This window comes from Dryobates pubescens, chromosome Z, assembly GCF_014839835.1.
Source record: "Dryobates pubescens isolate bDryPub1 chromosome Z, bDryPub1.pri, whole genome shotgun sequence".
Lineage (NCBI taxonomy): Eukaryota > Metazoa > Chordata > Aves > Piciformes > Picidae > Dryobates > Dryobates pubescens.
The window spans coordinates 54303676-54423597 of NC_071657.1; the positions used below are offsets into that span (position 1 = coordinate 54303676).

Consider the following 119922-nt stretch of genomic DNA (forward strand, 5'->3'; position numbering starts at 1 on the left):
GCCGCGTGCCGGCGAGGTGTGAGGCGAGGAAGGGAAGAGCTCGTCGCACAGACACGGGCTGGCCGGGGGCAGCCAGCCTGAGGACGGCACCCGCCGCCCGCCTGCTCTCCGCGGGGCGAGCTGAGGAGGGATATCCTGTCACGGCGAGGGGGCGAAGGCGGGGAAGGGAGCGAGGGGATGAGGTTAGCCTGGGGCAGGGTACGGGACAAGGGATGCTGCCTCTCAGCGACAGGACGCTGCGTTCGGGCGCCGCGCCCGGGCGGGCGGGGCCTTACGCAGGCCAGGGTGCGGCAGCCGGATACCTGGGGAAGACCGGAGGCGGGCCGACGCGGCGGCCGGCTGCTGATTCCACCTCGGCAGTCGCGTCCCGCCCTTCGCAGCTGGGGGCGGGGCTGAGGCCGTCGCGAGGGAGAGCGGTGGGGGCCTGAATTGTGTCTCTGTACATAGGTGAGCCTGATGTCGATTCACCGGCTGGACGAGACACAGCGCGGAGGTTCCTAGCTGATGCTAAAGACCCGGCTCGGGGCCGGCACCCCTCCTGGGGCAGGCGAGGCCGTATTCGTCCGCGGGGAGGGAGACATGGACTCTGCAGAGCCCGCGGCCGCCGCGAGCGGAGACCTTTCGGCAGATCGATCCACGGCTGGCCGCCTTCGGTTCAGGGAGGAGGAGCCGGACAAGGAGGGAGAGGATGGGGAAGGGAAGAGCGACGGCCGCTCCTGGGAGCAGAGCCTGAATCCCGAGCTGCAGCAGGGATACCGCATCTTGAGCGAGTTTCTCTTGGAGAAGTACCGGCCTCTAACAGCACCGTTTTTGAAGCCCTTAGCGGATCAGGCATACCCTGGGGAAGAAGGAGTTGGCTCCTTGTCGAGTCGTAACAGCAGTCACTCCTTTCAGCAGTTGCCAGCTGGAATGTGGCTGTTGAAGATGGAAGAGAAATTTTCCAGTGGTCAATACAAGGGGATAGCAGATTTCGTGGGTGACTTCCGGCTGATGCTGGAGACATGTTACCGGCTGCACGGTGTAGATCACTGGCTTTCCAAACAGGCCCAGAAGCTGGAGATGATGCTGGAACAGAAGCTGGCGCTGCTGTCCCGGTAGGTGTGGAAAACTAGGAGCCCCGCTAGATGCTGTTTACATAAAGTAGAACAGGAGGGTGTGTACTATTTGCATGTTTTAAAAAACCCTAACAACACAAAATCCCCTCAAAGCAGCTACAACAACAAAGGCATCTAACCCTCAGCACAAAATCACCACCACCAAAATCCACAACAAAACACTTGAACTCTCAATGCTTGTACAAAGAGGAACATTTTTTACAAATATTTCCAAATGTGAATTCCAAATGCTTTGGAAATTCCAGTGCAAAATAGGGCCCAGCATCTTCTGGCTAATATTTTCATTCTGAAAGAATTCTTTTATAAACATGGAGGCACACTTCTTTACACAAGACATCAAATGCACCATTTCTTAGGCTGTCAGTGGCAAGTGATGCTATCCAAGCTCAGTGTGAAAATCAGGCTCTTCAAAATTGTGAAAGCTTTACTGTCTTTAAAATAAGAAAAAATCTTGAGCCAGTGTACCAGCTTTAAAATGGCATATTTTTAAATGAAGATTATGATAAATAATCATAAAGATCATACTTTGCATATTACAGTTTTAAATGGCAAAATGTAAATTGTTACATATTTAAGTATAAGATGCTGGCAGGAACTTACCAGCCAAAGCAGCAGAAGCACAGAAAGCTGTCAAGCTATATGGTAAAAAGGTGAGGTTAAACCTTGGACGAAGTAACATGTTTTCTCATGACTTTGACTTAAGTTTAGTTTGATCATATTCAGAAAACCATGGTGGCTCCTTACAATCAAAGGTCCCCAGTCTTCTGACTGACATACTATTTTACATGTAAAAACCAGGAGCATTTTTTGGTAAGGAGTGAAGGTGAAGAAGGAACGATACTAGGAAATGTGTAAAGCTGTGTATCTCTGTCAACCTTGAACTTCCTAGTAACACACAGCATTAGCCTCCAGTTAATGTAGCCTACTAGGAACACTGGAAGAACGTGGTGCAGAATTAAACCGAATAAACCGGATTTAATGCAATCTGTGTTGGTTTAGCCATGCTGTGTTTTGAATAACAGTAATTTTGGGACAGTTTGAAACAAAAGGGAAGGGGCCAAACTTAATGGGGCATGAATGTTGCTAGTTTGCTTGATTTAAAAAAAAAAATCAGAATTCCTGTTTTAAAAGAGTTATGCCAGGCAAATAAATAGCTAACAAATGCTGCTTGGAAGGTTTGTGCCAATTAATTTCAGTATGTTGTGTCACTAACATCTCAACTGTATTGAAGTGAAAGACATTTTGTTGAAGGCTTTGTTGAGTAATATGACTATTGATTGAATTCTGTAGAATCTGAGGGTGCTCAATCAATTTTATTATCATCTCCATAAGGCAGTGAAATCAACTTATGTACTCCCTCGTCAAATAGAAATTTTTCCACCTTCCCACAAATGTTTTCAGAGGTTGTGTAATAGGGTGCTACTTTTCATATCAGTTTTGCCAGAGTACTGAAAACAGTGTAAGGTGAAACATATCTTTATAACCAAATTTGTAGTGTTTCGCTTTTCATCTCATTTTAATAAAAGGAAACTGCTCTTTTTACACACAGACACACCCCCACACACACACACCTCCCCATCAATACAAACAAGTTTGTTGGGATTTTTTTCCAGATGTTTAGATGTGTTCTAAAATGGTAGTTTCTTAACTCAAGTCTTGTGGAAGTATTTTCTTTTCAAATATTTATGGATTAATTAACAGGAAATAAAAGAAACACAATCCCAAAATAGTATATTTTATTACTTGAGAAAAATATCCACCAATCTTACCAGTTGTGAAAACTCATGGTAATTTGTTTGGTTTGAGTTTAAAATTTAATAAAGGAATCTTCAAAGTAGGAAAAGTGGCAGATGAAAAATAATTGCTTTTTTTCTGAGTAAATGCACTTGATCTATTTTTGATAATGTAGGCTTTGAAGTACTGTTGGTAAGTGAAATCATTGTTGTGAACCAGCTTGCTTTCTTTCTCCTAGGCATTTAAGAGAGAAAACATCAATAGCTGCAACTTCCAGAGGATGCTATGGCCTGGAAGATGAGAAAGGAGGATGCATTTCAACAAGACGTCGTTCTGTGCCTTGCAATTTAGTGGGCTTGTCAACAGGCACGTTTGAGTCTGTGATGGTTCAGGTTGTAAGACAAGAAGAACAGCTGAGAGCAAAAGAGGAAAAGAGGTAATAGGAAAAACTGTTTTGTTGTGGGTTTATAGAATTATTTTTTCTAGTTCTCTATAGGGGCAAGTTCCTTAGGGCTTTTTCAGGTAAATGAATATTGTGGTACTCTTTATCTTAAATTAATTAATGACTTAGGACGTCAATACAGTGCATTTACAAAGCATAAAATTACTTTTTTATAACTACTTATTTGAAAAAGTGGTAGTCATATAACCATCAAATTAAACTCAAGCTGCTGTTTTTCTTAGGATTGTGAAACTTGTAACACTAACTGAAAGTATGCATGGTAGTTTGCCTAGTCACAGCTTATTATACCTTTGCTTGGATTGTTTCCCATGCAATAATTAGGTTAAAAGCTACCAGAATGCTTAACTGCAGTATAATTCTGTAATGTCACTATTTCCTTCAGTGATAGGCAGAAGCAAATTATCTAGCAGTGTCACACCTGTTAGCCTGTAAAATGTATGATGTGCTTTTTCAGCTTGTCAGTTAGCTAGCAAATTTAGAATGTGTGTGTAATTAATACTGTGCTATTCTGCAGTTTTCATGGATTTAAGAAGTATTTAATTTCAGACAGTGTTTAGTGTTGACTGTGGTATGTTTCACTCTGAGGAAAATGAAGCTTATAAGCTTGTATACTTTGAACAGGAACTTGAGAGGCTGTCTCTGAATGTGGAGCATGTAGCACTCTAGATGTTTTTCAAAAGTTTACAGTCTTGGAGATTTTTCCAGTTCACTTACATTGCAGGTGATATTTATTTTCAACAGCTTTGAAGCTATGCAAGTTTTTGATGACTTAAATGTTAGCCAGTACTTTTTTTTTCTGTAGAAATAGGTGAATCTGCCTCTAATACACATCATACTTTGTGAAAAAACATCAAATATCATGGGGCTTATTGTTTCTCTGGTAAAATTCTCTTGCTTTGTGTTCAACTCTGTGTTGAACGGATCTCTGAACTTGTTATCAGTCTTGTGAAAATGGCTTTCTACTTGGATTTTAATTAATCTATAGAGTCAGTAGAACATATTCACTGATGAAAGAAAAATGTTGCTTTCATACATCCATTTTAAGTATGTTCATCCAAAACTGTAGTAACTAACACTTACATCCATGTCTCTGGATATTCTCATAGGTCCTGTGCAAAGCATTCTCTACAGTGGTTAATTCTGCAGAACATTGTATAATAACAGAAAAAGATCACAACTAGCTTTCCTCTTTACACACTAAATTTTTTAACTGTGAGACTTACTAGGATTCTATAAAAATATCAGTAGGTACCTCTGTTGATCTCCCCAAAATAATCATGCTTCAGATATTTTCTTAGCTTTTCATATTTCCTAATGGAACCATAATATTTTCAAAGTACCTAAGATCTCTCTATACCATTTTTTTCCCAGCTTATCAAAATACAAATACAAAGGCCTATAGAATGAACAGTAAAGACCATATGATACACCATATACAAACTTTTGAAGTGTTGATATAAATGCACACACAACCCTAGAATGGGACACTATTAAAAAATATATTACAACTTCCTAAACTTCCTTGCATTATTGCTGAAGTATAGATTATGTTGAGTATATTGTTATCTGTTCAGAAGAGAAAATTATTACACAGCTTCTTTTTGTCAGGCACACTGAGCTTGACGCAGAATAGATACTTTTGAACTTATATGCAAGATTGCTTCCTTGAGTAGTTTAATTGGAGAGCACAGTGCCATGCTTTTAGTAACCCCATTGCAGTATTCCTTAGAGTTACAGTTCTGGTCCATTGGCAGATGTGAATTTTCATTACTGAATTTGGCTCTTCACTCACTCTTTGTAGTAGGAGTGAAGTTTACTGAAATAAAATTGTATTTATACCTTTTTAAAGCTTATACTAAATCTACATGGAGAATTCACGTGAAAACTTGTGATTCTGACAGCTATCTGCATCTCTTTTTCAGGCCACAACATGTTAATGCAGAATTCATATTTATTTTAATGAATCCCAGTAGAATTCATGGTTTGAACTGTATTCGTAAAACTAAAGAGCTACTTCAATGAGTGGATAGTGATTATTTTGTTGATTATTATTTTGGATTGTTTCACTTAGTCTTTCATCATAGTTGTAAAAGAAGAGTGCCCAAATCTTACGGGTAGAAAGGACTACAGTAAATGAAATATTTTAAATGGTTGTAGACTCCCCCCTCTGCCCCACCAAAATCCTTCAAATTGATTCTATAAGCTTTTTTTTTCAACTGCATGTTTTGGAAGAATATCCTGAAGTGTATTTTTTAAAGTTAAGTTCATGGAAATCCCACTGCAAATCGCTTCGTTATGTTTGTTATAATAGCTATCCTTTGTAGAGTGTTCTTTTTCTTCTTATAGTTTGTCCATTTCTTGCACAGTGTTTCATTTTTTCTTCATTAACCTTCTCCATATGATGCATTCATCATGGCAAACTCAACATATAAAAACTGAGATGTCTTTGCAAAGCTAATTTCACTATTTTTCAGCTAATAGTTTCTGTACAGCAGGAAAAGCATTTATTACCCAACAAGTAAATATACATATATATATATATACACACACACCCCCTACGTATATATGTGTGTGTGTTTATATATATGTGTATGAAACAAGATCTACTTAATTAGAACTGAACAAAAGGAAAGCTTATAAACAAGACTGACAAAAAAAGTTATCAGAATATTGAATATCTTCTTTGGATTGTAAATTACATTTCCACTCAGTTCTACTTAGCTCTATGATTACATGCTAGCTTACATATTAGTTAACAATAACTAATTGTGAAATCATTATGTATATTGAAATGCCTGCCTATTTAAAGGCATTGGGATACCAAAACATAGAGGCAGATTCCTACTGAAATTTTTTAAATCACTAGTGAATGATAGGAGTTAACTGGTTATTTCAATGGGAATTACATTTTTGAGGACTGGAGGAAAGCCAATGTCACTCCAGTCTTCAGAAAGGGCAAGAAGGAAGACCTAGGAAACTACAAGCCAGTCAGCCTCACCTCTATCCCTGGAGAGATGATGGAACAGCTTGTCCTGGGCATCATCTCAAATAATGTGGAGGAAAAGGTTGTCAGAAGTAGTCAGCATGGATTCACCAAAGGGAAGCCATGTCTGACTTATCAGACCTCTTCACAGGTACTGGGTCCAGCTCTGTTTGATACATTAATCAATGACTTGGATGAAGAGAGTGTACCCTCAGCAAATTTGCTGATGGTGCAGTACTGAAAGTGGTGGCTGACACACCAAGGAATGGAAGCTGGAAAGTTGCACAGAGTTCAACAAGGGTGAGTGTAGTGTAGTGCACCTAGGGAGGAATAATACAAGTTGGCAGCTGACCTACTGGAAAGCAGATCTGTGAAAAAAGACATGGGAATGCTGCTGGACAGTGGGATGACCATGAGCCAGGAATATGGTCAAGAAGGCCAGTAGTATCCTGGAATACAAGAAGAGTGTGGCAAGCAGATCGAGGGAGGTTCTCCTCCCCCTCTACTCTGCTCTATGGAGTATTATGTCTAGTTCTGGGATACCCAACTCAAGAAAGGTGGGGAACTGCCTGACAGGGTGCAGCAAAGGGCTATTAGAGGACACAGTCTCAGGCTGCGCCAGGGGAGGTTCAGGCTGGATGTTAGAAAAAAGTTCTATACAGAAAGGGTGATTGCACATTGGAATGGGCTGCCTGGGGGTGATTGCACATTGGAATGGGCTGCCTGGGGAGGTGGTGGAGTCGCCATCACTGGAGGTTTTTAGGAGAAGACTTGATGGGGTGCTTGGTGCCGTGGGTTAGTTGTTTGGGAGGTGTTGGATTGGTTGATGGGTTGGACGCGATGATCTTGAAGGTCTCTTCCAACCTGGTTTATTCTATGTATTCTATGAAGATGATTAAGAGACTAGAATATCTCTCTTATGAAGAGAGGCTGAGTGGCTTGCAGCTTTTTATCTGGCAGAAGTCTGCAGGGCAATCTTACCAGTGCTCACAAACGCTTACAGAATGGAAGTCAGGAGGATGGGTCTTTTTTCAGTGGTGCTCAGCAACAGGACAAGAGGTTATGGGCACAAACTTGAACATAGGAAGTTCTATCTAAACAGGAAGAAGAGCTTCTAAGCATTGAGTGGAGCACTGGAACAGACTGCCCAGAGACTCCTCCATCTCTGGAGTCATTCAAAACTCACCTGGACACGTTCCTGTGCAGCTTGCTCTAGGTGAACCTGCTCTGGCAGAGGGGTTGGATTTGATTTCCAGAGGCCCCTTCCAATCCTTGTCATTCTGTGATTATGTATTATTTTGCTTTATTGAAAACTCTGCTAGGCTGCTCTGTGTCTTTATCATGTCTGAAAACATGGTTGTGAGATAAGTTTCAGACACGTTTGTTAAAACATTGAAAGATTTCAATTCCAGTTGCAAGTCAGTCATTTAAATTAGCAAATTGTGGAGTGAGATATGGTTATACAGTCAGTTTTGCCTTTTATGACAATGTGGACATGGAGTGAACTGTGTCCTGTGGAAGAATGCAAAGTATTTAATGATAAGGTGTAATGCACTACAGATGAAGAATTATCACATGGGCATCTCCAAATTTATTTTCTTCTGACTATTAAACCTTGATTTAGTTTAGAATAATTCATAATATTGCAATTTTGTATACTCCTTTCTTTCTAGCTTGTTAAAAGAAGTTTGTAGAAACAAACCAGTTTTCTGTACCTTGGCTTCAGACTTCCAATGCCTTACCTTTTACCTGTAAGAAATTACTCAGCACTTAATTGGGTTAGAAGTGGTAACTGGGAGTGAAAAAGTATAATCTAGTCTTTGACTGCTCTCCAAATTAAGGCCTCTGTTGCAAGTAAAACAGAATAAGTGGCTGAGATATATCTGCTGTCAAGAGAATATATTGTAAGAAAAGCGTAATAAAGTGTCTGGACTCTGTTTTAGGTGGTATCTCTATTTGGGAAGTATGTTTGCAGAGATCTGAGGTCAGGTGCCATGGTTTTGTCCACTTGAGCTTCAGATCAGCTGCTGCAGACATATTACAGGAATGTTTGTCCTTTGTTAGTCTGGAAATGTCAACTCAACCTTAGAATAGTTTAGTGTTATTGCAAACACAATGTATATCTGTAGATGTATTCCTGATAAATGTAAACAGAAGTATGAAACAACAGTACAACTGCTCTCAGCATAAAAGCCAAATATGTTTGTCCAAAGAATTTCTCAGTCTAAGGATATTTGTCCTGCTAAATATCAAATGTTTCTTCCTCTGCCCCTCTCTCCCTACCCCACCTCCTTTCCTTCCTGCTCACTCACCTTACTTCCTCTCTCTTCTTTATCCCCGCTCCTTCCTCAAAAAAAATGTACCAGGTAAAACCTGTGCCCTCTAAAAGTCAGACAGCTAGTAATAAGACCTCAGTAATGAGGACATGGAAGTGTATTATTACTTACCTTTTTTCTTGAGCGTCTGCTGCAAATGGAATGACTACAGAGGCAGTGATAAAACAACAGCTTAGAAAAAAAAGTCAAAAGTCAAACTTTTTGCCAGTAACAAAACATAAGTCTGTCTGTCTGGAAAAGTCTTTAAAATATTATAATAATTGTGATTTTATGAAATTACTGTAGGATTTTGTATCTATTTTGAGAATTGTACCTTAATTACTGGTTGATAAGTTTAAGCCACTTGCAGATCACCTGCAGCCATGTTTTTATTAAATGACATGGAATTGTGATTGTTTCTATGAATACTCTGTCTCACTCTCTATTCATATTTAAACTTATTTCTATGCTGATAAAATAGAGTTCATACCTTTTGAAGGTGGCAGGTTGTTTGGAAGTATGTTTTACAATTAGGAGGGAGGAGGCAGTGAGATTCAGGTTTGTTTGAAATTTATTTTTGAAAACACTTTGTCATTCCCTCTGCAGTGATTGTAAGTTATTTGTTTTATTTTTATTTATTAATGCACTATTAACACATAAAAATAAAAAGTCAGAATTTAAAAATGCTCACTTTACCTATACCATTTTGTACAGGTTGAGTTCATTGGTTTATTCACCTAGAATGGGAATGGGACTTTGTCATTAGACCACATTCATTATATGGTTAAATTAATGCTGCATTGGGCAAGTGCAGATGAGAATTTACTGATCTGTTTCATTTTACATTTTAATTTTATGTTTTACATGCATTTGATACATAAATAACAAAGATGAATGTATGCAGTGTTGAGTTCTGTTCAAATTATGGTAACAAATCACTTGGAATTTAATTCTGTAAGACAAAGCATTCAGTGGAATGTAATTGTGCATACACAGAGGATGTAAAGTTTAAATTTGAGATTCAGCATTGATGCTGAGATGTGGGCTAAGCTATTGTGGTAATGGAATTTTCAATCCACCACAGCTGTATTTGTTGAATTTTTTTACATTAATGAGGTGTCTAGTCAATTAAACGCTTCAAATACACGTTCTTTGTGCTAGAAGCCACTATTAGCTTCATGTTATCGAAAGAAAAGGTTTTAATATGCCATTACTTTTTGTCTGAATTTGGAAAGCATTGATGCTTTGAATGGATACATGGCATTTATTTGCTACTTGTATGTGAGGAACTACAGTTGGAGGTTAGCAAAGTGAAAATAAAAGCACATAAATTCCAGTAACAGGCCACATCAGTAATATATGCAGGTGATCATCTCTAGCAGTGATCAGTGATAGAAGCTTCAGGGAAAAAAGTTGTGAGAAGCTTTGGATTAACTCTAGAAAAAAATAGTTTAAATACAGCCATATCGTAATGTCTTGGGGTAAAAATATCAGTTTTCCATAGCAACAAAAAATCCCTCCTGTTACCAGTAACCCTTAATATTCTGATTCAGGCATATTTCTGATTTTTCACTTTGAAACTAAATTAATATAACCTGTGTTCTAGTAAGTTAGTGGTAAGCTCTGCACGATTATCTGAAGTGGAAGCATTTCTTCCCCTGAAACTTGTGCCTTAAATTTCATGATGAATTTACAAATAAAAGTAAAAACAAGTGCCCGGTCTATCATACCAGTTATATATATTGCTGTCATGTTTCCTCTTGTTGGTGTTTTGTGTAGAGTCCCTCATTTTTCAGAAGTTTTTACAGGCCTCTGATTACTGATAACCTCTTTCTCTGAATACCCACTATTTCTGCTCTATCCTTTTTTTAGATAGGGGGACCAGAACTGAATACAGTTTTTCAGGTGAGGGCAAACCATTTCTTAATGTAATGACATTTTATTTCTGATGTTGTTTTCCATCACATTCTCCATGCATCCTGATATTTGTTTCCTTTTTGACCACCATTGCAAACCAACTAGTAACTCCTGTGGGGGTGGGGGGAGAATGGCTTTTGTTTGTGAATGAAGCACTGAACAGGCATGTATACATGTCTGCTGAGGGAGTTACAAGGTAAGTAATACAAGCCACAGGGTAACCATTTGAAAGCAAAACTTACCTGGAATTTGTTTTCACAGACCTCTATGTGAATAGTTGGAAATTAATCCTGATAAAAAAGGGATTGGGGAAGGGAATACATTAACCAAAAAAAAAAATTTAAACCACCACTATTGATATCTCCCTTTTCCCTTCCCCGCACCCCCCCCCCCTTACATTTTCCCCTTCTTTAAAATGGTGGTGATAGAAATAAAAGACTATAATTTCCCATTTTGGTGCACTGATGTGTTGTGTAGTCCAATTTAAGACAAACAGAGTTAAAACTTTACATACTCTCTATTATTACTTCAAGATAAGTATCTGAATTTTCATGAATTTTCTTTTAATAGGTTGAGAGAGCAAGAAAGAAAAGAAGCAGAAGAAGCTAGTCAGAAAGAAATAGAAGAATGGGAAAAGTCACTTTTAGCTCAAGCAGCACCTACAAGAATGGAGACAATGTGGGAGATTCCAGCTATTGGTCATTTTCTTTGTTTAGCACAACAGATTTTAAATTTACCTGAAATAGTATTCTATGAATTGGAACGTTGTCTTCTTATGCCCCAGTGTAATGCTTTTTTGTCTAAAATAATGACTTCTTTGTTAAGTCCTCCTCATCGCAGATCTACATTACATCGCAGGCCTACGCTTTCCTACAGGACTTGGGAAGCAGCACTGAGACAGAAAGTGCAACACTGGTATACTGTTGTAGGGCAGACTGACAATCCTAATAGCTCTGCAGAAAAACTTGGATTGTGTCCACAGTTTTTCAAAGTCCTTGGGGAAGTTAATCCTTTGGAGGAAAGACCATTTCATGAGCTACCGTTCTACCAAAAAGTATGGCTGCTCAAAGGTCTGTGTGATTTTGTGTATGAGACACAAAAGGATGTTCAGGATGCCGTCCTCGGTCAACCTATCCATGAATGCAGAGAAGTAATTCTTGGTTATGACTACTTGGAAAATGCATATGTTCATTTTCCACAGTTCTGTGGTGCAGATGTTCGGATTTACAAACAAAAACCTTTTCAGGCTCCTGAATTCCCATCTCCTCCCATCAAAGTTAAAAAGGTGTCACGTATTAAGCTGGAGAAAGTAAAACGTGAATGCAGAAGCAATGGGGAAGTTGGTTCTGGTGGTAGAGAACAGCTGCTACGACATTCCAAGACAGAAGCAGAGAAAACTATGGACTCTGTTGTTACCTGTCCAGACAAGAAAGCAAATTTAGGTAGCTTTAGGGTTACTGCAGAGACTAACTGTGAAATCAGGACCTCAAGAGTCTGTGACATCCGAAAAACTGGTTCCTATAAAGAGAATTTGAGGAATTTTATTAGTTCAGGAGAGATTGTGTGTGGTCATGCTAGTTCAGGAGAAATGAGGGCTGTGGAAAATGGACAAGATTGTGTTGAAATGAACAGAGTAAAAGCTGAGGTTAGTCCATTCAAGGAGAACACACTGAAGGCTTGCCAAATGCATGTCAATGGCACTCATGATGACAACCAAAACATAAATTACCACGAAACTGCTAAAGAAACAATGCTAGAGAAATCCTTGCAAATTAAGAAGAAACTAAGTAAGTTACAGGCAAAAAAGAAGAAAAAGAAAAAAAAGAAGGATATTCTAAATGAGAATTTACAGAGAAAACTTGATGACTTGCAAAGAAAGCGTGAGATTCATCTTCATCCATTCAAATCTTACAAATCTGAGATTCAGAACAAGCTGTTTATAATTAAAAAGAAAGTAAAACACAAAAAGCACAAGTCTGGTAAGTTGATGTTTTTACCTGTACAAAAATTGGGAGGATACTGATTTTTTTGTTTGTTTGGTTGGTTTGTTTGGTTGGTTTATTTAAATTGTTTTCATAGCTAATTTAGTCTATGTTTTGTTTTGTTAAACAGGACAGTCTTACTGCATTAGACTTTTCTGATGTTAATTTTCATCTGAAAGTTTCCCATACAAAACAGGGTTTTTGTGATTCATTTGCAGAATATGTCTTCACAGAACATAATAAATTGGAAGAGTTTGTTTGTTACAAAAATATTTAGGAGAATGAATGTAACTGGTTAGCATCAGACTGTAGCTTGAAGGTTTTTTTATCCTATCTTATGTCATGGTAGTTGTGGAATTTTTTCTCCCCTTTCTGATGTTACCATATCCAAATTACAAAGAAACATGGAGTAATTATGTAACATGACGAACTAGAACTGCACAGTCTTAGGCTACTTGCTTTGACTGCAGGCCTGATTACATCTCTGCTTAGTCCAACAATTGAGATACAGAATTTATGCAGATGTCATTCTTATTACAGGTGTGAGCAGCCTCTAGTTAAAGAGTTTCAGATAGGTGATGCACAGTCCTCATTTTAGTTATCTCACTGGAAAATTTTAAAGCTTTTTTAAAACAGAGTTACAAAGTCCTTAGGTCAGTTCAAACTCTCAGCTAGTTACAGTATATTTTTTTATGTCATGTGAGGCACTTGTTCTGTTCCATTTGAGTCATGGACTAAACTGTTGGTGCTTTCAGATCTTACAGTTTTTGAAGCAACAGACTTATTTCAAGAACATTGTAGACAGGTAAATGCTGGATTTCAGCTAAAGAGCAAGAGCCAAAACCAAGTATCTCTGTAACAAAATGCCTTTTAAAGGGTAAGAGCATTCAGAGATCTGATGCATTTTAGCTAGGGGTTGAGTGAAATTTAAAGCTAAGAAAACAGGTAATGTTTAGATTCCAAATATTTCACAGAATGTTAGGAGTTGGAAGTGACCTCAAAAGATCATCTAGTCCAACCCGCCTGCCAGAGCAGGATCACCTAGAGCAGGTCACACAGGAACATAGCCAGACAGTTTTGATTATCTCTGGAGGGGGAGACTCCACAACCCCACTGGACAGCCTGTTCCAGTGTTCTGTCACATTCACAGTGAAAAAAACATTTCCTCATGTTTACATGGAAGTTCTTATGGCTCACCTTCCACCCATTGCCTCTTGTCATGTCACTGGGCATCACCAAGAAGAGCCTGGCTCCATCCTCTTGGCATTCACCCTTTACATACCTGTAAACATTAATGAGGTCATCCCTCAGTCTCTCCTTGTAAGGAAGATATTCCACTCCCTTAATCATTTTTGTGGCTGTTCACTGGACTCTTTCAAGCAGTTCCCTGTCCTTCTTGAACTGAGGGCCCCAGAACTGGGTGCAGAATTCCAGATGTGGCCTCACCAGGGCAGAGTAGAAGGGAAGGGTAGCCTCTCTTGACCTACTGACCACACCCCTTCTAATACACCCCAGAAAGGCATTGGATTTCTTGACCACAAGAGCACATTGCTGGCTCATGGTCAGCCTTTCATCAACTAGGACCCCCAGGTCTTTTTCTCCTTACCTTCAATGGGTGAGTCCCCAGCGTATACTGATACATGGGATTGTTCTTTCCCAAGTACAAGACTCTACACTTGCCCTTGTTGTGTCAGCCACTCCACCCAGTTTTGTCTTATCAGCAAACTTGCTGACAGTGCACTCTGTTCCCTCATCTAGGTTGTTGATGAATATATTGAATAGTACTGGTCCCAGTACTGACTCCTGAGGGACTCCACTAGATACAGGCCTCCAACTAGACTCTGTCCCATTGACCAAAACTCTGACTTCTTTCTTTCAACCAATTCTTAATCTACCTCATGACCTGATCATCCAGACCACACTGCCTCAGTTTAGCTGCAAGGATGTTGTGGGAGACAGTGTCAGATGCTTTACTGTAATCAAGGTAAACCATATCCACTGCTCTATCATCAACTATCCACCTGGTTATGTCCCCATAAAAGGCTATCAGGTTGGTCAAACATGACTTCCTCTTGGTAAAACCATGTTGACTGCTCCTCCTAATGACCCTCTTGTCCTTGATGAACCTAAGGACAGTGCTGAGGATAAGTTGCTCCATCATCTTTCCAGGGATAGAGGTGAGGCTGACCATTCTGTAGTTACCTGGGTCCTCCTGCTAACCCTTTTGGAAGATTGGGGTGACATTTGCCGTCCTCCAGTCCCCAGGCACCTCTCCTGTGCACCATGACTTACTAAAGATGGTGGAGAGTGGTCTGGCAATGACCTCTGCCAGCTCCCTCAGTACCTGCAGGTGCATCCAGGTGACTTAACTGTTCCCTAACCCAGTCGTCATCAACCAAGGAAAACTCCTCCTTTGTCATGTCCTCCTCTGGGCCCTCAGGGGTCTGGGGCTCCTGAGGACAGGTACAGATGGAGACAAAGAAGGGATTTAGTAACTTCACCTTCTTTGTATCCTCTGTCACCAAGGCACCCACCTCATTTGTGCAGATTACCTAAAAAACTTTCCTACCATATAAATTACCATCTCCACCTTCCAAAAAAATCCATTACCTACATCTAAACATAAATTTTAAGAGTTGCAGTTGAAATTTATCTATGTAGTATTTAGTAAAAGTGATGTATTCACTCCTGTGAGTTGCACCTCTCCAAATGTATCACTGTATTAATTCTTACAATGAAACAATAACAAAACTAATAATAACTCCAAATAGGGGCTCTGCAATATACAGGACTATTGGAAAAAAACTGAGGACCAAGTTTCCTTTATTTTTCTGTAGGAGTATTTAAAATAGGTTGCCATCTTCGTTGTAATCCTCAGTGAAAAATCTTGTGGGTATTTTTTTTCTAATTCTTGGTCTGCAACGTAAAAGAATTTTGGTCTTTGAGTGCATCCCAGACTAACCTCCTGCACCATGAGTGCAAACTGTAATATGCTAATGGAATGTGTAAATACAGGGAATACTTTCGGTTTGAAATTCCTGTCTTTTAATTGACACAGTGGAAATTAAGATTATTAATAAAACTGGGATCAAGAGATAACTTTCCTTCTCTCAGTTTCCTATTAATATCTTGCATATGGTGCACGGATGGCTTTTCACTTGTTCAGTTACCTTACTTACGCTGACCTGTACAGCTGTTCTGTGATCTCTTTCTTGCAGTAACTTTGATTTCTGAAGTGCTAAAAAGGCTTGGGTTTTGTAATATCTGAATACCAAGGCTAATGGTGATCTGATACAGGATTATAGTGTACTTTGTGCTTTATGCTGAGCAGTATCAGAATGTATTTTAGGACCCAAATGTGTTTCAAAAGCATACTATAAAACAAGCTAATGTTCCATACCACTGAAAACATGGGGTTAAAGCAGTTGCTTTTTCAGTTTCAATTTGTGGGTTTATATGACTGAACAGTAAATTCATCTGTAGAATGAATGTTTTTCAAATTCCATATTATGTCATAAAGGTTTTAACATTTAATACAGAAAACAGTTTTTGTGTAATTTCATTAATATCTGTAACTGTAGAGCAGTATCAGATACCATTAATCTCCAAATGTAAGTTTTGATGACATGTGTTTTCAACATCAGAGAATGCTGCAAGTATAGCATTACTCCCTTTAATTGGCAGTATTGTTCAGGAAGATGCTTTAGTGCAGGTAGAAATCCAGAAAAGAGTAACAGAGTGTTCTGCCTCCTGTTGTGCTGGCATTGGCACAGTTTTGCAGCCTAACTGTAGACAAGTCATGGGTCTGTTCAGTGAGAAATGTAAATTCCTCTTCTCCATGTTTGCTTTTCCTATGTCTCTAACTTCTTGATCTGCTGGATCTGATAATGTTTCTGTTCAGGTGGAGGGAATAAACTGGTCTTTTTTTGTCTGCAGGTGGTGGGCATTGTCCTAGGCATGACATGAAAGATCTAGTTTCTTTTAGTACTCTGCCTTACCCCTAACATTCTGCCCAGTGCCATGGCGAGGCAGAACACCGGGTCTCTACCCAGCCCATGTGCCTACTCTGGTCACCATGAATTTATCAGCAATACTGGGCTTGGTATTTTTTCCATTATTTAATGCTTTCAGCATGGAGTTAGATCAATTATGCTATAGCGCTGGAAATGTACTTGAATTAGACTGTAGAAGGGGTGGGTAGGCTTGTTGGCTGTGGATTCAGCTATGCTGAAGTAAATCCTAGGTTACAGCAAAGATTGCAGTGCAAGGCACAGTGCAAAAGCATGGGAGTTCTGTGCCTTCTTGCTTGAAACAGGGGTTGGATGAAATTCCAAACATCCACAGGGTTGAGAAAATAGGAGGATCCAGAAGCTGCTTGAAATAACTGTTGCGTGCTGGAAGCAGAGGTTGAAGTGAAGTTAAATCCATTTTATTTCCATTGGTGTAGAAGACACCAATATAGCACAAATCTTTAGAAGAGCTTTGACATAAATTCTATACACTATGCTTGTGCTATGAAAGATTCATAGTGGTCTACCTGCTTAAGGTTGTAGAGTACCATTATATTTTTGTCTATGAAATCCTGCACTGCTTGAATGTGAAGAAATTAGTGTAACAGCCTGACAGCAATTTTGTAGTGCCTGTCTTGGAAGTGTACTCTTCATCTTTGTCTTCAGTGTTGTAAAGGATTTTTGTTGTGTTGTATGGACTCTGGATCTGGAACAGCTCCTTTCAAAGCATTAAATAAGGTATTTTATGAAATCGTAATAGTGTACTCAATGAACACTGTTAGTATCTCCAAAAACACCACTGAGGTGCTACTGTGTTTAGTTACATTGTTCTGTAAAAATAGGACTAGAAGATATTTGAAATATTATTTATTTATCCTCCTTCTTCCCCCTCAAATAGTAAGGTTAACCTGAGATAGCTTCTGTATCAGTTGGATCTAATCTCCCTAGTGGTTTGGTTTTGTTTGTTTGTTTTATGCTCATAACTAGTGTCACAGGCCCTCTGAGATTTTTTGTGTACTGAAATCACTTGTTTTGTCTATGTAGAACTCTTTTTAAGTGGTTAATGGGTGATGTCTAGTAGAAGGTGTAGGGATTGAGTAGTGGGAAGCGAGCAGGATGTGTTGAATTGGAATAAGTGTCCTAAAGATACAATAATTATAAGTGTTTTGTTAGAATTTTTTTTCATTATTTCTTCAAAGTGTTTTTTAACTCTGATTGCTTTCACTCATTGTTTAAATATATTTGCACATTGAGTATGCTCAGAGAGGTACAGCATACTGTGATTAGAAGTGTGTTTGAATGCTGTCAGAATCATTACTTCATCTGCTGAAGTAAATCAAGGCATTTTAAATAGTCTCTTTGCCTAGGATTATGGGCAAAGGAATACAGAATTATTCTGAGTTCTAGCAGACCTTAGTGGAATGGTTTGAGAAGTTGCCATTCACAGCTAATTGCTTGTTCAACCTTTTAGTGATTTTACCCTCCAGACAATCTATCGCCTGGCAGTTGAAGCTGAGTGAGTGCCCTTTGATGGCATAGCTGAAATGTTTGTGTAGTTATGTTGCATGCAACATGGCCACTAGCAGTTCACTGATAGAGGCTGACACCCCTTAACATTGGTGGTGTTCTTGCTCAGTGTGTCAGCTTGTGATCTGAGAACCTGAACTATAAGATCTAAAGAGATTTTTGCTGTGAAAATATGATCATTGGTTATTTTTATCCAAAGATTTTTTCACTTAAGTGAATTGGAATATTCTTAGGGACTAAAGTCAGTTTGGAAACTGATCACAGGTGTAGTTGTATTGGTTGAGAAGTACTAAATAGAAATTTTTCTTTATCATAATTGTTGTGGGTTTTTTTCCCCTTGAGAAGCTATTAGAGACATTTTCTTTTTTAAAAAATCTTGGGAAATGAGTAATACTATTTTTAGAAGACTGTAGATAGTATTTTTAAAAGAGCAGTTGTCAGTACTATTGTTGTACCTGCTACTGAATTTCAATTTGGTATTTCATGAGGATATTATTAAGGTAGAAGATGAGTTGGCTGAAGTTAGTTTGATGCATATATTAATTCTTAACCATTGTATATCCCGTTTGTAGTGTTTTGGTATGTGATATGTGCTTGTGCCTTGGGATGTTTGGTGTGAATAGTCACAAAGTGGGAAAGAGACTGTGGTCCTGCTCTGTCCATGGCAGATGTCAGCCTGCTCTGTCCATGGCAGATGTCAGCCTGTGAATTGTGTAAGTCTTATGGTGTGCTTTATGATAACCCTCATGTTATACTCTTGTGCTCTGTTAATTTTTGTTTCATTATTATTTTTGTTCTGTGTGTTACCCCATATCTTCCCAGCTGTATGCTTTTCAGATGCTGCTGCAAAGGAAGAAATGCTTACTTTCTTCTTAATATGTTTTCCCTCTTTTTTGGAAATAATGGAGAAAAGAGAGTATACTTCTGTTAACTCTTTTAATTTTTCAAGTACACTGTATCATATGGCACCTGATGCTTAAAATACCCTAGAAAATGTTTGCTGGAAAATACATTGCAAAATTTTAATTTTAATCATATTCAGGTCTTTTAGCAAAGAAGCAAGGCAGTCCAGCTGCCTCATTTTTAAATCCTTTCATGTTCTTGCCAGATAACATTCTTTTACAGGGCTCTATCAAGGAACCACCATATGACCAGACGTAGTTTTGAGTTGATTTGTCAAGAAAGTTTATATTAGATGCCTGCTTTATTTCTTTAAATTGACAGCACTGTTCTCAGAGGTAGCAATCAGGTTTTCACTGTATCTGGACTCTTAAAATACATTAAAAAAGATAATGACTTCTTTGTCTGCTGTCAAAATGCTTGAGCATGTCTAATAAACATGCTTCTCTGTTTAATTGCTAGTTCTGTAATCTGAAACCTGTGTGCTTATTTTTGATAATTGAGAACTCTATGAATTTTGTTGTGTAGTTAGTATGCAGAGTTTCAAATCTTGATTGATTTATTGATTTTTATGTGGTTTGAGTTTATGTGGTGTTTCAAATCCATATCCTTCAAACCCTTTCTCGTAAGTGTGTTTTGTTTCCAATTCAGGTAAAATACTCAGGAAACTCACAGTGTAATCAACTGAAAATACAAATGCCTAGGCATCTATGAGTAGGGGTGTGTATATATATATATATATATATATATATATATATGTGTATATATATGTGTATATATATATATATACACAATATGTATGCATTTGCACACACAAGCAAGCATCTATAATGAAAAAATTAAATGCATTTCCTGCCAATATATTAACTAATATCAAATCTGCCTGTGTTTATGTTATTACCAAGTGCCTGTAATTATTCAATTTCACAACAAATACCAATTCCTCATATTTTATGAGAGTTATAAAAAAATGTTAATTATAAAAGACAAAAATTAATTACTGCTTAGGACTCCCAAATATAAGCAAAGAGGTGATCTTAGAAGTGTTAGTTTTGGTCTGAATGAACAGGTCAGAAGTTAACTTGTCTAAATTTGCCCTGTGAAGGTAGGAATAGTCATATAGGAAACTTAATTACCTTGCATATATGGCTTGGTAACATTACTGTTTGATTTGAGAGATATACATGATGTGTGAACCCTGACACTATAGGCAGTAAAACACTTGGCTTACCTTCAAGGAAGTTTTTTGTTACTTTGGTGTTCTTCTGTAGTGCAGTGGGATGAGAAAGGCATTATAGGAAGGTCTTTGCTTTCTTTTAAAATGTTAAGTTTTGCTACAGACAGAAAAAACAGATCACTAATCTGATTTCAGTAACTTGTTAATTCAAGGATTTCTAGATATTGCTTATACTTTGAGGGTGGTTTTTACTATAAGATCCTGTGGTCTCAGGCCCTAATGTGTGGTTCATTTTACAGTTTCAGAGAACAAATCTTACAGGTAAGATGCTGTATTTATTCATTTTGTGGCATAAGTTCTGGGTTTTCCTCCTCTTAGAACAATGATCTAAGTGTCTCTTTTACAACTTAAGTTTGTACATGGTATATTTTGGGTATTATAATGGGGTTGTTCTTTCTATTTATTTGGTTGGTTGGTTGTTTTTCTTATCTCCAAAAAGACAGCCCTTTACAGATGTGTGTTTAGTAATTGCTTTTGCCGAGTCTCATTCAACTTGTCAGCCATCTATTAGTTACAACTTAACTTTCAAGTCTGTATGTAATTTGGGTTTATTAATGAAGTACAGCAAACATCATTATGAAGCTTTTCTCTTTTAAGGAAAAAAATCCGTGTCTAAAAAAGCAATCACAAAGAAGAGGAAAAGTGTCACAAAGTCTACCATACCAGAATTTCAGGTAAATTATTTTAAATCTTGTTTTAAGCACTTGAAGTCTGAATGTCTGTAAAATAAACCCTTTAGTTTCTGACAGAGACTATGGAAATCCTATTCAAAGATTAATTTTCTTCTTCTAGTTCAAAAGGATTAATCTGATAGGACTTTTTAAAAGTGCATTTCATGTTTTCTTCATAGAGAATGTTTTAACATTTTTTTATTATGTGCAGCTTGCACACTGTTTCACACTATATTTTAACATCCCAGATAAATCTGCTACAGGACAATATGTGTAAAAACTAGGGGTTGTTCATGGAACTACTAAGGTAGATAAAATTTTCTGGTATAAAAGTATAAGATATGCACGGTGGTCATTGAATTGAAATCTAGCTTGATTTACCAAAGGACTTGCAAAACACGTGTAGCCTCTGTGCTTATCTTACTTGCAACTGTTGTTACCCCTTATCTGCATGTGGCCTTTAGACATGAGAGCCCTAAGAGTACTAGTTATGATAATGTTGGCTTATGGCACTGTCATAGAAGTACTTCAGTTCTAAGTCAAACTGTGTCTGTGCATGCTTGCTTCCTTTTTTTATTTTCTTTTCCTCCTCAGAAACCAATTGTGCTATTTTGAGCAACAGACACATGCTATGTCTGTTTTGTAAAATCCTGACACTGAATCAATTTATTCCTAATGATGATGTGTTTCAGGTGAACCAAGTAGAATTTTTGGTGATAAAAATGGTTACTAACTGTCAATATTGAGAAAATACTGATATTTAAATATACATTGACTTTTGTCTGTATTCCAGTGGTAGTGGCTAAAATGTTTCTTAGCAGCCTCAAAAATTGCGTACGGTGTCTAAGAATTTTGTTTTCCCAGCACACTACCTGCATGCCACACACTTAACTTAAAAACTTTTGCACTATTAAGCTACTGCATTTTGGTATTCTGTTTAGCAGACTATCTAAAACTTAACATTTACATATCCAATATAAAATTTATTTACATATCTAAATGTAAAAATTAACATTATTAAGTTTACCTATGTGAAATATTAATTGAAATGTAATAAAATGATGCTGGATCTTTTGATCAAAGATAGGGTTTATATGTGTTCTAGGGAAAGCTAAGGGCCACAAAGGTGATCAGAGGGCTGGAGCACCTGTCTGGTGAAGATAGGCTGAGAATTGGGGGTGTTCAGCCTGGGGAGAAGGCTTCAGGGAGACCTTTTAACTGCATTTCAGTATCTGAAAGGGACCTGCAGGAGGGCTGGGGAAGGACTGTTTAGATGGGCTTGTAGTGGTAGAATGAGAGCAATGGTTCTAAGCTGGAGCAGGGTAGATTTATGTTAGAGATAAAGAAGTTCTGTACAATGAGAGTAGGGAAATACTGTAAGTAGGTTGTAGGGATGTGGTTGAATCCCCTGGAGACAGAGCTGATGTGGCCCTGTGCAGCCTGACATATTTGAAGGAGTCCCTGCTTATTGTAGGGGCTTGGACAAGATGACCTTTGGGCGTCCCTTCCAAGTGAATGCAATCTTTGAATCTATGAATTAATATGAGCAGTTCAATCTTATTAAGAAACTTCTAAACAATACTGTAGAAGTATTTGCAAATATTAAAACAAATATTTATATTGGGAATACTACTAGGATTTGTAGAGCCTGTAAATGTATATATATCTGGTGACCCAGATCATATATTAAAATAAACCATTAAAAATTTTAGAAATAATTCTTCTTCTTAATCCTAACATTTATAATACCATATTTAAATCACCTTTTGAGCAAAGCACAGAATCACAAAACATACTGCACATGCTTTTCTATTCACTGTCACAGCTTGAATATCATGGACAAAGCAATGAAGGCATAGGTCAGTGAACATCACTCCTTTGTTGTATGTGATTTCACATCTTATATTAATGTCTTGTCTGAAGATTGCTTTAAAGAAACCAAACACAGTATAACCAACCAACCAAGCAAACAAAAAATACCCCCAAACTAAAGCAGATGCCAATTAAATTACCTTTACCAAGGAAAAAGACACAAAACTTTGTCCTGTTTGTAATACTTCAAAATTTATTATTGTGTTTACAGCTTCATAGATCATGTGTTAATTGACTGTTGAGTATTACCTTCTAAAAGAAATACTGTTTTCCAAGCTTATCATTACTATTGCTCATTAATGTTTCAAAGAAAATTATAGTAATGATATTGCTCTATAGGAGGGACACTAATGTGTTTTTTGGGGTTTCTTTTCCAGTTACAAAATATATTTAGTTTTGAAAATAAGTACTTTGTCTCCGTTTTTCCTCCTTTCCCCTCACACATATATGCACGTAGCTATATAGAACTTACATGTACTATGTCAGGTAAAAAGCAGCATATTTTAAGGAACTGAGCTAACTTCAGCTTTTCTGTTTAACCTTTTCTTAATAGTTTCATTATTTTAAGATAGGGTCTATCAGCAATGAAAGAGCAGGTTCACAGGAAATGAAAGTAGAAATTACAATCATTATATATAACCTGAATTTAAGCGTGAGCCCCTGCTGTTACGCTAAAGCAATGGTTTATGTTAAGGGGGCAAGGAGAGAGCATCAGTGACCTGGGGGAGTATACTAGATTTGTATTTATGAATAGATCCACATATCAGATTTGGTTTTATAATGACATAGTTCATCTGTAAGTTCTGGAAAACAGATCACAGGAGAGTCCCAAGTAAGAATATATCTTGGTCATTCTATCTTTTCGTACAAGAATCAGGGGAGATTTCCTGTCTTCAGTCCTTAAATTTCTAGAAGTGGAACACAATAATTTTGAAAATTTGGCTGGGATACTGAGTATCTGAAGCTTCCATTGTATTCAGTTGAATAATGGGATGCTTATTGCCTGTGAAAATTAAGCCCATATATAGCAAGCACTGTGTCTGATGTGAAAGTATCTGTGGTGTCATTAGCATGAACTAAGTACATGAACATTAATGGAAATATTTACACCATGAATATTTAAAACACCATGTAGTCTTCTAGAGAACAGTGACTAATTTTTCACTGCCTTTGATAAGTCATAAAGGAAACACTTTTTCTCTTCAGATTCTTATTCTCACGATAAATTATAAGACGTCCTTAAGAGCAGTATGTGAAACTACCAGTGAGCTATTGAAATGAGACAGTAATTAGATTGTAGTATTAACACTGTTATTTTTTCCACCCTTCATGTTAACTTACCTGTTAAAACATACAAAATAACATAGACAGTGTTTACAGAAAATGGAATTGCTAAGTTCAAGCAATTAACAACCATGAGCATGGAAAACTGAAACATACAATATCCTCATTATGAGAAATAGCTAGATTTCATACTGTGAATGAAGAAGTATTAAATTATTTTTGAACCTTTTCTAAGTGGTTTTCAATGAAGTGTTGGAGTATTTGAAATACTAAACTATTTTGACAGTAAATCCTCTATGCTGAGCTGCTGTTGCCTTCCTTGTTTTACCAATGGGTAACTGACACACAGATATTAGCATCAAACGTGCACCTCTTCTGATTAAAATTGTGATTTAAGATATTTGATTACTTTTGCCTTTCACCTCCAGCCCCAAGACAATTAAATGTTATATTGAAATTTTTCTTATTGGTGTAATTTGGACTGATGCATGATAACAGTTTTGCAAACTGGATTCTTGTGTTTCAAATAACTGTCCTGAAAATGGGTAACAGGACTTAGACCTATGAGAAGTTCAGCTGCATGAATTGTCTAACGATATGTAGGAGCTTTTTATAGCAGAGTCAGAGATAGATTTGGTATTTCCAGGATAGCATTCAACTAAGAACAGTGAAATTATTCTCCTCTTTGCAAACTCTCTTTTTTTTTTAGAATTGAGTTCCTAGACAGAAAGTCACCTACTTCTAGCAAATGAAGACTGTATTTGTGTTTGGTTCAGAGTTCTGCTTAATCTAAAACTACCTAAAACTACCACAAGTCTGCTGAATTAAATGTATCATATAGGAGAAAATAAAATACAGTGGTAACATTTAAAAACTGAATTGTCAGGTATGTAGTCAAAGGAGTGGATTGTAATTACATAGGGAAAGTCTTTATCCATGCTTTATTGACCTTTGTTAAGGGCTTGATGTAACAAACTTGGACTTTTCTGTATCGTAATACATAGATAATATGTCTTTGCAGGTCAGTTGGGAAAAGAAAAGCCAGTATTTGGCTTTCAGTTCCCATCATGTATACTTGGAACGTAAGTGCAGGACAGACTTGCAAATGTGTAATTGAAATAAAATGCTGTGTGATTGAATAAAATAATGCATAATTGAAATAAAATGTTATTATTTACCGATATGGGCAAAAAATAGCAATTATATGATAAAGCATTTTTGTGGTTTGTTTTGGGGTTTGGGGGGGTGGGGTGGTGTTTTTTGGGGTTTTTTTGGTTTTTTTTCCTCCTGTTTGGACTTGATTTTTCTTAAATTAGTTCATTATGTTCTCAGTAGTAATAAAAACTTTCTCAACCAAAGATGTTCAGAAAGAAGCAAGTCTTAACATATGCAAACCTCAAAGAACCTAACATCTTAGCAATTTCTAGCTCATCAAGTCTTTAATTGCACTAAATGATGGTAAGCCTCAACATACAGATTACTTCTGTTTGATGATTTTTTTCAACTAATAGCATAAATATCCTGAAAGGTAAAAGGTAAAAAGCTATTTTCTAAAGACAGGAAGAAGAAGAATATGATAGTTTTTAAAAATCATAGATTCGACATTTTTTCTTTCATGAATATTCTACGTAAATGAAGTATTCAGGAAGAAGTAGTAACAAGTGTCATAACATTGTATACCACAGCATAGTCCAAAGTTAATATGCTTCAATTCACTAGGGAGTTGTTTGGTACTCAAACCTGTTCCAACTCATCACTGTACTTAGGACAAATGTGGTAGCTGCCATTCACAGAACTTTTAAGAAAATACCTACATTTTGAAATGGAAGCTTACAGGCAGAGATCTGGTTGATGTCTGTAGAGTGAAGTATTTTCTTGATAGATTTTCTTCCTTTTAAAAAGTCCTGGGTTTTTTACATTTAAAAATACTGTAAGAAAACAAAAATCAAGTGGACACACTATGTAATAACATGTGCTTTTTAGATTTTACTTTTTATTGTACATTATGAAAGTCCCACATTACCAAGTATTTGTGTTCGTTTGTTTTTTAGCTTATTTGCACTAATCTTGATGAACTCAGGGAATTAATCACAAAGATTGAAAATGAACTCAAAGATCTGGAGGACATTAAAAAAAAATCGGTATGTGACATTGAAAGCTTTCTCTTCTTAGAGTATAAAGTGGTGCCAGTTATTTACTGAGGCCTGTCAGCTGAAGATTTTATGCCTGTTCAATAACTGCATGAAGCCTTATAACCTGGAGAATGTAATCTGTATATAGTGCTCTGTTCACAATGGTTTTATGATAAGTAAATTCAGTAACTGTATTAACACTTTTTACTGCCAAAATAAAGTATGGATAGTGGTGATAGCTTAGAAAGAGTAGTTCATTTCTGTTAAACATGTTACCATTCTTCCTGAGGACAAAATCTTGCCCAACAAGGACAGAGTTCTCACATCTCCTTGGACATTGCTGATCACATCTTGTAAACTGACTCTTACATTGTCTCATTTTGTTTGCAAGTAAGCTATTAAAATTGGTTTTGTTTAATTTTTATTCAAATAAGTTATACAGTAAAACATGCTATCTGGATTTTGATGCCAGATGGAGATACACATTTTACAAATGTATGATGGATAACTCAGTCTGTGCAGCTGAAAATCACAAAAGACAAGAGAATACAGCATGTTTGCTTGGGGTTTTGTAGGAGGCAGTGGTTCTCATCAAGATAGTGCATGGTTAAATACATGAATAGCACGCATCTAAACAACCCTCTGTAGCCAGCTCGTTTTCATTACAATTTCATTTATTAGAGCTTGAGTTGGTGTTCCTGTAAGCAATAGTAGTTTAAAATGTGGCTTTTTGTATATTTTAGAACTTAGGCTGCTGATGTCTGCAAATGTCTTTATCCTCATACAGAAGATCTGATGTCATAGAAACAAAATGACACAGTCCATCTTTACAAATTATCATTTTCATTGCCAACAATGAAAACTAGTTGAGAGTCATATGCGCCAGTACCCTCTAGTCGATGGTAGAAAAGATGGTTTGTTACAGTACTTCAGGAAGATCTGATGATAAAATCAATAAGGTTGGAAAAGACCTCAAAGATCATCAAGTTCAACCTGTCAGTAATTATAGTATTTTTACTTTTTTACCATCTGAGCTAACACCTATAACATACAAAGAAACAAATTATTAAAATAGGAGTGAGACACATGCTAGATGAGAGAGAATATTAATCACAGAATTGTCAGGTTTTCAAGGGACCTCAAGGACTATCTAGTTCTAACCCCTCTGCCATGGACAGGGACACCTCACATTAGGTAAGGTTGGTCAGAACCACATCCAGCCTGGTCTTAAAACCTCCAGGGATGGAATTTCTACCACCTCCCTGGGCAACCTATTCCAGTGTCTCACCACCCTCATGGTGAAGAACTTCTTCCTAATGTCTAAGTCTCCCCTCCACTAGCTTGGATCCATTTCAGCCATGTCCTATCACTACCTGACACCCTAAAAAGTCCCTCACCACCTTTTTATGCATCAGTATGAATGTGATAGAGAAATTTCAGTGCAGACACAGCATAATAGTTGTTAAAATGTCCAAAGGAATAAAAACAGACATAACTCAATTATTTGGTAGCTGCTAAATTGCAAATGGGTTTTATTATAAGATTGTCAAGAAGTTGTCAAGAAAGGCTATGTCAACAATGGAAGAAAGAGGAAAAAAATCAGAGTAAACATCAACATAGCAGTGATCTTAGTATAGGTGAGACAGTCTGCTAGTAAAACCATATCAACAAGACTTCTTCAAGGGTAGACAAATGCTAAATATGTCATAATTGCTCTTTGAACTGAAATCTGATAATGTCATTGTGTAATTAAGTTGCATGACTTCAGCAGGAATACTATGTTTAGTTCTAGTCACACTGTCTTAAAAAAACCCCAACACTTAAGTACAGGAGAGTTAAGATACCACTCATTCAGCACTCAGAAGCTGTGAGGTAAGGACAACCTTTCTGTATGCTTATTTAGATTTATCAGATCATGATTCTGGGTCTCTGAATGCTTGTGGTGTTAGATATTTCATTCAGAGAAGTAACGCTAGGATTAGTATCTGAAGAAGTGATGATAAGGAAACAGTACAGTGAATATTTCTTTTAAAGAAGTAATTGCCAGGCAAAGTTTGTATTTTCTTTTAAAAATACAAATAGAAAGATGTTAAATTAGATGAATAGTCAGTAACTTGACTTTCCAAAATGAGGTTTGCTTTTACAAAGGAAGACATTAAAAGTTGTTAGAGGAAATGCAGGTTTTCATTATTCAGCTCTGATCCAAATGGCAGTGGAACTTTCAGAGGCATCTAGAACATACTTTTGTCAGCTCTTCTGAAATGCCTAGTCTATTAAGTAAAAAAATGTTCTAATTTGATGATAGAAATTTGACCTAATATGAAAGACTGTTTTAATGATGGTATTTATTTTGATGCTGTTCATAGACTTCTTTTTTGTTTTTACCTGAAGATGGTGGCATTCTTATTACATCATTGTAACTTCATTGATTTTTGTTTGCAGTAGTGACTGATTATTTTATTTTTTGTATAAAACTGTTGATTAAGCTATTCTGAAGAAGGTCAGTGTTATGTATTTGACCATTGCATAGCACAGCAGAACATAAATTTTTTTTTTTAATTTGTTTTGGTTTGGGGGTGGGGGGTTTTTGTTGTTGTTTTTGTTGTTTGGTTGTTTTTTTGTGTGTGTAGTGTAAAACTGACAGGAATGAAGACAATTGTAGCATAGTGAACCTCTGACTTTTTTGCAGGTACCATTTTGTGAGCTGACTTTGCAGTAAGCATGTCTAGTGTTTTGACAAGGGCAGTTAATTCTAGGACATACCCTGATTATGTTAAAGTGTAGATTGTCTTGGAAAGAAGACAAACATTATTTACTGAAATGCAAGATTTTGTTTTGGTAGCACCATAGAATTTGCATAATTTCCTGCAAGTCTGATTGGTAAGTGCATAGTTGTCTGGGAAATGTAAAAGGACACTGGAGCCCAGGATTACCACAGTTGAGTTGAGAAGGTTAAAACGGGTAAGGGGCAGTACCTTCCTCCAAAGGAGACTAGACTCTCCTTACAGAGAAAGTCAAACATATGAAGAGAAGGAGAGTTACTTAGTCAAAGGACAGTAGCCAAGTTCATGATTAATTAGGATGTGTAAAGAGTTTTTGGTTATATATGTTTTCATCTATATTACTATATTAACATAGATCAACGTGCCAAAAAAACCCTGTTACAGTCTTTAAAATCTGTGTTTGCACACACGTTCACAGGTTTAAACTGCAGATAAAGAGGTTCTTATTCCAATAAATATGTAGGACAGAAGAATTATTATATACCTGCTTGAAATCTTGCAGCTGAAACAATTTTGTATCTTTTTCCATTCGTTGTCCCCAAAACTTTAGTTGAGTCTCTTCCCTGCACCTTTTAAAAGCCACTTTAAATCATATACTTTCACATTACAAATGTGAAAATGTGTATTCTGCATCAAAGATACGAATGTGTACTTATACATTTAATCTGGAACATTTTTGTCATAGAGATACTACTATATATTCAGAACGTTTCACAGTCCTTAGTTAGTGTTTCATTTTGGAAAAATTATTTAAGGGCTCCCTATCAGCATAGAGTTACAACAAACTGGCTGCTTTTAAGAAGTTTAGCTGAAGAACAGAGAAATACTTGTATACCCAGAGTTAAGTAGATGCAAAATGCAGTATATAAAAGGAAGTTAAGTCCACAGTAGCATAACAGATACACCTTTCCTTTCCCCTTTTCCCCCTTTTCTTTCCCCTTTTCTTTCCCCTTTTCCCCTCTTTTCTTTCCCCTTTTCCCCTCTTTTCTTTCCCCTTTTCCCCTCTTTTCTTTCCCCTTTTCCCCTCTTTTCTTTCCCCTTTTCCCCTCTTTTCTTTCCCCTTTTCCCCTCTTTTCTTTCCCCTTTTCCCCTCTTTTCTTTCCCCTTTTCCCCTCTTTTCTTTCCCCTTTTCCCCTCTTTTCTTTCCCCTTTTCCCCTCTTTTCTTTCCCCTTTTCCCCTCTTTTCTTTCCCCTTTTCCCCTCTTTTTCTTCCCTTTTTCTTCCCTTTTTCCTCCTCTTTTCCTTTTTTTTCAGAAATAATTTCTTAATGCATTGCAGAAGAAGAAGTTAGTTAATATCTGGAAGTTCATCTAATAAGAAGTAGGGCTGTTCGGTGTTGGCTCTTCACTGTTCCAAGTTAGGTTCCAAGATCATGTTGATGATAAACTTTCTCCTGTGTTTTGTATTTATGATAAATGTATAGATTAATCAATGCAATAGTGATCATGTAGTAATTTTGCCTAAAGAAAATTAGACATACTACCAAGTGTCTGAATGAAAAATAATTTGATAGCAATGAAATAATGCATGAGATAAAGACATGGCAGCAAAAAAATATATCCCTTTTCTATTTTACATCATCTGTTTGCAATGTTTAATAAACAGCATAGGATACCATTTTAGAATATAGCTTGATATGATCAAATATCTAGGTCATAGATATGCAAGCTATGGGCTTTATAAGCAAGCTATAGGTTTTAAGGCCTAGTACAAGATACCTCTTCATTAGTTGCTGTTAAATGGTCAAAGATAAAATGGATTAAATACATCATTTACTCAAGTCATTCTTCCAGTCTTCAAAAAACAGTGGGTAGCTGTTGAATGATGCTGCTGAAGGTAACTTACAAGGTACCAAGTTTCAGGAACTTAGGCAACTCTAAGCATTTTCAAAATAAAACCACTTTCAATTGTAGATGAGTTTGTATAGTATGAATATATAATCTTACCATGCATTCTTATTCAGTCAAAACTGCCATTGAAGTAAATGTCTGAAATACAGGTATTTGGCCCTTGAATTGGTTAATAAGAACATTCTACATCAATCCATTCTGAATTGAAAAAGTATTGATTTTTCTTTTAGGTATCTGATGTCCAAAGCAGCTGCAGATCACCAACTCCCTCTCTGTGTGACATCACTAGAAAACACTAGACTGGTGATGTCACACAAACCACAGAACCCCGCTGCAGAATGGAGCAGGCCTATTAAGGGTAAGGTAAGTTTTCTCCCTCCAGCACCGCCCCTTTTCAACAATATTGCATTGTTTTATAAGATTTCTTATTTTCTTTATTTTATGTCTCTGGGATATAAAGTAAAGATTAAAGAAAATTTTATAAAACTGCATAATATTGTGGTTGTGTGTGTGTTTTTATTTAAAACAAAACAAAAACTCCCCTATAAAGTTCAATCCTTACCCCATATATCCATATCCTGGCTCCAGTCTGCTTTGGGGTTCCATCATGAGTATGCCAGAATAGTGTATGTTGGGGCATCACGGAGAGTGGAGTTAGCATTTCCTGGCTGCTCTGGATGTCAGAAACCTTAACTTAAAAGGTAAGATGTTTTCTTCTGTGAATGTGCTGAATGTCTCTCTGTGTTTATATAAAAACATTCAGCATATTTCTAAAATGTATTTTTATTGTATTTGCTTTTTAAAAATTTACTTATTGCTTAACACAGCTGAAAGTCACATTTTATACTAGTCCCCTCTCTTGGTATTTTTTCTCTTGTTCTGATATTACCTTACATTGTTCCCAAAATTAAATAGTGTTTTGTGTGTCACTATCTAGAACAAGATCATAAGTAAGTCCTGTTTAATATATTATCAATAATTTGGGTGAGAGGATCAAGTGCACCCTCAGTAGTTTTGCAGACAACACAAAGTTGGGTGGGAGTGTTGATCTGCTTGAGGGCAGGAAGGTTCTACAGAGGAACCTGGACAGGCTGGATAGATGGGCCAAGGCCAGTTGTTTTAGGTTCAAAAACCCCATGCAATGCTATAGGCTTGGGGAAGAGTGGCTAGAAAGCTGCACAAAAGAAAATGGTCTGGGGATTGGCCTGAATTTGAGCCAGCAGTGTGCCTAGTTGCCAAGAAGACAACAGCATCCTGGCCTGGATCAGGAATAGTGTAGCCAGGAAGACTAGGGAAGAGATTATCCCCTAGTACTCGAAGCTGGTGAGGCTGCGCCTTGAGTGCTGTGTTCAGTTTTGGGTCCCTCACTACAACAAAGACACTGAGGTGCTGGAGCACTTCCAAAGGGCAGCAAAGCTAGTGAAGGGTCTAGAGTCTTGGGAGGAATGGGAAAGGGGACTGAGAGGGGGAAGAGAAGAGGAGGCTGAAAGGGGACCTCATCACTCTCCAACTCCCTGAAAGGAGGTTGTAGTGAGGTGTCAGTCTCTTGTCAGGGAGCAAGTGATAGGACAAGAGGAAATGGCCTCAAGTTGTACCAGAGGAGGCACAGGTTGGACACCAGGAAAAATGTTTTCTTCAAAAGGATTGCCAAGTATTTGAACAGGCTGCCAGGGAAGTGGTTGAATCATCATCCTTGGAGGTATTTAAAAGTCATGTAGACTTAGTGCTTAAGGACATGATTTAGTGATGGATTTGGCAGTGTTAGATTAATGGTTGAACTTCATGATACCAAGAGACTTTTCCAACCTAAACAATTCTGCAACTCTAGAAGTCAGAGGTACAGAAGCAGTAGTACTGGGAATGTGAATTACAGACTACATAAGAACATAACTTCCAACCCCTGACAGATTGTGAACTTAGTACACACCAAGGTACTGGACATTTGTATTTAAATAATGAGTTAGGAATGCAGGCTCTAATCAAACTTGGAATTAGCTGAATCAAAGCAAAGGGAAACACGTCTATTTTTCACACAAGCAACCTCTTCAGTGATAAAGAATATTTTTTTCTCTGAGGTACAGTCTTGGTTTGATGTAGTTGGATAATTTTAGTACATATCTGCTAATAAAATTTTGCTGGATTTCATAAACACTAGAAGGCATAAACACATCCAGATCTCCTTTTCTACAGACCCATTGTTGACAAGCCTGCAATTGTTATTCCTTTGTACTAATATTGCCTTTCCACTAAACCACTCCTCATGGAATTTCCTGGACATCTGTACTTTGATTACTTTGAGTGAAACCCTTACAACTACTCTGCTGTGGTGAATTCCTTCAGTGCCATGAGATTGTTCCATTCCAATTATTTGTGAATCTCAGAACGCATCAGGTCATAGTCGGAAGCTTTTCTCTTTCAACATAAGGAACCCTGCAGTCAGTGCATGAAAGGGACATTTGGAGGTCTCCTCACCTTGAAGCAGGACTGTTGTCAGTGCTGCATCACCCAAGTAGCAGAGTTCTGCATACAATAAAGAGAGAATGTTGATTCAACAGCTTCTGTGCACCTTTCCCAATGTTTCTGGTGAAAACACACCATCTTAAGCTCCATCCTGAACCTCCAAAGCTTCACTTTCTAGATGTTCTGCTGTATCATTTAGAATAGAATAGAATAGACCAGGTTGGAAGAGACCTTCAAGATCATCATGTCCAACCCATCAACCAATCCAATCCACCTAATTAACTAAACCATGGCACCAAGCACCCCATCAAGTCTCCTCTTGAACACCTCCAATGATGGTGACTCCACCACCTCCCCAGGCAGCCCATTCCAATGGGCAATCACTCTCTCTGTATAGAACTTCTTCATAACATCCAGCCTAAACCTCCCCTGGCACAGCCTGAGACTGTGTCCTCTTGTTCTGGTACTAGCTGCCTGGGAGAAGAGACCCAACATCCGTCTGTCTACAACCTCCCTTCAGGTAGAGAGCAATAAGGTCACCCCTGAGTCTCCTTCTCTCCAGGCTAAGCAACCCCAGCTCCCTCAGCCTCTCCTCATAGGGCTGTGTTCCAAACCCCTCACCAACTTTGTTGCTCTTCTCTGGACACGCTCCAGCAAGTCAACATCCTTCCTAAACTGAGGGGCCCAGAACTGGACACAGTACTCGAGGTGCAGCCTAACCAGTGCAGTGTACAGGGACAGAATGACCTCCCTGCTCCTGCTGGCCACACACTTCCTGATGCAGGCCAGGATGCCATTGGCCCTCTTGGCTGCCTGGGCACACTGCAGGCTCATGTTCAGCCTACCATTGACCAGTACCCCCAGTTCCCTCTCTGCCTGGCCCCTCTCCAGCCACTCTGACCCCAGCCTGTAGCACTGCATGGGGTTGTTGTGGCCAATGTGCAGAACCTGGCACTTGGATGTGTTCAATCTCACGCCGTTGGACTCTGCCCATCTGTCCAGCCTCTTGAGGTCCCTCTGCAAAGCCTCTCTGCTCTCCAGCAGATCAACTCCTGCCCCCAGCTTGGTGTCATCAGCAAATTTACTGATGATGGACTCAATGCCCTCATCCAGATCATCAATAAAGATGTTAAAGAGCATGGGGCCCAGCATTGATCCCTGGGGCACACCACTAGTGACTGGCTGCCAGCTGGATGTGGCACCATTCACCACCACTCTCTGGGCTCGGCCAGATATTTGGTATTACTGAGAAGAGTTTGCAGCACAGACATTGGTCAAGGCAAATTTCTCATATGTAGAAATTAGCAGGCAGCTTTGTATTGCTGTTAGAGAAAGTCGTACCTTTATCAGCCACTAATTATTTTTTTTTCTGTCAGAAACAGGACTTTGTTAGAGAATGAAACTGCATAGGGAAGGTATTGTTAGATTTTGTAGTCTTGTGTCTTAAGAGTATAGACATTTTTTTAAATGTCCCTTGCTTTTTACTATTTTAATATTTAAGGAATAATAGCAGATCATTTGTCTGCCATCGGGGCTTTGCAGAAACCTTATGTGTTTGCACAGAGGAAAAACAACAAATTAAACAGAATTATGTAAAAGATAATGATTTTTTCTCCCCAGTCTTTTTTGGCCCAGATTTGTCTTGTTTCTGAGAAAACAAAATTCTTCTCATGATTTAGATTCATGTATGATCCCACTAACATGTTTACTGACAATTCCTAAAACACAGTCAGAAAAAGTAGCAATTCAGATACAGGGAAATAATTACTTTACATTAAAAAAAAAAGAAGTTGCATAATATTTGCATTAAAATGATTTTGCAGCAAATGTGGAGTTTTTCAGATACTATACCCAGAGGATGCTGTTAAAAAAAAAATTTCAAGGGGCAGAGCATTGATTATTTTTCTGTTAATTTTTCTAAGCAAGGAGCAAAGTGACTTGTATTTGTTCTTCTCCAATGTATTAATAGAAGCAGTAAAGCCTTGAAGTCTGCTTTCACTAAGCCTTCTACTTAGGTCTGGTTATTCAATGTGTGATATGGGTATCAGTTCAGAGTTCACTGGCTGATCTTTATCTGGTAAAGAAATACTCCTTTTTTTTTCCTCTTAATACAGGATCTTAGCCTTATTTAAGATATGTCCCAGAAATTAATTGTTTCTTGCTGCTTTTACTCTGTAATAGTTTTTTGTATTTTTTTCTAGTACTACATTTATTGCACATCCTGTTCTTTTCTGTACCAGATGCATGTACAGCATTTCTATATCCTGGTAGTAGTGGCACTGTGGATTTTTTTGCCATTTTAATTTTTGTTATAATCCACTAATTCTGCATAGGAGATAAATTCATAATTTTAAAGTGTCTGAAATATTTTGTATGTCTTACCACAGAAGATACATCTGTGCACATAATATTCTTTCATATATTAGCAGTTAATTCTGTTGTCTGCTAACATTAGGAGGTGATGCCAATGTCTTAGTAGGGCATAGTATACACAAACGCAGTTCTGTTGCAGTGTGTCAGTGGCAGGTTTTATGCTGCAGTGCATTGCATGTGTAAATGCCACTGGCCACAAATGAAAGAAATCAGAATTCAGTTTACTAACTTGCTTTGGGCTTAGCACTAGCCATTGTATGGTAATGTAGTATAATTTCATCCTTAAAATCTTCGCTTTTGTAATATTAATTGAGGAACAAAGGTGTAGCTATTACTTTTGTCATGTAAACTGTAAAGTAAATATAACCTGGTTTTCAAACACACATTCAACCTGATTTCTGTACATTTGACATTGGAAAGATCAGGTGAAATGTGTAGAAAGGAAATATTCCAAAGTCCATAGAAAAATTATTATTGTAGACTGCTGAAAGGCAGCTGTTTCAAGCTTTAGCCATCTTATCCTATCCTACATTTCTGGGTGTGCTAGGCCACAGGATGCTGTGAAGGATATGAGCTCTATCCAAAGCTAGGTATGTATATGAAGTAAGCAAGTTCCTAAGTCTCTTTACTGTCATACACCCTCTCTGAGAAGTCGAGATAAAATCCTCATTTACGTAAAATACACAGAACTAGTGAAGTGGCAGAAGGTAGGTCAGCATCAGGCATTGCTTTAATTTGCTTGATCTTACTCTGCTTCTTAGCATAGTCCCAAAACTCAGTTTTGCTCTTATCCCAGATCCCTGGATCATACACTGTTCGTTTAGTGAAAGAGGAGCAGTGCTCAGCAGCTGAAAAGAGCATCTGCTGAAAAGCAGAGGTACTGATAGACTTCTCGTGTTGCTTAAAGAGTTTCTGAAAGTCTTCTAGGACAGTTATCTCCTCCCGAGTCATACTTTTCGCTTAAAATGTCCCACTGAAGAGAGTCACAGCTCTTTTTTCAAGATCTGAGTAAAGATGCTGAGCATTGCGCTCTCTTCTTGTGACATCTGATTCCCCTTTTATATGCTTGTCAAAAAGAAAGGCACCAATCAGCCTATAATTACTCCAACTGCTCATCTCTGCCCCGCACCCTGTGGCTCTTCTTTTGTTTCAGTTTCTTCTTGTTTCCCAGAGGTGCCTTTAATTTTTCCTTTCTTTTTTTTTTTTTTTGTATGTCCGGCTGTTCACGTTTTCTGCACCTATATTTAAGCTAACTAGGGGACTGTCACCAGCCACTGGCCACTCCTCACAGTGGAAAACAGCCTCTAGCAAGTCCCTAGGGACCAACAACTTTGAGGTGACTATTTAACGACATCGGCGCTCACCGTCTCTGCAAGCCGGGTGAAGCCAAGCAGTTGTTGGTGGTTGTGCTCTGTAGTCGATCTGGGTGCCAGTTGGAGTTCTTATCTGTAGTTGCTCAGGGTGCATGTCGTGGTCACCATTTGTAGTAATATGGTTTTGGTGTTCGATCATCCTAAAGGCACTACAAGCACAGCTTCCAGACCAAGATGTTACCAGGCAAATTCACTTACTGCAGTACACAGCAAAGTTATATACTCTTTTAGAAAGCATAGGTGTCTTAATTGGTTATGTTCTACTGGCATGCGTGTAATTAAGGCATATGATAGGTTAAAATAACAAAACAACTTTTAACACATCCAACCAAATTCTGCCAAGTCTTTCTCCTCAGTTACTAAGTGCTTACATTCTTTTTTAAGTCAAGGATTAAATGTGGCCTTCTCTAACTCAAGCAAGGGCAAATCTTCCCCTACATTTCCCTCTTTCTTTTCTCAGTTACTGATAAGGTGTGCATTCCTAACTCAAGGGCAAAACATAGCTGTTCCAAAGCTATCCGAAAACAACCCTTCTACAGTGGCAGAAGTAACAGGGTCTATGACGTCTCTTTTTATAGCTGTTGCGTGTATATTACCTTATTCAGTCTTTTATGTAATAAACTAGAGAATAAAGTTTTGGGAAGAAATAGTTAGAAGGGGTAGCCAAGAGTGTTGGAATGAAGCTGGAGGTGGGGAGATTCAGGCTGGATGTGAGGAGGAAGTTCTTCACCATGAGAGTGGTGAAGCCTTGGAATGGGTTGACCAGGGAGGTGGTTGGGGCGCCATCCCTGGAGGTGTTTAAGACCAGGCTGGATGAGGCTGTGGCCAGCCTGATCTAGTGTGGGGTGTCCCTGCCCATGGCAGGGGGGTTGGAACTAGATGATCCTTGTGGTCCCTTCCAACCCTGACTGATACTATGATGCTATGTTCTGCTCCATTATGGCGACTGTGGTTATGCTGTATGTATGTATATACACTCTTTGTCATTTCCCAGTGTCTTTTGTCCTCATTCAGTCTTTTCAGATTTACTGTAACATGAACATAAGAATCCATGTATCAGTTTGGAAAAGAAAATAAGTTTTAATTACAGATAGGAGTTAAAAGCATAAAAAGCTTTTATGTTGGAAAACTCATCTCTACTAGGGATTCTGTTATTTTATAAATGACCAGTTTGAAAAACTTTTCTTTTAAAAAAATATTTATCTAGAACTTGGACTAAACCACAAAAATGTATTGCAGAAATCAGTTTTTTTTCCCCCATGAAGACAGGGATAGTAGTGGATTTGGGGAATAATACAAATTAAATCACGTTAAAATTTTCCACAAAAATGTATCTCTAGCTATTGAAAGTGTGCATGCATAGTTCATTTCCGTTTAAGGCCTGTGTTAACCATGAAAGTAATTTTAAACACATGGTGTGTCTGTTCATAGAATTCTTCTCCAGTTTTAGGTTTTACCTGTAGAAAGTGAGTATCATTGCAGTATTGCTTTTTTAAGTAGGACATTGTCTCTACTTAGTATTAAAACCCAGCAGAAGTATTGTGTTACACTGTGGGAAACTTTACTAATATATTATTCTAGTTATTTTCCATGTATGCTGTAGTAGAGTACCAAGATTACTGTAGTACTGATACTATATTAAAAGAGCCAGGTCTAATGTAATGATAAATAAATGGCACCTTTGTTTGCAGGGAAGATGGTACCACCGGAAGCAAGCGGTGAAGGAATTGCATGGTACGCTGACACGATTGCTTAATGAGCTGTTACCATGGGAACCAAAATTAATGAAAGCATTTCAAAGAAACAGGTAATTAGCATCCCTTTTTTAAACAGTAGTGCATGGGATGAAAAATAGACAAAACTCACCTTTTAAAAACTAAATAAGTTGGCTTCTCAAGTAAATTAAAACACTTCAAAGTGAGGAATAAGGAACTGGCAGTGCTTTATTTGAAAGAATTCTGTTCCAGACTTTTGTCTCGAAATAAAGCTGAGTTTAAACCACTAATACTTTTTCCCCTCTAAAAGGCTCTAGAATCCTTAAGTACATCTATCAATAGTTGTATCACCATCCTGATAGGATATATATGTTGGTGTCTATTTAATTAAGTAGCAGTGAAGATGAGAGACTGGATATTGGCTTGGTGTCATCATTCTGTCTTGAAGCTTGTTTCCATTGTTGTCTGTAAGCCATACAGCTGTCCCTATAATCATACACTGATTTTTGCCACACAGATATTTAAAAAGCAAGTAATGATTAGAAGCTTGAACTCTTGTGTCAAATCACAGGTAAAATTAGGCAACAGCTTAAATGTGTTGTGTGAAGGAAGCAACCTAGTATGTGCTGCAGAACTACTTTTGAAAAGTGTGAAAGATAAGATGTTTGTAAAATCCCAACAATATAACACTGAAGAGAGCAAACAGAACTACTAGGAGTTGGTTCATTAGTAGCTCATTTTATGAATACCATTCATAAATTAGAACCCTATTTTGAAATTTAGAATAATGTTTGACATTTTGCTTTAAATAATGGATTAAAGTACAAGTTTTGCTTTCCTCTTATCTTTTCAAGTTTCTGTCCATTTTTCTTAGCTGTCCATTTCTTCCAGTCTGTAGAAGTTCAGATTCCTTGTGGAAATGTGACAGATAGTAATACTATTACAAAGAATTAGAGTTTTCCATATATGGGGTTTCCAGTGTTCTTAGTGTAAATGCTGCTGTGGAATGATTAGGAGCCCAGTATTCTTGTTTGTTAAATGTGGCTATAACATACAGAAATAGCACTGTCATGTGAAGTGTGTAGACGTACTGTATAGGAGGTTTTAAAACTGGGTGTCCGAGGTCTCGTATGTATGTGTGCTGACAGCTAGGCAAGCATGCACTCAGAGTGGATAATCATTTCTGAAATGAACATAACTCATATTTCTCAGCAGGTATGTTTTAGGCTGCAATCCCAGTTTATTCAGCAGTGCTATCTTAGTTCTCTGACAGAACTGTTTGGACAGATACACAGTATGCCAGGGAACAGCTCCAGCTGATAAACAGTCTTTACAAATCATGGAAGAGGAAAGAGAAGTGGAGGGAGGCTAGATCAATGTCTGCATCTGGTTCATTATGCAGCTGCTAGGCACCAATCACAAAACACAGCTGAGTAGAGATTGCTTATGCTAGCATAAACAGCAGCACCACTACAAGTCTAGCTGTGGTTGCAGTGTCTATAGAATGTCTCAGTCAGCTATAACATTTCATAAAATCATAGAATATCCAGGACAGAAAGGATCTCTGAGGTCAAGTCCAGCCTTTCCCCCCACCAAGTCTGTCACTACACCATATCCCTAAGCACCAGATCTATATGGTTTTCAAGTATATCCAGGGATGGTGACTGAACCCCCTCCCTGGGCAGCCTGTTCCAGTGTCTTTCCATGAAAACTTTTCCCTAATGTCCAGCCTAAACCTCCCCTGCCATAGCATGAGTCTATTTCCCTCTCATTCTATCATTAGTCACTTGTGAGAAGAGACCAGTGCCTACCTCTTCACAACTTCCTTTCAGGTAGCTGTAGAGAGCAATAAGATCTCCCCTCAGCCTCTTTTTTTTTGTTGACTAAACAGCCCCAGTTCCCTCAGCTGCTCTGCACAGGACTTGTTCTCCAGGCCCTTCGCCAGCTTAGTAGCCCTTCTCTGTACCCACTCCAGCACCTTGATGTCCTTACTGTCCTGCAGTGCCCAAAACTGAACACAGTACTCAAGGTGTGACCTCACCAATGCTGAGTACATAGGGACAATCACCTCTCTAGGCATGCTGGCCATGCTATTTCTAATACAGGCCAGGATGCTGTTGGCCCTCTTGGCTCCCTGGGCACACTGCTGGCTTATGTTCATCCTCCTGTCTGTCAGTGCCCCCAGATCCTTTTCCACCATACACTATAGATTCTATTCCACACAAGGTCTTAATTGCTGTAATTGCCAAATAATCCTCCTGGATACTGTGGTAGTTATCACTAGTTGAATCCTGTAGTTCTCTGTATTTGCATGCTTAAAGGCACTCTAGATCTCATCCTAAACAATGGTCTAGAAGAAGGGAGAATGGAAATACATAGCAGTTTAGAAGTATCAAAAGTATGTGGATGTGTTTAAAGGTCATTTGGATGTAGTGCTTGGAGATACGGTTTAGGAGTGAACCTTGTAGAGTAGGGTTGGACTTGGTGTTCCTGAGGGTCTTCTCCAACCCAAATGTTTTGCAATTCTGTGATTCTGTTTCTGACTGGTGTGCAAATAAGTAAAGTAGATCATGTGGGAGTGTGAGCCTATGGAAGTGACAGTGTTCTAATGGCCCAGGATGTTTTCTTGTAGAAAAAATTAGATTGGGGTCCCATAGCTGGGCCACAAAAGGAGGCATTTAAGAAAGACAAGATGTACTTAATTCTCTGGTTGGATTTGCCTTCAAAGGTAAGGGTAGACTTGTTACAGTTCACACTCAAGTCCACACAGGTGCCTGTGTTGCAATGTCAGATGAAGGAAGAAAGGGAAGATGCAAACAGTGATGGTCATGTTTGACTCAGGTTTTTGCCTATAGCTAGATGATTTAAGGACATAAAATTATTTTTTATTGCAGGAAGAGACATTATTGTCACCTTGCATTTTTGGGGTTTTAGTGACTTGCAGACAGAACTAGATACCCTGATTTTTTTTTGAAGGGCACAGGCAGTTTGACACCAACCTTTTACACCAACCTTTCGTGTGGCAGCAAATACAAATTTTACAATATATAAAAAACTGTTATTCTTTTGTAAAGTTAGTTTTGTTATTTTTAAGGTCTAGATTGAAGAAGGACTATGATGATTTTAAAAGACATCCAGACCATGATAAATTTACCAGGGAATTGTGGAACAATGATGAAAATGAATTTGATTCTGGCAAAGATTCTTTTACAGTAGCATGTGGTAAATCTTCAGAGTCTGCAGAACATGTGGAAGTTCCCCAGAAACAACACTCAGACAATGGTAAGCATTTGCTGGACTTTGATAGCTTGAACATGATTCAGGAGCTTGATTTTTTCCATGTGCGCTTCTGTCATACTTTGTACCTTAACTACTATGGTGGTAAGATTGAAATAGCTTGTGGTGCATGTTTGAGAAATATATACTGGAAGAGGGCAGACATGACTGTGACATGCCCAGTGTCCAGGACCCTGTGTGTCTTTCTTTCTGGCTTTGCCACTATGCCCCTTCCCTCTCCTCACCCCACCACCCCTTTTTTTTTTCTGCTGGAATAAGCATTCTCACACTCTCACATGCCTTTGCCAATAGTGTGCATGACCAGGTATGGTTTTCCTCACTGTCTCACATACTGCTCAGGTTTGTGTCACTGTATATTCATTTACGACTTCCTCCCTTCCTTATTACCCCCTTTTTGCATTGAGCACTCTTTGACCAGATGCCCTTGAAGAAGCAGAAATTCTCCCTCCTCATGTCCTTATACTTGCAAACTATCCTTTTGCCTCTAGCTAGACACTGTAAAGTTGCTAAGTGGAAGTATCAGTTGCAAACATGTAAAACAGTTTTTTTTTTTAACATCATTGCAGATGAAATGAAACTACTAGAGATGAATTTACCTGCAGGAAGAAACAGAATTCTGAAAAAAGAATCAACATCTAAAGAAATACAAATGTCCAAATGTGTTAAACGACAGTTCAAGCAAAATAGTTGTCTGGATCAAAGTACTGATGACCTCTCACCAAGGAAGAAAGCTAAACTGAGCACTAATGAGGCTGTGGTCTTCAGTTCAGAAAGTAGCCTGCAGCCAGATAGTTGTTTGACTGAGATAAACCAATGTGAAGGGTCAGCTCTTGAATCATTTTCCTTGACAGATCCTGCAACATCAGCATCAAACTTTCAGAAAGGGACCAAACCCATCCAGGCCTTGCTTGCCAAGAACACTGGGAACAAAGTGACCTTAACAAATCAACTGTCACCTCCCCCTGGCATTAATGTATCTACTTCTGAAAAGCCAGTTTTGTCACCTTTGGAATCATCCCTTGTAAAACCAGCTTTGCCCTGCCAGAACAGATCTAAGACTCCTTTACAAATGGTATACAAAATGCCAAATGGCCACTGTATACCAGTAGATCTTCACAACAACCCTGTGAAAATCCATGTGCAACCTGTGACTGACCCTAAAACTGGAGAAAAAGTAATGCAACAAGTTCTTGTTTTACCTAAGAGTTTTCTTATTCAGCAGAAAGAAAGTAAAATTTTATCCAAGGAGATCCATTTATTACAACAAAATTCGTCTGAGCTGCACTGTACAGCTTTACCAGAAATGCCAAATGCCAGTGTTTCTTTAACACCCATGTTGATAACAGGCCATGCAAATACCACCAGTCAGTCGCCTACCGAAATTTTTAACAGGAATATTACTCACTTGTCACAAGTGACTGGTCTCACAAACACTACACAACAATTGCCAGCTGTAACTTCAGCAGCTGCCTTACCATCATCACCAGTTAATGTGAGCCAAACTGAAAAAACTAACGCAATCAAGACTACACTTTCAACTGCCACATTCCCCATGTCTTTGACTTCACCTACTCTTTCCACAGCTAGCCAGTCTTCGATATCAGCAACAGCATTAAGTGGATCTACACACACTGCTGCTACCTGCTGTAGTCTTGCATCACAGCAAACTGACTCCTTTGAAACTAGGCAGGAGCTGAAGACGGTGTGTGTCAGAGAATCACAGTCTATTTTGGTCACAACACGAGGTGGAAACACAGGAATCGTTAAAGTGCGAACAAACTCAGACCACTTTTCACCTAGTAGTTCACCTACTAGTTCAATTTTCACATACACACCTCAACTTCAGGCCTTTCTTGTGCCAAATGCCACAGCATTATCTTGCTCTGCTCTTCCATCTGTAGCAACAGACGTGTCTGATCACCCGAATACTGAACAATCATCTCTTTCTGGAATCGCCCTCTCAACAGCTTCTTCTATTAACATTCCAGCCTTGCCAGCTGATTTTACCCGGGCAATGGGAAAAAATGTAAAATTGACATTACAACACTGTGCTGCTGGGGTCAGTGTGGGTCAAGTAATAGAGAACTCTTGCTGTGTGTCCCCTGCTTCTGTATCCTCCATTTCATTAGCTAGCAATTTGATGTCCACAACTTCAAACAGTCCTGTTAGTGTGACTAGCACTGAACAAAATAGCACTGTCGCAACTCCAAACTCCTCTGTACAGCTACAAGGTGATAGTAAAATTCAAACATGTCCAGTTATACCATCTGAGTCTCATTCAGTAGTTGATGGAGATATAATCGGTGGTACACCAGACCAGAAACTTACATTAGCCACAGATCCACCTATTTTATCACCCTGTGGTGCATCAAGAGTCAGTGTTATACCATGTCCAGCATCCACTGGTCTGAATGCTCAGAGGTTGGTTTTCATTAATACACAAATTGCCAGTGACCTGTCAACCACCAGTCTAGTTGCAGAGTCACTAAAATGTAACCTTCCTTCTTCCCTAGGCAAAACTTTTGTTAGTGCCACAGAGCAACCACAGTTGGTTCTGATCCCATCTACAGTAGTAGCACCAATAAGAATAAATGCATCACCAACTGTTGCTCAAGTGAAAGATGTGAAAATTGGACTAAATATAGGTCAAACCATTGTAAATGGTAAAGGCAATGCACATCAGGCTCTGCCAGTTAATAAAATGCACTCTCTCATTTCTAAGGGAGAAGACAAAAAGGCTATGGGCTTGGCTTTCTCTCTGACAAGTAGTACTGCTTTGGTTCCTGTTCCAACTTCTGTAAGTCACAGTGATGCATCAGTTAATGAATCTGTATGTGTTGCATCAAAAGATGAAAATTCCATTACAGTAACATCAGCAAATGCATGTGTAGAATCTGTTTCAGTGGCATCAAGTGTGACTTCTGGGACATGGCCTACTGTCTCGATTGGTGAAAATGATACCTCAGGCGTAAGGCAAATTCTGGGTAATCGACCTTCCACATCAAATAGTGCCCATACTGTGGGTATATCAACTGTGAAAACAGGACATCTTGCCTCATCTGTGCTGATTTCCACAACACAACCAACAGCATCTCAAAATTTATCACCTGCTTTGCAGTTTCCAATCATTAGCTTGCCTGTATCTGTAGCCACACCTCACAAAGTGATACATACTGTTACTCAGTTGGCAGCAGTACCAGCTCCTCCTCCAGTACCAAAAAGCCAGTTGCCCACACTGCTTCAGTTTCAGTCATCAGGAATTTCAGCTGCTAAGCCAACTAATGCAGGTGTTCCAGGACCTCAGAGTGTGTGGTCCCTTCCATCACCAAATAAAGGTACAGTCAGTAGTTTTCCCAATTTTAATTCCCTACCACGCCAGCAGGTACCTCCTAATACAGAGCAACAAAGTCATGCTTATTCTTGTGCTTCTACCATTCAGATGCCTGAAGCTTCACCAACTCTAACAAGCAAGGCAGGAGGTCAGTTGAATGAACCTTGCATTCAGCAGAAAATAGTCATTAACACCTGTATGCCTTTGGCACCTGGAACTCAGATAATGATTAATGGTACTCGTTTTGTTGTTCCACCACAAGGCCTTGGATCTGGCAGCCACGTTCTTCTTCTTTCTAGCAATACAAAACAGATTCCTCCTTCAACTGTTAACCATAGTCAAGAGGTTCCAGATGTACCAATTGTTAACCCAATAACCTCAAAAATCATGCTAGCACCAAGTAGTTCATTAAGTTGGCACATACCAAAACATCCTTTGAAAAGCTCTACAAAGATTGTGAACTCTTTTGGTTCTGCAGATGCTTTACCCATCATGCATGCAACACCTCATATATTTAGTACTCCGGCTAGCTCTTGTACTCCCCAGTCTGCAGCAACACCATCTGTGTCTTCAGTGAGAAAATCTCCTGTTAATGTAGCTGCATCTTCTGTAGTTTCTGCTGTTTGTGCTCCAAACTCTCATTTACCAAGCAACACTTCAAAGTTTCACTTAGGCACTTCAATCAAAAAACTGTTGGTCAGTCCAGAGGGAGCCATTTTGAATGCTATAAATACTCCAGCATCAAAAGTTTCTTCTCTCTCTTCATCACTGCCTCCTCTTCTTGTGTCCACAAGCAGAAATCCTAACACTGTCTTCTCTGCATCTCGGTCATCTTGCCTTGATGAGACTGACAAAACTGCATCCTGAATTTACTGCAATAGAGCCACCTTGAAATTCTGGGACATTCTTCTGGTTTTTGAAGCTTTTACTATTGAATAATTTATTACATTGTTTTAAATAGTTGACTTACTGTAAGTCACTTGAAGTTACATTTCTTTCCTGTTTACCTGAGGGGCTCAGGAGGAAGAAAAAAAATACTTATCAAAAGTTTTCTTTAGTAAAAGGTCAGAAATGACCAGTAAGTTCACTGAACATTTTAGTTTGGAGAAATCTAATCTCTTGCATATGTCCCACCTGGACTGTTTTGCAGTGTGTTTATGACAATATATCTCTCTTTTTTTATTTGTCAGATTTATTTTTTATTTGTTTCTGGAAAAAAAAATACTTATGCATTGCAAAAATGCAGTCTTTGCTATAGAATTGTACATATTCATGGATTCCTAACAATCTATACTAAACTGTATGTACGAAGAACTATGCTGTCTTATTTATGTTTTGTTTACATAATGTATAGTTTTTTAAGTATTTTAGTACCTTTGGACCAGTGTACTGTTTGGCAGCAATGCAGAAGAATCTGCATATAATAAACCAAGTTGCTGTACTGCTTTGTGTTGGCTATAGTTTGCAACCCTGTATCTGTAACACCATATATATATATGTGTGTGTGTGTGTGTGTGTGTATATTATTCCTGCTTAATGCAGATCCATCTCAGGGTTTGGAATACAATAGTATGAAATTACTTAATACCTTCTGCTCATCTTTGTGGCTTACATTTCACAGGATGTGATAGAAGTTGAAAGGAAGACCATATTGTTGATCCTTCTGATACTGGATGGGATAAACCATACTTTACCATACTTTACTTTACTTTACTTTAACATTTATTAATAAATGTTTGGGTATGTTACATAAAATGTCCTGTTATGTGGTAAGGCTAGAAATGGTTTCCTAGACAACAGCCTTAAGTAACACTTACTGCTGTTCAGAGCTACCGTGTTTTGTCATAAAGCCCACTGATCTGTTGAACAGTTTATTATTCTCTTTTTCACAGCCTTGGATGCATTTCCACCTGTCTGGTAACTGTATGAAGGTTACTCTTTAATCTCTAGCCATAACACAGTTATGCTTTCTAGAGCTGTATTTTTCACTTCACATTTTCATTGGTTCTTCTGGAAGGATAGTGCTAAAATGTCACACAGTATTAAAAGAGGTCACCTTAGTGTTTTGAGTGGAAATAATTCACATACTACATAAACCTTCCCCCTTTTTTGTGTCTTCAATATTTGTTGCCTTAGGTTCAGCTTTTGATCTGTTAAAAACCTTGGGTTATTTTTGCAGAGTTTGCAGGTGTCTGCTGCAGTGGTCATATAAATAGAGAAGGTTTTTGCTATCTTTTGAGATCTAGCACATGAAGAAGAGTGCCTCTCTAGCAAATCTTTATGGAAGATGATGAAGTCATATCTGGAGTCATAGTCTCTGTTAGTTACTCGGAAGATCTATTCTTAAGCTGAACATCTTGTTTTGGGGGGGATTTTTGTGGGGGTTGTTTACAGGGGGAAACTAGAGGATTTCAGAACAACTCATGAATGTCAGTTGCCTTTTTAATGGCTATAGCTTCAAAGAGGGGTAAAATCTTACATACCTTTGTCTGTGTTGGCTGCCCTTCATATTGTTTTGAAAAGTAATTTGGTAACTAGCTGACCAGAGTTCTCAGACAGCTAGGGGCATCCAAAGGCTCCGTACCTTCCCTTCCTGCACTGACTAAATAATCTGCGTCGGGAAATGCCACTTTCTGGATCAGCAATCATCATCTTAACTCAGGGCTGGGAAGGATGGAAGCTGTCCATTTGAGGGTGAGAGATTTTATTTATTTTTTTTCAGAATAACTACCTGGCACACTTTTCCTACTTTTCCTTATATGTGTTACGCAGTAGGTTTTGAAGACACCTAGTAGTAAGTGTCTGGTGTCTACCTACCAGAGTTTACAGTACAGTATTAAAGCTTTTCACATTTGGGTGCACTTTGCAGCTGAATGCTGCAGGTAACTTTTCCAACAGAGGAAGATGGCAGGGAATGGCAGTTTCTCCATGGACTCCAAAGGCATGTATACCAACAACACATTTTATTTCAATTTCATGGGTGGGATCTTGAGTCTTACCTTCTTGGATTTTTCACCTCTTACACAATGGTTGGTTTTCCTTTTTAACTTTTGTTTGTTGTAGAGTGAATATCTACATTGTTTGTAAAGCTTAAGACTAGTTTGTGTTTTTGCAAGTGGCCTGGATGGAACTAAAAATCTTGCACATTTTCACGAGTGTTAGCTGTGGAAGTACCTGTACAAAAGTGTGTTACTCTGTGTTACTGTCAAGTCATTAAACCCCACTCTGGTTTCACTGTATGATACAGCAAAAAGTACAATGTGAAAAGTGAAGCAAAAATTAATAGAAATTCGTCTCACCTGAGTAGGTCAGAAAATTGCTAAAGCAGAGGTCTGACAGGAGTCTGTAGCCTCATCACAGGGTTTGCTTCATAGGTGGTTTTCCTTATGTTTTGTTGTAGTGCAGAATTTTAGTAGGCCAAACTGATCTTGAAGTAAATTAAACTTTTTTATTAAAGTGTGAATGTTTCTTGTGAGGCTGTTTAAAAAGAACAGCAGAAGGTGCTCACAAAAGACTTCAGTTCGTCTAGTCTGTAAGCTGCACCTGAAGTAAGTTTGCTGAGTCAACTTTAGTAATGTATCAGACTAGAGGTCTGTCTATCCTAGCATCGTGTCTCTTGGAGTTGTCAAGAGTTGCACTCTAATAAAAGCATAATGACAGGTGATAATACACTAGTCTGTGAACCATAATCTTCAGACAGCTGGGTTTCTTTTTTTCCCAATTTAATAGCCCTCAGTGTATTTTTCTCGATGAAATCTACCAGTCTCCTCTAGGATTCTTCTTGACCACATGTTACCATTGACAGCAATCTGTGGTAATAAGTTTTTTCACAATGTATAAATAAATTTCCTGTTTGTTTCTGAATCTGGCATCTGTTAGTTTTATTAGATGCAAATAATAATTATATTGTAAGATACAGTAAGCTTTTGCTCTTCATTAACTTTCCCATGTGGCCATGTTGGTTGTCTCTTTTCTAGAACAAAGAGACGTAGCCAATTGCAATGATTTCTAATGTGGAAGTAGTCAGTTACTGTCATTGCTGTGTGTACTTTTTCCCAGCTTCACTCTTGCCTTGAGATGTGGGATCAGAGTAGTGCATGTTCTAGAAGTATTACAGATCTATTCAGCAGTGTGAGGATGATTTTTTCTCAATTATTTCAGCTTTTAGGGTGGGTTTCCTGAGTATTATTTTGCCTTGTGCTAACTTTTTTTTTTTGTAGAAATAGCAACTGCAAGCCAAATACCCAGCAGTCTCAAATTCAGTTCATCCTTTAAGCCTATACCACTTTCTGAATAGGATGGCTGTTGTGGCCGTTTGACGCTGTGCCTTTAAGAAAGGGGCACACTGGCTAAATGTTTGTAAAATATTTTGGTATTCTAAACGAATTTCATTGGCCAAGGATTGTGGGAGGTCAGATTGGACCCGGGGGAGCTGGGAACTTTCTCTCAGTCTTCCTTCCTTCGCTGTCCCTCTCGGCTGGATCTGCTTCTGGGATTCTGGCCAACTAAGATAAGATACTAACTCCTGTGCAAGGCCTTTCTTCCTTTCCTGCCCTGTTAACTGTCCTCGTCTCTTCTTCTACCTCTTTTGGGGGAGAAGGGAGGTAGGGGGTTGAAGGGGGCACAGGGGGAAGCCCCCTCTGTGGGGGGTCTGGTTTCTGGTTGAGTTCATTGGCTGTATATTCCTGTATATATTGTAAAATACCTGTATTTGTTGTGTTGCACAGAATCTGTTTCCTTGTAAAATATAATCTCATTTCTCCGACTGGGTTTAGCCGTGGTTTCTTTCTCAGTGGGGGAGGGAAAGCAGAGCCTTTCCTTTCAAACCACCACAGCTGTAAAGAATCATAGAGTCACAAAACATTAGGGGTTGAAAAGGATCTCAAAAGATCCTTGAGTCCAACCCCACTGGCACAGCAGGATCCCTTAGCACAGGTCACACAGGAACACATCCACGTGAGTTTTGAACGTCTCCAAAAAAGGAGACTCCGCAACCTCTCTGGGCAGCCTGTTCCACTGTTTTGTCACCCTCGCAGTGTAGAAGTTTTCCCTTGTGTTCACATGGAACTTTCTGTGCTCCAGCTTACGCCCACTGGCCCTTGTCCTTTCACCTTTAAAACAGATTACTGAAACTGGTGCAAGTCTGGTACTCTTCTCTCTTTTGTTTGTTTTAGATCTCTTGAAAAAGTAGAAGGACAAATGGCTGTAATTATGGGGGGGTTAAGTCTCATTTTTGTCCAAAGGATACAAGCTTAAGTCTGTGTATTGAGTGCATGATCATTTTGTACACATTGGTATATGGATAAAAATGTTTGACTTGTTGAAGAGGCCCCTTCTGCAAACGTGACACAGATTATGTTCCTTTTTAAATATTTTCCTTTGAACTACACTGACATACTTTAAGATCTTGATAAACATGTCTTCTTTTCTCAATATAATTGATTTGCTGATCAGTCATCATGCCTGGGTATCTGTCACAAATTTGGAAACCAGGATAATGTGTCATGCCAAGTATGATTGGTCGAGAAGTTCTGCAGGAGGTTGGTGTTCTTACAGCATCTTTTATTTCAGTCTGAGCTCACAGAAATGGTATGCGAAAGCACAGTAATCATTAATTGTGTATAATATTTCTTGAAATTAAATTTACTATCTACAAAGTGTATTAAAATGTACATAAATACGATTTTTCACCTTTTGCAGATAAAGACAGTGAAGTACAGAGGTTTTGTGCAACATAAAAGAACTGGGAACAGGATCCTTGGTCCCCTGACTCCTCTTCAATAACTAAAGCATCCCATCCGTAACTGAAGGTTAGATAACTGGATTACTGCTTTATTTCTCCCTACTTTTGGTTTTACAAAGAAGAGAAATTCATTAGAAAACTGAATTGTTTTCAAGAATGTGAGTGACACTGACAGGTAGTGTTTACAAAAATTAAATGTCACAGGGAAACAGGATAGGAAAGGAACTACTTAAACAGATTTTTGTGATTGTCTTCAGGTTTTAGGACTTAACTTGTCAATATTGATGTCATAAAAAGAAGACAATACATGTTCATACATTCCTTTTAGTAGATGTTAAAGTACAAGATCAGTCTGTTTTGGTTATCTCTAGGTCATGGGCACCTAGGACCAGCATATACACTGAAATCGTGTACACATAACGTGCTAGTACTTGTAGAATCATTCCTCACTCCCTTTTCTATTAGTAAAACAGAATATCAAAGAAGGGTTAGTGATTAGGTTATTACTCTGTAATCATAGGATGTGTTGCTAATAATAAGGAAAATGTGGCATTTTGATGGAATCAGTTTATACAGTATAAAAAGCAGGTATTTTAGCATGATAACTACATTTTAACTACCAAGCAGGATGAATTGCTTACATTTTTTTAGCAAAAAAGCTCTTGCCAATTCATGTTAGCAATATGCCAATGCTAAAATTACAATAGTTTGAGGTTTTCCTGGCCAGTATTCTACTTGTTCCTGCCTGTAGCGTGTTTTTCCACAAGGTGATCTTAGAAGAACCTTTAGTAGACAAATAGACCAAGTGGGGGAGGCCTGTCCTGAGGTATTTTCCTCTCGTAGCCTAAGAAATTGATGCAAAACCGTAACCTTTTATTGAAAACCAGCCTGTGTTTGAAAGTGAATTTCTTACTTTGGCACATAGAATGCCAGTGAAACCACTGGTACTGCAGTCAAAGCTTGTATGAGCTGCACCTGGGACTAGATATTTTTTCTTGCTAGTGACAGAGAATAGAGAATTCCAATAGAGAATGCTTAGTGAGAAGAGCAAGAAGTTGAACAAGTGTGAGTTAATTTTGCCCAGTATGCATACACAGCCTCCAACTGTAATTTGAGAATTGTGTGTATTCTGTCCGGACTTGTTAGTAACATGAAAGAACAAATTTTTCAGCCAGAGAATCAAGATACTGGAAAAGGGCGAGCAGCGATTCAGAGAAGCAAAGCAAGAAACTACAGTGGAGATAGAAGCATCTAATTGCTTCTCTAGTTTAACACGTGGTAGAAGGGGTGCATGAATACTGCTGAAAACCAGAAGCTTTGAATGAGTAATTGACTGTGAACTGCATTATTGTCCTTCCTGTTGGTGAAGCCAAAAATCCAAGAGGTGCAGAACATGTGGACTGCTTGTCCTGGGGATTATGCATGTAAGAAAGACAGGCTTTGTAAATCTGTGTCAACACCAAAAACTTTCAGGAAGAGATTTCTGGAGACAGAGAAATAGGAGTAATTCATTAAAAGGTAGGTATCTGATACCTTTTAATTCTTGCAAGTATGATTCTGCAGGAGACTAATGTTCAGCAAACATTCACACTTAACACACAATTCTGTTGTTTTACCTCAAATTCTGAAGCAGTTCCAAGATATTTCTGAAAACGTTTATTAGATGACAAGCCTAAAGTTCTTCCTGCAAACAACTGCAGACAGCAAATCTAGCACTGAATAGTGTCTGAAAGGGGCAGCTGTTTTGCTCCTGGATATCAGTAAAGGCTTACTTGGGGTGCAAGTGATGGTATGCAGAAACAGAAATCAGTCACTTCTGCCAATTAAATGGGAAAGGACAAACTGATAGAAAGAATTAGAAAATGCTCAACAAAAAAACAGCTACAGGAATGCATCTGATGGTAAATTCAAAGAAAAGAGCCAGGATCAAGGAAGCCTGCATTTCTGTGTAATGTGCAACAGAGCAATCTGTTTCTTCTATCCAGAATGGAAGCTGGCAGAGTTGAATTTATCTCCCAAAAATCAGGTTTGAGGCTGCCCAATAGGCAGGTGCCGTTAAGGCTGCCTGGAGGGGGGTGGAAGCTGGACCCCAAGCCTTATGTTTCAGAGGGGCGACTGCATGTGTCAGAGGCCGTGAGAGAAAGCATGTGCAGTTTGCCCACCATATAAACATTGGTGGGATTTGAATGGCTAATGTGCCATTGGGCTGTTCAGTTTTCAAAAAGGGAATTTATAGGGTGAGACTTTGAATCCTTGTTTACTCATTGCTCGCACGCTCGCTGATCTCTTATCTCTCTTCTTCCCTCCCCACCCCACCCCCAATTCGTTAATGGGATTCAAAGCGGTGACAAGCACCTACTTGCTCCTGTCTTCAGGGCAATTAGCTTCTTTTGTTTTAGCAGCATAGTACTTGAGTCGGGCCTCCACCACAGCACTGTGCTCTTTCTCTCACATCCTCTAATTTTGGATACTGCCCTTTTGGACTCTTAACTATGAACTCAGGACATCGCTTCGTTCAGCAAAGGTTTTGGTAGATAACGGCTCGGTGGTTCGTAACTTATGCTAATGTACCCGGTTATTTCCAAGGTTTATAACTTGCTTACCTGTTGGTTAGCTCCGTTGTGAACTCGAGGTGGTCCGTCTATGCTACCCGAGGCAGTATTGCTGTTTGGTTTCATGTGTATAGGGAGATTCCAGTTTGTTCCTCTGTATTACAAGTTCTGATTGTTCTAGACTGTTATTCTACTTTTATTAGCCTTCTATCGAGTGTAATTAACCTACCATCATCTGGGCAAATGAACCTGAATCAAATAGGCTCAGAAAAATATTTTTTTATATTAAATCATATTCATATATTTCCAGCCTATAAATCTATATAAACTAGATTGAGAACAAGAGGCAGTAACTGAGGCTTGTAGCTTAGATGGTCAATGGTGTCATCACAGTGGATTCTACATACTCTCCTTTTTGTTCCTGGTAAAACTAGCCTAGTAAGTCTCTGGCTAGCTTTTGGTGAGGAATTTGAAAAGGACAAGGCTCTGTCCTTTATAATTCCTATGAGCACAAGGCATTTAGGAACACTCCTACTCCCCCAAAAAATGTGGCTCTTTTGCATTGGCCCAAGAGTGGAATCTGTGTGGACGAAACATCTTGAAGAGCTAGATTTTTGCAGCAAGAGAAATAATAGCTCTTTTGCTTTACTAGAAACCAAGCTGCCTTTGAGCTGAGCATTTTCTGGGGGGAAGTAAAATTAAAATTGGAGGATTGTGTAAGGATGCAGAACGCAGAGGGTTGACTTGAAGAAAGTGTACAAGGGCTGTTTTTAGATGTAAGCATGCATGGAATGTCTAGGTAGTAGCTGTAGATAGCTTTTACTTTATACTGCTGATACTTCATCTTTATTATGGTATGTAAAATTCAGTGCACATATGTGGCCAATAGATGACACTGGAAACTTTCAAGCCCTTTTCAGGTCTAACAGGAAATAAAATGTTTCTTAAATGGTGTGAGCACACAATAGTCATCAGTTTTATTGCACAGGTTAATAAGCAGTCAACAGAAAAGTACAAATGAATAAATGCTACTTCTCCAAAGCACAAACAAACTCATTAACATTTTCCTTTACATAAGTGAAACTAATTTTGATTTTAAAGTCAAGAGGGTGTACTCTTCTATCTCAGAAATGCATAGACATACATCAACAAAGTAATTCATATTTTACAAATATTAGACACATGCTGGCAATATTTTATTTAACTGAAAAATTACAAAGAATATGGTTCATAGCAATACAGTTCTTGAGACCAACAGAATCTGTCCACATGCTTCACTGCAGCAGGTATTAAGTTAGAGGAGGCTGTTGATATAAATGTTGCGGTATCATCCTGGCAACCAGATACATATGTACCCATCATGTAACACTGAAATAGTGAGACTAAGATATCAAGTGCTTCCTGCAGGCAGTCCTTAGCATCTTTTGTCACAGCTCTCTGACGTATATGGTATACACCCCGTGGCTGTTAGCCCAGCAGAGATTGCACTTGCCAGAATTTGCTGCATATTACCTTGATGCAATGGCAATACACTGGTATTTTTTTAAGGCTACATTGAGCTTGTAACCTCAGTAGGAATTGGATGACCGAACAGGATCATAGCATGAATGCAAACACTGACTACGCAACTGCCACCGCGATTTACCAATCTAACCAAAATACACTATATTAATGAAAGGGCTGGTTTTCAGGATGTTGTTTGTATCTCCATAAAAGCTTCATAATAGCTATAGAGATGTTACTAAGATACTCTTCCACAGATTAGCTTTAATAACAGTATTTCTACTACTCTGATGGAAGCCATTTCTGACTAGTAGCAAGCAAAGTGTCGTTTCTGGCTATGACCAGCCACCTCTCTTCATCAGCATCCTGAGAGAGAACTCAAATTGCCCTTGAGTTTCTTTGTTTGCTCATTTGTTGGGAGAAAATAAAGCACAAAGATCATGTTTTATGTAATTATAGTTGTAAAGAAAATTTAAAAAGAAGGAGCAGGAGATCTCTGGCTTTTATATCCTTCTTGTACATACATGAGCATACCAGAGAAATTATGAATCTAAGTTTTAGTGACCATTTGTTAACCATTTGTTATCTATCCTTCAGGTATCTGTAAATTTCAAAGTTCAATAGTTCCATGTCTGGCTGCTGAGCAGTTCCAATAATTTTGCCTTACATAGTTCTGGAAATAAATGTTTCTACTTAGTGTTAACTTCCCCGTGAGCTTTTGAAATGCCCAGTAACATAGTTAATGCTGACAATGCTGAAAAATGGATGAGATCAAGTGTTCAGAAATCTAATCACTTCGCTTCTTTATAGTGATTAATCTTTATAGAAATAATTTCTGTTTCTGCTCAATGAATGTGTATGTCAGTTCCATTCAGCTATAGCACCACGCAGTCTTTTGAAAGGATGGTGCCCTAGGGCAGTAGTTTCAGAGTACAGAGATGCTAACGATCATTATCCTCAGGCTTTAGCTTACCAATTTGGGGCGGGGGGTGGGGGGGGGCACACAAAAAAAATAATCAGGCAGCCATTGTGTTCTGCATCTCTGCCTCTTACTATATGCTGGCATTTTGCGCATTTTCATGTGTATTTTCTTCCTCCCACAAAACAAGATCCACAGTATCTTTTCCTGAAAGATGTATATTGTAAATGGCACATTTAAGACAGCTTTTTAAAGTACCTCTACAAATTTCCAAATAATCAACTAAATTTATAAAAATACTGATTGTAACCTTTCACAGCAATTACAGATACTTATTACCTGACATAATCATTTATAATCAACATTTTTATTGCCATTCTAAAAACCTATGTCTTATTATTCATCACTGTACATGGTGTTTATGTTAAGCAAGTATATCTACTATGTTTTTAAAACTTCTTTTGTGTTGGCATATTTGATGACACAGAATTGAATTATTTACTAATAGCAGTAAATAATTGTTTTATGAAGATGGTTTTTCTGCTTTTCATTTTAACTAATGTTGTACAGTTTTAGCTGCCTCCTGCTGTGATAGCAGGACTCTTAAGTAAAAAACAATAACCAAAAAAAACCAAAAGGGAAAGTAAGCAATAACTGCCAATTGTACATAGCCCAATTTCTGTGTATCACACAGTGTTCTGGCAACCTGGAAAAATTAACATCTTGGATGCTGCTATCTTCAGTACTCATCAAGAGACACAGGCTTCACACATTTTCTCTTACTGTTTGGTCATGTTAGAAACAGGTGACATGTAAATCTCTGCAGCTATATAGTTTTTTTGCTGTCGTACAAACCGCCAGTAGGAACATAAAGATAATTGTCATTACACCCACTGACAAGTATAAAATCATATGGTCTCTAAGCAGAAATTCCTGTGTTGCCTGGATTGTGGTTTATAATGTTTTGTTATATGTACATAAACTAGTGAGGTGAAGTGGAAACCTGCTGTAAAACGTAGTTGCTTTTTTGCAGATTAATTTTAGAGCTGCTGGTACAGAAAATGGTTAGTCTTTGCAACAGCACAGGTGGTCGAATGATTTTGTCAATTTTATGACAGATTCTTGTACATCACATTCTAGGGAATAGTTTGTGTGTTTGTTTGGGTGTTTGTTTTTTCTTTTGAAAGAAAGGGAGAGTAAATGGGGATGATGAAAACAACTTCTTACTCCAGTCAGTACTCAATGATACGTACTTACACTTGATAGGTCCATGAAGGATGCAAGTTGATCGGACTTGATATAGTATATTAATCTGACCACAGAAAATGAAACACTTAAAAGCATTCAGATTCATTGCAGCATTTTAAGAACCAGTTGTGTAAACTAAGCAGGAGTAATTTTCATAAAACTGCTAATGAAAGCATGTGATTTTTGTTGTTGTTTAAATTATGTCAGCTTTAGGAAATTTAAGCATATACAAGAAATTGAGAGGGAGCATGAAGAAACAGAATCAGTACATTTGGAGTTTAAGATTTCATGTTATGGTGAATAAGGTGGTGGCAACTGATCTGCAGCTATTTTGTCATAAGCTGGTGGAGCATCAGGTACCTACGGCAGGCAAAATGGGTGAGAAAGATTAAAATGAAACAAGTGAGGTTCAAGAAGATTACATTAAAGATACAGTGAGTTATTTACATTAAAGATGTAAATAAATTACCTTCATATCAGCTATGGTACTATAACTTAAAGTAGCTGAGCGTATTCACTAGGTCTGCCGTAGTTTTTGCTAACATGTTTCTTTTTTATTTTGAATCAGATCAAATTAATTTTGTTTCTATCATTTATCCAAAGAGAGAACTGTATTATAGGGACAGGATTATTATTTTTTAATATATATTGACAATTCAGACTATATTGAAACTTTTCTTTGGAAATCTCGATGTAGCTATGTTGTCTTGTATCCAATGTTAACAGTTTCATCAATTTATTTACAATTGATTGTAAATTAGCTTCCTCTCTATTCACAGACTATTTAAACACACCTGTAACTTGACATTGGTATTTATCAGTTAAGCTATTTAAACATAACTGTTATTGTTGTTGTTTTTTATTATTATTATTGTTGTTGTTATTTTGAATGTTCATCTTTCCATAATGATTAGAGACTAAAACCTTCAAGTTTTATAATATTCCCTGACAATCTTTAACAGGATGCAGTATGCCTGTCACAGTCCATTTATTCTGTCAGAATGGTAGAATGTCTATTGTGGAGATCACAGTATCACAGTATCACAGTATAACTAAGGTTGGAAGAGACCCCAAGGATCATCAAGTCCAACCTGTCCCAACAGACCTCACAACTAGACCATGGCACCAAGTGCCACGTCCAGTCTCCTCTTGAACATGTCCAGGGACGGTGACTCCACCACCTCCGTGGGCAGCCCATTCCAATGACGAATGACTCGCTCAGTGAAGAACTTTTTCCTCACCTCAAGCCTAAACCTCCCCTGGCACAGTTTGAGACTGTGTCCCCTTGTTCTGGTGCTGGTTGCATGGGAGAAGAGACCAACCCCCTCCTGTCTACAACCACCTTTCAGGTAGTTGTAGAGGGCAATGAGGTCTCCCCTGAGCCTCCTCTTCTCCAGGCTAAACAATCCCAGCTCCCTCAGCCTCTCCTCACAGGGCTGTGCTCAAGGCCTCTCCCCAGCCTTGTTGCCCTTCTCTGGACACGTTCAAGTGTCTCGATGTCCTTCTTAAACTGAGGGGCCCAGAACTGGACACAGTACTCAAGGTGTGGCCTAACCAGTGCTGAGTACAGGGGCACAAAAAGATGTTTGTTTCTTCAGTGTATTTCAGCATTCAGGCATTACATCATTCTAATAAATCATACAATGATCATACAACTTAAGATTATTTTTTTTTTAAGAAAAAAATCTTAATAGTATATTTTAAAACCTTTTTTTACAGCAAAAATTGTGCAAAACACTACTTTTTAAGTTAATATAGAGGCATTGAAGACTCTAGGGAGCACATCCAGCAACACACCAATCAGCAACAGTTCACCAAGATCATCTCACCATGTCTCATGATGTTGTAATGACACCTTGAGTTACAACTTACCACAGAATTAAAGTTTCTGTACTCCTGCAGAGCCATTTTGCAGTCCAGCGTTGTTCCCTCCCCTACCATGGTTCGTATTTTGCCCACATTAGAGCTTTTGCTCTGTGATCATGAAGAAATATGGGGAAGATAAAGAGAATGTCATGTCAGGGAAAATTATATATCATTTGATATTTGACAGCACATTTACAGTATGCATTGGAATCCAGCATTAGGGTGTGACACAATGCCAAGAAGAGAGGTAATCTACCTATGGCTTTTTGCTGTCTATGCTGACACATCCTCTCTCTCTTGTATGAGGATTGTACCTTTTTAAAAGTATTTTTTAAAGAAGATGCAAAGTCGAATTTTATAAACAGTGCTTAGAAAGCTCTGCTTTTAAGTAAATCTTAAAACTGCAAGTCAACTTTTTAACAAATCACGCATCACACACGAACATAATATTTACTTAGGTACTTGTAACGGTTACTTTTCCTCTCTGCTGCCTAGATTTACTCTAATCACATTTAGATGTCCTATAAGTCGTGAATATGTTATTTTTCTTTAAATGAAAATACACAGAACTTGTATTTTCAGAAACTTGGGGTTTAGTACATATTAAATATAATGCTTTCTAGAGATAATGTTTTCTATTGATGTGTTGTGCAAAGTTGGACTGGCTTAATGTCCCTATGCTTCTGCTTCCTCTTTACTCCGTTGCCTGATTTGCATGGTCTTCAGGTCAAGGTGTGTTCATATTGTATGGTTTTGCCTGTGTACATGTCAGTGTATATATTGCCCAAGATAATGATGTCCTATTACAGATCTGATGTTCTTTGCATTATTGTAATGCAAATAATGATAATGTTGTCAAAACACCAGCCTGCTAGAAAGTGAGCTGTTGTGCTTACCCGCAGACTTTTATAGCCACTACGTCTTTTGTAGTACCAGCAGCCAAAGATAAGTAAAATTGCCAGAACCAAAATGAAGAGTCCAATACCCAGAGCTCTGTTGGGAAAGCAAAGCAAACTAATTAATACCGGAACTAGATGCATGCTTCTGGGAGCAAGAATGATTACAGCCAAAGTTTGTATCAGTGTCCTTTTGACTAGAAGAAGTAAAGTTTGTATCAGTATCCTTTTAACTCAGAAAATAGAAAAAGTATCAGTAACCTCAGCCAGTCTCTGTGGATGAAGCAGTGAGATAAATTTTCTGCCAAGTTCTTAAACATTTTAAAAATTAGGAATAATATGTTGCTTTGAGGATAATAATCCACCACTGACTACTGCTTCAAGAAATCCCTGCCTGTAAATGCAGCAAACAGCACTGTGATATTGGAAGAGAATGTGAAATAAATTAAATGCCACACCTGCAGCAACACAGATCACGTTCATTTCTTATATTGCTCTAGGCAGCAAGTATTGAGAATTGTATCTTAATTGCATCATGTTGCTACAACTGCCGATGACAGGATTTTTTGAATACATAAAACACTGCACAACCTCAAAACTCAAGGAAGTAACATTGACTTACTGAGAAAGAGCTCTGCAAAACGCTTAAAGAGAAAGGAGGACAGGGGATAAAAATGACCACAAGTCAGAATAAGCCCATTCTAACCTACTTTTATATATCTTGTATCTAGTCATCCTGCAGCAATTTACCATCGGGCTTCTCCATTGGGACTGAAGAGGGCAGTATGTGACTTTGATCAGAGGCCTTTTATATCTATTTGCTATCACTTTCACTGACTCAGAGTCTTATGAAGGAGTGTGATTTGAGAAGCCTGAAAGAAGATGCAACCGGATGTGTGTGGCAGAACAGGCTGTCTTTTTGCCTGAACTGCCTATGTGATGTTTGAAGCACGAAGCCCCTTGGAGCTAAAGGAATTTTCTCTATCACAATTACCTGAATTCTTGTAGTTGCTCCTACCTTTTCAAGCCTTCATGTTGGCTGGAGATCACTTTAACCCCAGAAGCTCATGGCACTCCTCCTGCAGCTGTGTTACAGCTGATTGTAAAAGTTATAAAATGGCCCACTGGTTTTGTTACTGTCCCCAGTACAGTTAAAATTTGGAGGCTGTTTCACCAAGCAACTGTCAGCTGTTCTACATTTTTGGGACTTGCTTTGTGGTTTTCACGTGCTCCATAGCTTTAGTCATCCATCCATTAGCCTGTGTCTCTCACAGACCGTATGTCATTCCTGGACTTGGTGATTTTAACTGTGTGTTTGCTGTCTAACCTCCTTCCCTACCTATTCTGAGGCTAGTATGAAAAATACATTGTGCATGTGCATTTTCTTGCAATTCCAGTTAAAGCTGCAGCTGTGCTGTTAGGAATCTGTGCTGGTATATTGAATGAGTCCTCTGGTACTGGAAGGAGAGCATAACTTTTCCCTCACATATCTAGAAAAAATGCTTGCAATTGCAGCCGCTGAAGTTCATGGCAGTTGGAGGTGAGCGCACACAGTTTCAAATGCACAGCATGACTAGCCAGCATCTTACTTTGGAGAACTGAACTGCTTTGGAAGACTATGAGAGAGCCTTCCCCTTTGTGTATTCTCTCTGCCAACGGAAGAATGTGGAGAAACAAATAGCTAACAATACAAGTGACAGCTGTGGGTGTGAGTGACCACTCTCCAAGTTTGGCAGACAGTAACCCATTACCAGAAGCACTAGCTGCATACGGGTATCCAAACACAGGGAAATTTTTGTCTTAATTAATCACAGAATGTTAGGGGCTGGAAAGGACCTCAAAAGATCATCTAGTCAAACCCCCTGCCAGAGCAGGATCACCTAGAGCAGGTCACACAGGAATGCATGCAGGCAGGTCTTGAACGTCTCCAGAGAGGGAGATTCCACAGCCCCCCTGGGGAGCCTGTTCCAGTGTTCCATCACCTTCAAAATGAAATATTTTTTCCTGGTGTTTACATGAAACTTTCTGTGCCTCAACTTCCACACATTTCCCCTTGTCCTGTCATTTGGCATCACCAAGAAGAGCCTGGCTCCATCCTCTTGGCACTCACCCGTTACATATTTAGAAACATTAATGACATCACCCCCTAGTCCCCTCTTCTCCAAACTAAAGAGCCCCAGCTCCCTCAGTCTCTCCTCATAAGGAAGATGTTCCACTCCATTAATCATTTTTGTGGCTCTGCACTGGACTCTTTCAAGCAGTTCCCTGTCTTTCTTGGACTGAGGGGCCCAGAACTGGACACAATATTCCAGATGTGGCCTCATCAGGGCAGAGCAGAGGGGGAGGAGAACCTCTCTCAACCTACTAACCACACCTTTCTAATGCACCCCAGAATGGCATTGGGCTTCTTGGCCACAAGAGCTCATTGCTGGCTCATGGTCAACCTTCCATCCACTAGGACCTCCAGGTCCCTTTCCCCTTCACTGCTCTCCAGAAGGTCAGTCCCCAACCTATACTGATACATGGGTTTGTTCTTCCCCAGGTGCAAGACTCTACACTTGCTTTTGTTGAATTTTATTCAATTTCTCCCTGCCCAACACTCCAGCCTGTCCAGGTCTCACTGTATGGCAGCACAATCCTCTGCTGTCAGCCACTCCACCCAGTTTGGTGTCATCAGCAAACTTCCTGACAGTGCACTCTGTTCCTTCATCCAGGTTGTTGATGAACAGTACTGGTCCCAGTACTCACCCCTGGGGGACTGCACTAGATGTAGGTCTCCAACTGGACTCTTTCTTATTAACCACAACTCTCTGACTTCTTTCCTTCAAACACTTCCCAATCCACCTCACTACCTGATCATCCAGACCACACTTTCTCAGTTTAGCTGCAAGGATGCTGTGGGAGACAGTGCCAAATGCTTTACTGAAATCAAGGTAAACCATATCCACAGCTCTACCATCATCTGTCCACCTGGTTATGTCCTCATAAAAGGCTATCGTTTTGTTCAGACATGCCTTCCCCTTGGTAAAACCATGTTGACTGCTCCTCCTAATGACCCTCTTGTCCTTGATGTGCCTAAGGTCAACACCAAGAATAAGTTGCTGCATCACCTTTCCAGGGATAGAGGTGAGGCTGACCAGTCTGTAGTTAGCTTGGTCCTCCTTCTTACCCTTTTTGAGGATTGGGGTGACATTTGCCTTCCTCCAGTCCCCAGGCACCTCTCCTGTCTGCCATGACTTACCAAAGATGGTGGAGAGTGGTCTGGCAATGCCCTCCACCAGCTCCCTCAGCACCCACAGGTGCATGCCATCAGGACTATGGATGTCCAGATGACTTAACTGTTCCCTAACCCAACCCTCATCAACCCAGTCCTCATCATCCAAGGAAAACTCCTCCTTTGTCATGTCCTACTCTGGGCCCCCAGGGGTCTGGGGCTCCTGAGGGCAGTCTCCAGCAGTATAGATGGAGACAAAGAAGGGATTTAGTAACTCCACCTTGTTTGTATGCTCTGGCACCATGCAGCCACCTCATTCAGCAGTGATCTTATGTTGCCTCTAGTGTTAGTTTTTCCTGCAGTGTATTTGAAGAAGCCCTTTCTCTTGTCCTTGACCTCCCTTGCAAGGTTGAATTCCAAGGAGGCCTCAGCTTTCCTAGCTGCCTCCCTACATCTTATGACAACAGTCATATACTCCTCCCATGTGGCCAGCCCCTCCCCCCATGATCTGTAGACACTCTTCTTCCGCTTGAGTTTGCCCAGCAGTTCCCTACTTAACCATGCAAGCCTCCTGGCTCCCTTTTTCAATTTCCTACTTGTTGGAGTGCACTGATCTTGAGCCTGGAAGAAGTGGTCCTTGAATATTAACAAACTATCATGGGCCCCTTTGCCTTTTAGAACCCATCACCAGTGGAATAGTGTCTCTGGTAATCCAAGACCCAACATATTTTATTGTAAGCCAAAACTAACAAAGCATTAACTTGACTTACTTCCGCTTAAATGGAGTCTCACCCAGAAAGAATTTACTGAGAGTCACGTTTTTATAGCACTGATGACTCCATCTGCTTTTGGATGGATGGTGTTTTACCCTTTCTCTGGGGTTTTCACTTAAAATATTATTTAAGGTGAGACCAGTGTCCCTTTGAGGTACAGGAAACAGGTTATATGGATCAAGAGATACAGCTTAAAGATCACCTGTCAACAGCCTCTGAAGAAAATCCTAATTAGACCTCAATATAACTGTAAATATAAAGGTTAATGACTTAGACTTCTGATCATATGATGAAGCTCTAGATTCTTCCAACTTATTTTTCTAATTGAGGGCCTTTTTTGATTCTGCAACAACAAACATTAGAGACAACGACAGGACAGCTAAAGTGCATTCCACCTATATACAACAGCAACTTTTTCTGATACTACGTTTTACATTTCATTCACTTTTTTTTTCCCCACTAGCTGACACGGTAGCATAGGTTCTACTTCATGCTTACTCTTCCACTGCAATATAGCTGGCTCCTTTGCCTCTGTGAAAGTTGCCATCTGGATAGTGACTTCCTCTGGGCATCCTGTGAGTTTGGTCCTGCTCAAACCTACAGGATAAAAATACAGTTACTCAGTGCAATAAAGAGTTTGTTATCTTCAAAGCATAATATCAACCTTTTTGGTTTAGTGGGAGCATTTTAAGGTGGCAGGACAATCTGTTATCTTCAGAAATCCAGTAGATCCATATACATATGCCACTGTCCCAATTTAAGGACAAGCTCAAAACCGTAACTATAGGCTACATTTGAATAGCTCCTCTGACATCAAAGTGCTTGTTGAACGCTGAATAAAACAGAGAAGAATTTTACATGGTCTCTAAGTACTAAGCAATGGCACACTTCTAAAGTAAACCTTAGGAATACACAAAGAAAGGCAATTTACCTGGACAAGAAAAGCTATTCAGAAGAAGAAAAACTAATACTGTCCTTACAAGTAGTTGTTTCTTTATTCCCTGCTCAGTGGCTAGATTTTCTATCCGAATAAATGCTCAGAGATCTGTTGGTTTTCATGTGGTTATACCAATTTATGTCCAGTGACTATATTGCTTAGATGTGTATAGAAACTTATAAACTTAAATTTCAGTCTTAAGGAAGTAATGGACTCTGAACAGTTACAAATTGAACTGATCAAATATAGTGAGGAAATCCATAAGTGCTAAGAATGTTTCTGGTATTTAAACAGCACAGAAAACCCTACTTGATAGTATCCTCCTAATCTACCTACTCTGCAAAGTATAAACATGGTGACTGACAAAGAGAATTCTAGACAAGGAAACATTTTCAGAGTTCACTTACAGATAGTCAAGTCTCTTCTGAAGCAGAACTTCAAAGCAGTACAGAAAATTATTATTAGAATGAAAGAATACAAATCTTACCTCCTTCAGACCTGTATTCTGTCTGTTAACTTAACAGCATGTACAGCTTTCTTTTCCTTGACTTGGTCTGTTTTTTCTTCTTTGATCTGTTCTCTTATGACTATCACGAGTTTAAATTCCTTTCAGTACAGCTTCTGAATGCATTAATTAACATGAACGAGGTAAGGAGATAACTTTCCGTTTTCTTCTTACAGTCTACATGCCTCCCTCCTAATAAAGAGCTCAAAAATCTGTTATTGATTTATTACATATTCTCAGAGAAACTGCTCAACACCATTTTACCTGCCTAATCAGTACTAGCTCTAGAGCACACAGACTACTTCTACATTCAAACAAGTTTTGATTTAGGGCTGATTATTTTATGACAGAGGGGTGGTGCCTTCACATGTGCTTAAGTATAGCTTTGTTTATGCAGACTTTTTACACCATTGTAACACTGGGAACTAGTATAGTTGGAGCAAAACTCATAGATGGATGTTGTTATGCTGTGATAGATCAGGGCAAGTACAGTTCATTCTGTACTGGTAAGCAAATGCTGCAACAAACAGCGTCTGTCTTATGGGTTGCAGAAACAGAAAATCCTGGTTTCCTATGGATTTGTGTGAATTGTCTGAGCTTACACTTCAGTAATTCCCTTTATGTCACCAGGCAAGAATTGGCAACCTGTGATTAAGTCAGAGGTCTGGGCACTGAGATGGGCCAGCAGCGTTAGTTACTGCCAAAAAAACAACAGAACCAAAGCCCCCAAAGATATTAATGTGTATTGTGCTTGTCATTTTTGCCAGTGAATCATTGATTTGTGCCTCTCTATCCAGCCACCTCTTTTGTTTTTTTCTTAAAGTTTCAGGAACTCAAAATTCCATGCCTCTAAATGTGGTTCTAAGTGGCTGACAGACTCCAAAGTGAATAGCAAAATACACAGTGTGAGAAATCATTTTCTTGAGGAAACTGGATGAAAAGTTGTAACATCAATATTAGCAGTGCAGGGCTGGGAAGAGACAGACCATTTTTTTGCTTATGTATTTTGCCTAATTATGGTAAAAATCTGATCTTTCTTTGGATATTTTTCCATGCTGGTGCCCAGGGAAAGGACCAGAGGCAATAAGCAAGCAGACAGACACACGTAAGGTTCCAGCTGACACTTTTTTACTGTGACAGTGATTAAGCCCTGGCACAAGTCGCCCAGAGTAGCTGTGGAGTCTCCATCCTTGGAGGTATTTAAAAGCTGTCTAGACACAGTCCTGGGCAACTAGCTCTTGGTAGCTCTGCTGGTGGCACAGTGACATTGGACTAGATGACCTTCAGAGGTCCCTGTTGACCTCATCCATTCTGTGAGTAACACCAGAAGGAGCTAATTAAATGCATTAAAGTTTTAAACAATGCAATTTTTGCAGATGAAAAAATAAGGGGAGGGGAAAGAACTAACATTAGGAGCATAAACATGCTGATTGGGCCAGATGGTTCAGTGCTTCTCTTACGTTATCTCAGATAAAGTCAAAGGGGGCTTCAAGGGTGAAAGAGTTGCAGAGGAAGTTTCTGTAGGTACCCATGTGTGTAAAACATTAAGTGCACACTATCACAGTCTATTGAAGTTTCCAAGCATCATGCCAGCCCTTGTGCAATACTCAGAAAATGTCTTTGAGCTCACTTTCAAATCATGTGTTTTCCCGAAGAAAAGCTTCACTTTCTGGGAGAGGATAATAACTGAAGGGTACTGTTTGCTCTTGTCAGGACCAAAAGAAAAATCCCATGTGATACCAAAAACAGTCTGTGTCCCTTCCTTGCCTCAAGCAGTGCTGGGGGTCAAAACATCAACTGATTGAACACCAAGTCTTCTGAATGAAGCTCTTGTTAATAGTATAACAAGGATGGGTAATTAAGAACAACTTTGTCATGGACCTGTGGTGCCACGGGGTGTGTAAAGGCACAGTGCAACTATTGAGGAATTGAATGGATGAGAAGGTGGAACACCATGCCCTGACTCAGATCTTGGTAATTTTACAAAATCTTCTCAGCTGATGCTGCTAATTCCACCGCTGTAAAGTCAGCTCCAGTGACACATGGAGTCCACATGTGTCAGAAGAAAATGAAAGGGGAAGGGTACTTAGGAGAAACCAAAAAGCAACTCAAGCCTTTTCTGATAGCAAACAAGCAGGAGCAAGCCTAGGATACTCAATGAATCTTAATAATAGGTATGAAATGAATGCTTCCAGTGTAACTGAAAATAATATGCCTGACCTTTTAAAAAGAATAGCAGTTGTATTTATGCTGTTGACAGTGTGACTCCAACTTTCCAGGACAGGATCCTGAGATTTTTTTTTTTTTTCCCCTTAATTGATTACTTTTCTCTGGCATTTGAGGCTTCCTGCAGAGATACAGCAAAGAAATTTTGACACTTGATGTAGTAAAGGCTTTAGTTTTAAGTTTTATGGGAAATCCAATGCAAATTCTCAAGTATTTTCAGTGACAGATCTAAATTAAGAATAAGTCAAAAAGGTAATTACACCCCTTTCAGCTGGAGCTGAGGATCCCCATCTCACCATGGTTTGCAGATTTACTTTGAAGTAGGTATTAGCTGGCTTCCAGGGTAGAAGAGTTTCACTATAAGCCTCATTTGGTGCTTTTTGAAAGGAGGCTATTCCATATATTGCTGCTACCTCCATTGCAGGCACATCTTGTCCTGTAGACTGCCTTGCACAGACACCATTAATATGCTGTCATTCTGAAAGCCTGGTCATGAAAGTAAGTTCCTCCTCAAGTGAAATTGTCCATAGTGTCAGACCTATCTCACTCTGATCTCTCCCTGAACAATGTACAGCAAAGAAGGAGTGGTAGTCTTACTCCTGTAGCAGCTATACCAAGAGATGTTGCAAATGCAGCTGTACCTGTGTTACTCCAAGGAGTAAAAAAATGGTAGCTTTCTGCCAGTGTTTCTGACAGTGTTTGCCGCTACTTTGTCTGTGCCTGACTGAAGGTTCTGAGCCCAGGAGATTGTTCAAAGTGACCTACCATGGGTGAAAACTTTTCAGATGCAGTCAGGCCTTAACAAGCTGAGACAGAGTTACAACTTCCCATGTAATTCCATAAGGCCATACCTGGGCTGAAAAGAATGGTCATGCTTTTTAAAGCCTCACAGACCTGTTTCTACCAGTGAGTGGCTAACTGGATTAGGGTGAGAAACCTTGCTGGTGAGCTGCTGATTTAGGTCTCCAAGGACAACTCAGAGAAGAAAGTGAATATAGGCAATGCTAACTGTGTCATTAACTTCTCGAAGTAGCCCCTTGTAAGTAATCCCTGTGGTAGTAGTCTAGTTAAGCTTCACTTGGAACATTGCTGTCATAGATGAAGTAAAAGCAGACCCAAAATTGAATGCAAGCACTTGATCATCATCTGATACAGTGTCCTGGTCACTAAAACAATTCAGTGCATTTAGCAAAAGAATCCCAAACAAACCTTTTCATTTCTCCCTTCACAAGGTCACAGGGATCTCATTCAGCTTGGTAGGGACCTGGGGACATCTTTGGTCCCAGCCCCTGCCCATTGTGGGCTCAGACAGGCCTGCCCAGGGCTTTACCCAGCTGAAGTTTGAAACCCTCTAGGATGGAGACGGTCCAAGCTTCCTGGGCCCTGGCTTCACTGCTGGGGCAACCTCTTGTCTCCAGCCTAAGCCTGTTTCATCTTATGCTGCCTCCTGCCCTCTCACCAACACACTGCTGTGAAAAGCCTGGCTGTGTCTTTTCCATGCCTCCCATTGGTGCTGTGGCTGCCATTTGGTGTCCCTAAAACTCCCCTCTCCTAATAGCTGAACCAGCCTCAGTTCTGCAGCCTCTGAGTGGTCCCTGCTAAACTCGGCCATGTTTATCAACTTCTTTTCTGTACTTGGTGCCCCAACATGGATGCACAATTTTGGAGCAGAGGGCACTAATAACCTCCTTTTGTCTACTGTCTGTGCCCCTGTTCATATAGCTCAGGATACCACCAACCTTCTTTGCTAACAGTATCAGATGTCAGGATGTATCAAAATACAGAAATAGGCTTGTGTGATGGGTTAAGGGCAACCCCCTCCCCACCACAGGGAAAAATGAGACTCAGACAAATGGATTGCGAAAGTGATGGAAAGTTTAAATGGAAAGCAGTGAACGTTTACAGAGAAACCAGAAGCATGGTGACAAAAGAGATCCCAAAGCACACCCAGAAACACTCCATCCCCACCTGAGGGTACACCCAAACCCCCCAGGACTCTTTCTTCCTCCTCCACCCCACTCCACTGCTAGGCTAATCTCAGCTGGCCAGATCTGAGATTGCCCATCCCCCCACCCAAAAGGCTGGGATACATCTCCCCCAGTTACCAGGTGGCAGCGAGGGAAGAAAAGAGGAAGCGCCAGGACCCCCGCTGAGATATTATAGGGAGCAGGGTATTATGGGATGAAATACCTGGCTTCCTGTGTCCACCCACTGGGCTGGACTCCTTCGGGACACAGGAAGCATCCCTCATATGAACACAGCAGGGGGCACCCAGCCCAAACTGCCACAGCTTGTAAACAAAATACAGAATTTTAACAGAAAGTTAGAGGTGGAAGCTGCATCTTTTAAATATTTCTCCATTCCCAAGCCCTCCAACAATTCCCTTTGATTTTCAAGAATGAAGAGTTATTCTAAGTATTGGAGCACTGCAGAAGGCAGAAAAATAATACTTTCTAGAAAAAATATTAATTCAGTTGAAGTGATTGAAAAATGTTTTGTCAGAAATTTCAGAGCCTTCCTATAAGACTTTGCCCACCTAGTTGTGTCCCTTCCAAGGTATTTGCATTCAAACCCACACAGATAGTTGATTTACTAGTGGTTCTGCTAAATTCTTGTTCAATTTTTTTTAAAAAAATATTATTCTTAAGAGACAAGAAATAATTTTAGATGAGTGACTTAAGCTAAATGTGGCTTCACAGATTATCACAGTATCACAGTATTGCCAAGGTTGGAAGAGACCTCGAGGATCATTGAGCCCAACCTGTCACCACAGACCTCATGACTAGACCATGGCACCAAGTGCCACATCCAATCCTCTCTTGAACACCTCCAGGGATGGTGACTCCACCACCTCCCTGGGCAGCCCATTCCAATGACGAATGACTCGCTCAGTGAAGAACTTTCTCCTCACCTCGACTCCAAACATCCCCTGGCACAGCTTGAGACTGTGTCCCCTTGTTCTGGTGCTGATTGTCTGGGAGAAGAGACCAACCCCTTCCTGGCTACAACCACTTTTCAGGTAGTTGTAGAGGGCAATGAGGTCACCCCTGATCCTTCTCTTCTCCAGGCTAAACAATCCCAGCTCCCTCAGCCTCTCCTCAAAGGGCTTGTGCTCAAGGCCTCTCACCAGCCTTGTTGCCCTTCTCTGGACACATTCAAGTGTCTCGATGTCCTTCTTAAACTGAGGGGCCCAGAACTGGACACAGTACTTAGGGTGAAGCCTTAGCAGTGCTGAGTACAGGGGCACAATGACTTCCCTGCTCCTGCTGGCCACACGGTTCCTGATACAGGCCAGGATGCCGTTGGCCTTCTTGGCCACCTGGGCGCACTGCTGGCTCATGTTTAGGTGGCTGTCAATCAGCACCCCCAGGTCCCTCTCTGTTTGGCAGCTCTCCAGCCACTCTGACCCCAGCCTGTAGCTCTGCATGGGGTTGTTGTGGCCAAAGTGCAGCACCCGGCACTTGGACTTGTTAAATGCCATCCCATTGGACTCTGCCCATCTGTCCAGTCGGTCAAGGTCCCTCTGCAGAGCCTTTCGACCCTCTAACTGACCAACGTCTACTCCTAACTTGGTGTCATCTGCAAACTTGCTGATGACTGACTCAACCCCCTCATCCATATCGTCAATGAAGATGTTAAAGAGGATGGGGCCCAGCACCGATCCCTGGGGGCTGCCACTGGTGACTGGCCGCCAGCCGGATGTGGCACCATTCACCATGTGTTACAACAGTAAAAATTTCTGAAGTTCATCACTTGAGCAGCTATGGCATTTCTAGTAGTTTAAAGACTTTTAAATGCTGCTTACCTTTTTTTTTTTTTAATGTGCTTGAGCCTTTTCTCCCCTCTTCTACATTCTCTGTTCCCCCTGATAAAATATAACTAACCAAAAGTGATTTGTATACAGACTTACTCTCATAAATATATGCTCAAAGAGTCTTAGGATAACTGAAATATAAAGAGGACCTCATTAAGTCATCTAGTTCATCCCACTGTTCTGAAGCACAGTTGAGTTTTTCAGATTTATTTTCATGTCTTACCAATTCTCTGTTTTCACAGAATCATAGAACCGTGGAGGATGGAAGAAACTGCTGAGATCAAGTCCAACTGCTTGCCTAGAGCTTGCACTACTCCTAAGCCGTATTCTCCACATAGTCTGTTTCTATGCTCAGCAGTTGACAGTGACAGGGTTTTTTTCCCCATTACATTGCTGTAAATTATTCAGTCACTAACTGCTTTTAAAAAAGAGATTGATTTCTTTATTTCAAGCTATTGTGTATTTGAAGTCTGTTCTCATGCTCTGTACTACCTTTTGTCTTCTAAACCTGACAAACGTTATTTCTTACTTTTTTTTTGGTTAAGCTGTGTTTTCTTGGCATTGCTCATTCTTGCTCCGCTTCATTCTTTGCAGCCACGTTACCTGCGTACCGCTCCTAGGTGAAGCCGGCTCTAAGACAGCTCTCCGCGGTGGGACAGCTCTGCACGGCCAGCTGTGGGCGGGATGGAGAATCCCGGCGCCCCTCCCAGCTACAGAGTGAGCTCCACGAAGCCCTCCAACCTCAGAGGAGACTTGCGGGCTCGGCAGCGGCGGGGAGAGCCCAAGAGCTACGCCGCACATTGCCTCGGGGTGGGGAGAGGAGGGGGCGCGCAGGCAGCCGGCGGGGTGCCGTCGATGCAGCGGCGTGCTGGTGGTTTGGGGGCCGTGCTAGGCCTCGGTCTGGGCTTGGGGCTTTTTTCTTTTGTTTTGCGGGGCTGAGAACCACTCATCACGGCCAAATTGCGTTTATAATCCCGGAGGGGAGCGCAACGGGACGGCTTTGCTCGGGCAGCCAGGGAGCACGCAGCTGCACCTCCAGCAGCCGGGTACTGCTGGCGCTGTGCTTGTGGAGCCCCCGGAGCTGGTGAGAATGCTGGTGTAGTGGGATGCCACGCTCAGAAGTCCCTCAGTGTAGGGACACAGGGACATCTCAAAGAAAGAGGGGAAAAATACCAAACCAAACCAAACCAAACCAAACCAAACCAAAAAGGATAAACAAAACCCAACCCACCCAACAAAACCAAAACCAAACCCAAAACCAACGAACCAACCAACCAAAAAACCCACCAGAAACCACCACCAAACACCAAGGCAGGAACAAGCTCATGGCTGGTCTCCTCTCAGCCTCCGATGAGAGGCCTCTGTGGAATTGCTTTCCCCATAGACTTGTCCATAGCACAAAGACATTTGCTGTTTTTAATACAGGGTTGCATTTGGGTTCTTACACAGTTTGAAGTCAAATACAGCCTCAGATTTTTATTTATCAGTCCTTCTCCATTTTATGTGTACGTATTTTGCTTATTACTTCTGATATTTAGGACTGCATTTCTCTCTTGAACTCCATAATTCATGTAACTTTCCCCATTTGGCAGATTAATTTATCAGATTTCAGCTACCCTGTGTAAAGTACTTGGAGACGCTTTAGCCCGAAACTATGTTCATCAAAACAGAATCACAGAGTCAACCAGGTTGGAAAAGACCTCAGAGATCATCAAGTCCAAGACAGTACCTAACACCACCTGACAAATAAACCATGGCTCCAAGTGCCACATCCAATCTTTTTTTGAACATCTCCAGGGATGGTGGCTGCACCACCTCCCTAGGCAGCACATTCCAATAGCAAATTACTCTTTCTGTGAAGAACTTTCTTCTCACCTCGAGCCTAAACTTCCCCTGGAGCAGTTTGAGACTGTGTCCTCTTGTTCTCATGCTGGTTGCCTGGGAGAAGAGACCAACCCCCTCCTGGCTACAACCTCCCTTCAGGTAGTTGTAAACAGCAATAAGGTCTCCCCTGAGCATCCTCTTCTCCAGGCTCCCTCAGCCTCTCCTCACAGGGCTTGTGCTTGAGACCTCTCACCAGCCTCCTTGCCCTTCTTTGGACACATTCCAGCAAGCCAACATCTTTCCTAAACTGAGGGGCCCAAAACTGGACACAGGACTCAAGGTGTGGCCTAACCAGTGCTGAGTACAGGGGCACAATGACTTCCCTGCTCCTGCTGGCCACACTATTCCTGATGCAGGCCAGGATGCCATTGCCCTCTTGGCTACCTTGGCACACTGCTGGTTCATGTTCAGCCTCCTTTCAACCAGTACCCACAGGCCCCTTTCTGTCTGGCTGCTCTCCAGCCACTCTGACCCCAGCCTGTAGCTCTGCATGGGGTTGTTGTGGCCAATGTGCAGAACCCGGCACTTGAATGTGTTAAATCTCTTGCCCTTGCACTCTGCCCATCTGTCCAGCCTGTCAAGGTCTCTCTGCAGAGCTCTTCTACCCTCTAACAGATCAACTCCTGCTCCCAGCTTGGTGTCATCTGCAAACTTACTGATGATGGACTCAGTACTCTCATTCAGAACATCAACAAAGATATTTAATAGGATGGGGCCCAGCACTGATCCCTGGGGCACACCACTAGTACCTGGCTGCCAGCTGGATGTGGCACCATTCACCACCACTCTCTGGGCTTGGCCCTCTGGCCAGTTCCTAACCCAGTGCAGAGTGCACCTGTGTGGCAGTTCGGGCAGGGTGCCTCCTGTTATTGCCACATTAGTTACACCTCTGGTGGCCCTAGTGTCAAACCCAGTAGGTGGACACAGGAAACAGCATGTTTCATACCCATAAATCCTGTGCCCTATAAATCCATCTGCAAAGTCTCTCTCTTCCTCTTTCTTCCCTCTCTGCTCCCGTGGGAGATGCTCCCTCTCAGGTAATGCTGGGGGAGTATCTCAAGGCCTCTTAGGCCTGGCTAGGCCTAATGCCAGGAGAAGTTGGGGGGGCAGTCTTGGACGTGGCCAGCCTGAGACTAGCCTAGCAGTGGCAGGAGAAGAAAAAGCCCTGGGGGTTTTGGATAGACCCTCAGGTGGGGAGAAGGGAAGTGTTGGGGGCCTTTGGGTGTAGTGTAAGGGACTCTCTACGCTTTGGGATTCTTTGCCACTATGCTTTGTAGTTTCTGTAAAACACTAATTGCCTTTCCCTTTAAACTTTCCATCACTTTCCAATCCGTTTATGTGAGTGTCATTCTTTTGTCTCTCTTGGGGCAATAGAAGATCTGTCTGGCCTCAAACCTGGACAGCCTGTCTGAGCCACAAGCTGACAGCTTGGCCAGGAGTTTGCTGGGGGGACGGTGTCAAAGGCTTTGCTGAGGTTCAGGTAGACTACATCCACAGCCTGCCCCACATCCACCAGGCAGTCACCTGATCATAGAAGGAGATCAGGTTGGTCAGGCAGGACCTGCCCTTCCTGAATCCATGCTGGCTGGGCCTGATCCCTTGGCCATCCTGTAAGTGCCGTGCGATTGCACTCAAGATGACCTGTTCCATAATCTCACCTGGCACTGAGGTCAGGCTGACAGGCCTGTAGTTTGCAGGTTCCTCCTTCTGTCCCTTCTTGTGGATGGGCATCACATTGGCCAGCTTCCAGTCATCTGGGACCTTTCCAGTGGGCCAGGACTGGTGGTAAATCATAGGATCATAGAATTGTCAGGGTTAGAAGAGACCTCGAGGATCATGTAGTTTCAACCCTCTGCAATGGGCAGGGACACCTCACACTAGATCAGGTTGCTCAGAGCCACATCCAGCCTGGCCTTAAAAACCTCCAGGGAAGAGGCTTCCACCACCTCCCTGGGCAACCTGTTCCAGTGTCTCACCACCCTCATGGTGAAGAATTTCTTCCTAACATTCAATCTGAATCTACCCATTTCTATTTTTGTTCTGTTCCCCATGGTCCTATCTCTCCCTGACACCCTTAAATGTCCCTCACCAGCTTTCTTGTAGGCCCCCTTGAGATACTGGAAGGCCACAAGAAGGTCTCTTCAGAGCCTTCTCTTCTGCAGACTGAACAGCCCCAACTCCCTCAGTCTGTCCTCATAGGAGAGGTGCTCCAGCCCTCTGATCATCCTCGTGGCCCTTCTCTGGACACACTCCAGCACATCCAGATCCTTCCTGTAATAGGGGCTCCAGAACTGGATGCAGTACTCCAGGTGGGGTCTCACCAGAGCAGAGTTGAGGATGAGAATCACCTCCCTCGACCTGCTGGCTATGCTTCTCTTGATGCAGCCCAGGATGTGATTTGCTTTCTGGGCTGCAAGTGCACACTGATGGCTCATGTTGAGCTTCTCATCCACCAGCACCCCTAAGTCCTTCTCTTCAGGGCTGCTCTCAAGCCAGTCGCTGCCCAGCCTATATCAATGCTTGCGATTGCCCTGACCCAGATGCCGGACCTTGTATTTGGTCTTGTTGAACCTCATGAGGCTGTCATGGGCCCAGCTCTCCAGCCTGTCAAGGTCCTTCTGGATGTCATCCCTTCCCTCCAGCATGTCTGCTGCACCACACAGCTTGGTGTCATCAGCAAACCTGCTGAGGGTGCACTCAATGCCACTGTCCATGTCACCAACAAAGATGTTAAACCAGACTGGTCCCAGTCCTGATCCCTGAGGGTCTCCACCTGTCACTGGCCTCCACTTAGACATGGACCCATTGACAGCCACTCTTTGGGTGCGGCCATCAAGCCAGTTCTTTATCCACTGAATGATCCTTCCATGGAACCTGTCCTGCACCAGCTTGGAGACCAGGATGTGGTGCGGGACACTGTCAAAGTCTTTGCTCAGGTCTAAGTAAATGATGGCAGTTGCTAGGATGGATCTCATCTGATCCCATGGACTTGTGAGGATCCAAGTGGCTTTCCTGCACTCTTGCTTTCACAGCCAACTTGTTTACAGAAAATACTGAGCACAATATCCCCAAGCTAATATCTGTGAACTGATGCATCTTCCAGTGAATAGTGATGGCTGCACTCTGTGTCTGACAGGCAGGGTTTCTACCTGCTTCATACACACTACGTAGTGATGTCTTTCAGACCATAGATTCTCTAGTTTGCTTATCATGGCCTTGTGGGACTGTGTTGAAGACTTACATTGTAAAAAACTTCAGCATTAAAGTAATATGATAATGGTTAGTGGTTTGTTCTAAGATTAATTACTTTCTTCCTCAGTTTCAAACATTCCTATCTAAAAATTCCATGATTTTATAAATCCCACTGAGTTTGGATAAAATAAAACATCCCATATGTCCTGAAATGCTTTAAGATATCTGATGCAGTCACACCACTGTATCATGTTCTCAATACCTTCTGTTTTGAAGTTTCAAGAGAAGGAGTGAAGAATAGGGTAACATTGGCTTTTATGGTTTAATATTAGTTTGACTTCCTCTTGCTTTCCTCTGTTGGAGCTGATCTAAAATAACTAAAAATCCATCTGATAGGAAAAGAGTGGCCCCTGCCTTGTAGAAGCCTGGTCTGTAATCTCCAAGCATGTCCACGATCAGACCTGAAGCAAAACAAATGACAGCATTGTGATTGACAGAAAGCTGGCTAATGTGAATTTGCTCAGCAGTGTGAACACATCATCCCCCAAAGGGAGTACACTGGGTACATGCCTGTCGTGCAGCTTCCTACATCATAAGTGCATGGAACACTGCCCCATTATAGCTTTTTAACATTTGAAACACAATTCACATCTCATTTGCTTTTCATACATAAATTACTAGTTTGATGTATTTTCCAACCTACACCATGTCAGATGAAAAAGGTAATGGTAGAAAAAACACCCCAATAATGCAGCTTAGTATCTGAGTAGTCCCATATTCCGTGGTGTAACTGACATCAGATGCTGTAATTTGGACCAGAACTGGACAGCATGAGAGTGTTTAAAGAAGGAAAGGAGAGGCCTCTGCTGGAGATGCAGTTGAAGAGGTTGCCTGCAGTATTATGGGGTTTCATGTTCAACATTTTACAGAGTCAGAGGCTCTTCTCCAGGCTCCCTCAGCCTCTCCTCACAGGGCTTGTGCTTGAGACCTCTCACCAGCCTCCTTGCCCTTCTCTGGACACGTTCCAGCAAGTCAACATCTTTCCTAAACTGAGGAGCCCAGAACTGGACACAGTACTCAAGGTGTGGCCTAACCAGTGCAGTGTACAGGGGCAGAATGACCTCCCTGCTCCTGCTGGCCACACTGTTCCTGATGCAGGCCAGGATGTCACTGGCCTTCTTGGCCACCTGGGCACACTGCCAGCTCATGTTTAGGCAGCAGTCAATCAACACCCCTAGGTCCCTTTCTGTCTGGCTGCTCTCCAGCCACTCTGACCCCAGCCTCTAGCACTGCATGGGGTTGTTGTGACTAAAGTGCAGCACCTGGCACTTGGACTTGTTGAATGCCATCCTGTTGGATTCTGCCCATCTGTCCAGCCTGTCAAGGTTCCTCTGCAGAGCCCTTCTACCCTCTAACAGATCAACACCTGCCTGTAGTTTCCAGGTTCATCCATCCAGCCCTTCTTGTGGATGGGCATCACACTGGCCAGTTTCCAGTCATCTGGGACCTCTCTGGTGAGCCAGGACTGGTGGAAAATGATAGAGAGAGGCATGGTCCTATCTGCCACCTCACTCCCTAGGATGGATCCCATCTGGTCCCATGGACTTGAGTATCCAAGTGGCTCAGCAAGTCCCTAACTTCTTCCTCATGGATTTCAGGGGAACTGCACTGCCTCCTGACCCCATCTACCAGTTCAGGAGGCCAGTTATCCTGAGGTCCTCCTGCCTTACTGTTGAAAATGGAGGCAAAGAAGGTATTTAGAACCTCAGCCTTTTCCTCATCTTTAGTTACAGTGTTTCCCTCCAGGTCCAATAAAGAATAGAGGTTCTTCTTGCCCCTCTTTTTAGCATTAATATAGTTATAAAAATGCTTTTTATTGTCTTTCACAAAAGTGGCCAGCTTGAGTACTAAGTTTTTGCCTCTGTTTTACCTGTTTACCCTTCATCTTCTTGCCTGACTGCTTTGAGCAGGCTTCAAACCTGCTCTTACTTACAGTGATTTTAATGGCTCCCCAGAAACTATTTGGCAGCCCAGGAATGCCAAAGGGCTCAAATTCCAGACATTTTCTCAGGCATCCAGCATGGAACTGGGAATGGTTTATTTCATTCCCTGCCAGCTTCACTTCCTGTTCCAGGAAAATCTGCTAGATGTTGGGAGACAATTTCCTGGCCTGATTTCACCTAGAGTAAAGCAAGGGATTAGAATCAACTGAATTTCTGGGACTGCATTCAAAACATAGGATTATTTGATAGAAAGTATGACATTTGGGTTCTCTGTCTCCTTCAGCACCCTTTAGGGTCTTTAAGTCTTCACACAGCTCTTGGCTCTGAGTGAAAAATCAATCACTTTTAATTTTCCGGTTAAAAAAATGTGTGAAAATTACTGGCATCTAATGAGTCACCTTTGTTGGCGCAGGTTTCTAGCACAAATTCCAGAAAGGGATATAAGGGAAATAGCCTTTAAAAAGAGGTTGCTGGTTCTAGTTGCTCATAAAATCTAAACAGGAATCTGATTTGAAACTCCTACCATTAGCACCCTCAAATAAGGGCTCAGAGCTACTGTTGAAAGAAATCCATTAAGTCAAACAGTTGTTGCATACATCAGATCATGCTGAAGCCAAGAAATCCCAATGCCATTCCAGAAAATCCAGGAGTCCTCCAGTGATCACAAGTGCCCGATGGGCGTATCGTACACCTAATGAGCTGGCAACAGGGGCTGCATTAGCAGTTAAATAGGATAAAGGTAAATACACACTGCAATGGGTTAGGAACTGGCTGGAGGGCCGAGCCCAGAGAGTGGTGGTGAATGGTGCCACATCTAGCTGGCAGCCAGTCACTAGCGGTGTGCCCCAGGGATCAGTGCTGGGCCTCATGCTCTTTAACATCTTTATTGATGATCTGGACGAGGACATTGAGTCCATCATCAGTAAATTAGCTGACGACACCAAGCTGGGGGCAGGAGCTGATCTGCTGGAGGGTAGAGAGGCTCTGCAGAGGGACCTCGACAGGCTGGACAGATGGGCAGAGTCCAACGGCATGAGATTTAACACATCCAAGTGCCGGGTTCTGCACATTGGCCACAACAACCCCATGCAGTGCTACAGGCTGGGGTCAGAGTGGCTAGAGAACAGCCAGGCTGAGAGGGACCTGGGGGTGCTGGTTGACGGTAGGCTGAACATGAGCCTGCAGTGTGCCCAGGCAACTAAGAGGGCCAATGGCATCCTGGCCTGCATCAGGAACAGTGTGGCCAGCAGGAGCAGGGAGGTCATTCTGCCCCTGTACGCTGCACTGGTTAGGCCGCACCTCGAGTCCTGTGTCCAGTTCTGGGTCCCTCAGTTTAGGAAGGAGGTTGACTTGCTGGAACGAGTCCAGAGAAGAGCAACAAAGTTGGTGAGGGGTTTGGAACATAAGCCCTACGAGGAGAGGCTGAGGGAGCTGGGGTTGCTTAGCCTGGAGAAGAGGAGACTCAGGGGTGACCTTATTACTCTCTACAACTACCTGAAGGGAGGCTGTAGACAGACGGATGTTGGTCTCTTCTCCCAGGCGGCCAGTACGAGAACAAGAGGACACAGTCTCAGGCTGCGCCAGGGGAGGTTCAGGCTAGATGTTAGGAAGAAGTTCTATACAGAGAGAGTGATTGCCCATTGGAATGGGCTGCCTGGGGAGGTGGTGGAGTCACCATCACTGGAGGTTTTCAGGAGGAGACTTGATGGGGTGCTTGGTGCCGTGGGTTAGTTGTTTGGGTGGTGTTGGATTGGTTGATGGGTTGGACGCGATGATCTTGAAGGTCTCTTCCAACCTGGTTTATTCTATGTATTCTACATTAGGAACATTAAGCTGATTGACAGGACAAAACAATCAAATAAAACATCTGGAGGAGAAATATCCTTATCATGACTGTCTCCAACAACCTGAATCCTGCTAGACAGGGGCAAGTCAATACAAATTTTAAAATAAGACCCCTGCTGACAGGGAAATTACTGTCCCTGTGGCACAGATGATAAAATGTATTTTGAACGTTTTGAAAAGAGCCTTCAGTGCCTTCCCTGCAGAACAGCTCTACTGAGCTTCATGACAGAAATCTTTGTAGCATTTTAGCAGAAAATGAAACCCCAGACACAGAATCTCTAAGTTACTCCATAAAATTGTATTATTGACAGCGTATCATTGATATGGATGGCAGTGAAAAGTTTCTGGAGAAAACCAGTCTTTATCTTCTAGAGCTTTGCAAAATCATCTGTTCATGGAAATAAGAATGATGTACGAATGGCCAAAAATCAAGGTTTATTTTAAGGTAATATTTTTCCAGGAAATGTGTAGTGCATATCCTAAATTTTTATCTCAGTGGTATAGTTTCTCTGAGCAGACTGCAGCAACCCTTCAGCACACAAGGGCAAGGTTACACTAGGTAAAGATCTGAGTTGGTGCAGTAATTTTGAAAACCAAAGCACTGGTTTCTAGTTATTGTTTGGAAGCACCTGAAATGTTTGGTGTATTTTTGCTTAATTAAAGCTCACTTATATTTCCTGGTTGTCTTCCATCAGCATCACAGAGGCAAGATGTCTTTTCTCCCAGGCAACCAGCACCAGAACAAGAGGACACAGTCTCAAGTTGCACCAGGGGAAGTTTAGCCTTGAGGTGCGGAGAAAGTTCTTCACAGAGTCATTTGTCATTGGAATGGGCTGCCCGGGGAGGTGATGGAGTCACTGTCCCTGGAGGTGTTCAAGAGGGGATTGGATGTGACACTTGGTGCCGTGGTCTAGTCATGAGTCTTGGGTGACAGGTTGGACTTGATGTTCTTTTGAGGTCTTTTCCAACCTTGTTGATTCTATGATTCTAAGATCAAGGCTACTACCTGTCACGGAAAGGCACTCTGTCCTACGGGGACAGTTTGAAACCCTCTGTAGGGTATTATAAAAATAACCACTGCCACTAGAGGGGTCTCAAGTAACGCCTGACACCTCCAGCTCTCGGCGGGGATTCGTAGTGTACTACAGGAGTCGTTTCAGTCAATTTGTTAATATTCTAGAAAATGGAGTTCAGGGATCAAATAAAAGTCTGTTAACAAGGACCATGCTTATAAACTGAAATAAGTGGGTAGACAGTGAAGAAAGGAAAGGCAGGAAGGGAAGTTTTATAGTAGACTGTAGGGACAGGTTCTTGTACATTCACCTACATTAAGTAAGACAACAATAAAGGTTTGGTTTGGGGGGTGTGGGGGTTTTGTTTTGTTTTGGTTTGGTTTGGTTTGGTTTGTTTCTTTTGGGGGGGGAGTTGTTGGGGTTTTTTGTGGTTTGTTTGCTGGAAGATGTGAAATAAAAGTGACAAGAGAGGTATTAAAGGCTGCAAAATCTGCAGGATGTCCATTGTCTGGCAGTATGTAGCTGGCGGAAGTTATATGAACCTACATGAACCCCAAATGTCTCTAAAGCATTTACAGCAAAAAATACTATAATTTAATAAGCATATGAAAAAATTATACTGGAATCCAGTTATGGGATGTAAGATGTAGTGGGCAGGATGAGAAAGGATAAGGTATATACAGTTGGAGAATCATACATGTATGATGAGCAAAAGAAAAGAAAAGTAGGCTCACATGAGATGCTTAAAGACAAGAGAAGGATCTGCAGCTGGAACAAACACATTACGAACAATCAGCTTTTGTAATACACAATGAGGATAAGAAATTAACAGAAACTAACAGGTGGGTAGCAGGAGGAAGAATGAAGATAGCCACAGAACTAGAAGTGGAGAAGACAGGTAGAGTCCAGAGTCTGAAAAGATAAAGAGTGATACATAGAAAACTTACAAATGGGGTGATAATCACAGTGCAAAAAGGGAAGGTGATGGCAAATTGAACAGCCTGTTGCAGATGCAACTTTGAAAGTAATGTGTCCTTTCCTTCCACACAAGACACAGAGCTGCTGTTGAAACGATCCAAATGGGAAAAATTCATAATTCACTGATCATCCTTCCTACTGAGCCAAGTGACACTGGAGGTTATCCAGAAGAACATATTAGGAAAGACTAAGCCAGATCAGGAAAGATGCTCAAAGAACTGGAGGCTCAGATGATCTTCAGCAGAAAGTCTTCTGGTTCCTATAAATGAAGCAAAGGCAGAAGAAAGTAAGGAAAATTTTATAGTGACCCAAAGCTTTATGAACTGATACAAAGGATTTTTGAATGTCTGGCCTTCAAGTTTTACTCACTGGGAGAGGATTCTTTTCATAGGACTCCAAAGGTTGAAAAATAATTTCTGCTACCTTCTTTGGAGAAGGCCAGCCTCACACCTCAATAGGCAAATACAGTTTTGCTGGTTTATCCTTGATATTATTTTTTAATATTCTCTATCCTTGATACATTCCTAGATAGTGTAAATATATATTGAAAAAATCACAACCCAAATCAAGACTAAACCAGGACTTTGAGTTGTTTTTTTGGGTTTTTTTTTTCACTAAGTTCATATGCCTGAATTAAAAATAGCATCACAGTAGGTCATTGATAAGTCTAATTTGCAAACAAATTGATAGATTCTCATTTATTCATTCCTGCAGTTTGTGAAGTAGGTGGAAAAGCAAAATTTTCATTGGTTTTTAAATTATTTCTGTCAGAATGAAACGAGATTCAGTACTGCAAATAAAGGATAACAATTCATGGAACTGGTGAACTCTTTTCAACACACACGACTTGCTTTATCTTTTGTCATTACTGTTTTGTTTTGCTGAATACATTTGTCAAAGAAAGATCAGTTGCTCGTGGTTTTTGGAATTGAAAAAAATAGTACTGACAGGTGTGGGCTGAGTAGGATGCATGTAATTACAAAAGTACCTATGCAATGAAGGATATTCACAAACAAAATTATGATAGCATTTATTACATAAGGAGACTTACCCATTGCAACTACATATTTCTAAGAGAGTATGTAGAGCATGCTTCACAACTTCTGCATAGCTCATGCCTGCACGTGTTTGGAATTCTCACCATAACGATGAAGGCTCATACAATTTACAAGGGTACAAAGGACTCTGTAAACAACTAGGAGTGAAATGAAGTATGTCTGATGTTTTTCCCTCATTTGTTTGGTGAGATGAGTTGTATTTGCCCTGATCACACAGCCCATTGCCTTTGACTACAGTAGTTCATTCTCTTTTCCCTCGCTCTCTGCTTGGTCTTGTGTTGTCTTCCGAGAGGTTTCTTAAGAGTGAATCGATTTTTCTTTTTCTTTTTAACTTGATGAATTTTCTGTTAAATCAATGACTTGGAATCATTGTAAAGGGTTAAAGGAGAGCCAGAACTGGCAACACATGGAAGGAAGGTGGAGAAGAAGGCATCAGGGGGAAAGCAGGACCGAGACTCGTGATTTTGGTAGCAGATGGCTTATCTGGGCAGCGTCACAGCTCTTATGTCTTAAAGTACTTTGAAAAAGCAAGAGTCACTGTGAGATCAGTGAACTTGCACAAATTGATTTAAGAGCTTGATCCAACAAGCTCTGCAGTTCTTAGGATTACCTCAAATGAGTTTGATTCAAAGCCTGTAGGAAAATTTAACTGAGTTTAGGTACTTGAGGTTCTTTAAGGCAATGAGATTCCTGTGTATATAGAATTCTTATTATCCCATTCAATGTCTGAGACATGGATATGATTTCATAAGAAGATGACAATTTTCTGCAAGACGGATAGAAGAAATCCTGCCACCTAATAGGCAGCATCCAAACTAAAACAGGCATAAGATCTCATACTTCCTGACACTGCCCAGCACCCTTTACCGTCATTAGGCAAACTCTTCCCCCAGGAGGAGTATAAATCAGGTCCTACAGACTTAAAGTCTTTTTTCTGACCACAAATGCATCATTCACAGAATCACACAGAATCACCACGGTTGGAAGAGACCTCAAAGATCATCAAGTCTAACCTGTCACCACAGACCCCATAACTAAACCATGGCACCATGTCATAGTGATCACAGTATTACATGCAACTCCATAATGGAATTACTGTTCCAGATGTATTTCCTTTTCTTCTTCACTTGCAAGTGAAATTTTACTATAAGCATATAATTAAGAAGAAAAAAAAGGCACTAACCTTAATAAACCACCCAGGATCTTTTTGTGCTCATAGCTATTGAGTAATGGTAACTGGAAAGGTTTTAATATCTTCACTTTCTCCTTGTGCCCCTAAAAACTAGAAAATAAAGAAATTACCTTATTCAGGTAACTCCAGGCTTGTATGGAATATGAAGCTCTTCCTTCACCTTCCAGTTGTATACAAGTTCTTGAGGTGTGCTGCAAACCACCAGGTTGTCTTACTCATTTTCCCTTCTATGCATAGTCTATCTGAACAACCAACCTCTCATTCAGGATGTATAAGCAGTTAGATTTTGTAAGAATCCTTTCCTCCCCTCCCCAAAAGTAATTTGACTCCACCTACACTCAGAAAATAAAATTCTGACTAGGGACCACAGAAAGCAAAATCAGAGATGGGTGGAAGGAAAGAGAGAAGGAAGACAAAGTTATATCTCTGCAGTGTGCTTTTACTAGACCTGGACTGCTATCCACAGTTTTTATTGAAATCAGCTACTAGGCTAATGAGAAAGTTCAAATGTGTCAGCCAGACTCAAACTCCCCAGTGTTCTGGAACAGTTACTACCAATGTTCATTCAAATATGAAATTGATTTGTGGCTTCTCTACAACTGAGTGTCACATAGCCTGCAGCCACTAGAGAAATAACAAGAAATTTGAATATACTCTCCAAGTCCTGAGCCTGCACATGGATGGTCAGAACCTCTGACTGTGGTAAGAGCAGTCCCTTTGTTATGTGATTTGTGTATTTGACATTATGTATTTGAGTCCTGGCCAAGCTGTCAACCTCTGGCTTGGACAGCAGCACTCTACACTGGGATAGGAACTGGCTTGCATTTGGACTGAGTTCCAGATACCCTATTATCAGCTTAGTAAGTTATTATTAGTTCAAGATTGACTGAACCTTCCAGGCTGGGAGACAAATAAGAAAAAGCCTTCTGTCCTGAAATCCCAGCAAAGGGTCCTGACCACTTCCCCCCCAACACTCTAAGGTAACATCAAGCCCTGGCCTCTTCTGAATAACAAAGGGGATGAGCCTGCATGGAAAAGGGAGCAGAGTATCCATAGGGAAGAGGGTGACATAGAGCCTGAACTTGCTGTGAAGAGAGAGTATGTCTATCTGAAGAAAGGTTGTTTTGAACAAGCAATAATCAGTTCATTTTCTCTATGTAATTATCAGTTGTGACTACATATCCCATTACAAAATTACAGGGTAAGAAAGGAAGCACAGAAAATAACTGCTGCTAAAGAGGGAACAGGGATAAGCACTGCTTAAGCTTATTGAAATAATTAAGTACAGTGCTGATGCAAATGGCAGCCTATCTGCACCCCATGTGGGTGGTTGTTCTTCTTGACTTCCAGTTCTGAAATGAGTGACCAAGGTAATTTTACTTTAATTATAGGATGACAGTGGAAATGCTTAGTTCTTGGGTATGTCTGAAGTATTGATGAGGCATCTTCTGTCCTTGTATCTTCACAGAGATGGATATGTTTCACTAAATGAGCCCCGAATGGATCTCTGATTGGTGTTTAGGAGAGACTTGTGCAAGGGCTCAGCTGAGACATGAGTGATATAAGCTTATGAGACTCCCTGTGCCATTTTCTAAATCTAAACCACCACATGCAACACCATACGTGGCTAGATGCTGTACTGTGGAGTTGTGTGATAAACTGAGCCAATAAAGACCAAGAAGAAATGCAAACTTCCTTGACAGCATTAAGTGTGCCTGCATAGAAGACGCAATGTGAACAACCACTTGTATCTGAATACAGGCTACACAAAGGTGGATTCTTGCACTGAGCTCTTCCTGGGTTTGTGTTTAGAACTAGGATAGCTACAGATACTGAAGAACACCTGTTGATTCAGAGCAATACTGAATGCTTGCCAAGTTTTCAAAGTCAATATTTTTAAGTCTGCAGTACACAGACCCAGAGGCAGGCCATAGCTAAGGGATGTAGACAGGACTGTGACAGTAACAACCAAAAAAACCCACCTTGGACACAGGGTAGAAAACTGATTCAATATGAACTTCCAGTTACAACACTGTGACTATGGGAGTGAGTTGACTGATAGGTACATATAATCAAAGAAAAGATAGATCTGATGTCTCAGGCAAAAGTGAAGATCTAGCATAATTGCAGCAGGAGTGCACAGATGGAAAGTGGTCCAACACCAGCTTCAATGCAGAGAAGCAAGACTTTTCCAAACCCAGACGTGTCCCTAGGAAAGGCTGACAAAATAGGCACTGGAAACTCAGGTTGTAAAATGTGGTTTATCTTTCTCACAAGGGCTTCCTGCTGACTTTCAGTTTCCTGATGGTGTCCCTGCCTATGGCAGAAGGTTGGAATTAGATGATCTTTAAGGTCCCTTCCAACCCAAAACATTCTATGAAATTAGTGCCACAAGTCAGTCACATTTGAACGAGAAACATGACTATTCTTTGATCATAGAATCACAGAATCAACAAGGTGGGAAGAGACCCCAAAATCATCATCAAATCCAATCTATTACCTAACATCTCATGACTAACTAAACCATGACTCCCAAGTGCCATGTCCAATCCTTTTTTGAACACCTCCAGGGATGGTGACTCCACCACCTCCCTGGGCAGCACATTCCAATGGCCAATTACTCTTTCTGTGAAGCACTTCCTCCTCACCTCGAGCCTAAACTTCCCCTGGCACAGTTTGAGACTCTGTCATCTTGTTCTGTTACAGGTTGCCTGGGAAAAGAGACCAACCCCCACCTGGCTACAACTCCTTTCAGGTAGTTGTAGAGAGCAATAAGGTCTCCCCTGAGCCTCCTCTTCTTCAGGCTAAACAATCCCATCTCCCTCAGCCTCTCCTCATAAGGCTTGTGCTTGAGACCTCTCACCAGCCTTGTCTCTGGACACATTCAAGAGTCTCAATGTCCTTCTTAAACTGAGGGGCCCAGAACTGGACACAGTACTCAAGGTGTGGCCTAACCAGTGCTGAGTACAGGGGCAGAATGACTTCCCTGCTCATGTTGGCCACACTATTCCTGATGCAGGCCAGGATGGATGCCATTGGCCTTCTTGGCCACCTGGGCACACAGCAGGCTCATGTTCAGTTGGCTGTCATTGATGGATGGATGCTTCATTGTTTTCTTAACCCAAATATTTGATGGTGGCCTTAACTTAGAAAACATTCATTGCATTCATTTGTTAAGAGAGAATGTTATCCTGCTATCACTTAACTTGTTTTTGCAACTAATTTAGACAAAGCAGGCCCATATTCTTTGTGTATGAGTGTGCTGGTTTGAGCCTTACCTGGAGTCTAAAAGCCCAAATAGTAACAGCTTGAGATTCCTTTCCCTCTCCCTTTCCTGGTAAGGTAAAGCAAATTAGGAAAGAAAGGAGAGGTAAGATCATGAAAGAAAAATGGTCTGGAGTCGGCTTGGAAGTAAAAGAGGTAATTTTTAAACAATGTATAGTTTATATATATATTTATTAAAAAATATAATAGATAAAAAATATTACACACACACATATATATATAAATATCTGTAACAGGGAAGGTTAGAAAGGTAAGGATAAATAGGAAAATGTACAAAACCAGGCCCAGCTGGCATTGGATTCCCTGGATGCAAGTGGATTCAGTTCTTTAGAAAGCATGGATGCAGCATAGAGAGGAAAGTAGCCCCCCACCACGTGGTTGATGCAGGAGCAGTAGGTGATCTCTCTTGAGTAGGCAAAGCAAGAGAAGATGTCTGCCCTTTTTATAGGATTGCTGGACAGGAAGGGGGAGTGGAATAGATCACCTTTGACCTAGGGGGACCCCTCCTCCTGGGAGGGAGAAAACCAAGTCTCTCTCTCTCTGCCCACCTAGACCAAGTTTCTTTGGTCCACCTGGGGGCTAGGTTATTTTCAGCCCCCAGCAAGGACTGGTGTAACCAAGCACAATGAGATACTGGATTTTCACCTTTTTCTGCTTAAAACAATTTACAAGCATACCTTGCTCAGTGAGCATGGGATTTCCCCCTGTTGTGACAAAATGAAGCAGCAAAGATTGCAAGATAGCTGGTTAAGTATCAGCCTTCTTGACATACAGTCAAACTAAATATATGCTGAATCATTTGCTTGGAAATTAGATCCTATTATCTTAAATCACTCATTTCAGACTAACAGAGCAATAAAGGGGCTGATGTTCCAGTCATGTCAAAAGGTGTATGCACTGTATTTCCAGCTTAATTCACATTGCACAGTGCCCTCCCAAGTTCAGTGCTCAGAAGGAATGATAAAAGGGCTGTCAGTATTCCAAACACCAGAAATCCTTCTGATCTAAAGCAGGAATTTACTTCTGAATTTTGAATTGGCAGAATACCAAAGAAGGGCAACAAAGCTGGTGAGAGGTTTGGAGCACAAGCCCTGTGAGGAGAGGCTGAGGGAGCAGGGGTTTCTTAGCCTGGAGAAGAGAAGGCTCACGGGAGACCTTATTGCCATCTGCAACTACCTGAAGGGAGGCTGTATCCAGGTGGGGGTTGGTCTCTTCTCCCGGGCAATCAGCACCAGAAGAAGAGGACACAGTCTCAAGCTGCACCAGGGGAGGTTTAGGCTGGATGTTAGGAAGAAGTTCTTCATAGAAAGAGTGATTGGCCGTTAGAATGTGCTGCCCAGGGAGGTGGTGGAGTCACCATCACTGGAGGTGTTTAGGAAGAGACTGGATGGGGCGCTTGGTGCCATGGTTTAGTTGATTAGATAGTGTTGGATGATAGGTTGGACTCAATGATCTCAAAGGTCTCTTCCAACCTGGTCAATTCAATTAAATTCTATTTGTATTCTATTCTATTCCTATTCTATTCTATTCTGAGTTGATTCGATTCTATTCTATTCTAACATTAAACATTGTTTTGACTAGTTGCGTATGACTGTCACCAAAAATCAGTATAGTTAGGCCTTTTCATTAACTGAGGGGGTTTCAAGTGTTGCTCCAAAAATGAAAGGAAAAAGACCATTAAAATGAGGATGAAACACTTTCACAGTTCTAATCTTCAGGTAAGTAGAGCTAACATAACCGATGTGTAGCTCCTAGTGTCGCAAATTGTAGGTTACCCAGCTGATCAATAATGTACAGTCTGACAGTCAAATTGACATGCAGCAAAATATATTGTGGGAGAGGAACTGCCCCTGCATAAAGCTGCTTATGCAAGTTTTTCAGGAGGGATGGCCCCATGTACTTTAGCACTGACACTATATACAAAATCAAAATAAAAGTCCATACTTGTCTTCCTCATGCAACTTTAAGACTTACTTAGGAATTTCAAGAGAGAAAGGTGAATCATAGTATCATAGTATCAGTCAGGGTTGGAAGGGATCACAAGGATCATCTAGTTCTCTGCCATGGGCAGAGACACCTCACACTAGATCAGGCTGGCCAGAGCCTCATCCAGCCTGGTCTTAAGCACCTCCAGGGACAGCACCCAACCACCTCCCTGGACAACCCATTCCAGGGCTTCACCACTCTCATGGTGAAGAACTTCCTCCTCAATCAGCACCAAACATTTGGCTCCATCTTTCTTTAAACCATTTTCTAGAATGTTTATTACTAATACTACCTTACCAACACACATTTTCAAAGAACATTTTGTACACGGCTGCAGGTGACAATGGTCCAACCTGGTGCTTGTGGCAAAAAGCTCCAGGTGAGACACGTGGATGACCTCTTGGCTTCTGGAGTCGAGGTTACAGAGGTTCAGAGGCAAATTATACTCCAACAGAGAATGAGATTCTAGCTGCCTATGAAGGAGTGAAAGCAGTGTGACTGTTTGAGGCTGTGCCTTTAAGAAACCACCACAAGCAGCTTCTGAAGTAATTGGAACTGAATCACAGCGTCTCTTAGCTTCAATTCCATCACATTTTCAGTGATTTGGCTATTTGTGCTGCAAGATTTTACCAGACTGTTTATGCACTTACATTTTAAAGAAAACATTTACATTGGAATTTTTCATAGTAGAGCTGTCTCTAATGTAAAAGCTACTCTTTAGAATGAAATCTCAGGATATGTTTGTGTGCTTGTAAAGGCAGAGGTAACACAGCTTAAGTGAAGCAAAAACAAGAAGAAAAATTTGAACATAACAGAATAAAACAAGCACCTCAGCCCATAACTATCTTACCCACAAGAAGGGCTGGAAGGAGAGCCAGGGAATTACAGACCTGTCAGCCTGACCTCAGTGCCAGGGAAGATTATGGAACAGGTCATCTTGAGTGCAATCACACAGCACTTAGAGGATGGCCAAGGGATCAGGCCCAGCCAGCATGGATTTAGGAAGGGCAGGTCCTGCCTCACCAACCTGATCTCCTTCTATGATCAGGTGACTGCCTGGTGGATGTGGGAAGGCTGTGGACTTCAGCAAGGCCTTTGATACCCTCCCCCACAGCAAAGTCCTGGACAAGCTGTCAGCCCATGGCTTGGATGGGAGCACACTGCGATGGGTTAGGAACTGGCTGGAGGGCCAAGCCCAGAGAGTGGTGGTGAATGGTGCCACATCCAGCTGGCAGCCAGTCACTAGTGGTGTGCCCCAGGGATCAGTGCTGGGCCCCATGCTCTTTAACATCTTTGTTGATGATCTGGACGAGGGCATTGAGTCCATCATCAGTAAATTTGCTGATGACACCAAGCTGGGGGCAGGAGTTGATCTGCTGGAGGGTAGGAGAGGCTCTGCAGAGGGACCTCGACAGGCTGGACAGATGGGCAGAGTCCAACAGCATGAGATTTAACACATCCAAGTGCCGGGTTCTGCACATTGGCCACAACAACTCCATGCAGTGCTACAGGCTGGGGTCAGAGTGGCTAGAGAGCAGCCAGGTGGAGAGGGACCTGGGGGTGCTGGTTGATGGTAAACTGAACATGAGCCTGCAGTGTGCCCAGGCAGCCAAGAGGGCCAATGGCATCCTGGCCTGCATCAGGAACAGTGTGGCCAGCAGGAGCAGGGAGGTCACTGTGCCCCTGTACACTGCACTGGTTAGGCCGCACCTTGAGTACTGTGTCCAGTTCTGGGCCCCTCAGTTTAAGAAGGACATCGAGACACTTAAACATGTCCAGAGAAGGGCAGCAAGGCTGGTGAGAGGCCTTGAGCACAGCCCTACAAGGAGAGGCTAAGGGAGCTGGGATTTTTTAGCCTGGAGGAGTCTCAGGGGTGACCTTATTGCTGTCTACAACTACCTGAAGGGTGGCTGTAGCCAGGAGGGAGTTGGTCTCTTCTCCCAGGCATCCTGCAACAGAGCAAGAGGACACAGCCTCAAGCTGTGCTAGGGGAGGTTTAGACTGGATGTTAGGAAGAAATTCTTCACAAAAAGTGACTGGCCATTGGAGTGGGCTGCCCAGGGAGGTGGAGGAGTCAGCATTACTGTCTGTAACTACTGAGTCTTAAATGCAGCAGCACAATTTGGATTTGGAATTCATACATCTTAAGCAGTAACCTTGTCTGTGCTGACAGTGCAATGAAGTGAATGAGAAAAATTACCATCAAAGGCACCAGGAGAGCAGGCAGAAGGCTCTGACCTGGAGAGAAGCAAGTGGAGCACTGCAGGGGGGATGGCTCCTGACACAGCTTGGGCCCAACAGTGTCACCAGTGTTCTTCCTGGAACTTTATTGGAAGCTGCTACTCACCTTCGAGAGTTATTGCTCGGGCTGGGCTCCAGTGAGGGCAACCCTAGTTATGGAACGCCAGAAACGTAGCACTGAGAGGAAAAAAGAGATGGGAATCGTAAGCATCGCTGGCCTGTGAAGCTTCACCACCTGTCTCTGGCGGGCCGTTTGTGGCACCCTTCACTGCTCCCCTACTGACACCACTATTACTTCTGTACACGTTCCTCTCAGTATGAACAACAAAAAAATAAACAAGAATGTCGTGAGATCATGAAGACCTGTACGTCTTTGTGACTGCGACGACGCTGCCCAGACGTAACAGCGCGATTCTCGCCCAGATGCAGGGTCAAGCCGTCGGTCTCCCGGGCGCTGTGATGGGAAAACGGGCGCCACCTCCAGTGGGCCAGTACCCGCCACTGGTCACCGCCGCCGAGGTCTGGTATCTGGAGGCGGACCCGGCGCGGCGCAGGCGAAGCGACCATTAGCAGCTCGCCAGCGACCGCCAGCGCCCGCTGCACCCCGCCGCCCCCACGTGACTCGCCGGAGCCACGCCCCCTGCCCTCTGGCCCCGCCGTACCTAGCAGTGAAGGGGCAGGGACGCTTTTTGACCTTCATCCGTTTCCGTACCTTACAGCTGCCGCGCCGGTAGACAGCTCTGAGCCCGCGGACCATGGAGCGCGGCGCGGCTACAGCTGTGTGGCGGCTCCGCGCGACCGGCGGTCACCGGGACCGCGACCGCCGCCACCTGTCGCCACGGGAGGACGGCGACTGCGACGTGGGCGAGAAGAAGCAGGGCGGGCCGCGGCGGCAGCTTCTGCCGCTGCCCGAGGAGTGGGGGGCCCCGCTCGTGCTTCTGTACCTGCTGGGTCTGCGGGCGCTGGTGCACGTCTCGCACCGGCAGCTACTGAGGCAGCCGTCCGCCGCCGGGCCCTACGATTTCAGCGCCCCTCGCGCCAGGTAGGGCAGGCAGTGCAGGGCGGATCGGGGCCGGGGCTGCCCGTCCTGGCCGGAGGGACGCCGGCCGGCCGTTGCGGTTGGCGGGTGTGCCGTGAGAGCACATGAGACCTTCCCATGTCAAGCCAGTCTCGGGGCATAGTCCATCAAAGTTGCCCCGAGGGCGACAGCAGCTGCCGTTGCTGTTTGCTTCCCGCCTAGGTCCCCTGCCGGAGGCTGGCACTTGCAGCCCGTTTCCTCCAAAGGGACACGCTGGACCGGGCCGACTCGGCAGCGCCCGGCTGGTGGCGGTGCAGCTGGTGTGCGGTCTGGGAGTCTGGCTGAGCCAGTGGTTCTGCCATCAGCTGCGCTGTTACTGTCCTTCGCGGAGTGCTTTTATCTTTCCCAGCCCTACCTACCAAGAGCTCAGATTTCCCATGGCCTCTTGTAGAAAATAGTTAAAAATAGTTAAAAATATCGTTAGGGCTCCGGTCTGGGAAAGTTCCTTTCCAAAATTTTATCTTTGGTGTAAGTCTAGCTAAGAGTGTCCTTATTCAGGTGTTCAGGAAGGAGCATGTATGCATATGCAGAACCCTGCTAAAGATAAAATCATTAGTTTCTCCATACACCCTGTTGTCTCTTTTTGAACGGACATTTCAGACCAAAAAAAAGAGTAGTGACATTGTGACAGGTAGGATGAGGAGCTCTAAGTAAGGATCAGTACTGTATGTCCATTGTCATAATGATCTTTGAAACTTTGACTACAGTTACTGTCTAATTTGCTTTAATCTTTCACACTTGCTGTGTGTCTTGAATGTTGTTGTTGTAGATAACTTGCATACTAAATGTGTTCAGGCTGAATTTGTAATTTATCTCTTACAGGGGATATCTTGACAACATAACAGCAATTTGGCCCAGAACAGTTGGAAGTCCTGAAAATGAAGTTCTTACAGTTAACTACCTCTTAGAACAAATTGGGGCAATAGAAAAAGAAACCACAGATGCTCACAAGATATCTGTAGACATACAGAGGCCCACAGGCTCCTTCAGCATTGACTTTTTAGGAGGCTTTACTAGTTACTATGCAAACATAACCAATGTTGTAGTGAAGCTGGAACCTCGAAATGGAGCTCAACATGCAGTATTATCCAACTGTCACTTTGATTCCGTACCTAATACCCCGGGTAGGTCCACATCTTAATTCTGTGTTTCTGTATATTGCATGAGCCACAGAGCTTGGCATGCTGTCTTCTCACACCAGGCAGCCGTGTGCCAGAATACTGCATGTGTCAACTAGTCTGCCTGATTTCAGTGAGATTCAGTATTTGAGTGACAGAATGGTCCTATTGTAGTCAAGATTTTGCTTTTGCTTTCTGCTAGGCAGAAAATTACAGATACTATGTTTAGGAATCTAGAAAGTTTGCTTATATTTGCCCTTTTTTTTTGTAATTCACTGCTTATGCATGTAGTTCATGTGCTGCTTCCACCTGTTATTCATGTCTCTCTATTCTTCTGTAGTAATTTCATCCTGCACCAGTACAGTTTAGGAGGTGATCTGCTGGAGAGCAGCCCTGTGGAGAAGGACCTGGGAGTCCTGGTGGATAACAAGTTATCTGTGGGTCAGCAATGTGCCCTTGTGGCCAATAGGGCCAATGATATCCTGGGTTGCATCTGTCTAGGAGATCAAGGGGCATTCTCCTCCTTTATTCTGCCCTGGTGAGACCTTACCTGTAGTATTGTGGCCAATTTTGGGCTCCCCAGTTCAAGAGGGACAGGGACCTGCTGGAGAGAGTCTAATGGAGAACTACCAGGATGATTAAGGGCCTTAGGAGGAGAGGCTGAGAAACCTGAGGCTTTATAGTCTGGAGAAGAATGAGAGAGGATTTGATAAATGTTTATAAATATCTGAGGGCTGAGTGTCAAGAGAGAGGGGACAGGCTGTTCTTAGTTGCACCCTATGATAGGACAAGGGGTAATGGATGTAAACAACAGCACAGGAGATTCCACCTCAACATGGAGGGGAATTTCTTCACTGTGAGGGTCACAGAGCATTGGAACAGGCTGCCCATGGAGGTTGTGGAGTCCCCTGTGGAGACTTTTCAAGACCCATCTGATTGTGTGACCTGTGCTAGATTCTATGGTCCTGTTCTGGCAGGGCAGTTGGACTTGATGATCTCTGGAGGTCCATTCCAACCCCTGGCATCCTGTGATCATGGCTTTACTTTCTTAGGATGCTTTGTGCTAGAAACTGTTCCCACTAATAAGTCTATGTTCTCCTTGCCCTTTGCTGGTATGGAACTTTATCTCAAATTTTTAGTGTAATGTCTTCAAGCTATGCCAGATTTGTTTTTCTCTCTCAAAAGACTTCTTGTGGTCAAAAACTCTTGCCTTTGCAGTCTGCACATCTCTCTTGCTGCTATTTTCACTGTTGCATACTCTCTGATTCTTGTCCCTCTGCATGTTAAATAGAATCATAGAATCTCCAAGGTTGGAAAAGACCTCAAAGATCATCAAGTCCAACCTGTTACCCAACACCTCATGGCTAGCTAAACCGTGGCTTCAAGTGCCACGTCCAGTCTCCTCTGGAACACCTCCAGGGACGGTGACTCCACCACCTCCCTGGGCAGCACATTCCAATGGCCAATCACTCTTTCTGCGAAGAGCTTTCTCCTCACCTCGAGCCTAAACTTCCTGTGGTGCAGCTTGAGACTGTGTCCAATTGCAGCAAGGATGTAAACAGTTTTGTAAATACATAGTTTTAACATACTTAACCGTCTCAAGAAGGGAGTGAGCCGGAAATTGCATGAATATGTCTGTTGTAACACTCGGCCACAGGTCCGTGCCTGTTACTGCAGCTGAAAAATACTTACAGATTTCAAGTTGTCAACAGGGCGGCTTTTGCTGAAGTCTGTTCATTCACACCTTGCACAATACTTCTGTTCTTCAGCACATAGTCTTTCATTATCAAGAAATCAGTTAAGTATTAGCTAAAGAAACAAAGCACTTGCCGTACTCAATCTTTTTTTCTGTCAACAAATAGCCTACAGAGCTTCTCACCAGTGGTATTTAGACAAGATTATTTCCCAATTAAGATTAATAGCCGTATGATTATTATGCATGCTCTGTGATTTAGTAACTGCACAGATGCCAATTACTGTATTTATATTTAAAATGTGGCTACCTTAAATTACAAGGAACACTTCACAAGCATAACACAATGATTATTGAAAATTCTTTAAATTGGTGTCTTACGTGTCCATTTTAGTGGATTGTGCATGTTACTGTCTTTATAGTTGCTCAGACCGTAAAACATTCTACAGGCCTTGCACAGAAATGGCAGGAAAACAGTGACACACAGGATTTTTGGAGAAGCTAGAAAGCAGCCTGTGTGCTTGTCTATAATCAGAAAGCAGCCTAGCCCTTTATCCCAGCAGCGAAGAACGCCTCTGTCTTTTGTTGTCTCAGTGTGAGATTTGCTCGTAACCTAAGCAAGAACCTTTTGTTTTCGATTCTGTATTTCTGCAAGTTTTTTCATTACTAAAAATGTGTTGAACAGAATCAGCAAAATGCATTGATCAATGAGTTCTCCTGGTATTAATTTTCAGTTCATTCGGGCGTATTTGGTACTTTTTCTAATCAACTTTAAAGCAGCAACGTTCCTGAAATTACTGTTGCCGCTGTGGCTGATGACATGGTTTTCTCAGCTTGCCAATATATTCCATAAATCTGTTTTAATGTCCTGTCAGTTATGTTGTATATGAAGTATTTGAGGATGACACTGTCTCTTTAAGCTTGTGTTGTAGACTGTGGTTACGTGCCTGCTTTAGTCAGATGTGAATCTGTGCGTACATTGAAACTGATACCTGATCTTTTTAAGCTTCCCAGCAAGGCACATAAGTGGTGAATCTTGCTGAAAACTGTAACTGCTTCTGTGCTGTGTTTTCGCCACAACATTACTTAGGTAAAAGTGCTTGGTGTGGCTAAGAGTAGACTACTGGTAAAATCAGGTAACTATATAATCAGTGCTTTAAGTCCTATTTTGAGTAGCTTTTTGCAAAGCTTTTGTCAGAGCAATGCTTTCATTTCTGAGAAACAGATTAAGAACAGCATACTGGAAAGATGTTGGTTTTATTTGTTTGTTCTAAAATGCTTCCATCCAATAATTATGGCTGTGATTTAGACTAAGATTTGTGTTTGTATCAGGAATATGGAGATACATCTAAATTTTGCAGTTACAAGCTTTGGAAGAGCTGCTCTTTTTATGTGTAGATCTAACAGTTTTAGCAATTAATGGTGACTGCTGGGCCTCATCGTGTTCAGTATCTTTATTGATGATCTGGATGAGGGGATTGAGTCAGTCATCAGCAAATTTGCAGATGACACCAAGCTGGGAGCAGATGTTGATCTGTTAGAGGGAAGAAGGGCTCTGCAGGGGGACCTCGACTGACTGGACAGATGGGCAGAGTCCAACGGGATGGCATTCAACAAGTCCAAGTGCCGGGTGCTGCACTTTGGCCACAACAACCCCATGCAGAGCTACAGGCTGGGCTTGGAGTGGCTGGAGAGCTCCCAAACAGAAAGGGCCCTAGGGGTGCTGCTGACCACCACCTAAACATGAGCCAGCAGTGTGCCTAGGTGGCCAAGAGGGCCAACGGCATCCTAGCCTGCATCAAGAATAGTGTGGCCAGCAGGAGCAGGGAGGTCATTGTGCCCCTGTACTCTGCATTGGTTAGGCCACACCTTGAGTCCTGTGTCCAGTTCTGGGCCCCTCAGTTTAAGAAGGACATCGAGACACTTGAATGTGTCCAGAGAAGGGCAGCGAGGCTGGTGAGAGGCCTTGAGCACAAGCCCTGCGAGGAGAGGCTGAGGGAGCTGGGGTTTTTTAGCTTGGAGAAGAGGAGGCTCAGGGGTGACCTCATTGCTGTCTACAACTACCTGAAGGGTGGTTGTAGCCAGGAGGGAGTTGGTCTCTTCCCTCAAACAACCAGCACCAGAACAAGAGGACACAGTCTCAAGCTGCTCCAGGGGAAGTTTAGGCTCGAGGTGAGGACAAAGTTCTTCCCAGAGAGTCATTAGCCATTGGAATGTGCTGCCCAGGGAGGTGGTGGAGTCACCATCCCTGGAGGTGTTCAAGAGGGGATTGGACGTGGCACTTGGTGCCATGGTTTAATAGTCATGAGGTAATGGGCGAGAGGTTGGACTTGATGATCTTTGAGGTCTTTTCCAACCTTGGTGATTCTGTGATAACATGCCAAGGCCTGACTGCACTGTCATTATGGCCTAGAGGAATTAGGTTAAATTTCTATATTTGCTTCCAAATCTTACTGATTAGAGTGGGGCAGAGAGACATGCTAGTTCGCACCAAAGTGAGGTAAATGTTGCAGCAGGATACCTTGGCTAAAAGATGTATATTTAAAAATGGCAGTGCATAGAAGGAGATGTGAGAAAGTCTGGAGGTGAGGGCGAGTCTGGAATAGTGTTGTAAGTTGTTCTCAAAGAGAAGAGACTACTGAGCTCAGGGAAAAAGGGGTTTTATGGAAAGAAAGGGTAGTGGAAAGCACCTGGTCATAACAGTACTATCACAGTATCACCAAGGTTACACATTACAGTATGTAATTTCAAGAATGTTTTAAAGGTGTGAGTTTTGGTGTTTTCTTTGTTTTATTTTGCAGTTTTCTGTCACTTCAAGGTTTTGTCCACTTGCTTGAATGAACTGGATCAGTGTAGAATGCTGTAGGGTGACTTGCATAGAAATATTTATTTAAATCTGCATATGCTGTAAATGAAAATTATATCCTTGTTTATTCATACTGTTCTTAGAATAGCTAATGATCATTTTGCTTGCCTAGAAACCCAGTTAGTTTACTTTTCTTGAACAGTAGTATTAGATCTGATGTCTTTGTACTTCACTTCTCAACTTTTGGTTATTTCTGCTGTTGCTTTTATCTAGTACAGACAAAAGTACAAACAGTAGCAGAAAATATACCAAAGCTTGGCACAACTGTACCTCAGTTAGGTTAAGTGACTGAGAGAGCATAAAGCTTTTTTATCCTCTGTATATTTGTTGCAATTCTGTGTGTTTGTTGTAAATAATGTTATTCTGATGGTTATTTTAAGGGGCCAGTGATGATGCTGTTAGCTGTGCAGTGATGCTTGAAATACTTAACACGCTTTCAAAATCATCAGAGCCCTTGCAGCATGCTGTCATATTCTTATTTAATGGTGCAGAAGAAAATATTTTGCAGGTAAGAATATGCCAGAATTACAAAATATACACCAAAAGCTGTGTATTAAGTTTCTGACAGAGGAAGAAGTAACTGCAGATATGGCTTGTATTCAGTCTGTTGAAACATTAGTTACAGAGTTAATATTTTGTGGAAAACATATTTGATTTTTGAAGGGGAAAATATACTTAGATTAAGAATGTTGTCCATATTAATTTAATTAGAAGGCTTGGATTTTCTGCATCTATTTGTTTTTTTTTATGTTGAGTGATCTAGCTGCCTTGTCCAATCTTGGTTTATGATAATGTGTGATGGAAAATAACATTTAGGCTAGTCTGGAAGATATTTGACCTGTATATGTATGTATGTTTGTTTTCCCATCAAGGCTAGTCATGGCTTCATTACACAACATGAGTGGGCAAAGTCAATTAGAGCTTTCATTAACCTGGAGGCAGCAGGTGTAGGAGGAAAAGAACTTGTTTTTCAAACAGGTATGAACTTGCATTGTGTCCAGTTTCTACACTAGGATAATTGGATAACAAACAATGTAGACTTGAAGGAGTATTGAAAGTGACTCCTAAGCAAAAGACAGGAGAACCTCTGTGTCTCTTTCCCAACCCTATGCTGCAAGTTGCTCTCTCCATTTTAGATATCTGTAGGTTAAAACACTATTACAGAGGTTGCCTCATAGATGGGAAGCCTCTGTAGAGCAGAATTACAGAAGTTACGTTTCCCTTTTACGTCCGTATGATAAGGAGATACCCAGATTTGGATATCTGTGTATCTTGCATACTCATACTGTCATGTGCTTTCTAAAATTTCCACAGCAGTTCTTTGGAAATCTTTGCAGGGAAATGCTGGCATCTTAGGAAGCAGGCTGTAGCTGAACTTCTGCTCCATTCTGGCTGGACTGCAGGCTTCCTTCTGTTGCTGGAGTGACTTAGTTGTGCTAAGTGGAGAGACTTTTCTCTAAAAAACAGGCTTCATACATAGATGATAAATTGGAAACTCTGCTAAAGGTTGTGACTTCTTATTAGTGCTGTCTTTTGGGGAGATGAGTTATCCAATCTGACACCAAATACTCTAGGCATCAGTCTGCTTTTTCTGCAAATGTAACTAACTCTCTGAAGTGTGAGTAATTTAGCCATCACAAATGCAGTTAGTATGTACCCTTTGGGGCAACAGCATTAAAACCACCGAGGTTTTGCTTTATTTATTGGTGACTGTGAAGATATATGTATCTTAACTGAAGTTCAAAAGACGATTTTTCTGACCTTTCTGCACATCTTTTGTTAGGACCTGAAAATCCTTGGTTGGTGCAAGCATATGTGGCTGCAGCCAAACATCCCTTTGCCTCTGTGGTGGCACAGGAAATATTTCAGAGTGGCATTATCCCAGCAGATACAGACTTCCGAATCTACAGGGACTTCGGCAATGTGCCGGGTATGTTACCAGCAGACATGGAGTTCCACAGTTCACAGGGCTTTCAAATTTGTTTTGTCTTTCAAATTGGCAGCAAATGTTACTGCTTTCTTACCAGGGCAAGAGCCTTTAGATTTGGTTTATCATGTAGGTATTTAAGGATGTATTTTGGAGACTGCTGCATTCCAGAACAAAACTATGTGGTAGAAAGGTTTTCTGAAACATCAGTGTTGTAGTTTGAGTTGGGTGCCCCCCTGGTGCATTCACTTCCTGTGTCCAGAAGTCCAGCCCAGAGGGATGGACACAGGAAATTGTGTATTTCCTACCATAATTCTTTGCACCACTATAAGATCCAGTGCGGAGTCTGGCACTTCCTCTTTCCTTCCCTCTCCGAGACTTGGTAACTGGGGGAGAGATCTCCCGGCCATGGGCCTGATTGGGCCCAAGGCCACAGGGGGATGGGCAGTCTCAGGCCTGGCCAGCTGAGACTAGCCCAGCAGAGGGAGGGGGAAGAAGGAGCCCTGGGGGTTTTGCATGCACCCTCAGGTGGGGATGGGATCTTTCTTTGTCACTGCGCTTTGGGTTTTCTGTAACATTCACTGCTTTCTATTTAAACTTTCATCACTTTTGCAATCCGTTTGCCTGAGTCGTTATTTCTGCCTGTGGTGGGGAGGGGACCTGCCCCAACCCATTACAATCAGGAAAACACCCCAGGAATTAACAGTACACTCACTGGTAGAGCTGAGGTCTGACTTACTAAACCTCTGCAAAATTGGGAGGATTCTTAACAGACAGCAGCAATTTGCTCATGTGGCTGAGGGTGTGCATGTGTTTGGGGTACACTGAATGTGTAATTAATTTTGCAGAAACTGTATTAATATTGGTAAATATTTTTTGTTTATTGAAACAAATTACTTGGGTTTGAAATTAACAGTTTTCAGACGGGCTCTTTGGAAAGCTGTTTACAAGTCAGAAGTAAAAAGAGCGTACCTATTACTTTGTGAAGGTATCACCGTATCACCAAGGTTGGAAGAGACCTCAAAGATCATCAAGTCCAACCTGTCACCACAGACCTCGTGACTAAACCATGGCACCAAGTGCCACATCCAATCCCCTCTCGAACACCTCCAGGGATGGTGACTCCACCACCTCCCTGGGCAGCACATTCCAATGGCAAACAACTCGCTCGGTGAAGAACTTTCTCCTCACCTCGAGTCTAAATTTCCCCTGGCGCAGCTTGAGACTGTGTCCTCTTGTTCTGGTGCTGTTTGCTTGAGAGAAGAGACCAACCCCCTCCTGGCTACAACCAACCTTCAGGTAGTTGTAGAGAGCAATGAGGTCTCCCCTGAGCCTTCTCTTCTCCAGGCTAAACAATCCCAGCTCCCTCAGCCTCTCCTCATAGGGCTTTTGCTCAAGGCCTCTCCCCAGCTTTGTTGCCCTTCTCTGGACATGTTCAAGTGTTTCAATGTCCTTCTTAAACTGAGGGGCCCAGAACTGGACACAGGTGTTTCTATATTTCCAAAATATTACTTTTTATTAGTTTTCAGCCTGGATATCTCTTAGTGTTTTACTAGTAAATGTTTGTGAAGCTTCTTACACATCTTTTCTGACATAAGAACTTTCATGTGTTGCTCCAGTATAGAGACACTTTTAGACGTGTCCTTTTTTAAACACACATGTAATCACAGTTAGTGCCCCTTAGCAAACTGTTTTGTTTGTCTTCAAGGATGTGAGTGGGCTGCAAACTAGACTAGATGAATGTTTTGTGTGAAAAATACCTGAGGCGATCACATTTATTTTGAGGTGTTAGATTTATGTAATCCTAAACATGCTTTTCCTTTCCCTGTAGGAATAGATTTGGCTTTTATCGAAAATGGTTACATTTATCATACAAAATATGACACATCAGACAGAATTTTAACAGATTCCATTCAGAGAGCAGGTAAGTATTTTAAGAATTCAGTGATTTTTACTGAAGACAAATGCTTTTCGCTTTGCTGTAAGGCTACCACTGCAAGAAATTAATCATTTTAATCATACATTTAGAACATGCTACACGTGTTCTTTAGAACAAAGAACTAACTGTATGGATATCTTCAAAGTACAAAGGAAATATGTTTGGTCAACTTGGGAAGATAAACTATATCAGCATCTGGTGATGTTGATTTGAAATTAACTGTGGAGTCTAACTAAGGTTATAATCTAGACAATTATACCTGACTGTTCATCATTCTGTGTTCCTTTTCAGTAACTTCCCTTCGTTATGAGAAACTTATGGTGGGATGGGTGAAATAGAGACTGATCTGCCAAGAGAGGTTTTTCTCATAGAATGGATCTCATCAGGTTTATGTTGTAGTACACAGGCTGTTTGTATAAAAAGGTTTTATTTTCTACTACCAAGTTGTGCTGAAAGCAGGCTATTTGACGTACTGCAGCCAAGGAAATGACATTAAAATCTTTAGTTTCCCAGGAAAAGCTGACATAATCCTAAGTGCCTCCAGAATTTTGACTGTTTTCCTCTTTAAGTTTATACAGAAGCCAACTTAAATGACCAGCATGTATAAGAGTTCTAAATGCTTTCTTGCACCAAGACAACTGCAGGACAGAAACTAACACTTCTGAATTCCTGTTGAAAATGTGATTTTACTGGTCATGGTGGTTATGTAGAACATCTGGGGGTTTATCACATCTTAGAAAGAAAAAAAAAAACAAACCAGACAAACTTTTCTACAATAAATATGTTTACAGATCAAGTGAAAGCAAACTGGAAGTTGAGAACAATTGCTCTTGATTAGATGTATTTTGACTGTGCTGTGGGAAAAGCACTGGTGGTTGTTACCTGTTGACTACAAAGGAATACAGCCTTGTCTCCTACTTTACAGTCATTTAAGGAAAGAAAGAGACAGGTTGTAGCCAGTGAAGCATGGAGGGGTTACCAGTGGCAATGAAAAGAGAAGGAAGGTTACAAAATTGCAAACTCTTTTCTGGGCTAACCTTCAAGTCAAATGCTTTAATATCAGAGCTGAAGAAGGGCTTATATTTATTTTAGTTACGGCTGTATAGGTAAATTCATGAAAACAACATATGTGAACCATTAAATACCAGTTGCATATTCACATCTTTGAGGATGTTTCAAAACAATTGTCTTTTTAAGAATGCTTGTATTTAAAAGAATGCTGTGTACTGATTCATCAACCTCAATGTAGTTACTTTGTGTATCTGCTTTATTAATAGGTGACAATATTCTAGCTGTCCTAAAATACTTAGCAACGTCAGATAAATTGGCTAAATCTTTTGAGTATCGACATGGAAGTGTTGTGTTCTTTGATGTACTTGGTTTATTTGTCCTGGCTTATCCTGCTCGTGTTGGCATTATCATGAACTACATTACTGCAGCAATTGCTTTTCTTTATTTAAGCAAGAAAGTATTACAGGCCAAAACCAGAGGTAAGTCTAGTTCTTAAAAAATCGCCATAAGCAATCACATTACCCTTTAATAAATAGCAGTTGGTAGATGAGGATGTGTTCAAGTGATTAAGACATCTATTTTTAAACAAATTTCAAAAATGAATTTTAGGTGTGTAGCATGCTGCAGGAATTTCTGTGTGATAATTGTGATGAAGACTATATATAAAGGCCTACAGATGTTGTGTTTATGAATCATTATCATGTCTTTTATCCTTTAATGAAACTTGCAATTTTGAAATTTTGCTTAGTATCTATATAAACTTTTTGATCTGTTAGCACAGGTGTTTCTTTAACACCTGTCCATAGGCAGAAGCAAATAAGAAAACAACAAATGGGGGAAAAGATATCAAGGCTTAATAAAGGGTGTAAAACAACTTCCATCTTCTAGTTAGACCTTTTCGGGTACATGTAGGAACATATTTAAAACCCAAACACAGTAACAAACAACAAACAAGCAAAAAACCAAAACAAACACCATCATCCCATTCCCCTCAAAATCCAGCAAACATTTTTGAAGTAAGAAAAAGTTAAAAGCAGCTTTTACTGTTGAGAAAATGGCAATCTGCAAAATAGAGTGGTACTCTAGGAATAAATCTTGCAGTGGGGAAGACTACACAAAGACCTGTAAAGAAATTGGCTAAGTAACTTAAGAAGTCTTCACAGTGGACTTCTCATGCAGTTTTATTTTTGGTCATTAAAGCGATTCACTGTGGGGTAGTTACTATCTTGATGATATTCTGCAGTAGAGTACATGACTGCTGAATGAAATTTCTTTTTTCTTCATAGCTATTGACAACCTGAAGAAATTATTTACTGCATTTGGCTTAACACTCCTGAGCTGGCTCTGCACGCTAGTGGCAGTCCTTACAGTGGCAGTGTTCGTCTCTCTCATTGGGCGGTCTCTTTCTTGGTACACCCATTTCTCTGTTTCTGTGTTTCTGTATGGCACAGCAGCTGCAGCTAAGCTCATTCTTGTGCATACACTAATCAAGAAATTCTTCTACAAGGTAAGCGTGACTTCATTGCTAATGTTGAAGTGTAATGTAGTGTTTAATCTGTGGAAGACAAAATTTTTGAGTTGATGAAAAAGGTGCAAAAGGTTTCCTGTATTGGACAGAACTATTTAAAATCTTTCAGTAGAGACTGCTTCATCTAAGCACAGGAATTGCTCTGCTATCAGAGTTAAGAGCTTCTCTCCTTGGTAATGCCCTTTAGGAACAGCTTCAGAAAAAACGGGCAAAAGCCTAGTAGAATAAAGTGTAAGGTACTGTCTCTTCCCCTGTCAGAGCCTTCCCTTCCTGCCATCACTTCTGTGGTAAGAGTAGAGCAACTGCTGGAGATAAGTTTTTTGATACCTTTCAATGTATGTGATGACGTCCTTCTGTGGAACAGGTGGGCCATTAGTAAACCATGATGCTACCATTTTCTAGTCTTTCAGAAGAGCTGATAAGAAAACACACTTTCGCTAACTGTTCAGCCATTCTTGTTTAATCAGCAGATGACCAACTCAGCATCCTGGATCTCTTAATTTTCTTGAGTGCTGTATGTAGCTGTCACTATGCTGTGCAATTGGTGCTGCCTCTGTCACTTACATTGTACTTAGAGCCGCATAAAAATTTTGGAAGTCAGTTTCTTACTTGGTTGTCACAGCCAGTGCTCATGTGTTTCCTGGCTTAAGAGCTTGTAATAAGGTTTTTGCTTTGAAGTGGGTTTGGCATCTCATGTTTCTTCCTTCCCCATCTCCTCTCCCCACCCCGCCCTTTTTTTCCCCCCTCTTTTTCTCCTTTTCAACCTGACAATGAACTGGCTGCTTTCTGACAGCCATTTTTCACACAAGCAGTCCTTCTTGCTGCAGGCAAGATTCACAATTAAGTTTTCTACACTACAAACACCACAGCACTGCCCATGTAACTGTGAAAGAAAACAAAACAAACCACATGATTGATGGTTCCACATCCTTCCTTTTTCAAAACATGTCTGGTATTGTCTGACCCATGCATGCCTTTTCTTCAAAACAAATAATATGTTTAAAAAAGCAGGCTTGTGAAGTGACAGCTGTGGCATGACGTGTACAGGCACTACTTACAGTACTTGTATACAGAGTATACTAACAGCTGCTGTTGAAAAACAGGTTTAGAATCTTGGGAGATATAATTTTTTTTCAGACATAAATACTATGTGATGTTTTAACAGGATTCACGAACACCAGTGATTTTTATAAAAAGACCCTATTTGTCTGTGTGTCTGAACCATTAGCCTTCTATCTTTTTGGTGCTGTAATTTACACAGTCTGCTCTCTGTGCCATGTTATTAACCTCTCCCTCAAGCTATCAGAGTAGGTTTAAAAAATTTTAAAAGGTGTACTGCCATGGATAATTCTTAATGGTAAAGGAAAGAGGAGATGGTGATTGTCAAAATTGTGTTGTCCAAGGAAAATGATTATATATAAGAAATAAGGATCCTTCTATGTATTCTTTTGAGAAGTGATACATGGAATATTTCCAGTAATGAGGGGATTTGGTTTATTTGTTACAGAATATGAATAAGCAGTACCTGGGAGAGATGTTTTTTGATGCCTCATTGATGATTTGGTCAATAGCATTGGCTGTCATTACTCAGATGGGCCTTTGTTCAGCATTCATTTGTGTGTTATGGGTAGCATTTCCTTTACTGGCTAAGCTGATGATCCACAGAGAATTCAGCCAAAAAGGTAGGAGTTTTGAGGTGGGGGAGGTTGTATTTCAAAACTTCTGCCTCTGCTATTGTATTATGAGTGTTTTCCTCCAGACTCTTACTAAGCAAAAGAAATCCCAAACCTTGAATAGTCAAGTAACCATGGAATGGTTTGGTGACAAGAAAATGTTCCTGAACTAAAGACAGTTTCAAAAAACTGTCTCTGTCACTGGCTGTGCATGTACAAAAACTGTGAAAAACAAAACAAAACACTGGAAAACATCCTGTGTGTCAGGCTGAAAAGAATAATAGTATGTGAGGTTATTAATACCTGATCAATACTTTGATGGACAGTAAAAGGCTGTCAACATCCACTAATATTTAAGCAATGCTTTATACTTGTTTGTTTTTTTTTTTCAGTACAAGAACAGTTTTGTGGTGTTTTTGTAGGAGTTGCATTGGTATTGACTATGAAAGATTGTATCACCTTCCCACATCCATGTCAGGGATTTGGACCAGTATTGTGTATTGGGCCATGCAGCAGTATGCAGATACATTAATAAAATCACCTGTTTGCCTCCCTTTAATCTTTAAAGATTTTTATCTTTTGGTGTTTTTCTGTCCCATGTAGGTGCCACAATAAAGTTTGTCATGATCTATATGCTGGGAATGTTTGTTCCCTATATATATATGATATATCTTAGTTGGACTGTATTTGAAATGTTTACACCTATCATGGGTCGAAGTGGTTCAGAAATTCTACCGGATGTGGTGTTGGCAGGATTTATTGTGGTCTTCACTGTGATTCTGTCGTCCTATTTCGTAAGTAGAATTTGCAAATGTTTATAAAGTAGAACCATTGCTTTTCTGAATTAATACTTGAAGTAAGGATGATTTGACAACATCTTAAATGATGGAGGGAAATCTTAGGAAATGTATCAAAGATTTTACGTTCTGTCATAGAAGCAGGATTAACAAAGTCATGTCTGCTGTGTGATGATGTAGTAAAGGTTGGTGTAAAAGACACAATCTAATGCTGGAGTTTCAGCAGACATTCATTTTATGTAATATGCAGTATGTGGCTGAACAATACATGTACTACACTTAAAAAAAAGTCTCTTTTTTTCTTGCTACCCTTGCTACTAAGGTTGTAGGTTTTTGTTGGCAGATGTTTTGCAAAATAGGAGCTTTTTAAAAAGCTCCAGCAAGTACTCACTTTGTTCTTCTTGCTTTTAAATACGGACATTACAAAGAAGTGTCTTCTGTCAGCTGGTACTGCAGTGGTATCTTTTTAATGTCATTTCAGTTCCATAACTGGATTTTATTAGAGTTACATAAATAGTGTCTCATTTAAGTCTTGCAGTTTTATAACTGGGCTGTCTTTTTATTCTCTAGATTAACTTCATTTACCTTGTCAAAAGTACAAAAACGACGCTAGTAACTTTAAGTGCTGTGTTTGTAGTCACTCTGATTCTCGTTTGTAGTGGAATCTTCTTCCCTTACAGTTCTGATGCTGCTAATCCAAAGCCTAAGCGAGTCTTTCTCCAGGTAAGAAAAGCCTTGCAGTATTGCCTCTGTTCTTTGCAAGAGAATTTGTGGTGTTTGTTTTTTTTCCCAGGCCAAAAATGTCCCCTGCCCCCAAAAGAGTAACCTTTCCATTACTTGCCTGATTCAAAAGCTCTTCATGATTATTCTTAGATTTGAAAGAGTTGAAAATGTTTCCTTTTTTCAGTTTCTGTGTTCAGCCCAGTTGTGTCAGAAAATCAGGGATCTTTTTTATAGGGTTTTAAGTGAGAGAGTCTAGTAAGCAATGATAATTTAAAAAAAAAGTGAACATTAGAACATTATGGGAGATAAGCAAATACTTCCAGGTACAGGCAACTTCTGAATGTAGGTGTTTGCATTATAAATGTATATTATCTAATTTTATAGATAGATATGTCTTCAGTGCAGACTGAAAATGCAGTAGACTTAAGGGTTGACATGGAGGATATTTCAGAATCACTTCTCCTTTTGTGAGATGCACAGGCTTAGTCATCTTTCAGTTCTGTTTTTGGTTTTTTCCTTCTAGCACACAAGCAGAAGATTTCATGATCTAACTGGAAATCTGGTTAAAAGTGACTCTGGTATATGGATTAATGGTTTTGATTATAATGGAATATCTCATATAACTCCCCACGTACCTGAAATCAATGACACCATTAGGACTCCGTGTGAGGAGCAGGCTCCTTTCTGTGGTCTTCCTTGGATTCTGCCAGTGCATTTCATGTTCCGGTTGGTGTGAATACTGCTTCACTTGGGTGCTTACTGCCAAAGCACATTGGTCATTTATGCAATCTCATATATATAAGGGAAGAAAAAGTAAGGCTGTTCTTGGTCCAAAGGTAAATAAACAATCATTCCACTTCAGAAGACGCTTGAACTCCTGTCCAGCTGCAGTGTCTTCTGCCAGAATCTCTGCAAGAGATTGCTGGGTCAGCTGCAGGGGCTGTAGAAGTTGATGTATGAAAAATCAGTGTCAGTACCAGTGGAGAAAAAGTTGCAGGAGGGGGCCTTCTGCAAGGCAGTAGAAGTATGTGTGTCTCTTTCTCTCTTTCCCCCTTACCCCAGCTGACAGCAGTGGAAGTCTAGAGTCGCTGATCTGCACGGAGGAAAACTAGTGGCTGTGACTGTCTCTTATACCTCAAAAGCCTTATGAGCAAAAGTGTGGCAGTTTGAAGATGCAAATGTTCTTACTTATTCTGCCTTCATCTGCCTTAATTTACATAACAATAACGAATAAACACACTGGTGACTTTTTTTCTGTTAATGTGCACTTTAGCTATTTGTTCAGCCACAAGCTGCTGATTTAGCTGTCTTTTGCTACAATCAGTATCTTTTCAGTATAGTAACAGCACACTTCTTGGTGTCTCATATTTAGTACCTCTGAGTGTTACACTGAGAACAAGTTAATTTATTTTTTTTTTACTACAGGAAAAACTGGTATCTTCCTGCTCCAGAAATTATTCCAAGAAGACCCATTCACTTTAAAGTTCTGTCCAAGGATCAGATGTCCTCAAACTCCATGAGGTTAAGCTTTGAAGTAACTGGTGAGTGGCTGAATCTTCTGTTTTGTGATTTGTGTTTATTTTTATTCCATGATACATCAGGTTTTGATTCCAGTATTGCAGGTTATGGTGCTATTCCCTAGACAGCGTGAGTTTTGTGAGATCAGAATGAGTGGATTCAGCTTCATGCAAGCTGTGGGTGTTGTGTTGCAGTTGTTATTTGGAGGACTATTTTGAGTAAGCTACTTGTCTATTTTGAGTAAGCTTTGATCTTTTTATAGCATGTCTTAAAGTCCATTTTATAGCTCTGTCTCCTACATTATCATCTCACATCACTGCCTAGAAATAATTGAGGCTTCTTCTGTGTGCCTGTTATTTGTGAGCAGGTTGGAGGCTGTCTTGGTCATAATCACGAAACTGACTTTAAAACTAAGTTTTCAACTCCTGGAGTAGTAGGGAGACAGGTCATCAGACCTGCGCTCTTAAGACTCCTGGAGGGCAAACTTTGGCCTATTTAGGAGACTGGTTGAGAGAGTCCTTTGAGGGTTCATCCCAAAGGGCAAAAGGAGTCCAGAAGGAAAGCTGGCTGTGCATGTACAAAAAGATCGGTTAGCAAGGAAAAAGACTGGCCTGGCTGAACAGAGAAATTTAGCTGGAACTCATGACAAAAATGACCTTTGGAAGAAAGACCAACTCAGAAGGACTACAAGGTGTTGGGAAGTTATGCAGGGAGAGAAATAGAATGAGTGAAGCCCAGTTAAAACTTAATATGGCTGCTGTTCTAAAAGACAATTTAAAATGTTGCTATAAATACATTACTGGGAAAAGGACTAAGGAGAATCTCTGTTACTAGATGTGTGTGGAAGCATAGTGACAAAAGATGAAGGGAAGGTTCAGGTACTGAATGCCTGCTTTGCCTCAGCTTTTTATAGTAAGACCAGTTGTTCTGTGGGTACCCAGTACTCTGAGCCAGGTGACAGGGACAGGGAGCAGAATGCAGACCCCATAATCCAAAGACAAGTGGTCGGTGATCTACTACACAACTTAGGTACACACAAGTCTATGGGCCTGGGTGGGATCCATCTAAAAGGACTAAGCAGGCTGGTGAAGGTACTCATCAGAGCCACTTTTCATCCTTTACCAGTATTCCTGACTAGCTGTTGAGATTCCAGTTGACTGGAGGTTAGCAAATATAAGGGCCATCTGCAAGAAAGGCTGGAAGGAGAAACTACAGGCCTGTCAGTCTGACCACAGTGCCAGGGAAGGCTATGCAGCAGATTTCTTGAATGCCATCACACAGCATGTACAGGACAAACAGGTGATTTGGCCCAGTCAGTATGGGTTCATGAAAGGCAGGTCCTGCTTGGCTAATGTGATCTCCTTCTATAACAAGGTGACCTGCTTTGTGGATGGGGGAAAGTCTGTGGATGTTGTGTACCTGGACTTCAGTAAAGCCTTTGACAGAGTTTGCCACAGCATCCTCCTGGAGAAACTAACTGCTAATGGCTTGGGTGGGTATACACTTTGGGGGTGTGTGTGGAAAACCAAAACAAAACTGGATTGCAAGGCGCAATGAATGGAGTTAAAGCCAGCTGGTGGCTAGTCACAAGTGGTGTTCTCCAGGGCTCAGGTTTGAGACCAGTTCTGTTTAGTTCTGTTAGCAGTGATCTGGATGAGGGGATCAAGTACACTCTCAGTAAATTTGCAGATGACACTAAGTTGAGCAGGAGTGTTTCTCTCCTTAAGAGTAGAAGGTTGCTATAGAGGGATCTGAAAGGGCTGGATTGATGGGCCATGGCCAGTTGTTGGAGGTTTGACAAGGCCAAGTGCCAGGTCCTGCACTTGAGCCACAAAACCCCCAAGTAATGCTACAGGCTTGGGAGATGGGGGCTGGAAAGCTGTCCAGCAGAAAAGGATGTGAGAGTACTGGTTGATGGTTAGAATGCAAGACAGCAGTGTGCCCAGGTGGGCAAGAAGGCCAACAGCATTGTGACTTGTATCAGAAGTAGTGTGACCAGCAGGAGTAGGGAAGCGATTGTATTCAGCACTGGTGAAGCTGCACCTTAAATGCTGTGTTCAGTTTTGGGCCCTGCAGTACACCATAAATATTAGGGTGCTGGAGCATGTCCAAAGGGCAGCAAAGCTGGTGAAAGGTCTGGAGCACAAGTTTTGTGAAGAGCACCTGAAGGAACTGGGTTTGTTTAGCACGGGGAAAAAAGGTGGCTGAGGGGAGACCTTGCTGCTTTCTACAACTACCTGAAGCAAGGTTGTAAAAGGGTTGGATGTTGGTCTCACCTCCCATGTAACAAGCAATAGGACAAGAAAAAGTGGCCTCAAATTGTACCAGGGGAGGTGTAGGTTGGGTATTAAGTAAAACTTCAAGGGTTATTAAGCATTGGAACAGGTTACCCAGGGAAGTGGTGGAATCAGCATCCCTGAGGATACTTAAAAGACTTGTAGATGTGGTACTTAGCCATGTGGTTTAGTAGTTGACTTGGCAGTGTTAGGTTAATGGTTGAACGTGATGATATTGAGACTTTACCAACCTAAACCATTCTACAATTCTGTTCTGTGAAGACAGTTTGTCCTGGGTTCAGCTAGAATAAGGTTAATTTTCACAGGAAGCAGTAAGGAGCCATAGCCAGGATAGTCAGCCAAGCCAGTCAATGAGATAGTCCATACCCTGCTCTGACATCATGGTCAATACATAAAGGGGGGGGTTGACTGGGACAAGTGGAGGGCAGGCACAGGCAGCTGGAGGTGGCAGGCTCCGGGTGGTGAGCAGGTAGTTGCATTGTACATCACTTGTTTTATGTATTACTTCATTAATATTATTCTCATTACTGTTGTTTCTCAATCTCTTTGTATTGTTCGATTAAACTCTCCCCATACTCATCCTCCTAGGTGCAGGAGGGGAGCAAGCAGGTGGCTCTATGGCAGCAGTTGAGAAGACACAAATAGTAATATAGAGATAACATGTTAGTCCATAGCAAAATAGATTGTTCTTCTACCTCCACCCATTGATATACATAGAAACATCCTTATCTCTGCAGGTCCGAGTCACATGTCTCTGTACGTGCGGCCACACGAAGGGTCGGCGTTGTCCACCTGGTCTCTTGGGGATGGCATGCCAGTTGCTAGCGTAGGAGGAGACTACTTTGTGTTTTACTCCCGTGGGCTGCAGGCTACACCGTGGCGCTTTTGGGTAGAGCTGAGGGTGAGTATGCTGCTGCAGGAAACCCAGTTACCCCTTGGCCTGCCCTGTTGTCACCACGTGTGCGTTCTTGAATGAAAAATGTCTTAACGACTTTATTGAGCATGGCTCTATTTGATAGATCCTAATTCCAGGTTTTCTCCTTTAACTTGTCCATCAGTGCTATGTATTGGCTCACAGGTATTTCTGGGGCTTGCTGTAATAAAGGTGCCAAAAAGCCTGAGGGCTTCTCCATGGCCTTAGATCAGAGCTTTGGATTTCTCATAGTTCTTGAAGTTGTGTCTTTATTACTGCTATTTCAGAGTTCTTTTCCTACTGTAGTTTCCTTTTTATGTATTTTGTTTGCTTGGGTTTTTTTTGATACTACAGTGGGGGAAAGTTACCAGTCTTGAAGGGAGTTGTAAAAGCTTCTTTCCTTAAATGTCTTTTATGTTATTTTCAGTTGGAAGCAAGGCTTCCAGCATTACTATTTCTGTGGGATTTATGATCCCTTTACTCCCTGCTGCTTGACTTGTCAATGAAGAACTTTTTGCAGAGATGTGTATTTTTATTACAGATTTAACAGTCTCTTATTCTTTGAGGTAACTCTCGAAGGTTCTTGTAATATTTCAGAAAGGACCTTGTTCATTCCTTGATCAGGTAGTTTAAATACTCAGTCAAATAATCCTTTGAGAGTACTTGACAAAGGCAGGTAGGAACCTTCAGTGTGACAAGCTTTGCAAGATGGATAGTAGCAAAGCTAGGCAGAAAAGACTTCATCCTAAAGATTCACAGCTGTAGGATCCGTGTAGATGCTGTGTTGGAGTCCATGTTTTGAATTGTCATCAAAACCAACAGGTAGAAATGTTGAAGCCAGCATGTGCAAGCTGTGTATCATCAGAGGCACAGTGATCTCAGTACTGACTTGCAAGTTCAGTTCATGTTGAACTCATCTGTAATCAATCAGACTGACGTGTTTGAAGGTAGAAAGTGTTTTAACATAGAGGACACAGACCTGCAGGATGAAGTTTGTTGCATAGATGCTAAGTCTGTAGGAAATCTGGATGGGATTAATCTTGTGTTTAAAAGCGCTGAACAGTAACAAAGACTGTGTTGCCCTTTTCTCACTTTCAGGTCCCAGAAAAGCATGCCACTGGAGTAGTCTCCCTTGCCATAGCAGCACATTACTTTTTTGGGGAAGATCAAAAGTCACCTCAGCTCAGTGCCTTACTGGAGAGTTTTCCAAACTGGACATTTTCTTCGGGTTGGTCCAGCACTTACGACCTTTTTGTCTTTTAATGCTGACAGTAATGCAGCTCTAACAGGGTCATCTCTGTGATGCAGCACACCTGTTGTGGCAACTCTTTCTCACAAGATCTCAGAGACTTTCATAGAATTTAAAAGTACTTTGGTGACAAACGGTGTTTCTTTGGCAGTTTGACTATTGCTGTCTTGGGGATATAGTGATACTTCACGTCAATGTGAATACAGTTCATGGTTCTTCCACTGAAATAGCCTGACTAATGACTTCTTGTAATGAAAACTTGTGTTTGAGAAGGTAACATTATCAAAATACTGATGGCAATTGTAACAAAAGGGCCTCATTAAATTACTTTGATGTTATGCAAAATAAAACTGTACTTCATGCACAGCTGAGGGACTATTGCCTGCCAGGCCTACCTGTCCTATGAAACAAAGACCTTCAGCTAAAAGATGCTTTTTTACATGGAGGGGGAGCAGAGGTGGCAAAATTGTAAGCATGACTTTTGTCACTGGATGAGGGCACTGAAAGCTGTGTTGCTTGTGCTGGCAAATGCACAATGCAGAAAAATATATATGATGATGTAATGTGGTAATTATTTATCTAGATTATCTTTTCCAAATTAAATATGTTTCAGTTGAAAACTTACACCCTAACCTTTTGCCTGTATCTTCACTGTTAGAACCTGAGCAAGCTGGGCCTTTCATCTTGTGGTTTTGTTCCCACTGGGATCTTTCAGCATCAGCATATAAGCGTGTGACTTGCTCTCTTGTACGTAAGAGTGTGAAGTCCTCACTCCTTTATGTGGACGTTTTGTAATTAATTGACTCTAAATTTCAGGTTATCTTCTAATTATTAGAATTGGCTAATTTTTGGTATCTCCTCTGGAGAGACTTTTGATAGTGTGACAGTATTGCATGTCACTAATAGTTTGCTTTCCATAAGGAAAACTGCCAATAGCAGTCATCTTTAAAAAAGATGCCTAGTATCTCTGGACTGCTCTTATTTTGTTTCCCCAGGATGGGTTCTATAAATGTCTGTGAGCGATTTAGAATGTCTTCCAGTTTTGAATGACAAGCTTTGAGTTCAGAAGCCACCTCTTTGGTTTCTTTTTCATATTTCCATTTTTCTTCAGTTAGTGGTGTTGTAAATTCCAAGAGCTCTGTGTACCTGAAGAAACCTTGTGCTTTTTTTTCCAAACTACATAGAACCTATTCTATGATGTCAATGCCACACTACAAGCTGTACAGATTAATATTACATTCATCTCATGAATATTGCCAAATCGCTTGCACAGCAAATTTTATGCACTCATAATTTCATGTAAAAACATGCTAGTACTGGGAAGCTTCCAGGGCCTGTGAAAGAAGATTTTTGTTACACTACAACTTCTCTGAGCTGTGATGGACAGCAGCTCCCTGATCAAGTATTTTTCCTTCACATTGTCCTGTAGTTGTGTAAGATAGTGGCAAGAAGCAGTTTCATTTGTTGCAAGGTACATTCACAAAGATTGTCAACTGACTCATGACCTAGGGTAAAAGGTTAAATTACTGTGAGCATAATGAACTGGCCATCAATATCTTAAAACCAGGGGCTTGCTCTGCATTAGTATGTGCATAAATCTCACTCACTTGATTCTGTCTGATTTTGAACTACAATCCCTTATGCTTTTTTTTAAAGTGCTATTAATTATTGGAAAAATGCAGATTTGGTTTATAGCTCATGTCTTGAATCTCGCCAAATGTTTTGTACTGTACTCTAGCTGATGCACAGCTAGTTAAATAAAGCTGCACTGATAGTTCTGTCTTCTTCAGCTTTGGTTTTTATTTTGTGGGTTTCCTCTGATTCCTGACTTTGAAAAAAAAATGCTGTGTGAAGAATTTGCACTGGGAACCAACATAAAAGAATGCCTGTTAGCACTTCCTGGAACTTCACCAAAGCAATGACTTTTGCCAACTTAGAATTGAGCATTTATTAAAAAATGTAATTGTGAGGGATGTGCAGTCTGTTGTAAATGTCTGTCTTTGCAAACAAAAGTGACAATCCAAACCAGATTTCTAAAATTATTATTAAAGGCATATTTCAGTGAGGGAGAATCAATAAGATCGGAAAAGACCTCAGAGATCGTCAAGTCCAACCTATTACCTAATACCTAACACCTCCTGACAACTAAACCATGGCTTCAAGTACTACATCCAATCCTTTTCTGAGCACCTCCAGGGATGGTGACTCCACCACCTCCCTGGGCAGCACATTCCAATGGCCAAGAACTCTTTCTGGGAAGAACTTTCTCCTCACCTCCAGCCTAAACTTCCCCTGGTGCAGCTTGAGACTGTGTGATTTGTTTCTATTCATTGCACTAATGTTTTATTTAAAAATGGGGTAGAAATACTGCTAACAGATGCTGGAGTCAGACAGCTGGGGTCAGGGTAGTGTGGAGGATACATATGGCCAAAGAATGAGAAAACTGTCCGAGCTGAGAAATGTTAAAATGGGAGCCCTGGCTGGTAGGGTGTGGAAGGGTCACTGGTAGCACAGCTAGGTATTCTTTGCAAAACTGATACTTGGGAGCAAACGTATTGTTGATCACAGGTTGAAGAATAGGATAGAAAAGTCTGACAACTGTTGTAATGTCCATCTGCTTCCCTGTTTAGTACAAGTTGTTAGTGGTCTTTGGCTGCTGTGATTTATTATTCTCATAAAAAGTATTGTGTGTATCATTCTGTGAAAGAGACAGAAAGCAAGCAGTATTTTAATGGGTTTTAAAGGACAGGAGGGTATGGGAGTAGAAAAAGTCTTTAAGCAGCTAGTTGGTTGGAATCCCACATGTTAATTGGAAACAATTTCCATGCACAGCCTTTTCTAAATTGCTTTACTTCTCCTTAATGCTAGATTTCTTCCCTGGTTTTTGGTGGCTTTGAGAACCTCTGCTGTTCTCCATTAACATACTGTTAGGTCTCTGTAGGTGGAAGACATTCAGAAATACGTATTTCATCAAGAATGTGGTTGCAAAGGCCTGTTCCTGTTGCAGTTATACAATCTACTGCAGTATTGAATGGTGTGGCCGCACCTGCAGAGTGCCTGCCAAGGAGAAGGCTGCGTTTGAAGAAGGTGCTGGGATCGGTGCAGTGAACAGGAGAATTACAGCTAGCATATGTAAAGTGGCAGACTGAGCTGAGTGGAGTCGTTTGGTGTTTTTAAAGACCTGTCTTTAATGGCTGTTCAATCCAGGTTGTGGTGCAAGTCTGTTGAAGAAACACTGAGCAAATAAACAAGATCTAACACATCTGTACAGAGCTAATTGCACCACATGGGACAGAGCTGATGCAGTTTCCCTGTGCTGCAGTGCTGTTCATACTTTTTTACCTTGAGGGCTAAACTTAATCTGGTTCTTGATAATAATCTGGAAGGAACCTGCAGGATGACCCAGTTTGGAGCTTGTTATGTGTTCTTAGTGAAGAGCAGTTAACAAGCCTTGCCAAATCAGCAACCCTAAGTGCTGTGATAAAACTGGTTACACAATGTGAAATTGTGTATGCATGATCTCTGTTTTGAAGATAGAACACGGATTCGCATTCTTGGAGGAGAAACTAGGTGTTTCTTAGTCACTGCAGAAGAGGTTCTGTTGGATTATGACAATTTATCACAGTCCCAGAATGTTAGGGCTTGAAAGGGACTTCTAGAAATCACCTAGGCCAATCCACCTGCCAGAGCAGGCTCCCTTAGGGCAGGCTCCACAGGAATGCTTCTTGAAAGGCTCCAGAGAAGAGGTCTCACAACCTGTCTGGGCAGCTTGTTCCAGTGCTCCATCACCCTCACTGTAGAGAAGTGTCTTTTCATTTTGAGGTGGAACATCCTGTGTTGTAGTTTGTACCTGTTGTTCCTTGTTCTGTCACTGGGCACCACCAAAAAGAGACCATCCCCTTCATCTTGACACCCACCCCTCAGATATTTGCAGATGTTAATATGGTTCTCCTCTCAGCCTTCTCCTCAGACTAAATAGCCCCAGTTCTCTCCATCTTTCCTTGTAGGAGAGATGTTCAAGTCCCCCAGTCATTCTTGTAGACTGCTTCCACTAGATCCCTGTTTCTTGATCTGAGGAATCCAAAACTGCATACTGCATAGTATGCCAATATCTATGGTTCTGTCAAAGCTGCAGATGGAGCTTGTGAATATGCCAAGGATCAACCAGGAAGTGTATGTGTTTAGTGAGATCTAGTCCCTGCCACCTGAATTTTAGGCACTGCTGGCCATTAAAAAACAAAGGTTTAAAAAAATTTCCCTTTCAGAAAGCTTTAAGACAGGTCTTGAACTTTAGCAGTAGTTTGTCTAGAAAGGTACAATCCTGTCTGAGACTGGAACAATTACAAGCTTCAAAGGCAATTTATGGAGGTGAACTGTGCCCATGCCTGGCTCCGGGATGTTGCTTTTTCTGTGGGGTGGTGGTGTTTCTTTATTTTGACAGGATCGGTAAGCTGAAAAAAGTTGTTCCTTACAACGGAACATGTTCGGGTAGCTTCAACCTCCAGCTGTGGACTTTTGCAGTCCCTTCTCAGTTCTCCCTTGTAGGAAACTCCTTGAGTACTTATTTCAGCTGGTCTGTGATAAATAGAAAACTCAGAGCAAGTTTTATCTTTCTTTTAAAGTGCTATGAAAAAGCTCCTCCCTCTTCTGTGTTTAGGCACAGGGTTACTTTTGCTGCTTACCACAAACTGGCACTCATCTCACTACCTTCTAGAATACCTCAGTCTTGATGAGCTCTGCAATAAGAAACAATGATGAGACAGTAAATTGAGACAGTAGCCTTTTCTTTATTTTTCCTCAAGGGGGCTCTCTTTCCTTCAGCAGAAGCCATCTTGCCACCCTCAACAAGTCACCCATTATCTTTTATAATACCTTTATAGCCACAGACAACATCTCCCCTCACATTATAATAAAAGGAAGATTCCTCTTTCTGTACAGGTTCTGTCTGGATTATGCCTTTGGCTATTTAGCTATTTACTTAGCTGTGAATCCCAGTCTGTAGCTTACAGACACTACAGCTTTGAAACTGTGTCAAGTGAGTGCTTTGGACTAAAACAAACTAGTAGAAAACTAGCCTGCTTTGGCTGACAGAAGTGCTGGTGCAAATTACCCTCAGAAACATAAACTGACGGAAGTGGCTTTTGCATTTACCCCCTGTGAGAGGATTTTTCATATGGGTGGCAAGTAATTCATCATTGTTATGTTTTTAGAGGCAGGTTTGTACAAGATGATAAATAGAATAAGAAAATTTGATGATATGCAAATGCTAGTGAAGGAGGAATCTTTCTGTGCTCTTAAATGCTCAGTGGTCAAGTAAACCAGGCTGGCAAGAACCAGGGGTGCCAGTTTTACATTAGCTGGATAAGCAAAGTGAGTGGTGGGTTAACCTTGGCTG

At 40.9% G+C, this 119922-nt stretch overlaps 3 protein-coding genes across 4 annotated transcripts; 2 read left to right on the top strand and 1 right to left on the bottom strand.

The window, feature by feature from the left end:
• The first annotated feature begins 400 nt into the window (after nucleotides 1-400).
• KIAA2026 (KIAA2026 ortholog) lies at nucleotides 401-46800 on the top strand. 2 transcript variants are annotated; one of them, XM_009908977.2, is made up of 8 exons: nucleotides 401-1094; nucleotides 3088-3285; nucleotides 11098-12506; nucleotides 20781-20857; nucleotides 26062-26151; nucleotides 38673-38788; nucleotides 41791-41978; nucleotides 42560-46800. In XM_009908977.2, the coding sequence occupies exons 1-8, from the start codon at nucleotides 505-507 to the stop codon at nucleotides 46189-46191; spliced, it is 6300 nt and encodes a 2099-aa protein (XP_009907279.2). In that variant the 5' UTR covers nucleotides 401-504; the 3' UTR covers nucleotides 46192-46800. The 2 variants fall into 2 exon arrangements, with proteins under 2 accessions (XP_009907279.2, XP_054034098.1); XM_054178123.1 differs by lacking the exons at nucleotides 401-1094; nucleotides 3088-3285 and adding an exon at nucleotides 10481-10515.
• A 10738-nt stretch (nucleotides 46801-57538) lies between these two features.
• Nucleotides 57539-65597, bottom strand: MLANA (melan-A). Its single transcript, XM_009908973.2, has 5 exons — nucleotides 65463-65597; nucleotides 64537-64635; nucleotides 60052-60148; nucleotides 59162-59263; nucleotides 57539-57649 (listed from the first exon to the last, which is right to left on the bottom strand). The coding sequence occupies exons 2-5, from the start codon at nucleotides 64608-64610 to the stop codon at nucleotides 57581-57583; spliced, it is 342 nt and encodes a 113-aa protein (XP_009907275.1). The 5' UTR covers nucleotides 64611-64635; nucleotides 65463-65597; the 3' UTR covers nucleotides 57539-57580.
• A 27280-nt stretch (nucleotides 65598-92877) lies between these two features.
• On the top strand, nucleotides 92878-114777 carry ERMP1 (endoplasmic reticulum metallopeptidase 1). The gene is made up of 15 exons (XM_054178548.1): nucleotides 92878-93239; nucleotides 94098-94399; nucleotides 99333-99460; nucleotides 99825-99930; nucleotides 100736-100882; nucleotides 102711-102803; nucleotides 104096-104308; nucleotides 105116-105336; nucleotides 106865-107039; nucleotides 107634-107824; nucleotides 108398-108550; nucleotides 109074-109276; nucleotides 109976-110091; nucleotides 113103-113266; nucleotides 114377-114777. Exons 1-15 carry the CDS (start codon nucleotides 92953-92955, stop codon nucleotides 114539-114541), a joined length of 2664 nt encoding a protein of 887 aa, XP_054034523.1. The 5' UTR covers nucleotides 92878-92952; the 3' UTR covers nucleotides 114542-114777.
• The last annotated feature ends 5145 nt before the right edge of the window (nucleotides 114778-119922 follow it).

Excerpts from the sequence above, each read along its gene's own strand:
- KIAA2026 (XM_009908977.2), top strand. The coding sequence starts at position 505 with ATGCTAAAGACCCGGCTCGGGGCCGGCACCCCTCCTGGGGCAGGCGAG. Across the intron at positions 3,286-11,097 it reads AGAGCAAAAGAGGAAAAGAG|GTTGAGAGAGCAAGAAAGAA; the intron begins GTAATAGGAAAA and ends TTCTTTTAATAG. Across the intron at positions 26,152-38,672 it reads AGGACATTAAAAAAAAATCG|GGAAGATGGTACCACCGGAA; the intron begins GTATGTGACATT and ends CTTTGTTTGCAG.
- MLANA (XM_009908973.2), bottom strand. The coding sequence starts at position 64,610 with ATGCCCAGAGGAAGTCACTATCCAGATGGCAACTTTCACAGAGGCAAA. Across the intron at positions 60,149-64,536 it reads AGCTATATTGCAGTGGAAGA|AGCTCTGGGTATTGGACTCT; the intron begins GTAAGCATGAAG and ends CTTTCCCAACAG. Across the intron at positions 57,650-59,161 it reads ACAGAAACTTTAATTCTGTG|GTACCTGATGCTCCACCAGC; the intron begins GTAAGTTGTAAC and ends TGCCTGCCGTAG.
- ERMP1 (XM_054178548.1), top strand. The coding sequence starts at position 92,953 with ATGGAGCGCGGCGCGGCTACAGCTGTGTGGCGGCTCCGCGCGACCGGC. Across the intron at positions 99,931-100,735 it reads AGAACTTGTTTTTCAAACAG|GACCTGAAAATCCTTGGTTG; the intron begins GTATGAACTTGC and ends ATCTTTTGTTAG. Across the intron at positions 102,804-104,095 it reads AGATTCCATTCAGAGAGCAG|GTGACAATATTCTAGCTGTC; the intron begins GTAAGTATTTTA and ends CTTTATTAATAG.